The 143,529-nt window shown below is 46.3% G+C and overlaps 2 protein-coding genes and 1 long non-coding RNA gene across 6 annotated transcripts in view; all 3 read right to left on the bottom strand.

The window, feature by feature from the left end:
- Positions 1-23,996: 23,996 nt before the first annotated feature.
- NTSR1 (neurotensin receptor 1) lies at positions 23,997-83,765 on the bottom strand. The gene is made up of 4 exons (XM_062589504.1): positions 83,073-83,765; positions 39,629-39,830; positions 26,841-26,931; positions 23,997-24,246 (listed from the first exon to the last, which is right to left on the bottom strand). Exons 1-4 carry the CDS (start codon positions 83,763-83,765, stop codon positions 23,997-23,999), a joined length of 1,236 nt encoding a protein of 411 aa, XP_062445488.1.
- Positions 83,766-106,831: 23,066 nt separating this feature from the next.
- Positions 106,832-120,003, bottom strand: SLCO4A1 (solute carrier organic anion transporter family member 4A1). Its single transcript, XM_062589244.1, has 11 exons — positions 119,190-120,003; positions 117,981-118,071; positions 116,787-116,908; positions 115,702-115,813; positions 111,711-111,865; positions 110,856-111,051; positions 110,048-110,210; positions 109,446-109,618; positions 109,037-109,101; positions 108,142-108,290; positions 106,832-107,111 (listed from the first exon to the last, which is right to left on the bottom strand). The coding sequence occupies exons 1-11, from the start codon at positions 120,001-120,003 to the stop codon at positions 106,962-106,964; spliced, it is 2,190 nt and encodes a 729-aa protein (XP_062445228.1). The 3' UTR covers positions 106,832-106,961.
- A 19,318-nt stretch (positions 120,004-139,321) lies between these two features.
- LOC134147872 (uncharacterized) overlaps positions 139,322-143,529 on the bottom strand; it is a 7,546-nt gene continuing 3,338 nt past the window's right edge. For 3 of the 4 annotated variants that reach the window (XR_009960093.1, XR_009960092.1, XR_009960095.1), the window contains 2 exons: positions 139,931-141,904; positions 139,322-139,746 (listed from right to left, as the gene is read on the bottom strand). This is a non-coding gene — a long non-coding RNA (uncharacterized LOC134147872). The remainder of the gene's footprint in view (positions 139,747-139,930; positions 141,905-143,529) is intronic. The other variant, XR_009960094.1, reaches the window with a different exon arrangement.

Here is a 143,529-nt window from a genome sequence, read left to right as displayed (position 1 = left end):
TGAGGAACTGCTTGAGCATCTGATGCATAAAAGGGCTGAAATAATCAACTCCTCAAGCTGAGCAGTGCCAGCAAAGCACGATGGAAGAGGAGTGCAAGGAGGTTCTTGTCAAGATCTCAATGTGGAGGAATCACTGATTATCATGTCAGCCAGGCCCACGTATGTTGTAACACAGTAGACAACTTTCTCTTGCATGTCCAAGATGAACATGCCATCTGGGCTAGTCAGGTCATGCAAATCCATGGTCATTTTTCCAAGAACTGAACAGGAACTAGATTTTACCTGAACTGACAGGACATAACTGTGAATAAAACCAGAACTAGCTTCATGCTGGGGTGATCTGCTCCCATATACCTTAGCTTGTTTTGGAACAGGTTTTATCTCCTCCATCGTCAGATAATTATTCCAACATACTATAACTTATGTCATTTTCTGCTTCTTTTTTCCTATTTTTTAGAAGAAAATGTGAACTTCTTTTGTCCTTTTCTTTTAAATATACAGCTTTTCAAATTTATAAATCAATACGCTTAATGGAAAATACACTTACTGAAAGAGCTTGAAGAAGTAGTAGCAAGAGCCATCATGAAACACACGCAGAACATCTATAATGGAACTGTATCACGTGAGTCTATTTGTAAACAATTTGTCATCCCAGACAAAGTGGTGGCCAGTGAAGAATATTACATGAGAGTTTTCTCCTTCCACAACATACTGCTGCTGGCACAACTGGAAACCCACAAACTAAGAAATCTTTTAGTTCATTTAAGTGCCAGATGTGTAATTTAAGGCAAATTGGGGCCGATCCCAAAGCCTATCAAAGGCAATAGGAAGTCATCCTTTGAATTCAGTTGGTTCTGAACCAAAACTGCAAGCTGGTGTCTTCCAGGAATGTTTGCACCACATTCAGTGCCACTGACCAAGGGTTTTTATGTATTACAAACCCCCTCCTTATATTCTGGTTTAGGCTATGCCTGCTAACACTTAGAAGAACTCACAAATAAGGACTCTCTGAGTATTTGGCCTCAGTTCCATATGAGCTCGAGTAGTGCAGTATTATTCTGAGGCTTCCACTCCTGAATTAGTATGATTGAAATGACAGGGGAAAAGGAGCTCATCATGAGATTTTGCGTTACACAGTCACATTGTCACTATCATTTGGTCCCACTCTGTGATGGGAACTTCAGAGAACAGGTTGTGAGGCCGCACAGAGAGAGAAAAAAAAAAAAAAAACAAACAATTGAGGCTAGGCAGCAAGACACAGAAACTAAGGAAATAACACAATGGAGATGACTCTGAAAAACAAAAACCAACCAAACAAAAAAAAGAAAAGAAAAGAAAAGAAAAGAAAAGAAAAGAAAAGAAAAGAAAAGAAAAGAAAAGAAAAGAAAAGGAAAGAAAAAGGAAAACATCTGTAGGCAAAACTGGATAAACAAAATAGAGATCCTTTCCTCAGGCTGACTTCCCAGATGACTTTCCCCATATTTTAAAATCTCCACTATATTACACCCTGATGTATGGACATGCTTTTTTTTTCCCCCTTTTTTTTTCTTTTTTTTTTCTTTCTTTTTTTTTTCTCTTTTCCCTAGCCACATTAAAATAGCACTTAATGCACCTGCAGCTAGGCATTTTTTAACTGAATGGCTGCTTTTTCTCCAGCTACTACTTAAGTAGCCCTTTGGCATTCCAGCAACCCTCGATGCTGCCCTGAAAACTGGCACTTTCTGAGGAATAGCTGGAATAGCAGAGGAAGAATATATGTTCTTATATGCACATCTGGCGTCTGATGAAGAGAATGAACAGAGCTGATAAAGGATGTTCACAATTAAATCTAGGACACACAATAAAACCAGGTGAAGAACAGACCTTTGCCCTGAAGCTTTAATTCTTATTGGCAAAGAAAAGAAACCATTAATACAGTTTCATGTACTAGCAGTTGACTCACTTGACTTGACTCACCTCTCATTTCTTCACCAGCAAGTACACAAGTAGCAGGTGTTTCTGCTCAAACAGGAGCAGAGAAGCAGCACTGGCTTGGTACACTGAAGTCAAGATTTGGGCAAAAGTAATTAAAAATCTCTCTTCCTCTTCTGCTTAAATTTTAACTCTAGAAGCCTGGCTTAACTCCAAGCTCCCAGAGGGTCACCTCAACTGATTGTTATGGCAATATTTACTGCTTACAGAAATTCTTGCAGGACTGAGAGGTGGGAGAAATAGGTCTGGTCTCATGAAAGTTAGCTTTTTAAAGAGAGAGAGCTGTGAGAAGAGGATGGGTCTGTTGCGTTGTGGAAGGATAACAGAGTTGCCTGGGTGCTGATTTCTTACCGTCAGTTCATCTGCCAGTACATGGCTGTTCATCTTCAGTGTCACCATCTCCCAACAGCAGTGCAGGCTGGACTGCTTCCAGGGATATAATTAAGGCCTCTAAATATGCTTGATAGCTAATACTTGCTTGTGATGGTATAAGTTAAAGTATTATTATCCTTGACCGCATAGCATACATCATCTCATCATCTGCCTTGCTGGAGCTTGCTCATCCAAACTCCTCGATTAGCCAACGCTCATTGGACTCTCTGCTCTTCCTGCTGCTCTTCTTTTCTGCATCTGTCTGTGGATTTGGAATGTATGCGTTAATGCTAGTGTTTCTGCTTATGCCAAGATAGCTCTCTGTCTTTCGAGAGACCCCAGAGTACAGCTGAAAAGTGGGTCCTGGCAAGAGTGATCACTCTAGCAGAGGGGTAATCACTCTAGAGCAGGAGTATGAGCTGCTACCAGTCCAAGCAAGGACACAGTGCCCAACAGCTGGATTAGCAAAGTTTCACTGCACAGGGTGTTTGAGTGAAGATTAATCAGACATGTTCTATACCCAAAGGGTTTACTTGATCCCCTGATTCCTTTTACTTGGATACTTGACTCCTTTTACTTTTGTAGAAGCCACTGACATCTGCTCCTCCTGACTTTAAAACGCTGCCGAGGAGAAAAGATCTGCATAGACCTAAGCTAGTCTACAGTCCTGATTCGTATAGTGCAGTCAGTGGTAATCTTAACTGTGGGACCTGCAGGGTGAGGCAGAAAGAGTCTATGTTTGGTGAATGCTGCTAGAAAAGCATACTGAAACACAGAAGATTCTTGTTTCCTGTACGAATTGTCTCAATTCTACTTTCTGAAGTAAACAAGCAGTTACAGAATTAGCTACAGTGCTAAGTGAAAAAAAAGGGAGTTGAAAGAGAGTAATGTAGACTAATTGAACAGGAAGAAATGAAATATTTGTGTGGCAGACTGGGAAAAGAGGCAAAGAGCTAGTTAAATGCCATACATAATTTTACACATCGTCCTTCACATGTGGCATCATAAAATGTTTTGCTGAATGAGTGCACCTAGAATCAGCTGCGCTTTCAGGATTTTTTAACCTTTCTTTTGCTAAGGATTATTTTTGTTAAGCTGAAGCAGAGAGCTGTTGTGAGGAGAAAATATCGGGGCTCATCAGTCCTTTCTGAGATCAAGGTGAAGTTTCCCCATCTAAAGCAAAGAATGCTAAAGTGGGCAGGACAAACAGGCCGAAACACTGGCGTGGGCCTGGGGTCACAAACCCAATCCAACGTGTGCATCTGCAAGAATCCACGTCATTTCTGAAGTGTACATGGACCCCTTACCATGATCCCACAAATGGCCTCGCTCTGTACATACGCAACGCGGAGCCCGTTCCAGCGGGTGCACCTGTGCAAGCGTTCCTTTGCATATATCTAATGGTCTCCTTGGAGCTCGGTGCCATTGGTTGTAGGAATGATTTCCTTACCCTCCTTTTACAAATGTAATCCTTCCATTGTGGCTGCGGGCTAAGCTGTGGAATCTAATCTGAGGACAGGCTTTAGGCCTCTTAACCATTTCTTGTTTTCAAATGACAGCAGCACACTTCCCAGATCAGGTTGCAAGAGTGCTATTTTAAATGTGTAGCAAATTGCAAGATAGTGAAAATAGCATAAATTTCAGTATGGTTAGAGGAACACAAAATACAGCTTGTGCAAACTGAGAGTCACTGGAGAATGACAGGGCTGAAAGAAGGAAAAGAAGTATCTGAGCACACTTTCAGGATACTGAAAGCTCTGTGCCAGTGATTTTGTGCAACACGCAGAGCTCATGAGTGATATTGTTTCCTGCTGTGGCTCTAATCCTCACCAAACTGTCTGATTTTCTTTTATCAAAATTTGCAGCCATTTTCTCCATGCCCGTGGCACGGATCATGGGCAGTTTGGGGAGCTGGTGTAGAACGGAGTACCTAGTCAACGCATGCAATTGAGGTAGCTGGATGTACAACTCAAATGCATATGGAACCAGTTCCTCTGCTCTGAAACCCTCCTTGTTTCCACCTGCTGCATCTCCTGCCCTTTTGATATACTCCAATGGTGAGCGATGCCCATCTCAAAAAGGCAGATATCTTAGGCAGAAGTCTTTGGCTTTGCATAATTTTTCAGCAACTGACTGCTACGAGTATCACAAAGGCAGACCTTTTTCTTGGCCAGGTGGAGAAGATTCCTTCATTGGTATTATCTGTTAGTTAACAGCCCATCATCAGGAATAAATTAGAATAACAGAGTAGAGTGAGCCAATTTCTCCATTTGCCTTCTTAGCAGGATGTCCCTCAGAAGAGAGATGCACTCCAGTGTGTTTCTACTCCTACCCTAATCTCTCCTTTGGTTTTTGTCCGTACAGGGTCTAAATGAATCATAAGATGCTTTGGACGTCAGTGGTAACCCCCTGGGTCATCCTCTTTTTACAGGACGTAGTGAGTATAAGTAGAACCTTAGCTGCTGACATTATAGCCTGTGACTTCGGAAGGCATCCCTTTGCTCATCAGTGAGCTTGAGGTTGCTACATTATATGGTTTTCATGATGGAAAAAAAAGCAATTATTATAAGGCACTGTTATCTCCTGTCACATTCAATAAAATCAGCAGGGCTTTCTGAAGGCCCTATGAGGAAGGCAATGGGATAAAAATTCATGAGCACTGACAAAGAGACATTGGCAAATAAGACCTTCTGTCAGTCATTACTCTACAGATCCTTTTTTAGGGAGAAAATGAGTAAGCTGGGGTTAGGGGACCTTGCTGTGCGATTTGCCAGGCATTTTAAAATGTCAGCCCTACGTGTAATGACCAGTGATGAATGCAAGCTGTATTAATGAGTTCTGTGCTGCAGCAAGGTGAGGGAACAACAGCAACGCAAGTCTGCCCAGGATGATGGATGTTGACTCAAATCACCTGGCCACCATGGCTCAGAAGCTTCCTGTAGAGAAGAATTGGCTCTCATTAAGGGGGAAATTTTTTGAAATGGTTTCATATTGTGAGATCTCTCATAGGCTCACTTGTGAGCAAGGATGACTGAGCATCATCCTCAGATATCTTGGTAAGCATCCCTGAATTAAGTAAAACAGAGCTTCTGACAAGGCCACAGGAGAGACAAAAAATTTAAGTTCAGGCTATTTCTCTGAGGTGAGATCTCTATTTTTGACATGAACTGTTGGCCAAGGAAAGCCAGTGACTTCCTTCTTGTTGTTGCTGAGAAGGACCTCCAGGACTAGTGTTAATGCTTTTCTAAGGAGGAGCAACTCACAGTCTCATTGCTGCTGTCAGACCAATAAGCATGATCCTTCTTTGTATCCTAAAGCCAGAAGAAATCAAAATGTTGATTTGATTTCTCCTGTCATCAAAGGAAGTGTTTAGCCGAGCAGAGATTTGAATCCATCATTTAAAATACTGGGAAGCCAAATCTATTGACACCACTGTGGCCAGCTGAGCATGTTTGCTGATGTTACCCCGCTTGTGAGGAGAAGACGCCCTGGGAAAGGGGTGAATGCTTGTTGTTGCTTCTCAATGTGCAGCCTGCCTAGGGGAACAGCTTAGAAATCAAGTGTAACCACGGTGACATGATTCCCAAAGCTTCAGGATCTGAGAGGAGCTGCTGCTGCTGGTGTCTGCTCTTTACGTGGACCAACAAACTCAGACTGCTTCTATCCAGGTCTGCAGTGTTCAGATTTCATGGTATATTTATAAAGTGCAAGTGACAAAAAGCAAGTTGGTTTTCTGGACAAACTTTTTTGTATTAGGAAAAGCTTTATCCTGCAAAATGTTGGCAGCTCTCCATACCTACTGACCTCAGGGTGTAGTGGGAATCTTGCTTAATATCTTGCAGAGCAAGCTCAACAGGGGAGTTTAAAACATTAAGGTCCCTGTGTTTCACAGATGCCACCACAGTAATTTCATGCACATTTAATTTGCATGAGGATTTTGTGAGAGTAGCTAAATTACAACCTTGTTTGCTGACCTTGACTTCCACTTACTGTTATTAGCTGCTTGGGGTCTTTGAGGTAATTTCCTTGAATGTGTGGATTTAAATTCAAATTGACCCTAGGAGAGAAAGGAGACCATCTTCTACTCTTGTGTCAAGCCTGGGTGATGATGAATTGGCAGGACTTGCCTTTCTGACATAGGTATTTTCACTTAGATTTTTTTTAGCATCTGATATAAAATGAAAATTTGAAGTCAAATGGCCCATCTTAATTGGCCAGTCTTTGTCCCTGTTGTCTTTGGTGTCCTATCCTCTGCTAAATGTCATATTGAAATAGCTTATGTCTTTCTGAGACACTTCATTAGCATCCCATGGGAAAACAGGAGTGAGAGATTGCAGCTAAGCATTTCTGCAAGCTTTGTTCCAGCCTGCGTGGATAGCAGAGTGCTGCGACATGCGGTCCCACCAGCCGTGCTAGCAGAAGGTCACGTTACCGCATTAGCTGATGATGAACTCAGCACTAGCCAGGTTTAAGCAAAAGGGCTGTGATACTGTGGAAAAGGGGTCCTTTAGCTCCCTGGTCTTAGGTCAGCACCCAACCATTAGTACAAAGAAATGGGGAGAACTGAGGAATGTCTCCTCTGAAGAAGCTGGACATCTGTGAGCAGGATTGTTTTTAATTGGTTTCCACCTGTCAGACTTGTCAGTGATGAAACTGGATGTTTGCAAAGAGAAAAAAAATCCTTCCTCCTCACCATGCCCACGCCTCCTCCCTTCCCCTGGCCAATCTCCGAGTGCTGAGCTGACATCTGAGCAAGTTTATTTCAGCATCTGCTGTCAGCAGGAGTGGAGGAGTTTGTGAGAAGAGACATCCCACGGCCCTGATTCCTAGCGGATATTTTGTGTCTGATCTGTGTTTGGGACTCATTTCCTTTGAATGTTGTTGAGAATCTGGTATCATCCATGCCCTAGCCTATGTTCACATGGCTTTAACAACAGCTTTGCAGATCTGCACAAGTAGAGTGGGATGATTTACCCATCTTCAGAAAGTCTTAGGCACCACAGTATTAATTTGTGCATGATAGTTGTCAGAGGGAACACAGGACGCAGCCAAGGATGTCCTTACTAATGAACTGATGATATCCACGGTGTGTATATATTAGTTGTTTTTTTACCCACTGCATCCAAGGATGCAATAATGGCTTTAGCTAGGGGCAGCAAGGGGGTAGGGGGAGCCTAAAGCACTAACTGAAGCTCTTCCTAGCAGTGAAGATCGCGAGGCGCAAGTTGTCACATGCAGAGCTTTCTCCACTCCTCAGTACTCCAGGAGCTTGTGTATGTTCGTGTCCATACTGACAAGCATGATTTCCAAGTAAAGGTTTCAAGAGCGAGGTCTAAAACTAAAGAGGATTCTCTCTTCTCTATTTTCTATCATTTAAGGAAAAGGCATTTAGCTAAAGTGTCCTTGTGGTAAACGGAGATATTCAGCCCAAGGGGAAAAAAAAATGAGATGGATCCGTAGAGATGAATAAGACAAAGGAGTTGTTTTTGGAAGTCACTCAGTATGACAATATGCAGCATTTGTTATCTCCAGCCTTCCCTCAGAGAGAACCGCCTTGAGAGCTCCTGGTGTCTGAGCGTGGCCAGCACAGAGCAGCGCTGTGTTTCTGGAGGTGCCAGTGAGGGAGGTATGAGCTCACAAGCCCCAGTGAGCTTGGCACTGCTGCCTGCAGGAATGGGTTAACAGTCATTGCCTTTCACTGCAGGGCTGTCTCTGGTGGAGGGTTATATCAGAGACAAGTGAGAAACATTTCATAGTAGTGTACAGCCAAATCAAATGACAGGAGGATAGGAAAGGAGGAGTCAAGACGCAGAATGGCCCAGCCACAGCTACGTTGTTTAGCTGGACTCCAAAGTTGGTATGTCAGGGGAAGTAAATCTGGACCTCTTTATGCAAGTACTCTAAAACACACTGAAAGTTAATCACTTCAAGTCTTCTGTGGTGTTCTGAGATGGTAAGAAGGATGTGGACTTTGAGTCTGCTTATGGCCAAAGAAGACACAAGCCTTTGTTGCCTCTTCATCTTCATCCTCTCCTGGAGGCCCATGGCCATGAAACTGTCAGGGAAATGAGTCAGCTTCCTACTTACCACAGTAACACATTCAGATGCAACATCCATACCAGCGAAAGCAAAAAAAGTTTGAAGATTGCACTATTCAGAGATTTAGATCAAGGGGTTGTTAGTCTGAGGTTGTGCAGAACTGGACTGGAGGACTTCACCCCACTATTCCCCTACTAGCGGAGAGGAGGTGGCAGTCATAAATCACACTGTTGAGCACACCAGCCTGGAGAAGAGTTATCTGATTAGGAGCAAGCTTGGGTACGGGTTGTTGCTCGGCAGGAGCCAGGCTTGGCTTAATCTGCATGCCTCAGACCTGCTGTCTTATACACAATGCATGTGTCTACACATACACAAGAAGAAATCAAATTTGAAGTGCCCTATCTCTCTGCAGATGACTTGGCCGCTCATACCTCTTCTCTTACTTGAACTATAATATAGGAAGGACTTAGGTGGTGAAACTCAAGTGAAAGATGACTGTAACTTTAAGCTCTGGAGAAAATGCAATTTTTTTATTTTGTACAAAAAAGGAAAAAAGGAAAGAAATTCCCCTTGTACACAGTTGTCCCCTGAGAGACCTCCGCTTCCACAAAATTGCCTGGAATAGCATGACAGAACGTATCAGTCCAGCTTTGTGCCAACAGACAACTGAGATGACAATATTATTAGTGTTCTCAGGTCAAAAATGTCATGTTGAATTAGAAGTTCATAAGGCACAAGAAGCACTATTCCCTCATGTGAATCAGAACTGAAACATCACCTGCACAAATAATTGTATTAGTTTAGAATCAACAATGTAAATAAAGGACAAACAATTACCTGCTTAAGTTCTTCATCCTTTTTGGTAACGTCATGGTGCAGAGTAACTGAATTATCTCTGTCTCCACATTCGTTGCGGGGTTTGTGTGACACCCTTTCTTCCTTTCCCCTCTCCTTGTGCACTTGTGCTATGAACACTCGCACTGAACAGGCACGTGTTCCTCTATCTCAGGATTTAAAGATGGGATGGTTGCATCAAGTCGTCCCGGTCCCAAGCTAACCCCTTCCTGGGGATGTCCCTCGAACCACAGCTTCTGACTGATTTCAGACTTCTGGTGTGGTGTAAAAAGGGTTGTTTAACGCTTTTATCATTGCTATATTCTCTATTACTGTTACTTTTAAGGAGAAGCTTGTTACACTTTGGAAGCTAAGCAGGGTCTGCTGCAGTCAGCTCTTTGACAGCAAACCAAGAATATAGGCTAGTGGAGACATTTGAGAAGGCAACTTTCCCACCTCCAAAATGAACTCCTCTCTCAGAATGATGCTTTAAGAGAAGCTGATCTCTGCTTACAGGAGTGCTCATCTCTGCATGAGATGGAAACTTGAGATCCACACGTTGCTGCTCATGATCCCCATGACAGAGCTAGACTATCTGGCTGTGAATATCAGTGTCTTCACCTAATCCCAGCAGTGCAATCCCAGTTATGCCTGTCTTTGGCTAGCTTTCTATATGTGCATGCAAATTTCATGTATTAACTCTCAGTGTATAGCATTGATCCTACCACAGTTCATGATTTATTTGAGATGAAATCCATTTTCTTCATCATATTTTTTGGTGGGTACATCCAGTTGTGATGAGTTCTCAGTATTTGACTTTTGAAACATTACGTTTCCTAGCAGCATAGAACAGTTTAAGGGAAAATAAGGACTTTCAGCTGTGAATATTTATGGTTAGAGTTGAATTGTATTTTAGACTGCAATTCATCTATTGCTGGTAGAATAGTAGAAAGGTGAAAGCCAAGACTCAATTTAACTGGAATATTTTCTCTTGCTAGTGAATAAATTTATCTGAAATCTGTACACGGTAAGTCTTAGTATTTAAATCTTGTTAAAGTAACTGTTTTATTAGAGAAAACAAAGCTAGGAATAAATCTGTCTACAGTGCCAATAAGCCAGAAATATTTCTGCTCACAACCAGTAAAAGCATAGAATTGACTCAAACTACTTTATAGAGCAGATACTCCGATATGAGCAAAAACAAATTATCCTCAATTTAAACATTCATGGAGTGTAACCACAGCTGCTCAAGTGAAACTTCTACTTATTCACCCAATAAAAGGAACTGGTTGGAAAGAGACGAATATTTCCAGCGGACACCAAATCAAATCAAACCAAACATGTTGTCATTTTAGAGTTAACCATTTTTTTCCCAAATGGAAAATCTGGAAAATGGGGCTGACTGTGAAAATATATGTGACTGAAAAAAGTGGGTGCAGGGAGGCAGTACTGGCGAAGCTTGACGTGCTCTGAAGAGGTATCTGGCAAAGGATAATCCTGCAAACTTCCCCAAAACTCAGTATTTAGCTTCTTGCTAGCTATCTCGCTTCTCTCTTTCTCCTGCAAAGCAGGTGAGTGTCGCGTTCCCCGGCCTTTTCAGCATGAATGCAGATCTTCCTTCTCTTTCTCTCCTCCCGCTCCTTGCTCACACTGTCCTGGCCGCTCTCCCTGCGGCTTGGTGTGTATGGGTGGGAAACGAAGGAAAGGAGATGCTTTTAGGTGGCTCAAAGAGCTACTATCAAATTGAATGGAAGCAAATTTCATTTGAGCAGAAGGGAAGATGTCCTCAGCCACACTTTGAAATACGGTTGAGAAAAGTTACAAATAGAGAACTCTGGCCGAAAAGAGACAGCCCTTGTGGGAACAGGCCTGTGTTTGCTGGGAGAAGGGAGCAAGCTTAGCGCTTTTCTCTGTTTTACTGCGGTGCTCGGTGAGGGGATGCTTCACTGAGGAGGTTATCAGTCTCCTTCCTTCACCCCCCTCTGCAGTGTTGCTCTGCATGGGGTGTGCTTGGGGTTGGAGCTGCCCCCATAGCAAGACATGGCACTGGTGGGTTTCAGAGCCGCTGGGATGGAGGAGGAGATCGGCAATGCAGAAAGCCTGTCTTCTCCCGCTGTGGCTACCTCCTTCACAGCCATGCCTGCTGCTTTCAGCCCACCAGCTGATCAACCCTCCTTCCTTCCATTTCATTTGGATCTTTGCTCTAGTCCATGCTTCTCTGTCTGTGGACGATTAAACAGCTTCCTGAGAAATTTCACTTTGTTCCTGTATCACCATGAGAAACCAGCCCCTTTTCAACTGGCTATGCCATATCCTCAGCTTTATCGTTTATAGCCCCACAAAACATCTTCCTATCCTCTCTGATTCAGTCTTGCATGTCAGTCCTATAGCTCCTAATTCTCCATTACTCTTGTGCCAACTGCTAAGGAAGTATATTGGAGTCATCAGTCTTGCAGTGAATCACACCCGCTTCTTGCATTAATCAGCTTTTTCATGTTGCTCAAGACAACCAATCTTCAAGCCCTACAGTGTCTCCTGGAGAGATGGATATAAAAAATAGGCAGATCCTGAGCCCTGGGGCCAATCTGCAAGGAAAATGAATAGCATGGGGGGGTTAATTATCATAAACAAGTGGAAGTGAGATTTTGGTTGAAAAGAAAAGCTTTTAAGTGATTTGTGAATATGTGAAAATCAGACAGGAGCAGAATGGTTTTTTTCCTCCTTTTCCCCTTTCCAGTGTTTTTCATTACGTGACGATGTTGCTAACCCAGCTGTCTTCTCTCTGGAAAAAGTCTGCAGATCCTTTTGATGACATGAGGTGTACAGAAACACAAAAAGTAAATAGAATTATCACGGTGAACTTATTTCTCCCACGCTGTCTGATGACATTTGGAATCCTTCGTACCTTTTATCCTACATCTTAAGCTGATATAGCACAATCTTTCCTGAGCATTAAAATATCTGCAGCTCTGGGATTGGCACGCATTTCAACAAGTGGCCAAAGTGAGCTATAGTCCCTGCAGAAGCTTTTCCTGCCTCTGTGTCCCTGTACAGAGGTTCCTTAATTTTGCATTTGCCTTCCAAACCGATGAGTGGAGCAGAGACCCCTTTTCCTCCACGGTTTCTCTGTCACTGTTTGTCTGTGGGTAGCTCTGGCTTTCCTGGTCACCACAGGTGTAAAGCTGCTATTCACGCTCTTACAACGATTCTTTCTCAAGCTCAGTGATGAAGCTTTTTCCCAGCAGAAGCCAGAACTTATTCAGAATGATGCCAGTTACAACAAGGAAGTTGGCTGAGGCTGATGTCCCAAAGTCATGTTAGTGCTGGAAACAGAGGTAGAATCACTGCTGATAAAAGGAGTGGGTGACCAAAAGATTAGAGGAGAAGCCATCAGGAACAGGGTACAGGACTGTCATTCAGTGCAATATGGCTTATTTGCCAGGCTAGATCTGCAAAGTGCATTTCTAACGCACTAAGTGTAAAATTACAGATCCACATGCACAAAATAAGGCCTCAGAGCCTGCTCAGCCCCCCTGCTCGGTGCAGGGCTGCCGGGGTGCCAGCATCAGAGCACAGGCCCAGGGCCAACTGGCATCAGATACCCTTGCATCCCTGTGCCCAGGCAGCCCAGCGACAAAATTCCTCTGACAGTCATCAAAACTGATCCATTGCCATGAAAAATATTGTTCTGAATTGGCAAAATCCAATTTACAAATGTTTCCCCAGAATTTTACTCTTCTCTAGCTGATTTTATGGAGATGATATTGCCTCTAGGACAGGCGGAGAAGCATTTCTACCAGCTAGCTGTGCTACTTTTCTCCTTTCCCAGTCACTGCAAAGTACCCTGTCCCCCACAAACACTAGGGCCCATCCGCAGTGTGTTGCCAGCCCATTAGCCTCTATAAAAGCTCGCAGCCTTCGGGCTTTGCGCAGCGCTAAGCACACCCTGGGTCTGCAGCAGTAAGAAAAGCTGTCGGAAGAAGTGGTGCCTGATCACGTAGGTTTGCTGGCACAGAACTGCCTGTGGCCTGTTCAGACAAGGACATCCCCCTTCCTGCAACGAGGAGCTGGGTTTAACTGCATGTGAACAGAGTGAGAGTGGCAGCAGCGGAACAACATTTACTTTTTTCTGTCTCTTGAAGTCCCTGAAAACTTATTAAGATACAAAGTGAAAGCTGCAAGGGTGTTTTGCAAATGCCAGTGAGTTCCATATGATAAACAGTATATTAAAAAGCACTGAGGCGTGCTGAGATAAACTCTCTCCCTCCTTTCCCTTGTAATATATACAACGAGCAAGAGATATGGTCCTGTACTCAATCAAAATCAGCACCGGAGTCTTTGTTCGTTCCAGACATAAGCTATGAAATGTGATTTCTGCTTTAATCTGATGAGCGCCTCTGGCATTTAAGACAGGCTGCGGAGCCGCTAACATAATGAACTGCTGCATTTTTTTTCTCCACTAAGTGATATTTGAAAAAAAAAAAAAAAAGCCTTGGAAAAGAGAAAAAACTAAAGCTAGTCTGGGTCACTTAAAAACACAAAGTGAGCTTCTCAGCGGATGCAAACTGATTGACACCGGTTGTGCATCTGGGCCTGCGTCTAGGCTCACAAGTGCTCAACAAATTTGTGAGCGTTTTCTTTCCTATGGAAAGTCCGTAGCCTTGTGTTTACATGTCTTGCTAGGTTAGGTCTCTGGAAAGGATACTCGCTTCACTGGACAAGGAAATGAGCCGGTCTGGCTACCTGACTGTACTGTTATCCGTGACCAGCTTTAATACCCATCTGCCTTTTGCATGTCCCCATCCAGGTCAAGCCCAGATGAAAGAGAGGGGCAAGTCTCAAACTGTGAGTTAGCAAATGCTGTTGGCTAAATAAGGCATTTTTCTAGGATGGTCACTAAAAATCTAATGTCATGCCTGTGATGAAGGTAAAGAGAAACGCATCTTATCCCAACAGCCAAGCTGAAGGAAGACAAAAAATAGTTTATTGCAATTATGTGGAGCATTGCAAGAATGCATACTCTGCATGGGGACAGAGCTAAAAACACTTGACAGTCGTAGCTGCTTTTCAAGAGGACGGATGAGCCAAAACATTGAAAATGTCAGGTGACACCGACTCCATTACAGTTCTTGTCACCACTAAGGTCACTCCCACTTAATGGTGTTTGTTCCTGTGTGGGCATTTTCTTTTATTCAGAACACAATCTTCTCCTGCAATCTCTGTGTTTTCTATAGGGAAGCAGGCACCAAGGATAACAGTACGTCTCCAGCAAGAACACTTTGAAAAGCTGCCAAGTGCTAGACCAAGGTTGTTGCTGAAGCAGAGAGCCAGTGAGAGCTTGCTTTTAAATGGTCACATGTTGGCATGTTTTGCTAATATACCCTTTGGAATGGAGTCTTAAAATAACTCCTGGACTACCTGCTTATGTTGAATGAAAGGAAAGAGATGAATCAGAGTTGACTGGGCAGGAAATACTGGAGTTTGAATCTGTGGCTTACAAGAAGATTTCATTAGATAGCTTGAGTGAATTCCTTAAGTTCTTTGAGCCTTAAATCTCTACCTGTAGGAGAGACAAGAGTAGCCTTGCTGTGCCGAAGGGATGGAGTATGAGGTGTTGTTAGCCATGTGCTTACACTGTCAAATCCTGATAGTGACTGTTACTTAATCTTGATAGTGTTCATGACATGTTGAGGACATCAGTCAGTCCAAAAATGACTATGTGCTGCATGTAAGCCCAGGGCAGTAAAAAACCGACCACGTGCCCATTCTCCAGCTGAGCCCCTTTAGGCAGATGGCGGTTTCCCAACACGCGCGGTTTCACAGGGGCGAGTGTCGCATTGTGCAGTGCGTGCTGGAGGTACAGGGAGCTCTTCCGACAAAATGCCAGCTCAGCTGCCAGCAGCTCTCCTTTCCTACAGAGTCCTGGAATAACCCTTAAGAGCTTCCCCTGCTCGACCTGCTCTGGGATTCTGCGCTTGCATGTTTGTCTTCGGCAGGGAGATTAACCACCAACCTGTGTGACCTAGTGTAGATGATCTTCTCAGATCAGATGATTTTGCATTTATGCAGAAAAAAACCTAGGTGAATGCTGGCACTGGATATTATATAACTAAGCAGTAGCGACAAGACATAGAACAATCAAACCTCCTGATTAATTACGATTTATTTAACTATGAAAGCTGCATTGCATAAATGTCTGACATACCCTTCCCTAACTAACAGTTTCTAAAGACAGGAGAAAGGATAAGCAGAAGAAAGGAAGAGAGAAATCCCAGATTCAGCCCTTATTGTAACTGAAGCTGAAGAAACAGCAAAGTACGGTGTAGTCACCCATTCATTTTCATGTGGCTTTTTACCAAGGTTAGGGGAGATGGAACAGAGCATCCAAGATACTGGTGTTACCTGCAAGTGAGGAACTCTTTATTCTTTTTGTGCCTTTGCAGAGCTAGAAGGAGATCTAGGCCATGCACTGATAATGGCTCCTTTTTGTAACTTCAGTTTACAAGGAAGCTGTGAAGTTTGCACTGCCAATGTTAGCAGTGTATGGCAAAGCAGCAGCGGTGTGAAAGCAGGCAAAGTGGGTTGCTCCTGCTTTACAAGATGGTTTTACATTTATGTGTTAAAAGGGTGGAGGCTATCGCTTCCATTTCTTCAGAATTTCATAGAGAAGCAGCCAAGTGTAATGAAAGGTCTTGTCCCTGGAGATACAGACCAGCAGAGTCAGCCAGAGCTTTCAAGCAAGAGGAAAAGTCAAAAGACTGAAAATTTATAGCAAATGTATGCTCAGGTATGTGTGTTGCTGTTGGATTCACACCTGTGATGATACTCTGGCCCTCTCTGACACAGGCATGGAAGTTTTTTGCACTCTTCCCACTTATTTTGCTTTCATTAACGCCATCTTCAGATGAAACAATTGTAGGAAGTTGCTCTCTCTCTTTCTTCTTTGTGGATATACATGTGGAAACAGATACATGTCAAGGACTGACTGGATCATTGGCTTCCTTTTTAAAGAGAAGTGCCCAAACTGGAGAAGACAGCATGCCCATACCATTCACTAGCGCACCGAGCATTTTGTTCGATCCAGCTGACTAGCAGCACTCTGGGCCGTATCTGTGCTTGCAGACTTCTGCAGGGGTTTTGCACTTGAGTACCTAAAGTCACTTCATGCTCTGCTTCATGCTTCACAGCCCACACAAGGATTGTAATAATAGCCAGGATGTGCTGCCTGTCATGGCCTTATTGCTTAAATATCCCCATGAACGTACTCCGACCTGATCTACGGTTCAAACAAATTCAATAAGGCAGAGGAGGATTTAAAGACATTGTAGATAAATTAACTGCTGGATGAATGTTTATTAAGTTTTATGAAGCCATTTGCTGTAATGCAACATTTGTTTCAAAAGGCCTCTGAAATTTCCCTCTTGTGAACTATGGAAATTACTTTTATAATTGAAATGAGAAATATAGGCCAAACTGAAAGCATTCCTCATTGCCTGAGGCACAGTCCTTGCACCTTTCAAAAAAGAAAAGCAATTCATTGATTCCCCACAGCCTTCGGTTTTCCTTTGCATTGATGCGGCTTGATGTGATGCCTGGTTACGTGACATTAGGTGGAAGGTGTTGATGGGGTGAGGCTCTCTCGTTCCCAGGAGTTTTGCTTTTCCAAGGAGTCAGCCCTGAGCTAGAACAGTGACTAGCAGAGGGCAACATTTTTCACCCCTGCTTGAACCTGGTCTCTGTTTCTACATGAGCAATGGAGAGTCCGTTGGGAGCGTCCTGCCCTGCACAAAAACCTTTTGCAACTAGATGAGAACATTGCTGTGTATTGTGGGTTTTTGCTGCCAAAGCACTAACTGCCACTCCTCAGGCAGTGGACTGAAAATGTACCTTTTAACAGAGCAAGTAAAAGGATCCATCAGATAACTGATTTGATTCTTTAATAATTGATGGTTTAAGGACAACAGGGGATCCTGCTCTTCTCAACTGAAAGTAGCACTGCAATTCTTTCAAAAAGATGGGGCATTTCATTTTAGAAGATGAATTTTCCCACTATGAACAATCTCCAGTATTTAAATTATTTTGTTGCTGTTTTCCAAGCAACCTTCCCTTCTGCCAGAAATCAAATCATCAGGGTTGGACGTCTGAAAAATATGAAGATTTTGTGTTTTTTTTCTGCTGCTCAGCTGAGTAGCTTTACTGCAGGACTTGAACTGGGAGCTCCAGAGAGAAGGATTAGGAAAGACTGATATATGCTCGTTAAGTGCAAGGACACTTTCATATAGTGGGTGATTCCAAAGTAGTCTGTTCCCACAAAATTGTATCTAACGTTACATGCTAGAAAAATCAATGCCATGTAAATGAGATGGGCCATGCAAAAGAAGGGGGAAGGCAGGAAGGAGAATCTCAGTTATGGTGTGGTCAACCTGTTTCGACTTTCAGCAGCAAATTCTTCGGGGCAAGAGCTGTCTCTTTTGCCATGTGTGTCCAGCTCCCAGCACAATAAGGCCTGAGCTCGTCAGAGCTTTCTAGGCAGAGCTGCTGCAGAAATAATGGCCAAGATTCACTGTCTTTAAAGTATGCTCTACAGCAGGAGAAGGCAAGAGGACAAGAAAAGCAAAACAGGATTTCAGAAAGCAACAAGACATCTGTTGCACTACGCATATCTCAACACAGCCTCTCTCCTCTGTGCAACACAGGTCTTTCCTCAAGCCCAGAAGATCGCAACTCACATGCTTTAGACTTGGGTGTGTCGAAGCCCAGGGGCTCAACCAAAAGGGGCTTGGATGCTCCCTAGCGCAGCACCTAACAGTGCAGCAGCGGGACTGACAGCCAGCAAGAATCTCGGTCTGCTTTTACCAGCTCTTAGGAGGGATTTCTCAGGTTGGAATTTGCTGATCTGAGACTCACTCAGATCTAGCCAGAGCTGTTCCCCGGTTTGTTTGCTTATTTGCAGATGCAAGCAGCAGCTGGCATTCGGGTGCTGCGTGTGTGCTGAATAGCCAGCTTGCAGGCTTTGGGAGTGGTGTGCTCAGAGGGCTCTTCTGCAGAGGAGAAGCAATGTTCACTTCAGGGGCGATGAGATAGCCTGTTCCGATAAGCAGACTGTGTGGTAAACTCACGGCTGCCATTTCAAGTACAACAAGTCCAAGGCTTAAATTTGGCTATTTATTTCTTAGGATCAATAAATGACAAAATAAAAAAAAAAATAAAATAAAGTAGAATAAAATACTGTACAGTACAAAGACTAATACCAGGAAGTAACTGTTTCATTGCAATTTGATCAGTAAATACAGTATCAATAACAGCATGTTACATTTTAAGAGCATTTCCCAATGCTACACAAAAGGATTTCACAGCCCGCTTCCTTCCCTTTGTCATAGTAGCTATTACAAAGGCGATGCTGACACACTTTTAACATTCATTATTCCCAGTGCGCAACAGGCCACGGAAGATAAAGCACATCAACATTTTTTATTTCAGAAAAAAAAAGGTGCACTTTAAAAAAACGTTCACCGTAAGTACAACGTGCAGGATTCTCAGAGTGCGTGGCTGGGGAAGGGACTCTCGATCACAAAGCTGGGACACAGCATCATGAAATACTGGATTAGCAATTTCTGCTTTCCCACTCAACCAATTCAAACTGAAAACAGAAGTTGTTCAGCTGCATTTTTAAGAATCAGACAGATTTCTTGTAGACACAGCTTGTTTTAAACACTTACCAAACAGCACAATCAGAAGGGTATCAGACTAACACTCAGCATATTGCACATGAAAACTCCAGCTCTCCCATGCTGTACAAGTGTGTGTCCCCTTACAACGGTCGCATACAAATGGTAGCCACACAGATGCTCAGTTCAAATCTGCAACACAAGTCGTCTGCAGCAGAAGCATATATTTTTTTTTTTTTTAATTTCACTAAACATTTGATGTTATAAATGGAAAGGTCCTGCTACTGCCATGTTTACAGCATGCGTCCTGCTAACTCCGACTTTTCCATTTAGTTTTATTCTTTGCGGCACAGTCACTGAAGCGAGATCTCACGCACTTTACAAAAAAAAGACAAGCTCAGCAGAGCATTCAGTGGTGTGAGCTGGGCCTTTGGTAAGAAAGTCCTGTCTGGGGGAAATTTCTGAACACCATATTGACTTTGGAAATCTGATTTTGCACACAGCCAGATGGGTGGCCCTGACACTGCAGACATGAATGAAACCTCAAGATCATACTTGAAGAGGTCACTTGATGGAGTCTCTTCAGATGGGAATCTCTCTGCATCTATCTGTCAGCATTTCATATCTGTGGGCTCAGCAGATTTTTTTTTTTTAGTTGAAACAAATGGTTCAAAGCACGTATAGGAAATTTGCATAGATTAACGGCATGCTGTGCAGACACTCCTCTCCGGCCCATAGAGAATTCAAACAAGACAGGAATAAAGGAACGTGATTGTATACTTTGTCCAGTGGCAAAAGCCACTTACTTATGCTTGATTAGGCTGACAGCTAAACCTTTTTGGGTTAGTGGTTTAACTGTTGTTAAAATAGCATGGAGAGAAAGAGAACCATATTTCTTACATACATCCCTGGCACATACCAGGCAGTCTGTACCTTTTGCTTTGCTTGAGTACCATGCCATTCTTTAGGAAACTGTGGTGTTTTTTGGAGAGTTACCCCCACTTTTCTGAGCTCAGTGAAATGAAAACTAGGTTATATACAGCAGAACTGGGTGTGGAGGCAGAAGATGAACTTATCTGTGACTTCTACTTCTCAAGGCAGGTAATCAGATTTGCCCAGTGGAAGAGGCATCTTTGACCTGCAATCTCAGATTAAGGCTGTGTTAAACTGCAAGAAAGAGTTTTAGAAGCCAGCACACTGTTTGGATAAATCCCCCCCCATATAGTCAACTCTTCAGGACCTGAGCCCAGAAAATATTGTGGAAAGAGTTTACAATAAATTAATTTTCATTCCAGCCTGTTCCTGTTTTCATGTCAAATTGAAAACAAACCTTAGCTTTCTCAAAGCTGTGGTTAAGTATTCTGTAAGCTCCTAGTGTATCTCAGTAATGAAAACCTAAGACAAGCATCTTATGTGTGATCACAATCTTTGTACAGTGTTTTCTAAGATAATTAAGCACATTTTAGCAGGTTGGTGTTTAACAAGCATATTAATAATGTTTAACATTTCAAAGGTGGATATTCAAAAGCAACTGAGACACATAGGATACTAAATCCTAAAGAAAGTCAAAGCAACACACAGTTACAGCTTCCTTGGGAGGTTTCAGAAACTACCTCCCAGCTGTTCATTCTATTTAGAGGTGAAATTACAAAATTTGGGTCCTCTCCAGAACCATTTAAATGGTGTCTTGCCCAGAAGGTCAATATTTAGGGTGTGACATTAAGACTCCTCTTTCTCTGCTCATAGTTCCTGGACTTTGCCAGTGCAGGAGCTGTGAGAGCAGTGGAGATGATCTGTTATGGATGATGTCCACAACAAATTATTTATTCCGTTTCAAGCTCACCTTTGTCAGCTTTATCAGCTGGAAGCTGTCAAGGTACCGTGAGTGCTCAGTGCTCCCTGTGCCCATGTAAACCTGTATCTCCTTGGGACTGCCCCTCTCAGCTACAGTCCTCCTGCACGTTCATAAAAATCTGACTGAACTTCAACAGACAGACATTAAATTAAGGTCTAAACAGTGAGTAAACTATGTATCAACAGGTCAATTTGTAGTTCTTCAACTCTTACACATTTTACAGACAGCCCACAAGGCAATATGGATAGGCTTCTGTAGCCCCTTCTTCCAACCTGCTTGTGCCATTTCTAACACACAGTGATAATATTTACTGGTTCCTTGAAAGTTTTCTTCCAAAGAGACATCACCCTCCTTTCTACTTTTTTTTTTCCCATGACTTGTTTTTCTCACCAAAGAGGAGTCAACTGTGCAAGAGCAACCAAAGTGCTATGTCAAATGTTATCTCTGCCCTCTGTTTGGATACAACCAGGGCAAGAAATTAAGAGAAGGCATGACAGGACAGAGCCTGTAGTTTGGCTGAATCAGAAGAAACTAAAGTCCCACTGATTTCTATTTTGAGCCCTTTCTTTTGGAGTAATTTTGTACTAGGCATTAAAAAAATCTCCCATCGCTTGTAGGTGTGGTTAGATGTCACGGCTGATGGTAGCTTGTTTTACTGTGGTCACTAGGTCTATGCAATGGCCAGGTTATAAATGTCTCAGGAATAGAAAGCTGTCACTCAACTCCACAGGCATTTTCTCTTTGTCTGGAGACCAATGGGGCCTGCCCCATGAGATACCTTATCTGAACCACGAAAAATCGCTGATACTCAGTGGATCAGTAACAGATCTCCACTGTTGCAAGACAGGCTTCACTGGAAGGGGAGTTCTATTGGCCACATGTAGCTGGTCATGGGATTAGATCTACGTATCTAACATAATGACTGCCTAACACTGGGCACAACATGGGTGCTCTTCAGATGATAGAAGCAGTGGAATGGGCAAAGCCTGGAAAGCTGAATTACCTGAAGCCACATGGCACTTCTGGTTTGTCATCCTAAAGAGGAAAGCCTTCCTATCCTAATGAAGCATCTGAGTAGAGGTATGTGCACAGAGCCTCCTCTCGCCAGGGCACAGCGATGAATCCCACCTCCCGTACTGTTCCCGTTACAGAGATTCTCATTATTTCAGAGCAGAGAGTGCTTCAGCAGAATGAATAGCAATGGCTGTTACCACCAGAAAGTAACTGTTCTCACAGTTACTCTAGATTAGATTAAAACTTAGCCTCACTAAAAATGCCCTCCCACCTTGATCTAATGTGCAGCTCACTTCTTTTCTAGAGCCTGCTTGAATTGCTAGCAATAGTTTGTGACAGCCTTGGAAAAGCCCAGACCTTTAATAAAATAAACTTATTTTCTTGAATGGATGTTTTAGAATCATCTTTGCATGAGTATAATTGCTAGGTCACTGGATGGGTTTCTGACTTAGACTGCCCAAGGGCTAAGATATATTAGGAATACATCTAGCAAGGGAACATGGCAACAAGCTGGTGGGCAGGGACAGCACTGATCTAGTTTCTGCCCTGGTATAAAAGAGGACACAAGGTTGCTAATAGCAAAATCACAGCACAGGTTGCACAGGATGACGGATGGGCTCCTGGGTTCACGCAGATCCCCATCTCATGCTGTGACAGCAGGAAAAACCTGTTAGCTTATCCCCAGAGGTCCATGATTTCTGGTGCTGAAGGCTCTGGAGCAATTTGTTGCATCTCATGGTTTGTTGTTAGAGATAGAACCATATGGCAGAAAACCTCAGGCTACCTTTCCTGGCCAGCTGAAAATTTTCAAATTCAAAGCTAGAATTAAGGGGATAAAGAAGAGGAAGAGAAGTTACGTTTTGTGTTCTATATTTTGATCCTGTTTTTCGTTTAGAGCAAGCAAATAGTCAGGGCTCAGCACAACCTCTGACTGTCTGTATCAAGCAGTCTGACTTACTATGGAGCTTTATGCCACAGGATCCCTGCGCCACATCCTCTGTTTTTGAATCACTTATTCAGACTCAACAGTTCTTACTTCCACTTCTCTGGCTTGTTAAAAGAAAGCTGTTTCAGTGCTAAGACTCCCCAACCTTCTTCTGTTTTTCATTTGTGCTATCTGTGGATTTGTGTTTACAAATCAGTATGCAAACAGGTTTGTTAGCAAAAAGAAATAAAAGAAAAGGTAGAACAAGAGGTTTCTCTACCTATAGCTGGTATCCTATGAGATGTCAGCCTTGTGAAAATAATGTGCAAAGAAGTAAAACTGGAATAAGAATGGGAAAAATCCGAAGGCCTTCCATCCCACAGAATTCAAGCAGTTTGCTTTTATCTTTGTAGCCTGTACCCCTCGTGAGCCTGGAATTTCCTCATCTCTTAATGCAAACCAGCTAACTTTTTCCCCTGGTAAAATACAGGATTTGGCTTGTGGCAAAAGTAAGATTGTCCCTCTTTGTTCATTCTCAGCACTCCAGCTGGGCACAGATACTGTATTCTTGATTTTACCAGAGTTATTTATTCATATTGCAATACCAATATCAGCAGGAGTGGAGGCTCACTATGCCAGGCGCTATATGTATACACTAAAGGAGAAGATGATCCTTATTCCAAAACCAGCACTGATTTCTGTTCCTCCAGACCACGCCCACCCTCATCTAGATAAGGCATCATCTGTTCTTATTTAAATTCAAGGAGTTAAAGTGGATCTCTTGAGCACACAGGTAATATTAATCAGAATTTAGAAGTATTTTTAAAACAATCACCTGACTCCCTGAGTGTTTCACCCCTCATTAATTGAACATCTCATAGATGAGTATGTCCATCCTTCAAAAACATCCCTTTCTGTCAGAAACGGCTTTCTCCTCTTCAGACTCTCTGCTCAGTGCCACCAAGAAAAATTATCTCAAACCCTTGAATGTGATCATGGCGTCTCTGCATTGAGAAAAGGATGAAATGCAGTATGAATTTGCCTACGTTTAACATGTTTTGGCTTCCCAGTTAACACTGCATCTGGATTTACACCAGACTGAAGTTACAAAACGTGTAGACATTATTCACAAGAGGCAAGGCCAATGCTTTAACATAACCTCAAAGTTACTGGCAGAACAAAGCCTATTTTTCCAACAAAAATGACTTTGCTAAACACAACTGTGTTATGTGAATTTGGAGACCATGCATGTAAGTCACAGAGGCCTCTCTCAAGTTTTGATTCCAGATTGGTATACATTTCCCTTCCTCCTTTGGCTTCAGTATGTAGTTTCCCTTGTGACCTGGCTGGAAAATGTGTGGTTGCTGGAGATACTATTGGATTTCCTGGTGAAGGCAAGTCGTTTTTTCTTTTTCCTCCATGGCAGGCACAGCAGCATGAGCGTAGAGATGAAGATCTGTCGGAAGTTTGCAGATACCAAGTTGTAGAGGATGGGGTTGATTGCCGAACTGACATAGAACAGGACATTTGTCAGCATGTAGAAGTAGTGGTAGAAGTTAAAAAGGAAACTGCAAGAACAGACAAAAGATAAAAATCTAAGTAGCCTGAGGAGAACTGAGTTAATTTAAAGCCACAAGGATGAGAAAAACACAAGCTAAACTTCAGCTAACCTTTCATGTTAGGGACATGGGCTTGCCAATGGGTGTCAGTGCATGGTCCACCAGGGAAACATCCATGCTTCCACCTGGGGCTGGCCAAACATAGGTCAAATGTCTCTACAGAGGTCTTGTCCTAATCCCTAATAGTTAGAAATTTAATTTTTCCCTAAGGCCAGGTATGATATTTACTTCATGCATCCATTTTTTCTTCAAAAATAGACATGCTTGAAACAGAAGAAAGTGCTTGGAAATTTGTTTCTGTCTTGCATGTGTCACACTTCAGCCTGACTTTTCTTGCTGCAGCTCTGTTCTACAAAGCCTGTGGAATTGCTAAGATCCCACATGTAGCTATCTCTTCCCTTCAGGCAGTGAGAACTGCATCAGCTCATTCAATGGGTTCCTGGATTGGGATTAGTTGGTATTCTGGGATGGTATGTTGATCGCAGCATGCTTTTTCAACCTGTGCTGACCATCAAAAGACATTACTTTCAGCTAGAAGTGATGGAAAATGCTTTTTAAATTTTTGTCTTTTAGACTTCTGTTTTCTTGGAAATATGTTCACATGTCTTCAAAGGATTTTGGGGTGAAGTTTTGTCAGCCCTCCCACTAAATTTGCCTGTTACCTCTTACTGCTAATGGATCTTCGATATCCTCCTTCAGCTTTTAAAACTAGGGTTATTATTTTTAGTGGAAGAGGAGATTCTGTTTCAGTCTCTATTCGCACATCTGCTGACCTAAGGCTACCAAGGTTTAGTGAACAGTTCTGAGTTGGTGAAGGGTTTATAAGCAACCTAGATCTCATTTTCAGGAAGATGCTCCCCAAGATCATTTATCTCAGTGGAAACTGCAGACCTTTCGTTATTCTGAGCAGTGTCTAACAAAGGATAAATCAGCTTGTGGTGGATACCTCACCAGTGCCAGACACAGCCTGCCCAGGACTGGCAAGTACTGGGCAGCCCATCCCAGCTCTTATATACAGAGTCTCTTTATTTAGTTGTGAAGAATTAATATAGCAAAGATTTCTCTTCCTCAGGAGCTGGCATATGCATTTATAGATGATTATGGCAAGCTGCTGCAAGCTCTTATTAACCATCATCCTGATAGTTCACCATTCATAATATGTTTGTAAATTCAATGTTTTCCTAAAATTACTCTTGGCTTTTAAAAGAAGAAAAAAATATCTGAATGCAACCACTATGAATAAATTCACACTAACTGCTGACAAAATTCTCTGCCTCTCTTACTCAGAGTAAATGCAACTGTTACATAATTGATTACTGCTTTAAGTGCTTTTCATATAGGAAAGCAAACAAGAAACAAGTTTGCCCCACTGAGTGCCTAGAGCTCTGTTTTTATGCTTAAATATAGGGTTTGGTTTTTTTACTATGGCTGGATGCACAATGCTATTCATTAGACTGCTGTATTGTAAATTATTATTTCTGCTTGGAGTTTATGAAATTTTAATGTCTCTCAGTTGATCTGCTTTTTGGTAATGTAGATGTTTTCTTTTTTTTTTTCTTTTTTCCTGTTCATAGCAGGAAACAGACTCTGTCCCAGAGAGCACAAGGGATGTAACACAGTAGGAGGATGATCTTTATGGAAGGTCACATTTTTCACCAAACCCCTCTCATGCCATCTCCCCCTCAAGTTACCTGGGTGTGTATTCCCAGACAGCATTAGCACTTAATCGCATATTCAGAACTAATGGGCAGCTCTGCGACTGCTCTGCATAGGAACCTGGTCTGATGCTGCAGAAAGGTGCATGTAGCTGAGACAACATTTGTGGGCACTGTCAGACCTGTGAGCAATGCCTGTGCATTTGACATAGGTGTGCAATTGCACATAGCCTGCTATCCTTAAGCTCTCTGAGAACCTGGACATTTTCTGCTCAGAGACAACTGCTAGTATTTAATTTTGATTCATTCCCTGTAAAGCCAAGTAAATAATCTACCCTAGACTCAGTAAACAGTGCAGTTATTTTCCTGTCTGTGTAATCTCTCCTGTCACTTAGAAAATGTACCATTGTGGAACTAAATCATGTGTTGACTTGAGTTGTTCCATCCTAGGGCCAGTGATGGATGTTTCTGTCATGTAGACAGCAACACACTGTATAAACCCTCCTAAGTCCAAATGTCATTTTACCAAGGACTGTCATGGGCAAATATTTGTCACTGTTGTTAACAGGGGACAATTCTGTGGCCTCAATGAAAGCAGTAAGGGCTGCAGATGCACTTAAGCTCAAGCTAATGCTTCCCTTCACCCATATCTAGGGATTTAGATGTTAAAATGAGGACTGTAAATTTGGGTCGCAATCCCAGCAAGAAATCCAAGAGAAGAAACAAAACAGCAATTAGGGGGCTGAGGCTCAAACCCCTCGTCTGGAGATCATCTTTGCTCTCCCATCTCCTTCTCCATCTCCAGGCCGTGAGGCGAAGTGCTAAGGGCCCAGCATCCTCCCTGTCTCAGCACGGTGGTGCGAATGTGGATTTTGTGTTGCAACTCACTCTGTCCAGTGACTGGAGGGGACATAGCAGAACATGAGCCGCCGTATGTGATAAGGGAGCCAACAGACCACAAAGGCAATCACCACAGCACCTGCAAGGTACAAACAGAGTCCATTACTTTCTATGTGCAATTCTTCATTTTAGGTGAAAAAGGGACCTGTCTGTGTGCGTGTTTATTACCACAAACTGTTCATGGAAAGCCTCTGTTTGTTCTTATGTTGTTGCTGTGCAAAGCATTAATAAGCCTAAGGGACAGCCAGCCTGTAAATGTGTATAAAGGCAAGTACAACAGAAATCAGAGAAAGCAGCTATAAGCATAGAGGCAATGACATTATGAAGAGAAGATACTGGTAGGACTACTGATGCCTGGTTCAGATTCTGGCTAAAGTAACATTGGACTGTTCCTGCCTCTGCCCTTGTGTTTTATGCCCTTGTGGCACTGATATTTTGTCTAAAGTTCCCACAGAGACAGTCAGTATACATTTTTCATCTAGGTAGGCAGGGAATTGGGGGCACTATAATCCCATTAGTTTGTTACATGAAGCTACATCCATGGCACAGAGCCACTGACTGTGGTCCCCACAGTACTTGGGATCATTAACAGCTTCAGAGGCTGCTTTCTTGGGGGCAGGATTGTCCTTAGGTTCTGCGTTTGTGCAACACCTGAGCAAGGGAGTGCAAAATGTTTGGGTGTGGACATTGCCATAATAAAAATGATTAATTAGAAAGGTAAGCAGAGAAAGACATTATGTTTTTCTTTCCAGATTCTAGCTGAGTAATATCGGACAATGGAAAATAAAATGCAACATGAACTAATTCTGAAGGATAAAAGCTCAATTGGTAGAGAGATTTTATCAATCTAGATTAAAAACTAGATAAATCAGGCAATCAAGGGAAAGATGTGTTTCCTTTTGTAATATATATTCCAACCTCTGTATGAAATAACAGGATTCTGGCAGAATCCAAGCAGGAAATAAAGAAATCTCAGTTAAAACATAACACAATAAAAGCCATGAAGAAAATCAAGGCTAAATAAAATAACCATGTTAATTTTTTATCTCAAATTTGCTCTACGGAAAATAAAGGCCACATCACTCTTGTCCTTTATGTGACCTGTAAAGGGATAGCAAGCAGCAAACCTCTCTCACAGGTTGACATACCAACAGTGCAATGTAGATTTGGTATTTGGAAGCAAAGGGTGTTTTTCCTTCTGCCTTGGGATTGAAAAAATTGCTGCGGACATGTTCCAAACCCTGTCCCTCTCCTCCCCTGGGGACTACGCCCTAACTTGGAGGGCAGCAGGGAAGCAGCCTTGCTTCCCTCGGAGAACGCAGTGCACAAGGAGAGCCTCTGGCTCTGGTTGTGTCTTCCCATCACCATTATGCAGCCGAAAGACACAAGGAGGCTTCAGTAACCAGCTCTGACAGTGGAGTGCTGTGGGAAGAAGGGTCTATGCCCTCTTTTTGCAAGTACCACTGCTGGCGGAGTCACTGCTGAGTTCATACAGAGATTCAAGAATTCCTGGCAGCCTTACTTCAGCTCCACGTGCTGTTTCTTTTACGAAACATATAACCACAACTCTGGAGAGGGCTATACTCCTTTAGTATCAGGCTGCATGAAGTATGAAAGCATCTTCCAAGAATGCGGATAGAGCCATTTATTTGATAAAGTTTAAGGCAACTGAAGGAACGTGTTTTGGAAGGAAGGCTAGAGAGTCTGTTTTTATTCTCTTGTCCCAGTAATTCATTATTCTGATCTGAATATTTTTGTCTACTATGCAGTCATTGTGATCGTAGCTATAACTCATCGCTACAGGGCCTGCAGCTCTTCAGTCAGTCTAAAAAGACACAATCAAGCAAATGAATTTGACCTGTGTCTGATCCTGCCCCAAAGAGCTTTGCTTTGGATTTCAGAGGGGACAGACCCTAAATGAAATGTGGCACAGGAGAAGTGGGAAGTGTCATGTCAGAGGTAACAGAGCTGTGATGTCCCCACAGGGATGCAGAAAGCCCTTCTGGGGCAGAGAGACAGTGCAGCTACATGCACAAGGATGTCTGGATAATTTTTGCACCAACCTACATGGACTGGCGCTTCCCAGGTGCTTATCACTGCATGTAGCTCTTTAGAAATAGCATGAGCTGGATTCTTTCTGGAATAAATTTTAACAATCCTACACATCTGGCTGTTAAATTTACGAACATGTTAATTGAAACTGTTTTCCTTCTTGTAAAAGACCTATGCTTCTGTAGCTTGGAGAGTGCTGTGTCAAATAATATGGAGGCAGGGATCTACACCAGCAAAAACATAGACTGAAAAAATAACTGCTTAACCCCAGCAAACAAATAGTCAATTAAGCAATCTGTGGTAATTCTGTAATATTACGTGCAATCACTCTGCAATTAAAAATCTATTAAACACATAGCTAAGTGCATTGGAGACACTTATGGTCTGATTTTAAAATCCCAGATGGTAGCATGCTGTGCTGCATATCAGAAAGGATTCTCTACCACACATTTTTGTACCATGGGCCTCTGTGCTGCTCGGATTGGGACTCCCTGACCTGTGTCTGTCACCCTTAATCCTTATATTTCAATTTTATCATAAGGGATCAAGCAGGTTTAAGGTGGCAGTCCTTCCCTAGTCGGTGCCCTCCCCACAGATGAATTTTAAATGTGGGAATGTGTTAACTTTCATCTAACACTGAGTGAAAGTGCCCTTTTCGCAGACACCTGGTGCCTTTTGCTGCTGTCTTCCACCTCCGTGAGCACATACTTATCATAGGAAAGAGGTAAGTTGCAAAACTAATGCTGAACAAAGTTGCTGTCAAAATTTCTTATTACTATTGTTGGCCCTAGGACCTGTTCTGCACCGTCTTGGGGTTACTTCAGGAAGGTAGGGATGAGACAGGGCAAGCTGGTTTGGTGGAGCTGAGTACTGCCTGGGCAACCCCCTTGGAAGGGCTCAACCCACCCCCATGGAGGGGAGACTCTCCAAAACGGTGTTTGCAAGGTTGGAGATTTTATGCCCCTAATTTGTAATTAAAAGAAAGAAAAATTGGTCACTTGTTTGTCTCTATCTAGTGGCATCAGTACTGGAAGGAACATGACTGTTTCCCCCACTCTGTGGACCTGGTTCTGCATCAGCTGTACCACATCAAAAGGGTGCATGTGTATCCACTGCATCAAGATCAGGCCTTTCTGCCATTTCTCATTAATTAACTGATTATTTGCAAATGTGGTCTTAATAGAAGCAGGGCTGGCTCTGTGAACTGCTGATATTTCCAACACTTAAGCAAGTGAGGTGCCACATGGCAACCCAAGGCCAGGGCCTGTAGGAGTGGAGAGGGAGGCAGTGAAGCCCAGGAGTGCAGCGGCCACCTGGGAATGATTCTTCTACGCGGCTGGATTTTCATTTCCCTTCTAAATCAAACTTCCAATTTAAAAGTACATTAAGTCTTGAATTATTACATCCTGTGGGTCTATATTTTGTCTTATTTTGTCTCTATTTTCTGTTGGAACTAAATCTCAAGTAAGAAGGGAGCAAGAGAGGAAAGAGGGGAGGAGGAGACACTAGCTATTGTTTGTTTATCGCACAGGAAGCCCTGCAGAGAGAAATATAAATTTTGAGTGACATCTTTTTCATTTTGCAAAAGATGATTTAAACTATGCCAGTCTTGATTTTCAGACTAAACTGGATGTGGAAGCAGTCCTGGAAGTTAAATTATATTAGATTATACTGAGAATTTTATTTTACTTTGTGTTTATCCTGTGGTTATGGCTGGGAAACAGCCTAAATGACCTCACAGGCCTTTTCCATGTCTAACCTCTCTGAAAAACTTAGGTTGTGTAAGCACGAATGTGGAGAAATAAATCATGTGTAAAAAGGCCTGGACAGGTATTTGGAGGCCAGCTTGACTGAATACCGGAGCTACAGTGAGAAAAAAGATTTTTGGTCCGTCTGCCCTTCTTCTGAGGCTCAGAACGACTCACAGCACTAGCACTGCCCCAGGGTAGAAGGGGCTGCTGGAGTAGGATGCCTTGGGCAGGTACTTTCCTCCCTGTCCTGCCTCCTTCTTCCCCTCCAGGTCAGAGCAAGTCACAGCACTGGGGCCCTGGGGCAGCCCTCCTTGAGGGCTCTCCTTGGGCCCACCCTTCTCATTCCTTCAGCCCAGTTTGACCAATTTATTTCTTTTTCTCTGCGTTGCAAGGGGAGCTGTGATGCATACAGCCAGAGAGCAGCGTGTTGTAACTTTTGAGCAAAGGCAGATGCTGTCGGGCTGTATTTGCCCCGTCTGAATGAAATCTCTCAGCTTTCTGAGTTTCATCGCATCAGCAGCCACGTGTCTTCAACACCATTCAAGGAATGCACGCTCTTTCTGGTACTGAATAACATGTAAGATTGTGTCACAGTGCTCATATCTAGGATTTGTATTAATGCTGATTTCTGGAGAAACAGGCTTTGTGTATTCAAAGCTTCTGGGTTTTATATGCTTATTTAGTTGATGTCATTACAAGAGAATCTATTGCAAAGGGCAACAAATACCACTGTACCATTTGATATGACAGATGGTAAAAGCTGGGCCAAGCATAGACGTAGTTGGCACTGCCTAGTTAAACCTCAAGGCACTGTTTATATTAACATGATGCCTGACAGGTCGTAGGCAATATTTATACCAGCAGGCCCCAAACAAGGGATTATGGCAGTTACAAGGATGGGTGCAAGCCTAATAAAATTAAAACTGTGTATGTTGGTATTTGGGTCACAAGGCTGCAGAAGGATATCCATAAAAGTGAATAACAACCAGCAGAGATTGGGGACATGCACTAATAAAGTTCAGGGAAAATAAAGCAAGGTAAAGCTGGGAATAGCGATAGGCCTGGGATGATAGCACTGTAAGATACCACTGAAGGTACCTAGCATCTTGCTGGATGCAACCCCTGATCCTATGTATTACTCAGCAGTGTAAACATTACATTTGACTTCTTCAGTTCCATTCCTAGCAGCAAGAGATCTGCTTTTTATCTTTTCATATTATTTTCCTTCTTTTTTTTCCCCTGCTGTTAGAAGATAGTTTCCTTTTTGTGTCTCTTTTTTGGATTAAGGTGTGGAAAATCCTATTTCTTTTGAAAGGAGCTCTACTCCTCTAAATGCATCTTCTTTAACTACAGAGGGACAGCACAGTGAATGGAAAAAAAATCCATCATGAATAAAACTGCTGTATTTCACTCAGGCTATGTTCTCCCAACCTGATTTTTAGTTGCTTCAGCTGACATAGGTTTGAAAACAAGTGTGAATTCCTGCCCCCATTGGCACCATTGAGGCCTGGCTTTTGTCCATAAGGAACAAGGCAGAAAATGAAGATTAAAAGAAATTTTCAGAAGAGGCCTCAGCATAGCAGCACTTCCTTGACGACCCAGTGCAAATGGGGGAGTGTTCCTCATTTCCTGCAATGATTAGTTTTTGTCTATGGGAAAATAAAGAAGTTGCCTGATTCAGTTTAAACTTCATTTGTGATATTTTCCCCAGGGACATCAGGATGCTCTGAGGGAAAGGAAGGAAGAAGAAAGAAAGATTCCCCTTTGAAGGACAGAAAAGGCCTCTTGTCTTCTTCTCTTGAACCAAAAGCCTCTCATTAGATTCAAGTCTCTCTTTATTCTGCAAAAGCAGATATAACCCAAACTGGAATCCTTTGCAGTTCTCTTCTTCCTTCCTCTTGTGTGTTGAGTTTCACATGTCTCCAGACTGTTTCAGTTTGCTGGTGGGAACCCTGTGCTGCCTGCTTCTGAAGTGACTAAGGCCCTGGCCAGATCTGATGTTTGAAAATACATTAGTTAATTTTTTTAAACACTCATATGGACAGAGTTTAATACCTGGAAAACCTACTTGCTGGGCATGACCCACTCTAGGGTTGTGTTGGAAGATGCAGTCACTAGAGTCTAAGTGCCCGGAGAAATATCTCCCCAGCCCAGCTTGCAACGCAACCAAAGCAACAGTTGGCAGAAAGCCTCTAGAGAAATGAGAGAAAAGGGTCTCCCTGTCCAAAGAGGTACAGCCATGCTTGCATTTCTGCTCTACAGTGTGTGTTTACACACTGCTCTGATACTGTTCTCTTCTGTCACTTGGCAGGCTGTAAAGTAAACCTACAAGTACAAACATCTCTGAGAAATATATACAACTGTTAGAGAGCTAATTTATCCTCTTGAATTTCAGTGTGACACTTCAACTGTTAAACTCAGTTTCTACTCATGCTTAATGTCACAAGGGTTTTGCTGAACTCTGCTCGGAGTTGTTCAAACTTTTCATTAGGGATACAAACAGTCATTATGCATTTAGTTCCTTTCTTGTGAAGGAAATGATTCATGGACAAATCTGATTTCCTTAGAATATATTAATTATGAAAAAGGACTGTTAATGCAGCAGATTTTCAGAGTGTAGGTCTTCTGTGAGTTGTGGCTGCAGAATATTTGCTATTTCTGTTTGCTCGATGGTTGCACAAAATCTCGTAGCAGTAGCCTCTTTCTCAGGCAGATAGCTCAAACTCAGAACATCAGTGAAGAGAAATGAATGAACTCTTCAGAACATTTTTTCAGAAGGGAAATTATACATGTATAAGTTAATGAAGCATGTAGGATGTATGGATACTTCATTAATACCTGGCTTTTGACCAATATTCCTTAAAAAAACATAGATACTCTAGGCTCATACTTTCAATTTTTAAATTATTAGAGGTTCAGTAAAAAAGTATGGTTTGGCTCTATCTTCTAAAAAGAATCTTACTAAGGCATCTCCCAGACAGCTGTGGAAGATTGATGGATGGTATTTTAATTGGTTGAACCTCTCTAAGTGATTTACAATTACTTTCATTAAGCAACTTTTGTAACAGAGAAAATTCTACCTGGAACTGATCACATTTTAATAAGCTTAACTGATGTCCATCCAGGGACACACTAAACCTCCCCTCAATGCCCATCAGCTTGTCTCAACATTGTTATCAGAGCTCAGCTTGTGTCATTCAATAACTCTTTCTTTCCTTTCACTTAGTAACCGATCTGACAGGCAATCATGATCTGACAGGCAATCGCAAAAGTGATGAAAGATGCTCAGAGGAGAGTGATTTCTCTTTGCATTTGCTGAATGGACTGCAGGCTTGTGTGCAGATTGGGGCAATTAGTCCATGTCACAAAGCTATCCCTTTGGAGAAGTCACGATGGCCAAACAGTGCTTTCAACCTGAGCCAAGCTCCAGTAAGTCCTGGTTTTTGAGTAGCTGCTTTGAAATGCAAAACTGAGACCAGAAAAGATTTATATTGCCTCTATATCTCTGGATATAGTATGCAATAATCTGGACTGTGCATGTGAGATTTTATATGCTGAAGGCTGCTTTTTATGAGGGGTATGTATGTGTCTGTGCATAAGACCTGGGACTTAGTTCGGATTTATTTAGGATGTTTTCTGCCTCATGAAATGATTGGTGTATGAGGATATGTAGTTAGAGAGGATTCATCCTTCCAGGAAGCATCACCTAGTGCCAAAGAGACTCAGCTTCTCAGTACTCCTGCAATATAACCAGGGAGTAATAAAGATTGGTGGGAGCTTATAATAGGAGAAATGCAAGGAATATTAGATAGATGAAGGAGGATTCTCTTGGTGGAAAAGATTTTTAGCAGCAGCGCTGACAGAAGCTGCCCAGAGTTACCCGCGCAAAAGAGCTGGAAAGCTGCCCATGCCGGGAGCTCCGAATTTGGAGCTTTGCACCTGGTGAACACTGGAGCAGCGAGAGAATTGCAATCAGAAATCAGCACACGTAATGGATTAATGAGCTGGCTCACAGGCAACAGGGCTGACATGTTCCTTGATCCCCATCTCCCTAATTATTTTGTACACAACAAAAGTCAGATAGAGCCAAGAAAATACATAACCGCTAGCAAAGAGGAGGAAGATGGGGACGTGGAAGCTTTGAGTGAAGCTGTTAGCATGACCACTTTCAGCTCCTATTTTGGTGTAAATAAATAAATCTCATTAGATCTGGAGGAAGGAAGGAAGGTATTTACTGCTTGGTTGTCAGCAAACAACTCTGCACACTATGAACTGCAAAATTAAGCACTGGTTTTGTGTAGTCTGACACATAAAAAAACCTTGCTTTTCACCTTTTAAAAAAAATCAAGGTTTATGTACCCCATGCCAAAGTTCATCTCTGCAAACAGAAAATACTCTGCCCCCCATGAAGCTCTGACTTTATGCCAGTAGTTTTACTAGCATGGTCACGCATCATTTTTCCTTTCCCTCTGTCTTCCATAAACTAGGAAGGGTACAGGCTGGGTACAGGGTATTGACTATATGGAGCCCAGTATAAACCATGGATAAACCATGTTTATTTTTGCTACTTTCCAGACAGCTGAGAGATCTGCTTTATTAAAGAAAAAAAAGTTATAAGGAACAGACGACAGAAGTAAATGCGAATCGAGCCCATAATAATCAAGCGCATCTGAAAAATGAAACAAAACCAGACTTCGCTCATGCTTGCTAGCAAAGAAGAGCCTTTCTGCATGATGTAAACACAAAACTGGTGGATTTTTATTTGACGGCTCTTCCTCAGCCTCGGCTCTCTGCCCCCTCCTCAGGGACGTGAGCGTGCTCCTGCAGCCAGGGCGCCGCTGAGGCGTGCGGGTGCCTGCGCCTCACAGACGCACCTTACGGGTGAGCTTCACAGATGCACCTTGTGCCTGTGCATCATGGATGTGCCTCGTGCCTACACCTCATGGACGTGCCTCAGGGACGCGCCTCAGGGACACGCCTCAGGGACACACCTCATGGACACACCTCAGGGATGTGCCTCAGGGACACGCCTCAGGGACACACCTCATGGACACACCTCAGGGATGTGCCTCAGGGACATGCCTCAGGGATGCGCCTCATGGATGCGCCTCGTGGACACACCTCATGGATGCACCTCAGGGACACACCTCATGGTCACGCCTCAGGGACACGCCACATGGATGCACCTCAGGGATGCACCTCAGGGATGCACCTCAGGGATGCACCTCAGGGACACGCCTCAGGGATGTGCCTCAGGGACGTGCCTCATGGATGTGCCTTGGAGATGTGTCTCAGGGACGCGCCTCGGGGATGTGCCTCACATCTGCACCTTGGCTGGGTCTGTGCCTGGCATCTGTGCCTCACACTTGTGCCCCATGTCTGTGCCTCGTGTCTGCGCCTCACACCGTGCCTCATACCCATGCCTCACGCCTGTCTCACACCTGTGCCTCATGCCTGTGCCTCCCACCTGTGCCACATGCCCATGCCTCACACCTGTGCCTCACGCCTGTCTCACACCCGAGCCTCACACCTGTGTCTCATGCCTGTCTCACACCCAAGCCTCACACCTGTGCCTCACGCCTGTCTCACACTTGAGCCTCACACCTGTGCCTCATGCCTGTCTCACATCCGTGCCTCACGCCTGTGCCTCACGCCTGTGCCTTATTTGACATGCTGCCTCACAGACACCGCTGAGGGCTGCGCGCTTCCCCATCTCACCCACTTTGTGCTGATTCCACATCCCCCGGACAGAGCTGGGTGTGAGATGTTGCGGCTGAAGCCAGAAAAGGCAGCTAAATGGAAAACAGGCAGGCGCGCCAAGAAACAGGCGAGGAAGCCGCTAACACCTGCAGGCCTGGCGCCCGAGGCAGGGCCCCGGCACCGCGCAGCTGTTTTGGATACTGTTTTTGAACAGCTTCTGCTCTTTCGAGCGTCATTTTAAGCTTCCAGATACTTTGGTCTTTTCCTCGTCTTATTTAATGAAGACATCCACAGTACAAACTGATTCCTGAGTTCAGGATCTTTTATTTAACCTTTGTCTGAACCAAAGCTCTGCAGAAAAAGAAAGGGAATAAAGCCCTATATGAAAGGCGAAAGTCACTATTGACTGAATCATTAAAATGCTGGGCCAGTTTTGCTTTTGAATTGATTTGGAAGCTCTTCCTCAGAGAGTCTGTATGTGTGAACAAGTCTGTTCCTTAGCTTTATATATCAACGAGCAAAGGCAAAAAGGAAAAGATGATTTATGATTACTCTGATTGAGGTTGTTTGGATGAATAAAAAACCCCCTCTTTCTGTCTTCATCCACACTGATCACAATTTTGTCTAATTTCTCCATACAGTTATGAATAGCCATCTGAGCAGATAATAAATGGCCATTTCTGCTCACAGCTAGAAATGTTGTTTGAGCAACTGCAGTAATTGAATGTACATATGTGAACCTTTTATTGCATGTGAAATATGTATGAAGGTGTTTTCCAGAGCAGGGCTTGGGAATTTGTCTGAAAAATGCTTAGTTAGCCAGTCCTCAAAGGGCTGCAAAATTCATCTAGAAGTGCCACAAAATGAGGCTTTTTCTTGAAATTTCTGATGCATACTGATTTGGTTTGGGACAAAAAAAAAATGTCTTTCTTGTGTATTTTGATTTGGTTAGAGTTTGCAAACCACTGAGTACAAAGTACTGTGGGAGCAGAACTGCAACTCATGAAAGGAATCCCAAAAATCAGTCCTGGCTCCCAGCACAGATCACCGGGACACGCAAAAAATATTGCGTTGCTCAATCCCCTTTGTCATCCATCTCATCCATTTAAAAAATTCATCAGCCCTGTGGGATTTGAGGAGTTCTATTTACAAGCACAAGCCAAAAAAAAAAAAAAAAAAAAAAAAAAGAAAGAAAAAAAAGAAACCAAATGAAAAAGCAGAATAAAAGAGGACCATGTGTGTACTTTGAGAAATCTACAGCATTATGGTTATAGTGAGACATTTTGCTCCCAGAAAAGGATACAAATCTGAGTCACCTTCCCCCACAGCCAGGCACTGGACTTGGGGAGAAGCAGGGACCTCTCCCACCATGGTCAGAATTCATCTGGAGCTACTACGCATTGCTTATCACACATTGGCCCTAATATTTAGCCCTATCTGAGATATTTTTTTGAGCAGTGTGTTTATAGGGCACCGTGTAGGCTGGTTTTGGAAACTTTTGGAGAGAGAAGACATGCAATCTGCTGCTGTACTAATCAGAGCAACACAGGAGGTTCAGATGGATTGACCCCGGTTATGTGTAAATGCAGTAGTAAGTGTCATTGCAGAGAGTACAATGATTGCTTCTGTCACGGTCTCACTTCAAGTTTTCCGGTGTGCAGTGAAGTTATCTCTGGGTTATTATAAAATATCTAGTATATAGGATTATGTAAAAAATATTTTGCTAGCAAAGCAACAGAAAGTTACATTTTAGCATTATTTCACATTTGAAACAATTGGGAGTTAGTTTTGAAGAGGAGAAACATTAGAAAAAGACTGAATTGATCAGAAACCTTTTCTTAAAAATCTGAGTCATTTGGTCACATTTTTTTTCCAACAGAGAGAGGAAATTTGAAATTTGAGTCAAAGCTATGACTGCGAGAAACTCTTTTCTCCTATGTGTATATCTTCAGAGGAAAATTGATTTTCCATACACCTTTAATAAAGCAGAGAACACATCACAGCAATTCTTTTTCTTTGAGTGCAAGAGAAAGAAACCCATTAACACTGAGTTTTGAAAGTCTCTGCTCATAACAGCTGACAGGAGTTTGTGTGTCTAATTCACTGTGGATAATGTTAACCTGGCTGCAAATTCTGTGCTATGAGTCCACTCTACAGGCAATTCGGAATGTTTTAAAAGTTTTGCATGTATCACTAAATACAGATCCAAGTCCCATATGAGTCTGTTAGCAAAACTGGAGATATCATTAAACTGACTTGGTATTTAAATTTTGGTTAATGAGGAGCATAATTACACAGGATGGCACTTACATGCATATTTAGCTCTAAGCCTGTAATGAAGCCCTCTCTGGAAAAGGAATCAATTTAACAATATGCTTAAAGTGCATTTCTACATTGAGACTGTAGCTAGTTTTTGCAAAGCCCTCTGCCTCTCTCCCCCTAGCTCCGGGACGTGCTGTCTTTGGAAAAAACACTACCTTTGTGTCTCCTAGCTACTCTGGACTCAGTGCACAGCCCACACCCCTCACTTTGCTGCACTTGCTCTTCCTCTTTTGCTCCAGCATAATGGCTTATGCACCTAATGAATCCAAATGAGATGAATGTTCAAGTCCATCCATTCAAAACCAATCCTGCAAGATGAGTTTTTTTTGGTTTTTAAACTATGCCAATCCCCTGATCCACTCAGTCTGAAAACAGCAACATATGAAAGGGAGGTATTCAGACTGGAACTTGGCAAAAGTAGAAAACAAAACAGAAAACATTATTCTCAAGTTGTTTCTATTTCACAGAATATGATTTTTTCCTTAAATTCAGAATTTTCATTTTTCAACTTCTGCTCCATTGAACACAATAAATAGTGTCTAAATCTCTCTCTCTCCCTTGCTCCCTTTTTCAATATGAAACTTCCTTTTATCCTTTAAATGAAGATTAGGACTGAGGAAAGTGACTAAGAGAGAAAAAGAAAATAAAAAGGAAAATAGATGATAAAATTCTCTAAAAAACTCTTGGCAACTCAACAATAAATTGAAGAAGAAGGGAAGACAGTAAAAGAGGAAAAAAAAATTTCCCCCAAATTTTGGCTATGAGAAGAAAACCAGACAACTTTGGAAATGTTGAATCATTTGGGGGCACTTCGGGGATTCAAAAAAAGCTATTTTTCATTGAAGGTATGTTTTGAACAAAAGTGTTTACCAATTTCAATCTGTTACTCATCAAAGCACATTTACATAGACACCTCTAGCCTGCTCAGTGCCGAAGTGTGTGAGTACTTACGTAGGACCCTCACGCCATGCTTCAAGGCCTGCACCCGGCTGGGCTCCATGGACATGCTGAGCATCGTCTGCTGCCCTCCGATAGTGCAAACCTGGTTTTCTTGGGCAGCCTGCTTGAACATGACCATGAGCTGGTTGGCAATGATAGTGTTCAGCACAGAAATGACGACCATGGGGAACACGAAAGAGATGAAGGTGTTGACCTGTGAGGAAAAAATGTGGCACAGTCATGGGAGGAGAACAATCGATGAACCAAGAGATTGTATTTTATTTCACACAGCAAGAAACAAACAGCATGCCATGGAAATATAAGTTCTTTGCTGTTTTTGGCTTTTGAAGAAGAAGGCTTATTGCACAGAGGGGAAGCTTAAACACTGACATGCATTCATTCAGGTGGGTCAGCCTCAACAAAGACAAAGTCTCCTGCATCCAATTATGTTATATTCCCCTTTTCAGTGCAGTTCATCACCAGGAATCTCTTGACCGAAATATGCTATTGATCTTTTTATCTTGTGAACAGCAGGACAGTTTTTAGCTTTCATTGTGCACAGAATGATTTCTAAGTAACAGTATATTACTGTATATTTTCTTTATTATGAACTCTCCTTGGAACCTTTTTACTCTCTTTTTTGTGTTATGGCCTTTCCTGGTAGGTTTAATGACAGCTTTTTGTTATCTGCTGATCAAATTATCCAATAAACCTTGTGCCTTAAAGGATTAAAATTGATTGGAATAAACAAGTGGAAGTTATATTGTTTTTAGTACAAATTATTTGATTACTACAGTTTTGATAAAATTAAATGGAGGATCAGATTAAGCAGTGATTGAATCAAGTGGAAGTCACTGTTCGTGTCAAAGAAAAGCAGGAAGTCTCGCTGAATGCCTTCTGTGCTGTCTATAGACCCAACTGGAAACAAATTTAATAAGAGGCAGCCTGGGGAAGAAGAGACACCTATAGTTCTGCCTGTGAGTTTGTGTCAAGGCTGACGTGACAGGATGGTGCCCTCCTCATCAGCACACAGGGACTGAGAAGAAGAATCTTCCTCTCCACAGTATGGCTCAGGAGGAAGTGTATCGCATCACTGTGAGGAGTGGGGACCAAATCAAAATTCACTTAAAGTTTTCCCATTGGTTTAATGTCCCATGGCTCAAGCTGTTGAAAATGATGCTTTCTCTCTCATGTCTTTCAGTGATCTAAGACAGTGGGAACTATACATTTGTAGGAACTGAATTGGTGCAACTGTACCTACATTAAGATCTCTATTTTAACCTTGATCTTTGCACAGAAAACTTGTTAGTTTCATGCCTTTCACTTCCACTTCTTATGATATCTTTTGACTAGAAGTTAAGATTTTCTGCCTGCCTGTTTGCAATGAAAGCAGTGGCATGGACACTGGCTGTACATTCACAGGGGTTGACAGACAACATCACCAGACAGGCAGGGTTTTCCTCCCCACAAACCTCTGTGATAACTCACATCTCTTGGAAGCTTTACAGGTCATAACATGTCATATACTGGGACAGTTCTAAAATTTAAAAATATTAATAGTAGTTAAACTGCATGTTGTAAATCACTAGAATTATGGAAGCAGTTTTATTAAAAATGATAAAACAATAAAAATAATAAAATAGCAAAAACAACAGGGGGTTTTGCGCATGTCTTAGTGTTCCAAACATTCTAACTTTTTCTACCAAATAGCCACATTACTCTTGCACCCGAGTACCCTAAAATACAGAAGTAACCCTGCGTCCTAAGCCAATCACATTTTTGTAGACTGAAGAACTACAAAAGTCTCATCTGCAAATGAGTGCTTCATCTTCTTTGGTGGAGACATCCCCTCTTCACCTACATGCAGCATGCGCACCAAAGTATGCAGGCATTTATCAGCTGTATATCCAAATATAGTATTTTCTTTGCTCTGGAGGGATTCAGAAATGCCAGAGTTGAAGATAAGCATGGAAAAAGAACCCCAAACCACACAGAATGCAACACAGTACCCATAAAACAAAGAATTAAGTAGCACATAAGCATAGGGGTAGCAGGTGCACCAACAATTAGAAGCACTTAAGTTTCTTTTTTTCATAAATTTAAGAAAGATACAATTCCTCTTTTGGCAAAGACAGGCAGCATTGTTGTTGCCAAAGTTTTCTTTAGTTAGGTCAAGTCCCTGAACACTATGTGCTCCAGAGCTTGATGCATTTAACAAAAATACCAGCTGAGTTTTGTCTCTAGCAACCCACAGTCGTGAGAACATCTCGCTTGGTTTATGCTAGTAATAACAACAGTACTCCTCTATGGACAGTTTCCTGAGGAAATTCCTAGAGACACACCACCATTATAAGCTGTTAATGGCTTCTTTTTTAAAAGATATAGTACTTTTCTAAGCTATCTTTACCTTCTAAAAGATAACAGACATCATGCCTGTCATCTGAATATAAGAAATGATTTATCTTTTGGTGTCTTCTCAAGACACTAGGAAACATCATTAAGCAGCAGGGACCAAGTTCTCATCTGGTACAGAGAGATACAATTTCTCCAAGAGAGTAATTTGTACTTATATAAAGAACTGATTTTATTTATTTACCCTATACAATACAGCTGGGCTGAACTGTAGCACACAAGGGTGAAATGACTTGTCCAAGCTTATCAGGTCAGATTCAGAAATGAGCCCTGTGGTCTTACATATCTATTTCTACTGCTTTAGCTGCTAAATGCCCTTCTCTCCTACCTGTTGAACAATGTTTGCAAATCAGTAAAGGGAAATACTTAACTCTGTCACCTGAGATTCAGAGCTGGTTGGCTTTTGTTCAAAAACTTTGCCCTAGCTATAAATTAGTCTTGCCTAATATAATTACACAGAGCTCAAAAAGTCTTTTCCAAGCTTTCTTTAAAATCTTGATTCATTCCTTAATTATACTGTTTGCAAAGAGCTTGAGAAACTGTCTAGAATAGTATTGACTTTCCCTTTTATGAATTGTTATGGTCAAATTGTAAAAATTGCATGCTTTCCATGAAAGGCTATATTTAAAGATTTTTTCCCCTGTCTTCATTTGTACCAAAACTCTCATATAGTTTAAAAAAATTCAATATTTTCCCCAGAGGCAGAAAGTTTTAATTTGGGGAAAGAATTATTTGCAAGCACAAACTCCTAAGCACAATAAAAGCTACAAAAGCTGATCTCCCTCCTCTGAGCCCTTTGTATTCCAGTGTTATGTTTTCTGAGTTTTGTTAAGTTCAGACCCCAGTCAATTCTGTATGGCAATGCAGTAACACTTCATTTTCAGGTGACTTTGCACACTACTGGCGCTGATGCCTCAAATACCTCTCTAGGAAGACAACAGAATGTTCCCCACTGACTTCAAGAAAAGCTGGTCTGAGATCCCAGAACTACACATTCAAAGGTCTTTAGGAGCAGAAAACCTTATATAGGTGTTTAATGGGATTTTCTACAGTGCTGAAATTTTTACTGTCTGTGGGACTAAAAGAGCTATCGCTGTCAATGAACACCTTTGTGAGCCTTTGTGTCTTTATGTACCTTACAGAGCTCTCTCTGGGATCTACTTGAAGCAATCAGTCAAAAATTAAAGATGCAGATCTCCCATGTGGGAAAACGACTCAAGCGCCAAAGCACTCATATCTAATGCTGAAGCAAAATGTTTACTATTTCACAAGACCATAACAGTTTTCCATTTTTTTGCAGCTTTTTTTTTTTTTACTTTCCCTTCACTAACAGCCATTTTTTCTGAGGGCCCTGACATCTCACAAAACACATGCCTCTCACCAGGATAGGAGAAATGAAAGTAGTGTTCACCTTTTCCCTGAAAATCTAGGGCTTTAGGTTGGCTCATCATGAAAAGGACTTTTTGTGTGATACTGTATCAAAACTATTTCAGTATTCAGGGTTGTTTGGATCCACAACCAGAGTGACTTGGCTCATCTCTGCTATCATCAAGAAAGGTTCAGTTTGATTCTACTCTCCATTAAAATTGATACAATTGCATCAATGTAAATCAACAAATCCAACATCTCTACTTGGCATCATGATGGATAGTGATGTCTGAAGTCTGAACATATTGCAGAAGCACAAAGCTGTACAGAAAACCTCAGCATGGACAGCTCTCCAGTGTAAAAAACCCCTGTAACTGTGTGCTAAATCCTCATGGGAAAAAAAAAAAAAAAAAAAAAAAAAAAAAAAAGAAAAGAAAAAAAGAAAGAAAGAAAGAAAAAAAAAAAAGAAACAGAAAATTCAATACTACAATGTTTGCCACTGGCAAGAGAGAATGAAACACTAACCTACTTCCATGCTGCTATTGCAATATTATTCCTTGGGACTGAACTGCACTTTGTCTTGCTTAAAATAATAACCGTTACTTCCAGCGCTACTGGGACAATAACACTCAAGGCTGGTTGGTTTTGTTTCTCCTGGAATCTAATCTCAGCTTGGCCACAACTGTCTGATATCAATATGGAGGAGCAGAGTGAAGACACCTAAAAATATTTATGTGTATGGTCCTCAGTTTACCCTCGGCCTTATTCACTGAGCATGAAATGGAGATGACAATCCCCTCACAGGACACCGAGAGGACAAGAGCTGCTCAGGATGAGGGGGCAGTGAGAGCCATGTGTGCAAACCTTGGATGAGGCTCAGACTGGCTCTTTTGTGCTCTGGGAGGAGCACAAGCCACGGCAGTGATAGCAGTTGGCTCTTTTCACAGAATCACAGAATTGGTAAGGTTGGAACAGACCTCTGGAGATCATCTCGTCCAACCCCCCCCTGCTCAAGCAGGGTCACCTAGAGCATGTTAGACAGGTTGCATCCAGGCAGTCCTTGAAGATCTCCAGAGAAGGAGACTCCACAACCTCTCTGGGCAACCTGGTCCAGCGCTCCGTCACTCTCACAGGGAAGAAATTCCCCCTCACGTTCAGGCAGAACTTCCTGTGCTTCAGTTTCTGCCCATTGCCTCTTGTCCTGTCACATGGGACAACTGAAAAGAGTTTGGCCCTGTCCCCTTGACACCCTCCCTTCAGGTACTTGTACACATTGATAAGATCCCCCCTCAGTTTTCTCTTCCCCAGGCTGAAGAAGCCCAGCTCTCGCAGCCGTTCCTCATAGGGCAGATGCTCCAGCCCTCTGATCATCTTCGTAGCTCTACGCTGGACTCTCCCCAGTAGCTCCATGCCTCTCTTGTCCTGGGGAGCCCAGAACTAGACACAGTACAAGAGATGTGGCCTCACCAGGGCTGAGTAGAGGGGCAGGATCACCTCCCATGCACAAAGGGTCACCCAGACTTTGAGAGAAGTGGCTTGGCCTTGCTGTGGGTCCATTTTGTTAATCACATCTCCTGGCACACTTTTCATCCTAGCTTTCTCTTAGCCCTCTGTTGCCAGAGGAAGCCTAAATTCAGCCCCACATACGAAGCCTTAAACTGAGCCAGGGTTTTGCAGGGCACAGAAGACAGAGCAAGGCTAGCGATGGGGCTTCATAAGCTCATGAGAAGATAAATGGAAATTCATGGAAATTAAGCCATACTTCTGCAGGGGAAAAAGACAGTTATCAGCCTATCTCAATAATCAGCTCAATAAAAATCCTACTTTTTGTTGTTTATCTGAGCAGGAGGAGACTGGAGAATTCAGCGTGATGTGAATTTTCTTATTCTTTCAAAATAGGAGGGTCGGAGAAACACAGGGGAATGGACAAGCAAAATCAAATGAAACCAAACAAGAACCCAGATTTTCGGTTTGTGACTTTTCCTAGTCTTTTGTACTGAAAACAATTCCCCTGACTCTGCTGAGCTTCATGAGATGTGATTTGCTTTTGCCAAGTTGTCCCTCAAATTATTCAGCTGCCATGGTTTCCCTGGGTTACCACTGAAAGCATACATCAGTTCATTCACAGTGGTGATAGGTAAGATAGGCATATAACTTAGCTTAATGACTCCCCACAGGGCTTAAATAGGTCCTGTAAATTTGAGGTTTTGCAAAGGTTTATTCAGTAGTGCTCTAGGGTCACTTTTGGAGGAACACATACCCAAAGACCTCTTTGGAAAGAGATGTTTTTTCAGCTGGGAACTGAAAAATTCCATTTCCCCTCTTCCTGCAAACACAGACTTCAGTGTCTATATATTTGAAAAGGAAAAGGGGGAAAACTACATCTGTTAGAGGAATTTTATGCACTTACAGAGAGTAAAGATGCAGCTTGCTCTATGCCTTACCCCAGGGCAGTGGTCCTCGACTGCATGTCCAGCCCAGCCACCAGAACAAGCTCTTCCAGGGACTGCTGGAAGCCATCCAGGTCAGGTGTTTCCACCCTGTCCCAGCACATGAGGGGTCTTTAACTGCCCAGGTCATGACTCATCTATTTCTGCACAGTACCCTGGAGCAGCATCTCTAAGGGGACAACACAGTGGCAAACTCCCCCCCTAAAAAGTTTTTATCTAGTATCATTGTGCCAAAGGAAAAGCTTACCTCTGTCTCCATGCAAGGAAAATAGAAGAGACCAGTTTGCAGGCCCCACCGCTTGCTAAGGGAAGATGTGCATTGCTGAGGGCTAGGGACGAGCGGAGAGGGGTCAGAAGGTACGAAGGGAATTTGTCTAGTCACTCTGCAATGGCTCAAGCATTTGTACGAGTCTGCTCCGCTTCCTTGTAATTTAATGTTAAGACTTTCATATAAGATCAAAATCTTTCCTTAAGGAATCATATCTGCATATAATTGTGCTGAGCTACTTTTGATTTTCAATTAAACTCACGGGGCATTTCCCCTTTAAAAATCGGCAGCAAAAACCTTCCTAACTGGCAACCCCACACTTAAAGCACTCAAAAGGGAAGCTCACTCAGGTGAGGAAAAGGAGATTTAGTGGAGTCCTGGTATTTGCTTTCTGATTTGCTTTTTTTCTGTGACATTAGGGACTGTTATTTTTAAAGCAGGAGGAAAATATGTAAAAGCAAGGGTAAATTCCATGATTAGAAACTCTTTATTGCACCTGAGAGAACATCAGAGGAAGATGCTGCCCTAGCTGCAGTAGGGCAGTTTTGCTCCAAGCCAGATCTGATTGCCTGAATCATCTGAATGCCAGTAAGTGACTATTTCTATGATTCTTCAGTGCAAACTTTTGAAAGGGTATAGAACTGTTAACAGATATTTTTAGGTATTTTACTAGGTCTGAGACTGCTTAATCAGTTTAAAGTTTAAAATCAGGCTAAAGCCTATATCTAGTCTTCCTGGAGATAGGGTAACTAAACATGACCACTGGAAGTACTTACTATTTTACTTACTAGTAAAATAAATTTTAAAAAAAAGGCAAAAACCAGAATGATCCAAAATATTTTGAATGAAAAATTTGTATCACAAAATGCTTTTATTGAAACTGAAAAACATAAATATTTATTTGAATTTATTTTGTATTTAGCCATGAAAAGATCTCTTTTCCTAAACAAATACATAACATAAAGCACAAAATAAAAATGCCGAAGTAGGAAATGCCAGTAGCTAGGGTAGTACTGTGCTATGTCATATGGCACTGGTGCATCCCACAAACCAGCAGCTCTAGATTTCAGAGAAACCTGCCAGGAACCAGTGACAGCAGGAGCAAGTTACCATGAGCAGATGTGTTGGACAGCTGGAGACAAGCAGCCTGAGATGAAGTGATAACTCTTTTGTCCTGAATTATGACTAAGTTTTCGTGGCAGAGACCAGAGTGGTTCCTCCTGGTAAAACCATTGGAATGAGACACAGGAGGAAGGCGTGGAGGTGCCTCCTGCACCTGATTAATGAGGAAGTGACACCAAACACTAAATACTGGGTTCAGACAGCAACATGTGTCCTGAGACAAAGGCAGATGCTTGCCAAAAAGATTGACCAAAGCTGAGGGAGAGGCAAGGCCAGAGGACCTGACGTGGCAAGGGTTTGTTTCCAGCAGTGAGTACTGCCGCTGGGGCATAAGGATTTGTTCTCCCTCCTGTCTGGGGACAAAAAACACCACTGAAGAGGACGAGAAGCAGGGAACAGCCAGCTGCTGAAAACTCACCTGGACTGACTAAGTTTATCTCAGTCTGCATTTCCTCTCATCATATCTGCCTGTGGGAAGCCTTCAGCTTCCTCAAAACCTGGCTGAGAAACACCTTCAGGCATGGCAAGGAAACCAGCTTTGATTCTTCCAGCTTTCTACTGGAATCTTTCTTCATGTAGAGGCTCTCTATCAGTTCAGCAATCTTGGATCCTTAGGATATGCCTTGGGAAATGGCTGCTAAACCCAGAAAGGGCTGAAAAGCATCTCAGGAGAAGATACACCTTTGCTGGTTTCCTGGAAGCGACGGTAGAGAGAACTCAGCTCCTAAGGGTGAACAGTATCATTCAGCATACACTTTTGAGTAAATCAAACCACATAAATGAGATTTAACAATCTACCACATTCTGGTTCACCTCATTTCCAATGGAAATGAAAAGTAAATTATCCTCCCCCTGACTGTAGAGGCAGTATTGTCAGCATATGTCAATCACAAAAGCACGTTCTGCTACATCAACATTTCACTGCCAAAAAAACTTATTTGACTAAATGTACTTTACAAAATTATTGGTTATCTCACTCAGTGTCCAGAATTAGCATTTTTTTAACAACCCAGTGGATAATTTCAGCCTTTAATAAGCAAACCACCATAATTCTTGATAAGGCAACCTGTGGAAGACAAAGCAGGAAAAGGAAATGCACATTGCATTGCCATGCCAAAAAGAACATTTGGCAGTGATACTCATATTTGATGTTCACAGAATGTATCTGATAAAATGCAAAGATTTTTCTTTTCCAGAAAATAAATTACCATCTAATTAAATCCTGCTTTTGCATAGCTTTCCAAATTTCCATGCCAAGTATTTAGCAGTTATCAGCTAAATGCCATTCCTTAGATATAACAGGGCAGGACAGGTTTGCAGTTGTGAGTGATGAAAGTAAACAGCAACAGCTCTTATAGCCAATACCTGGGAGAGGGAAGAATGTGGAAACAGAAAAACGATATCCTGGAAAGGGAAAAACAGAGAGGCATTTCCATAATTTCAGTGTAGCTTGGTTTAGAGTATAACTTAGCACCAAATTTTAGTATTTAATCTTTCATCTCTCAGGTCATTTATTTAATAAATGTCTGAATTAAATTACAGATCTGGAGAAGCCTAAAAGAATATGAAAGTAAGAGAACAACCTAACAAGCCTGAAATAGTTGACTACGAGGACTTGTACAGCAGAATATGTACACTGGTCCTTTTCCAAGACAAGTGTGTCCCAGTGTGGAAATATAAATAATGGATAAATAGGAATAGGGCCAGGTGACAAAGCCTGTGTTTGATTTGGAGCTCTAACAAGGTATTTGAACAAGGGCTTGATCTTTACACGTTTCTAGTTTTAACTTACACATATCTGCCTGTCACATTTTATTGCTGGTGGCTGCTACTGAAAATACCCCTGAGAGTGTGATGCAATTTGACATAGCTGTTATCCTTGCATCAAAGCTGCCCCGAGATGTGGACAGCAGGGGTAGCTTTAAGTGCTCTGTGTCTGTTCCACAGCTGCATGTATGTATGCTCACACCCTGCCACCCCAGCGAGGTCCTCTTGTACCTCCAGACGGTGGTGCAACCCCTACGCAGAGAGCAGAGGGGTTTTGCGTGCCAAGTGAAATGATTCCCCCTTTTCCCCAGTAACCAGAAATAGTACACAAAAATTTGATAATAGACATTATATCCCATTGTTACCTTAATTGGAGGATCAAAGGCCTCTGATTAAAGATACCGAAATCCAGCTGCTAATATTTAAAACAATATGAGAAGTGGCCACAGAAGACTACGGTTATTATCGCACTCTAAATCCTAGACTATTATACCTAGCTCTAGGTCACTACGGGTTCCATATTTCATATCCAAGGCAACAGAGTATGATAGCTTGAATTGCTCTAATCTAATCTCAGATGGCTCCCTGTCCATCTTCTGGGAGCTGTAAGCATAAACCAAAAAGATTGAGGAGCAGCTTAACTCTAACCCAGTGAGGCTTTTTCTAAAGCACTAAATATCATCCTGAGACATTTAAAATAAAGGTTCTAATGATTCAAAACATTGTTCACAGGCACAGGTATCTAATGCCAAAATGTTACAGTCAGCTACCAATTACAGAGGCAACTTCTGAAGCTAGGACACAGCTAAGCAGCGCCAATGGGGAAATACAGCAGCATCCAGATACCTACCTGGGAGAACGGCTGACAACAGACACAAACTCTTCCAAAAGGTTCCCCAGAATTCGTATGTTTCCAACAATAAAAGGAGTAAGGAAATGTTGCTGGACTGGATGCTGGCTCAGCTCGGTTTCATTACTGAGCACAGAGTGGGACATGGAATATGGCACCTTGTCCCATTGGGCCTTTCTGTCACCCTTGGCAGTGTGGGGATTAAGGGCATAGTCCTAAATTTGTAGTGGGCCAAAAGATCACAGGGTAAGTGCTAGTTGTGATTAGATTATTTCTGTGCTCATTCACAGCTTGAACATTTTACCTACACTGTACAGGAAGCCCTGTCAGGAGACAAGCATTTTTCATAACCAAAAAGAAGGAAACTGAAGTCTGCTAGGGTCAAAGACTGACACAAATTCAACTGGCAGAGTGAGAGTGTGAACTCCTCTTGGCATGGGTTTGGAAATAAAAAGCCATCTAAGATCTCTTTTCCACATTTCTGTCTCACTCCTTAGAGTTTAATTTTGCTCTAGTATTGAGATCAGAAAGTGGATCCACTTAAACTGCATTTTCATTAGCATTTTGTATTTGCTCCAACATAGTGATGTTTTCCTGGTAACAAGCCTTCTCTCCTTACATCCATGAACATTGCAAGAGAGTGAGTGCAGATTAGGATATTAAGAACAATTAACATGTAACATTTTAAAGCCTGTGTGAGGCCCCACAGTGATGAAATATAATGGGAATGCAGAACAGCTAATGATCTCGAGAAGTACAGTTAATCACACACGCTGTAGGAGTTAATCAGATACAGAACAGATGGAAATAAATTGCATAGAGACAAAAAAATCTATCATTGCTATGGCAAAAACATTCTACCAGTTTTCCCATTCATAAATCTCCCTTCATGGAGAAATCATTTGTTCATAAGAAAAAACATCTGATGCAGACCAACTTAAACGCATCTCTTGCCCAAGATGGGATTTGTGAAGATGTCAGAGCACTGAGTAACAGTAGCATTCCTGAGCTTGACTGGATTCCTGATGAGATCATTTAACATTATTTCTATGTACAGTTTTAATCCTGTGGTTAAAGTATTTTCAGATTTACTGGAGGTAATAGCAAAAAGACATGATTCATACATAAGTGTTTGATATGAGGCTTATTATTCCTAATTGTACACAGGAATAATACCTGAGTATCCAACTCTCTGGGGACCTCAGAGCTCCCTGTTACCTTGCTAAACGCCAGAAAATCTTCTTCATTATCACTGTTCACAAGAAAAAACTTCCTCCTTTCCTGATCTTCGGGATGCCAGTCTCAAACCTGAATGGTTCTTCTGGTCCCCAAAGAAAGAGACCAAGCTATGAAATCCAGGAGATCCTGGAGAGGTATACTGGAGAACTGAGCAAATGTGAAGGTGTGAGAGGCACCTGGTTTTAAGATATTTGTTGCAAAATGCTGTGTTTTACGTTATGGACATTCATCTTTATCTCTCAGTAAAACTGAAGGATAAAAGAGTATTAAAAAACAAAACAAAACAAAACACAAGAGTAAAACTGCTACCAAAAAAGAGGAGGGGGAAAAAAAGAAAGAAAACACCTCACTTGATTTATACTTGATGAAGTTGTTTTTGGCAACTTCAGCATCTCACTTCAGTTAATCCAGAGTCTTTTGCTACTGACTTAAGAGGGAGATGTGGAAGATAAAATGCCCAGGATGGCTGCTCTCTCCCCATACCTGGTGAAGGGGGAAAAAAAGAAGTGACAAAGCAAAAGAAATAATTCTCTTTCATGCTATAATCAGTCTAAAAGATTGAAATCTTGTTTACTTCCTCCATCAAGAAACTTCTTTCTTAGTTTTTTATGGTTGGGTACATTGAGCTACAAGTTTAATTAATTAAATTTACCCAGTTTTGCTGTCAGTATGTTTGCTGGGCCCAACTTTACACCTCAGGTCTAGTTGTCCTGAAGCAAGTCAAAAATAATTACATTTTGGTGAAACCAGGGTGACGGTTAATTACACCTTAACTTTTCTTGTTCTGTCTTTTGGTAATATTGAGTTATTTCAGTCCTGATAATTGATAGGGATGGCTTTTGCCTACAGCGTGGGAATTTCTGAGTCAATATTCAGAAGTAAAATAAAACAAAAGACACAAAACCACCAGCATGGAAATATATAAAGCACAGACCTCTAAATACCAAGACCAGTAAGCAGTTAAATGAAGTGGTGTTTGATTTCTTTCTTCCCACACTTTCTTGACAACGCACAGTATCGTGACAGAAAACTAAGGGTTTATTGTGCCCACGTGGTGACTATAAGACTTCGATTTTACACTCAACCCGTGCTGATATTGCAGGTGAGCACTGTCATGCAGAAATGGAGTGATGGGCTCCTCTCTGCTACCAACATCGAAGGTGGATCCAGGCAGTGGGAGGCAAAGCCCCTGCCACACCAGAACATAAGGAATATGAAGCTGCAGGGTCGCATCTCTCTCCTGCCCTTTACAGGGGGAGAAATGGGGATTTCACTGGCAGGTGAAATGAGCTGAGTCGCAGGCAGCCACATACTTATTAGAGGGAGTGGGTGTGTAGGGGAATTGCAGAATGAGCTCCAACACCCAGGATGGTTTTGAAGATTTTATGTAGAGACTTTACTATAAGCCAAGCTAGCAACTCAAACCTTCAGCCTGATGCATGAAGCATGTGCTTCAAGAGAGAATTAACTAAGAGAAAATGAAAAGAACACATCCTTCTCCTATCGAAACACACTGGGCTTGATTCTGGTTTTGCATGTTCTTTGGGAGGAGATGGAGGCAGTCCTGTAGAAAAGGCTAAGAGATGGTATAGGCATCTGAGAGACAAGCGAGAACATTGCAAAGAATGCTTTGTCTGTTGAATTATGTCTCAGGATCAAATATTCTGAAGCTATTTTTAGTATTTCACATATGCTGAGAAGTTGCATTAATATAGCTGGCAAAATAACAGCTTGACTGCTTAAAATAATTAGTAGTTGACAAATGGTTGAATTTTAAATCCATGAGAAGCCTTGGTTAGCACTAATAAACTTTGATTAAGGTAGCAATTAAAATCTAACAATCTCTCTGGGGAGTCTGAACTTTAAAACTGAAGTTTGGAATACTCCTCAATTTACTAAGAAAATACCATAGTTGCTCCTCAACTTGCATTATTAGGCCATGGTACCGCAGATCTTTTGTCTCTCTCTTTTATATATATATATATATATATATATATACTTACACAAACTAATTTCAACATGAAGTACTGAATCTTAGCCCCATAGCCAGAGGCAGAAACCAGCACCTGTCCTAGGATAACACCTGATCCACATAAAAAACAATTCCTGGTACAGGGGTGATATTTAGCAATGTGGGTTTAGCACTTCTGTAACAGGAGGATTTCTAATATAGATATTACTACAATGACAAAAAAGGCCTTTGGTTGGTTGTATTTATATGGGTATGTAATTACGCTAAGAAAGATACTTTTCCCCAGGGGAGCTGACAGCTCTCCCCATGAAATCTTTCTAGGAGAAAGTGGCTTTGCACCTAAGAAATGAAATTTTTTTCTGGAGGTGTGATGGAAAAGCATAGTGATTGGGGAAGGAAAGCTGGCTGGGACGGGGGACACTGGGGTTAAAGAAGGTGAAGGACAAGATAAGAACTGAGTTAAGCACCACCATGGCTTTGTGGAGAGGCAGCTGTAAAAGGATGCAGAGCTGCAGGTGGCTTTTAACCATGCTTAAGGAACAGCAATGAGTGTGGACAGCCTCTTCTGCCCTTGACAGCATAGGCCAGAACTAGTCTTCATGCTTCTTCTCAACCAAGTCAGAAGCGTTGTCCACAGACAGACACATAGAAAATCCATGCAATTATTGCTAGATTCCAACGCAAATCAATAAGCAAGTGCAATAAAATCAGTTACACAGGCTGTGGTTAAAATCATTGCACCATGTAACTTGCAACTTTGGGCTTTCTCTAGAGGAAATTAATGCTGTAAGACCCTCCTGAAGTCCCTATTTCCAAGGCAGTTCTCCCTAGGAGGCTGTATCTCTCCCTTTTCTCAACAGGCTCTGAAGTGGGCTGGAGAGACCTCCAGCTCTCCTTGAAGGTGTTCTGCTACTTCGGAAATGTAGCTGACCTCTCAAAAGCAAACAGGATCAAATAGCACTGAGTATAGGTGTGGGTGGGTGTGTGCATCTCCTGAATCTCTCTCCTACAGCTCTGAGAGATCTGACTACGCATTTCTTAATCAGGATGATTGGATTTGCTACCAAGAAAAAATGTCTTCCAGGTAGTATCTGTTTTTGTTTATAGACCTGCTTCACTGATTTATGATCATGGGACTACTCATGAAGGTCTCTGGGATTTTAAAATCTTGCTGAGCATGAGAAAGTTTCAGTGACTTTTCTGCAAATCTCTATTTTTGAAGGAAGAAAGTGCATTTGTATTTCACTGAGCACCTGTTTTATGGTAGCCAAATCCTTCTACTTTGTCACTGTCTTGCTGTGGGCAAGGCATAAATATAACACAAAACAAGATTTGTCTTTCTTCCTTTATCACACACTAACTAGGCTTCCTCCATTAATTACATTTCCTCCATCAACACATAAGCTGAATGGCAAGGGGACAAAAATAGGAATATGGTGTGAATTGGGAGAAACTTGGTCCTCTAGCATTCCCAGTGTGAATGGAAGTGGATCGGTAAGGCTGCTGGTGTCAGCCAGCTTTAACCACCAGATGTGTTATAATACTGTTATGTTACAGTCATTTTTTTCAGGTCTGTTCCTGATGACTTTGGGAGCAGCTGAAATAAGGCTTTTAAGTATTTCCTGTAGCTGTTGATGAAGAAATATAACAGCAGGAAATTTGTTAGTGCACATCTTAGTCCCTGTGCTCAAATCTAGGGGCTGTTTACACAGGAAAACAAGAGGGGTCAATGGAAGCCATGTCCCCTTCTCCTGCCAGACCTCAGTCTACAGGACGTACCTCTGAGCTGCTGCTCATTCATCCTTTAAACTCCAGCAGCCTGATGTGTATTTTTCTGGGCCAACGTTATTATTTTTAAGCTACAATGCAAAGCTCAGACCTACTGAGACCTGAAGAAAGTTAGAGATGATGCTGTCATTGGCCTGCAGCACATCTCGCATTGATCCTAAAGAATCACCTCCTCTTTTCAATCCTGCTTTGAAAACCACTTTTGCTTCCACAGAGATGAGCGAAACTACTGGTTTCTCCACAGAACTGCTTGTTCATCACTACATTTACGGAGTCCACCCATTGCAGCCAGGGAGTTAAGAATATTTACTGCAAGAGAGAGATGGAGAGCTGAAGATGTAAAGCACTGGAGGAGGAATGGGAAAAAGAAGCCTATTCAGAGGATAGAAAAAAAAATCACTCTCAGTTCAATGAGTGTATCACCTTCTTTTCTTGGTGTTGTAAGAGTGAAAAACAAATGGCTCAGATAAATGCAGAAAGGGATAAAAAAATGACAGCATGGTAGCTGGATACAGTTAGAGCTATCTTTTCCAAAGGAGGCTTCAGAAGCAGACACAATTGTGTGTTTACATTTCAGTGAGTAATTACCATGCCCAAAGTGTCGAGATAGGTTGCTCTGCACGCAAAGCGGATGCATGGGTTGACCTGGTCTGGAAGCAGAGCCCCAGTGTGGCATGTGAGGATCCTGGGGCCAGCATTGGTAAGATTTGCTTGACACTGCAGTAGTGTGGGCAGCTCCAAGAGGCTTCTAGGTGGACATGGAAAGCCTGGACCTCTTCAGCCACAGCCAACACTGCCTTCCACAAGTAGGTGTATTAAAGCTAGTTGAGATGGATCTACCATTGCTTTAATGGATACCTTGGGCTGACCTGGAGACTTCACCTTACATCTCAAAACATTATAATGCATGGGAAACTATGGGCTCTATAAGAGAAATTGGGGTGATCACTCATGCACAAACCTCCAGACTACTTTTTAAGGGTCTATTTGATATTTTCATAGTAATACTGTGCACTCTACTGCTCTTACTGTAGAATTACAGGTGTCAACCTGGGGGTACATTTTTAGAGGAAAACCATTTTTCCGGGGAGATAAGACCAACAGTTGTTGTATCGTGGCCTAGTGTCTCCAGGGAGCTCAGAGAATCTATTGGTTTCAGGGCGCTGAGCCTGCTACCTCACAAAATCCTGGAGGTAAATCATCAGGTAAATACACACAGAGATTATATAGGCAGATTATAGAGCACAGTGTGGAAGTACTCTTTGGCTAAGGACAGGGGCAAGGAAAGGCAGTAGCAGAAAGAGTAATCCCAAACTAGTGGAGAGGAGGGTGGCTAAGAAAGCCATGTCCCTTCAGTGAGAAAATGTCTCTGTTGGCTGATTAAAATCCCCTGTGTTGAACAGCTCAGATCCCAAGGACCTCAGGCAGGTTTCAAAGCTGCAGTTCTGCGGTGTAAGTGGGAGATGAAAGGAGTGAGGGGAGGCCAACGTGACCCTGAATCCGCAGAAGTGCAGGGCACACGGTCCTTCAGGAAACAATCCCAAGGGAAAACATATCAAGAAGGTCATAGCTCTACTGCAAACAACAAAGACAAGCCCTTAGCCTGATTGCCTCCCTGCTTTGCAAAATTAATTTTTTTTTAATAAGGTGCAAAATGAACACGTGAAACTAAATGCCACAAGATAAGACTGCAAATGAGACTAATAGGACAAATGTCAGATTTGTTCCTGATACAGCTACTGAGAATTCATTACTGAATGCAGTCTTTATGAAACCTCCTTTGCTTTAAGGCATAATCCAGGCACTAAACGACTGGCATGAGGAAAATGTTTTGTCTGTGGGTGGGTTTCTTTTCTGTTATAAATTTCTGTGGACCTTACCCCATAGCATCTGGCTGTAGCCAGCATTTGAAACTGGCTAATAGATGAGGCACTTGTGAGGTGCTGGGTTCAGTGAACTTATTGAATTCTGTATGGGAACTCTGGCTGCCTCTAAAGATGTAAATTGCTATTCCTTGAATTAATATTCTGATTGCAGGTTTAAGGATCTGAGGGTGGCTGCAGAGGTCAACAGTATCATCATCATCTGCTGATGATGCTGGTGCTTGCTGACACCAGCCTTTGCACAAGCACCAGTTAAAAAAATCACAGCATTTATTCCTAGGGAAAAGAAAGGCTTCCTTGACATGAGAAGAGAGTCAGTCTCAGGTAGAAATCATTCCTTTCCAAACAGTTCTGGAGGCAGAGGCCTTGCAAGAGAAGAGGTGATTTAGCAAGATGAAACAATCACTATACCATGAATGAAACCAAGATTTCCCTGTTAATTACATAACTTAGCTAGTTAAGTAAAGGGCCATTTTTTTATTAAAATTAATTCTCATCTTTATAAAATATATAGCTTAAAAGGGGGATAGTACAGAAGTGTTTATCACTGATGCACTAAGATGCTAATTTCCCAATGTTATGACTTGTAATCAAGATTAATTTTCTCTGACTTATCCTCTGAAGGAAAGACTTTACACCGGTTTTGACATTTAAATTACCTTAGATTTGCAAGTCCAATATTGTCATAAATATTCATAGCCAAGAATTGAGTATTTAATGTTTTTTAAATTTTAATTCATTACTAAAGACCGGTTTCAGAACAAGCACAGAAAAATGAAATGTTTTTATTTACTGGCTTTGCTACTCCAGCAACGGGCCAACACCTCAAAATTCTACTTGATGCTGCTACTCAACAGCTCTTATGCTAAAAATTTGTTTGCAAAATCATCCTTTGACCCTTTTCTTTAAGTCTATTTGCAAAAAAAAGCTACTAGAGCAGATCATGCAGCCAGCACCGAGGCCCACGGGGAGCCACTGCCACAGGCTGCAGCCTGGATCGCCGACTTCTCCTCTTGCCGCTGCGGCAAGCGGAGCACTTGGGCTTTCTCTGCGCCGTAGACAGAAGGTGCTTGACTTGCCCCGAATGCCGCCTACGTGGGCGTAAAACCCAGCTTGGCGTGCAAGAGATGCCTGCTGAAAAGAGATGCCGCGGCATTTATGAGAAAATGCCTTTCAGGCGCTCCGTGGGGGTTTTCTGGGTGAGAACACAGGGCACTGCTGAACAGGAAAGGGAGCGGGTTTAGCCCATGCGCAGGGGGAGAGGGACAGCTCTGTCCAGCCTCCTAGGGAAAAGCTGGCAGATCCTGCCAGGCAAATATCTCTGCATATCTGTCTCAATAAAGGGCAAATTGGCTTTCTAAGGAAACATTCTCCTCATTTCAATGACTGACGACTTCTTCAAATTTCTTGTATCTGATACCTTTCAAATTCAGTTAATTTCTCCAGTCTTTTTTTTCTCCCTCCAACAATAAGGCAGGGATGAAAAACCAGCAATATTACTATTCATTTTCCAAAAAATATTTCTATTTGCAAAAGGCTAATAAAATACCAAGATTCACAGTGACCCCTTCTACCCTTAAACTGAGGGCTGTATTTCAGCATAAGCAGCTACTTCTGAGACAAGCAACTGCCGAAGCTCTAACTAACACAACACAGAACATGACAAATACTGCTTTTATGGCATGCTAAAATTCCCCCCCAGCTTACCCCCACCCAAATCTGTACCTTTGCTGCTGCCAGGAACCCATGGGTGTGAGTATCCTTATCTTTCTGTGTTAGTATATTTGCACAACAGGGACTAAACTGGCTCTCAGATTTACTAATTTCTTGACAGGCAAGTTACGCTCAGACCAGTCTTCCAATATTTAACTCAAGTATCTTTTCCTGCCTTAAATCAAAGAAGGGCCTGTTTGCCCAGGAATGTGCCAAGTATTTGTTTGTTTGCTGGCTTATTTTCCAGTTCACTTACTTACTCTAGTAAAATATATTTTCTCTGCCTACAAAATCATGCCTCATGGTGGTTTACAGAAGTACTTCTACTATTATTTACCTCTTCCAGTTGAAAATTAATTGTTTATAATACAGCCCCAAACTGCTAGGGGTGACTCAGTTTGGGTCCGAGCCTGGCCTTAAAAAAAGTAAAAATGAAAAGTTTTGAAGGAGTGAGGAGCTGTAGAAAAAGTCTAGTATTCCAAATTCAAATTTGCCCAAAATACCGAAAAATTATTCAGTAGGGTGATATACCCTGTGATTCACACCTGAGACCCCTCTGTCATCTCTGGCTTGGGTTCTAGGTCACCCAGATCTGCAGATTTGCTCTGACCTTCACACTCTGGATACTTGTATTCAGCTGAACTTCAAGACCAATATAATTCACAAGGTAGGAAAATATAATGCACCCAAAACACCAAAAAAGTGTGTTGCTGGACCTCTGCTGACTTGCTCCAGCTGAAGATCTACGCAAATAGACAGAGCCAACAATGGAGAAAACAATGTAAGAGAAACAGGAAAAGTCCAAGACTGGCATCAAACCTACCCAGAGGAAAAAAGATTTTACAATGAGATTGTGTAGATGTAGGTCAGTTATTCCAAGAGAAATCTGCCTTTGACGCTAGACCTGTTGATGCTCTGAATTGAATATCAGGACAGTTAATTTAAGCCCTTACAGTTTCACCATCTATGAAGAATCAGTTGCAAGAAGGATCAGTTATGAGCACTGGAGCTGAAGATGAAACTCTTTAGCTCTAAATCGTTCTGAGAAAATCCATTTGGACCACAATGGGTAGAGAAGACACATCAGAAATCTCAGACTCTGATTCCACCTGTTCTCTCCTACATGTCAGTGTAGGAAGAGATGCTCCCATGTCAGTCTAGCAGGAGAAAATATGACAACAGCCTTTAAACTTCTAGAGTTCTGATTCAGTAAAAACTGAAAGTCTTTTAAGTGACAAGTTCTCATAAATAATTTCATCTAATGGAAGATACTTCGGTAATTGCAGTGTTTTAATTTCAGTCCTTCAAGTGCAGAGAATTCTCATTAGCTTTCAGTATTTAAGCACTGCAATGAATTTTCATAGAGAGAGAATAGCATATAAAGTGTTGAAATGATGAAAGTAAGTTGAATTTATTCAGCGTTTTCTAGACAAAGACATCATGTGATTCTTTAAGCAAAATGGCCCATTTCCTCCCAAGTACAAGAAACTAGTTGTTATTCCCGTTTTACAGGTAAATAAACTGAGGCAGAAAATAACCAGACTGGATCTAAAGCCCTTCTTTGCAAACATTTTTCACACTGATTTTTATCTGCTTTTTGCAAAGTTTATTTCTGAATGAAGCCTCAAGAGGCACTAGGAAGTCTGACTTTCCATACCTCAGTCTAACTCCTGTATAGTATTGCTTTGACTACAGGCAATAAAACCATTCACAGGGGATTTGAAACACCAGGCCGGCAGACTGAGTACACAGGTATTACAAATGAATAAGACAAAATTTAGATTTCAGGAAAAAAAGCATGCTATTTCACTGATGCGGCTAGAATTGGCCCGCTATTAATCATGATTGTTTAAAGGAATTAGCAGTAGCTTGGAAAAGTGACTCTTCTAATTGCCATATGTTGCTAACTCGGAAACAAAATCATGGAAATTAAAACATTAATGTCTTCATTTATTCTACTGGCAGGGAAAGTGCTGAAGGAAGAGGAGAGATATTAAAGTGGGGTGCAAGAAGGAAGATTAGTGCCTGTCATACATCGAACTGATGTCTCTGGTGAAGCAGTTGGTCATAATATCTTGGCCAAGCAGGACTTGGCAAGGGTGGCATCACAAGCAAAGCCAGAAGAGTGGTAGTACATTTATCTTCTGAATCTCTCATCTTTTACAGGGCTTTAAAAATCAGTGTAAGCAAGGATATAATTGCTGGTGCCTTCATGTCCAATGAACTTAAACAGAGCTGACTTGGGACTCTGTAGGTAATGTTGGTGGGAACGGAAAGCACTGATATGCGTCATTACTTCCATTTAGCTTGCATTGAATTACAGACTCGGGAGACATTGCTTGATTTTGTTTAAGGCAGAAATTAAACGTTCTCAAGACTCATCTCCCTGCTGGGCCGTTGTTTGCAATCAACACGTGAGTGATAGTTTCAGAGAAGAGGACAACCAGCAAACAGAGCCAGATCTCATCCAGCCCAGAGGATTTGCTGTGCATCACTTTATCACAGCAGAGAATGTTTTTCTTTGGGGATTTTTAGCCATGCTGCCTCCTTGCTTACACAGACAAGGCGTCGCAGCTCGGTCACCCTGATCCTGACATCTCCACAGAAAGCTGCATTTCAGTTTCATCTTCCCTCTCTGTCTGCCTTGATCATCTGAATCTTACAGTGTTTGCTGCTGGTTATCATGATTTCTCTCTAGTCAGATGCAGATCTTTTTGATATTCTCATTTCTGTTTGTTCATATAAGAATCCACAGCCTCAAACACTCTGTAATCCTCCTTTGATGGCATCCAGCCTACTTCTGAAAACACCTCTTTTCTCCATTACCTACAGCCCTTAATCATTTTACCTTGTATTTCCTGTGCTGCTTAACTCTGAAAGCATAGCTGCCACTACAGGGTTATGCAAGTGCTGACCACTTTGACATCTGGTCCACAGTTTGTATGAGGGAGCTCTGACATTTTCTTCTGCCAAGAAGTGCAGGTCAGTTCCTCATTCTCCCCAAACCCTTGCGGAGTGCATCCAGATCCCTTTGCAGCTGCAGCTGTACAAGTGGCAAAGGCTGCCAGCTCTGCAATAGCTCCTTCAGTGTGATTTTTGAAACCACCTTCTCAGATCTTTCTCCTTTTGCATGGAAAAGTGTTTTTTTGGTTAATTGCATGCAAGTAATAAAAGGAACAACTTCAATTCAGAAGGCAGAGTTCAAATCTAAATTGAACACATCAAAATGTTTCACAGGCAGAGACCTATCTGAAGTTTGTCAAAAAGGTATTCAGAAGTTCTGCTTTACTGCACAGCTATCAGTAGAGCAGGGCTTGTATAGAAGAAAAGGGGATTTTTCTGATGTTTAATGATTCAGCCAAAGTTCCTACACAACTTGGGAACAAAAATGAAGAGTCCGAACCAAATGCAAAGAGGGGAAAGGCACAAGGGATTTTAGTGCTATTTGAATTATATTTAGAGCCTGTTATAAAGCCTATTAAAGACTCTTCTTCCAGAATCTGTCTGGCACAGACAAGGGAAAACTTTTGATCTTTAGCAATGGAGGAGCATGAGGAGGCTTAAAAAAAGATACACTAGAAGACAGATACTTTAAACAAAATGAATCAAGAGAGAAAGCTGAGAAGATTGCATCTAACTTTTAGAGGATAATTTATACCTATGTTTACTTAATTATTTTTCATTAACTAACATGCTTTAAAAATGTAAGACCTGGCTCACTATCTGATACAGCTGAAACCTTGGCTTTGACTCAGTACAGTGAGACAGTGAAAGCTGTATGAGAGACATAACCAGAGATCTGTTTGAGAATTTAAAAGCTTTGTGCATTTAGGGATATATGACACGCTGTCCTAAAGTAATGAACAGTACAGAGATTGAGACTCAGGAAGACAAGATGTAAAAACAGCTGAAAAATGTTTTTAACCTATGAGGAGATATTAAAAATTGAAGCAGTCATAATCACCGTGCTTAATCGAAAGAACGAATCTTGTGCCCCTTGGACCCTGCTCGACCTTTATTACCACCTGTGAGTAGCTCCTTGCTATGGAAAATGTATGTTTGAGGCCTCTTAGAGAACAGAGCCTGCAATGCAAGCTGCAGCACATCATTGTGCTCTAAATTCTGGAGGTTCCCACTCCAAACCTGAGCAAAGCTCACAAGGTGAAGGCTGATGTAAAAGGATTCTGAGTTGTAAGCCTGAGTGCACAGTATTCTGCTCTTGCTTACGTATACCAAAATTACAGATAGCTTTTCTTCTTCAGAGAATGGCGAATTTGATGAAAGCTGAATTTTTGGAAGGAAACCAAAAGCTACTTGTGGATTCATGTTAAAATTCAATAAACAGTATTGACAAAAAAAAAGGGGGGGGGGGGGGAATGTTGAACTATTACAGTGTTTTCAAACAAACATTTTTCTTCTGTCTGGAAATGCTAACACATTTCAGTTCAACATATTTAAATGAAAAATCATGTCGAACTTCTGTTTTATTTCAGAATTGTCCTAAGCTAAAAAAGAAAAAGAAAAAGATGGGTTACAAGCCAAAAAGGAAGCAATGTTTCACCTCAGATCAAAGTAAATGTTTTATCTGCAAACAAGTGCAAAGACAGTGCTGTATGTCAACCCCAAATTAATTGCTTTGTTTTATTTCATCTCTGATAAATTACTTAATTCTTTTTTCTCAGAGTCATCCAAACAGATTTTCTTTCCTTTTAAAGTGAATTATTTCACTATGAAACCTTAAAACTCATTGTTCTCCCAAGTGAAGGAGAAACATCTCCAGCAGAAACAGAGGATGACGGAGAAATAATGGCTCCAGCCCATAAGCGTCAACACCAGGAATCCAGCTCTTGCTACAGGACTTCCAGTTGCAGTGCTTCACTTGTACATCCTCTTGTCTATACTCATTCTCACAATGGCAGAAGGACTATGCTGGCTTCCAGTTGTGGTGCTCAGGCAGCAGAGACTCTTAAGAGCCATTTCATTCAACTGCAGCAAGTACTGAACACGAATTAGGCCAACTGGAATGATCAACCTCTCCTAACAGCAGCACAGACACAGAACAAGCATCTAGCGAAAACCAGGCCTGAGATGAACCCCTCTGTGCCCCACGGCTATCTCTCTATTCTGTAGCAATGCTCTACTGTGCCATTTCATGAGAATTAGCCAGAAACATCTCCAAAAACACATCTGCACGAGTGACAGTTGACTCCCTGGTAATGACAGCTTTTGAGACAATTTTGACAGATGATTGTTTAACAAGAAGAGGCATTTTTCATGAAACGAATTATGTTGATGAAACAGGAGGACTTTTTAGCTATAGTACTTGGCTTTTCAGCTAAGCCCCTCTTGATGATTGGCAGTCCTACCAATATTACCCTGATTAACTAACTCTGGACTGTTCATATTCATGGCTAGAACTTTTTGGTTGGTGTACCATCAAAATCTAATCTACAAAATCAGATTGGCATCCACACAAACAAAAATATAGTCCTGTCTTTGGGTGGAAAGCCCACAACCAGATTTCAGAACTTCACTTGATATTGCAGGTGGATGTTGCAGGCCTTAATAGCCCCACACATTCAACCCCCTCTTGGTCTTGAAGCCTTCTTTCTAGGCAGCGTGTCATTGAGAGAGAACTACTCACTCTCTTCTTTTCCTAGAGCTTGCCCATCCAATGTCTTTCCAAGCTCCTAATATCAGACAGAAAGAAAGTCAAGATTTCTCCCAAGTGAAACTGGAGGTAATTTTGCCTTGTACCAGGCAGAGATTTGTTAGTCCCGGAGGTCGCAGTCTGCAGTAACAGATTGCGCCTGCCCTTGGACAGGCAGTCACAAGGTGAGCAGCCCAAATTCCTTTCCTACTTAGGTTCTTATCCAGCCTCCCCTCTCTGCTGCTTCTGATTTTTCATCTTTGGTCACACAAGTTCTGTTTTGGGCCTGGAATCAGATATTAAGAGCTGTTACAGTCATGGCACCAGTGAAGCCCCGCAGGGGCGGAGGATGCAGGTAGGAGCCTGTTCTGTGTCCGGAGGGAGCCTGGGCAGAGGCAGGTCTCCCCGTGTCTTCTCCAAGACCTCTCACAATAGCATTAACACACACAGCAATGATATAAATAAGCCAGATAATACAGTAATGGCTTATGCACCCCCTCTCTTCAAGCTTGTTGAGCAACTGTTGCCATTTTTGATGGATATTTCTCTTCAGGGAGCATCAAACTGTCATTTTCCTGGTATCCTCTGTGCTGGGATTAGTCATTCTTGACATGGGCATTTCTCAGCTAACAGATTAAGCTTCTCCTACCAGGCTCAAAATATTTGGATGTTGTCTTGCGATATTTACTGAATTGCTTGATAGTTGCTGTGCATTCACAGTCTCCTTGACTCTCAGAAAGAAGGGCCACCTCTGCAGCTCAGAGGCGATGACAGGGAGGTCAAGTGGGAATTGGCAAGCGTGGGTGAGCTACTGCCTTTCTCCCAGCTCATTTCTAGAGATGGAAGATGGAGTTACATCCAAAACAGGAGAAAAATCAGCAAATGTGAGCATAGCATTGACACCCAAAGGCTCACACAACCACTTTGAATTGCTGGGGCCAATGGTTTTTCTAGCAGACTTCATACTTTGCATAACAATTTCCTCTCTCCTTTTGGCTAGTAGAGGGATAGCTGATCATTCATTTAGACAGTGAAAGCACAAGAAATTTTGGAAAGAATGAAAAAAATGGTAACATTTTCCCTTTCCCTCAAATCTTGCCTAATTTGTTTTAAGGTTTTCTTAAAGACACAGAATTTTTGACAATACAGTCATTTTTCTGTGCAGGGAGTGGTAAAGCAGATTGTGTGAGACACAGAGGGAAGGGAGCTGACTTCCCTCATAAATAAGTCAATATGTTACTCCTGCTAGACTGGAAGTGGAATGACAGTTCTTCCAGCTGCTGATGTTCTACTTTCTGCGACCTTCGGTAAACTTAAGTTTGCTAAAAATACCCTACAAAAGCACACGTGATTCAGTGCTACAGGAACACCTGAACAAAGGGGAGATTCTAAATGATCAAATCTGGCTCCCCTCCTCAAAACCCAGTCGTGCTGAGCATTGCACCTCGCTTGGCAGGCGCCTCCTGTCTCTGTGCCAAGTTTTCTCTCGACCACCTCCGGCGGATGCTCGTGGCGTTCAGAGAGAGGGAAAGAGCAGCAGAGCCCAAGGCTGCTTGGGCTCCCCAGGGCGGGTCTGGATGAGCGCCGGCTTCACGCCGGCTGCTTTTGGAGCAAATCACGGCAGGCTGCCGAGCTGCGCGCGCTGCCAGCTGCGGTGCAGGGGAGGCTGGCGGGATGCCGGCGGCCGGCCCGTCCCTCCACGAGAACCGGCATTTCTGCGTGTGTCGTATCGCCCGCTCGTGGGGCAGCTGGCCACCAGCCAGGATTGCCAGCCGGGCTGCATTATTTATGGATGAGATTATTTCAGATTACGATTTTAGCAGGGATGCTTGCACATGGGCGTACTCTTGCTCTTCTCCCTCCCTTTGCCATGACACACAGAAGAGGCAGCCGCTTGGCAGTGATAAAACACGATGAAAGTAAAAGGCAATGGGAAGGGGTGCAAATTCCCTCTTAAATTATACCGGATTATATTCTCAAGTAGAGCTTTGTTTTGAAATATAAGTTCCCTCATGTCCCAAAATACAGCTCACATGCAACCAGCAATTGCCCCAAAAGCAAGCCGGGACACATCACCCTCCCTCCATGGGAACCCAGCGGAGCAAGCAAAACCGGTGCCATCAAGGCACAGGCTTTTTCTCCCTTCTTTTAGCAATTTGATGTCTGAGATACATAAGGGAAGAGAAAGCACTAATGCTGTGACAGTGATTAATTCTTATCTTCACCTAAGCAGAGCCTAAGTTACCAGTCAGCTGCTCTCTCTCTCTCTCTCTGTCCCCATCTCCTCCTTCCTTTTCTAAAATGCATACTAATATGAATGAAACAATAATGTTTTAATTAAATGGAAATGGAAAAGCTACAGGAGAATGATATTGTTCCAGCCATCTGAGGTTCCCAAGCCACGTGTAATTACTTTGACAGATAACACGCCAAAGGCAGAGCTAAACAGCACAGTTTCCACAACACTTTTTGGACCACTCCATGTCATTTCTCACTTACGGTGATATAAAACAGGAGCAACTAGTTTGGGAAATGACTTTCCTTCCACTGCAGCAAGGACAGCCTTCGTGGCAGCAGACCCAGCTCACACTCCTAGCCCCATTGCTCAGTTACCTGCCTTGAATTAAAAAAGAAAGTGCCAAAGTGCCAACCTAGAGGACGTTCACAAAATACTGCACAAAGGGAGCAATTCCCCTGCAGGCAATCAGGCAGCAAATAAATAAATAAATAAAATACAAGGAAGACTGGAGGCAAAGTGATGCATGAAATTTCTTGTAAATCTGAGGCGTTACTTTAGCTAAAAAAAGGTAATGAAAGACTGCTCTGGTCAGCTCTAGTCCTGACTAGTGCTTGCACCTAGAAGAGCTTGCAAGGCAAACAGGGAGCTGTGTGTCTGGCAGGGCGCAGGGCTCAGTCCCTTTGCAGCCAGGGCCATTACACCCGCAACGCCGCGTTTTGGAGAAGCGATGCCCAGGCCCGCGGCACGCCGAGGCTGCGGAGAGCCGGCGCGAGGAGAGTCCCAGCGAGCCACCCGCGCGCCCGGCTTAACAGCACAAAACTGGTGCCCGAATCACGGTGAAAAGCACGAACGTTCTCCTCTCCGAAAGGAAATTCACTGACTCTTTCTTGAGCCAAAAACAGAGGGAAAGGTTATGTAAGTCATTCCGCTTGAAAAATAAGCATTTCAAAGTTATCTAAACAGCACTAATAACGGGGAAATCGCTGTTTATTTGATCAGTCCGTTTCGGCTGTAGAATTGATAGCGGCGCTCCAGGCAAGCGTGTCTCATTTACCTTAAGACAACTCAAAGGCCAAACTTTAGCTACCCAACAGCTGGGAGAGGCTGCAGCGCTGGCGGGGCAGCGTCCCTGCTTTTCACCTCTTCGCTGCCGCCTTCTCGGGGTGGCAGAGAGGTCCTAGAAACTGGCCCATATCCGCCAACCGATGAGTTGTAAGCAGGAGGAAAAGCTGGAGTCATTTTGTGGGAAAGTCATGGCACAGGCTGGGTTTTTAGGGGCGACCCACGCACGTTTCATCACCGGCTCCCCCTGCTTTTACAACCCAATCTGTTTGGCGCAGCCAGATTTTTGACAAGTTGAAGTTCTAATTATTAATGAAAAGAGCCATGCTTATTTCCAGCTGCATTTCTTGCCTCCCTGGATAATAACTCTGCTTTCCTCAGCAGCCTTTGCGATTCATTCTTTGTGCCTGGACACAAAAAGCCTGTTTTTTCGGAGCTCGCTTATCTCCAACAAAACTTTAACAGAATATCAAACGAAGGGATGAAAACTCCATTGAACAATGGCTGTCGCAGGCTGGGAATTAATTCTTCAAGGCTTCTTCGGAGCTGGGTGCTGATAATAATTTTCAGGAAGCTCGCTCCGACACACGGCAAGCAATTTCCTTTCCACCAGCAGCCCAGGACCATGAACACAGCGTTTCACCTTTGACTGGTCGCCGCGTCTCTCTGCTACAGCCGTGTATCACATCTGGCCGTGCAGCACGGTCTCCCTTGCAGCTCGCGGCAGGCCCCTGGTTTGTGCCCACCGACTCAGCTGTGACGCCAGCACGGGCTAAAGGCGCCTTTGAAAGCCCCTAGGAGCTGCCGGCCGGCGGTGGGAGCGACGGGGCCAGCATCGACCTGCCACCGCAGCAAAGGGCATTCCTGCACCCGCTGCCGGGCCTTCAACAGCACCCATGCGGCCGGCGAACACCCAGGGCAATGAAAAATTTGTAGGACTGAAATAAAGGCAGGGAAACCTTACGCTAACTATGAAGCTATTCCTTTAGTGCAATGCCCGGGGCAGTCGAAAGGCCTCCCAGAGAGGAAAGAAACCCACGGCTGGAAAGGAATTAATGCTTAGAAAATTTTCAGCTGGGCTTCAGTTTTGTAGCAACAGTATCCACAGGGCACAAATCAAAATAATCTCTCCAGCAATCAATACACGTATCCTTAAAAGCAAGCTGCTCTCTGGGGTTGCTTAGCGAATGCTTTAGCCCGCGGCGCAAACCCATAGGGAAACCGAGGGGACTCAGCGCTGCCAGCGCAGCCCTCTGCCCCCCGCCTGCACCTTCGCAGCCCCCGGCGCCCGAGCAAACCCGCCAGCCGCAGCCAGCCACGTAAAACTGGGAAACAGGAAAAGCCCGGGAAATGACCCAAACGAATCCCTTATCCTGGGGTTAGGGAAAACTCATCCAAAACGTCCTTTGCTGAATTTCGAGGCATAGCTTGGACTTACAGCATCCAGTGAGAACGATTCCTGTCTCTTCCGGGGAAAAAATGCTCTTATACAGGGTCGGCATCACCGAAACAGTCGGCATAAAACTTGGAGGCAAAGACACAGGCGGAGCAGCACGCGCAGATGCGAGGAAGTCGGTCCGTCTGCAGGCATACGGCTTTTATGCAAAGCTGCAGCTGCAGCTGTAGAGTTTGAGTTAAATCGTTGCTTTAATAGAAGCCCAGTTCTGCCTTACGGGCACAAAGACCTCTTCTATCACCACCCAGCAGGAGGTTCATGAAGCTGTCATTCCTTGCCCCATCTCTGCCCCAGTCTCTTGGCTTCTCCTTTTCACAGGCTGCCTGTGGGTTTTTTATCGCTTTTATTTTCTCTTCTTTTTTTTTTTTTTTTTTATTTGAAACTGAGTAAATTACTTTTTTCCCCTAAATAGTTGGCGAACATAACAAAGTTTTCCATCACCACATGGTGAAGAAACCAACAGTCTTTGAATCAGGAAATACAGAAACATTATTTGAACCTGCTTTCCGTGCAGGAGCAGGGAGACCTTATCTCAAAAAGAGCAGAGCGGGCCCCCGAAGGCACTTAAAAGCAAATTTTTTTCAGGGCAATAACTAAGGGATGGAATTTAGCGCAGGAGTGTGTGTTATGAGCTCACCTCAGAGCGTGCCCTGCAATTTGCCCTTTCCCCATCATATTTGTTTCAAAATAATCTAGATACGAGCCTGCTTTGTTTTCTACCATAATACCGCTCTACGTACAGCAGCCTGTCCTGAGACGCCTCCACGGATGAGAGGAGGAGAAAGGAAGCAAGGAGAAAGGTGCTGTTCATTAACCTGAAACATCTCCGGCGTCGCCTCCCGGGGACACGCGCGCTCCCCGGGGAGTCACGTCCCTACCCCTCCCGGCGAAACTCAGACCAGGGTGAGCGACAGAGGGGGCAGGGAAGGGACGGAGCTGGAAATCGGTAAGCTGCTCAGCGTGTCATTCTCGGAATAAATAGCTCCTGGCATGCCTTGTCCTCCTGCTCTCTCCCTGGAGGAGCCCAGCGAGGGCGAATCCTGCTCCTGCTCCCAGAGGAGCGGAGCAGCACCCTCTGCTCCAGCCCAGCCCCCCCTTCGAAAGCCTCAGCAGCGCTTGTAGCCCCAAACGCTCGGCTCGCTTGCAGCGCCTCCCTCAGCTGCCAGCCTCCCCCTAATCCGTGCCCCTTCCGAGGGCGGTTTTAAAGAGCAGGTTTCTAAAGGATTGGGCCAAGGCGAGCGCTGCAAAATGCAGCCCCATTGGCAAAACCGTGGGATGCACCGGGGGGACCCACCGGGTCTGGGGGGAGCACCCTGTCGGGGAGGGCACAGGCACCGGTTCGTAGCTGGAAGCTGAGCTTAGGCAGCAGGGTGCTGGGAGCTGAGGCTGGTTTTGTGTTTTATTGTTATTGCTTCTCTGCCTTAGCCCCTTTCAAAAATCCCATTTATTTTAATAACGGTGTTTTCGCTTTCACTGAAACCACTACCTGGAGACACACTGTCAACGAGACCCTCGTACTCTGGCTTGGCGATGAACTGAGGGGAAAATGCATCCGTAATAGAGCTCTTGTTGGAAAATCCTCCAAGCTTTTTGCTGCTCCCGGACGGAGCTTGTATAGCGGTGAGCTAGCCGATCTAAGAGGTTGCTTTCATTTTCTTCGACTCTCAGAAGAATGGCTACTGCTGCTGCCTGGTGCTCTTGGATATTACCTTCAAATGAAACTCCTTTCTCACTGTGCAGTGTGCTAAAGAATAAATGATACTTGCTGGGCTCCAGGATGCTATCAGCAGGCCACGCAGTTTTTCTGCCCATGCTGCTGCTGTACTGCCCTTTCCCTGTTCAAGCTGGGCTGGTTATTCACTGCCCGTTCCCGGTGCCACCCTTGGGCCTTGGGAGGTCTCCGCGTTGCATGGCAATCGCTTGGCAGTGGAGTCCCCTCTTGGAGGAAAGGGGGGGGCTGAGGTCTCCCTTCCCCTCTGCAAGCAACGAGCATAGTCCTGCGTTTGCGACCGATGCTCGTCGGATGAGCCAGGCTCCTCCATGCTCCGAGATCTGTGGGAGAAGAGTGCTTCTAAGAGGGTGACACGCTGCCCGCGGCAGGGCTGGTGTCTGGGCAGCGCCACGGGGGGCCAGTGGCATCACTCGAGTGTTTCGTTAGACTGTGAGGTCCTCGGCACCATCCTTTAACGTTGCCCATGCAAGACCAAGCATGCAGGGCCCGTTCAGGCAGCGCCGAGCCCTCACGCCGAGCAGCAGCAGCCCACAGCCCTGCCACTGTTAATTCTGCATATCTTCCCTAAAACAGCCCCCTGCAAGGCCAATTTTTGGTCACTCCAACCAAGCAGGCTCTGCGTGGAAGGGTGGCTTTGGGTTGCTCCTTGCTGGGATGTACAGCGAGCAGGGCAGGCTTGTATCCGCAGGCACTTCCCGGGGTTTTGCCACACAAATGGTGGTGCCCACGCAGGGCGGCACATTGCCCTCCCAGCGCCCGGCACGGCCGTACTCAGCACCCCGGGGTGCGGTTGCACGCCCCACGCTCCCCGCTCTGCGGGAAGCAGCCACGGCTTAGGCAGGATGTTCGACTTTCCAGAAGGATGAGAAAGACAGAGAAGAACCCAGACAGAAGATCAGACATGAAGCTATTAATAAAGTTCCTAACGAGGTGCGGAGCATTGCACCTGACAAATTCATCCATGACTATATAAGGGGATAAAGCAGCTCCAGATAATTGCGGGGCATGAGAATATGTTCAGTGTCATCTGAAACTTGGCGAGATTAATTCTCCTGACAGCTTGTTTAAAATGGAAGTGGGCTATATAATTAAAAGAAATAAAACCCACACAGATGGCATATTCCGTGATCAGCGGAGTTTACCTTTCACGTTCCTTATTAAACGCGGTGCTGGGAGGGGGCTGGGCTTGAACGGACTGGTCTGTTCCCCTGGGTTGTTCCTGCACGGCCTCGTGCAAATTCCAGCATTTTTGTTAGCCAGTGCAAACATCTCACCAGGCTGCGTTCATTTGTGCAGATGCTCGTCTGCTGCCGTGGCGCAGGGTCTGCACCCTCCTGGGTCCCAGCCCTCTTTTCTCTCTTGCTTATTTGGATGCCAACAGTTCCTGAAGGTTCTCCGTGCCTTGGGCCCTTTCCTTCCACTGAGGAGCCAGGAGCAGCATTTCCAGCCCTGCTTTTTGCAAAATGGCAGTCTGAGATTGAGATTCCTTGAAATTATTAGCACTTTTCTGCGAAGCACTAAGCACAAATCAATGCCGGATAAACAGAAGTAAAAGAAAAGCCAGGCTGTTAATCTTCGTAATGTGCCTCTCAGTGGTGATTTCTCTTGAATGTTATTTGCATTAAATATGATACCAAGTGCCAGCTACACAGTTATAAATAAATTAAAGGCCATATTTAAGTCAGACACTGTCCCACTGTTGACTGCAGACTCGGCTGTGAGAGCCGTTAGTGGCGGACTGCTCAGGCTCAGACAGCTCCCTAACCTGCTGCAGAAAAAGGTAGTGGCAAGTTCCACTGCTTGCACCCTGGCAAACTGCTTTCGGTGCAGTTAAACCTCTTACCAGGGTTTATGGCGTAGACCAAACTCCAGCAGTGCCGGCTGCGTTGAGAACACTGCGCGGCTTGGCGAGAGGGGAAGGTAGGTTTGCTGGGGGTAGCATTCAGCAAATACCTCGGGTGGATTTTGTTTTTCATTTGAAATATAAGTATCTTCTTTTAAACAACATGGTCAGTCTTGTTCTTCCAGCAAAAATTTTAAAAAGCTTGTGCTAAATTACACTGCAATGAATCCTTTGGGTATTTTAAGTAGGTAACTGAAGAACGCTGCTGCTGGTCTCAGCATGTATGAAGTGATAGATGGGTTTGAGTGACTAGAAGCCAAATCAGAGGGGAAAGCTTCGAATACTGCAATTAAAATCCCTAGTGCAAATGCAGGTTCTTCCAGTACCGTTACTGTCATGATGAAAGTCTTTTCTGGGGGAAGAACTGTGGGGCTGAGGTGTCCTCTGTCCTTCTGCTAGGACTTGGGTGAGGCTGACAGCAGAGGAGGACGAGGATGAGGACGAGGGCAGGTCATGCAACACAAAGTGCCGCATTTCCGCCAGCCTGGTTTCAGCAGGAGCATTTGGCAGCAGGGATCCTGGCTTCGCGCCGGGGAAGTAGGAGCGCAGCGGCCCACCGAACGGCTCCCTCCCCGCAAACCTTGCCCCCCTCGCGCACTCCTGGCCGCAGCAGCACTGCTGCCAGCACTGTGATTTTGGGGTCAGAGAGCTTGCAAACTACTAAGAAACGGGAATTTTACTAGCCCCCGTGGTTCAGTGTCCGGCAGGGCCAGCGGGAGAGGCCACCGCTTCATTTTGGGCTGGGAATAGTGCCAGGTGGCAAGGATCGTCTGTAGGAGTAAGAGAGAAAGATTTGGGGGTTGTGGGGTTTTGCTTCCGAGAGGAGAAGAGCTGCCGAGGACCGACTCCACCGCCAGGAACGGCCAGGGTGTCCCGGCAGGGAGCTGCTCGGCAGGATGGCAGTGAAACCTCCCTCCGCCCTGGGGCATCAGACCACAAAGATCTGGATGAAGGCACACGATCAATGCAATGTCACATCGCATCGCTGTGCCCTACTGACTGCCTAGCCGTGCCCGGCGCGCTAATCCAGCTCGAAAGCCCTGAGCAGCTTTCAGAGCCTGCTAGCTTATTTTTAACCAACGTGCTACAAAAGCGTAAAAGCCAGGCCTTTCGCTTCCCTCTCTCCCTCCCCTCGCTCTGTGGATTTTCTTCATGAAAATCGTGCAGGTAGGAGGAAATGCTTGTGCCTCCTCCTGCCTTGCTGAGGGTAGGAGCGAAGAAAATTCAACCAGACTTTCAAAAAAAAAAAAAAAAAAAAAAAAATCATATTCCAAAGGGGTGAGTGAAGTTATCAGTTCCTTTCTTTATTGCTACTTCTTCCCAGTATCTTCCTCTGCCTCAGCTCTTCTGCCACTCTCAGAGCCTTAAATATTAATGAATTTGTTTCCCAACACGACGTGGTCTCAGGGCTGGGCCAAGGCCATGGACCAGCACATGCCCTGCCCCTCTGTGCTCTTGCACTGCAATAGGCTTTCTGACCACATTCCAGGCTTTCCCTCTCCTCTTCCAGGGAATTCTCCTTTCTCCTGCTCTCCTGAGCCTTGCGGGAAGGCAGGGAAAGCTCCTGCGAGCTGCCAGACCGGTGCAAAGGAGGCAAGCCCAAGCCTGAGCTTCTCCCTTGGGTTGGTAACCGCAGATTATCGAGGGTTCAGGGCGTTATGCACCACTCAGTTGTTGTATCTTGAGGTCAAGTATCTAGTATCCGAACCGGTATTTCCCTTTCCTCCCACGGTACTTTACATGGCAAATGGGTATGATAACGGCTATGAGACCATGGCTGACTGTGATGGAAAAGGGAACTTTGGGCTTGGGGAAGGGAAGATCATTCCTGTGAGTTTCTCTTGTGAAGGAAGTGAGTGAATTAAAACGTATGAATCGTCCCTGTGAGAGTAAAATCTAAGGTATTTGCAGGAGGAATCAATAGCAGGATGCAAACAATGAGCTAAACTTTGCCAGTGGCTGTGGGAGTTGCATTTTTATAAGATGGTTTTGAAAAATTAATAGAGCAGTGGACAAAAGCAAGTGAATTTTAAATAGGTATCAAGCATACTCAAATACTTAAGGACTTATTAAACAAGTTCTCTGAGTGAACAAGAAGATAGAGTCCTGCGAAGTGCTGAGATTACACTAATTTTGTTGAGCATCGCAGACCTGCATTGCTCTCGATTATGTTACGGTTAATAGGATAAGGCGTTGTAACGATTGCATTAACTCGCTCCTTGGAGTCCTGATAAAGCACAGGGGTCTGCTGGGCTGGACACCGTCCTGCAGCGAAGTGTTAGAGCTGACGGGCAGCAGGTCTCTCCTCCACCGACAGGTTGGTAGACACACTCCTTCAAGGTGAAATGAGGGGGCTGTGAGTTTTTGGCCCCCAAAGAAATAGTGCCTGGAAAACTGACAGTATTTTAACACGGGAAAGTTCCTAACGCAGCCAGTGTCTGCGGGAAGGGGGATGTTCGCGGGCCCTGTGCTGACCTGTCCCCTCCAGGAATGCATGTCCGAGTGCTGCGCCGGACTGTAATCTCTCTTGGGGTCATTCAGCGAGGAGGAAGGCAGGCAAGGATGAAACCAGGTATACCCCGAGCTAGTGAAGGCCCTCAAATAGCTTTCAAGATCCCAGGGGTCTCGTGCTGAGTGTAGCATGTGCTAAAAGACTGTTTCATAATCATCTCATTCATTTTAAAGCAGACGCTGGAATAGAAGAGCTCTCTGAAGGAGGAACTAATCTCTTGAAGGTAAATCATTTGCTTCAACAGTGCAGCCTGGTTCTAGCAGCAATGGCCCTATATTTATTCTTTATTATCTAGAGGCAGTAGTAGTTGGCAGGAATGTACCCGAGGGTATTTGCAAAGACAAGGGAAAACATTGCTGAAATCAGATATATGCCCAGTCCTGTCTAGGCTGCCTGCTCCTCTCCTATATTTTTAAGAAATCCACTTGGCAAAGAGCCAACGGGAAGGTTTTCTAAGGGAGATTTACTGCACAGGGCTCAGCGCCTGGGGAGACGTAAATCCGCAGGCTGGGTGTAAGTGCTGGGAGGGGAGCGCGGGGATGCTCACAGCCGGGGCAGCTCCCCGGCCGCTCGGCAGCGGCCACCTTTTCCCGCAGATCCCGCAACGTAGCCAGCGTAACACTGCTGAGCTCCTTCTATCACTCTAATGCCTCGCTGACTTGCAGATACCGAAAATGCTACTCAGTGTACGCATAGCTTTCTTCCAGAGAGGTACTTCTGGCTTTTTCATGAGCACTTTGTATAAAACAGACATTTTTTCCCCTTCGAGGTGCTAAAGATATTGTGAAAGTTTATATTTTTCTCTTCTATTTTTCATTTCCACTAGGAAAAACTCATCTCTGAGGTTTAGGTCTTCAGCTGGTGATCGTCTCTAGTATCGGAGAATTTAAAAGCTTCAATGAAACTTCATCAAACTTTAAAAAAATAGTTCAACTGAAAAAGAACATGTGCATCCTTTTTTTTTTTTTTTTCCTATTGGAGAAATAAGCTCCTAGGAAGCTGTGGTGCACTTTCAGCACTGAGAATTACTGAAGTGAAAAAGCCACAGGAGATGAGGAGCAAATCGCACATCCCTGAAGCACCTGCCAGTGCCTGGCTCTTCCATCCCACCAGACACACTCCTCTCCCGAGGAAATGATAGTTGCTCCGAGGCTATGCCAAACCCTCAAAATGTCCCTCAAACATCCCTCAAAATCCTCCAGCCTGGGAGAAGCGTTGGATCTGAGAATGTGGTGCGAGAGCAGCCGGTGCCGCTGCGCCCGGCGCCGCTGCCGTATCGTGGGCAGCGAGGCGGAGGCGATGCTGGGCGCACGCGAGGGGCTTTGCCCGCGGGAGGCAGGGCTTTCCCTTGGCCAGCCCTGCCGGACGTGGGTCCCTCCTGCGCCCCGGAAAGCTCAGGCTTTCCAATCCACCTTTCCCGACTCCTCCAGACCAAGGATGTTGATGTCCCCTTGTGGGTGAGACTCAGAGTGTGAAGATATTGAAAGCATCTCAAGCTTCATAAGATGTGTTTTATACAGTAGTGTCATACAGGAAAGAAACAAAGTAGATTGTGAATATAATACCAAGATAACACTAGGGATAAAGTTTCACCTGTTTAATACGAGGGGAGGGAAGGAAGTCAATCTTTGGGCTGGTCGTTTTGGCATCTGAAGGTATCTGCTTTGGGATTACACAGCACAACACTGATTTTTATGCCCTGTTAGCTCTGGATGCAGACACACTCCTGGTCTCACCAATTTCTGCCACCATTTCATACTCCCGGTCTGCACCATCCCAGCACACGGCAGCGCTCCTGCCCGCCTGTGCCCTGTACCCCCATCCCACCACCCGCCACGGGCTCACCTCCTGGCACTGACCCCCCACCACGGGCCGTGAACGGAGGCCACGACGCCACGACACGGAACGGGCCGAGGAGGACACAAAGGAGGGTCTGGGGGGTGGAGAGACTTTCTGCATCTCCTACTTGAGAAGAAAAAAAAAACAATAATCAATTTAACTCATTTTGCACCCATTCCCATTGGTATAAACCCGGAGGTGACACCACGAGGTGCCCCAGCATGGTCTCCCCTCGGGGACGCGCTGTAGCATGTCCCAGCCACCCTACGTGTCCTGCCTCCGTGACGCTGCCCCTCGGCCACGCGTCGGGCCTGGGGCAGGGGAAACAGCAGCGTTTCTGAACGTCAGGAAGCAGAAGTGCCATCTGTGCATCTCGAGCAGATGCTACGCGGCGACTGTAGCAAAAGCCTTCGAGGGGAAGGAAGGGGGGCGGGAGGGAGAGGACAATTAAATAGCTGTTTTAAATGATCTGGAAGAAGATTAAAGCCAACTGCAGGTTTATTTCCTCTGCGAGGAGGAACCATGAGATTACCTTCATCTCTTCTGCCTTTACAAACTGCTGTCAAGAGAAAAACTAAGAGAAAATAAGAACTAAATTGATCGGCCCCACTTCCTTGTTCTTTTACTCCTGCCAGCTGACATCTTGAGAAAGGGGAGGGAGAGGAAAAAGAAATCAAGGGAATTAAAATCAATTGGAAGGGAAAAAAATTATATAAGAACTGGCAAAACACAGCATGGCCAAGTGGTTACGTAAAGCAATGAAAACAAGAGCTTATTTAATTTAGCTCTACTATACAGCTGACCATAGTGTAAATGGGCTGGATTAGTGGGGATGGGCAAACACCACGTGTGTGTTGGCGAGGAGGTGCTGCATGGTCGCAGCGATGGGGAAAGGCGATATTTGCACGTTTGTCCCTCCAGCCGGGATGTTTTGCTTGCTGGAGCAGGTGGCTCCCAGCTGGGTGTGCTACCGGTGGGGTGGCCACTGTCCCAGGGCCCCTTCCCCAGCACGATGCCCAGCCCGTGGTCCCCGCCGCTCTACAGAGCACGACGCATCTTCCATGGGTGGTGCTTTAGCATGTACTCTCCAGCCAAACTCATGAACCCAGGCCTGGCTGCATTTCACCTAAATGAAGGTAAATTGAGGTGCCTGAACTGAGAGCACAGCGGCCTACGGCTGCCTGCGTAGGCAGCTCTCTGGAGATGCTCGTGCCACCTCTGAGGGGCAGCAGCTCCATTTCTCTGCCAACCTGCGGAGCTGGCACTGCTGCCAGGAGCACTGTGAAGCAGCAAGATGCCTTTAATCAGACACAGTTCTACCACAAAGTACTAATTTTTCATGCTGTTACATCGCTTTCTTCATGTAAAGGGGTTAACTGTGACCAAGCTTAGACTTCTCTGTTGAGTAGAGACCCTATGTGTGTAGCAAAAATAATATTATCAGCCAGGCTCAAGGGGTAAGATTATTACTGCTTTACTGGGATGAGGCTTAAGAAAGAGTTTGCAATATCACGCAAGGAATTAATAACTTTATGGGCCTCTCAGACAGATGGAAATTGCATAGATGTCTTTGAAAGAGGGATGAAGAGGGTCAGTGTAGCATTTGGGTCAGGCAACAGCTGCCATGAAAAAAAGATTTCACTAACAAGAAGGGATCGATCCACCAGGCAGATGGACTTGCAGGCCACAGTGTTTTAATGAATGTGCTGAGAGTCTGGGACTTCACTTTGGGTCTCATAGCTTGAGCTTCTGGTCCTTTTCTGAAGTTCCTCTTTTGACATGAGACTGTTCCTCACACTCCTTTGAAGGCCCCACGAGAAGGAATGCAAGGAGGAATAGAATAGAGAACCTTCTCTGGCACCCTGTTGTTTCATGTGCTCAGTTATTTACTTTATAACATCTGAACGAAGAACAGATGTTGTAAAACATAAGAAACGAGGGACCTGGACAGGTTCACAGACTGCAGCCACACAAGGACGGGCTGATACAGAGCGCAACTGCATTGAAACAGCCGCCCAGCAAAACCTCTGAGGAGGTCCGGAGAACTTCCCAATCTGCTTCCCAAGAAGCTGGCATATCAGAGAAGCGGGAAGAGCTTATAAGTCAACCTCCACCTCTCTGCAATCTCTCCTGCCACTTTTCCAGCTTGTGTTCTTCCCATGCAGCTCAGCACTGCCCGGACACTTGTAGTTGGTGGAGTTGTGACAGTCTACAGAGGCTCAGGGCCTGTTGCTGTGTGTGTTTTAATGAACGGAATCATACCAGCTGCCCTTGCAGATAAACAAAACATTAGCATGTGCCAGATACTGTCTCTCCAGATGCTGGTCGCTCTCCTGTGCATTATGGGGGAGCAGAGAGCTGCCCGGCCCAGTCTTCCCTCCCTTGCACATATGCCCACTAATCCAGGCTTAATTAAAATCCTGAGGATCTAGTACAGGTCTAGGAGTTGTATGACACTCTGCTATGTGCTGCGACTGATAGTCCACCAGTGTCACAGCTATTTCTTTAAACTTCCCCCTTTTCCTCAGTTCCACTAGGGACCTCACCAGAAAAGGGGTAGAAAGGTAATAAGGAAAGAAGTAATAAGGGAAATGGTATTTGCGCAGCCATCTGGCCTTTAAAATTAAGACTCCCTCAAAAATCAGGACTGAGAGCGTGTATGGTGCTCACGGCAAGCACGGCAGCTCCCGGCGGGACCTGGCACCGGGCGCGCTCCTGTGCCGGGGTCGGTCCCGTCGCCAGCTGCAACACCGGGAAGCAGCCAAAACCACAGGCGCTGACCTGCGAACAAGCAGAGCAAACATCTTCTCCTTGGAGCTCTTCTATCTGTTCTTGCCACAATGAGTAGCTTTTAAAAACTACTCCAACTGAAGTGGCATGAAAACATTAATTTACTTTTGTGGAAATGGCTTTGAGAGGCGCTTAATTTATATGAAAAGAAAAACCCTGAAATTGGCTGCAGTAGGAAGACTGCCAGTTAAAGTGTTAACCAGACCTAAATAACACAGCTATAATGGCCTTGGTCTGTTATCAGATCCCAGATCAATGCCAAAATTCAAACCAGGCATCCTTGACTGACAGAAGTAACGGGGAAGCTTGGCAATGAAGAACAGAATCACACAGCGGTTGAGGTTGGAATGGACCTCTGGAGATCATCTTGTCCAACCCCCTGCTCAAGCAGGGTCCCCTACAGCAAGTTGCACAGATCGTGTCCAGGCAGGTTCTGAACGTCTCCAGAGAAGGAGACTCCACAACCTCTCCGGGCAACCCGTTCCCGTGCTCTGTCACCCTCGCACAATAGAGAATAAGTTAGATCCACGAACTGATTGTAAACAGCCGTGAGGATGGTGAAAAAGCTACGGAATAGTCTAGTTTTAAAAAGTTAAAGATCACAGGCCCCAGAGATCTCACACCTTCACGGCACGGGGCGGCGTGCTCAAAGCCCTGCCTCACCGACCGCTCAAAGAGCCGCGCAGCGACACCCCGCTCCCGATTCTCCCCATTGCTCCCCATGCTCTTCCTGATTATCAGTACACAATGCACGGAGTAATATATAATTACTAGAAAAATATCAGTAATTATTTTCTACAGTTGCTGTTTGAGTAGCACAAGTTAAGAAATACGAGCAGAAGCGAAACACGCCGCATGCGGTTTGGATAGCTACTCCTTTTTCTTTTCATAAAGCAACCTGTTTGCTCACACATCTGGTTTCTCTCAGGAAGACCCGTTAAAACCTAAATATTTAAAGGAATTTTTCCAGGAAAGAGGTCTTAAACTAGTATAGTCAAATATTCATCCTGAGGAACTCATTCCAGTGCAGAGAGGAGCATTATCCCACGATTATCCGAGCAGAGCCACTCAGTGTAACTCAGAGTGGCTCCGAGCCTATAAACGGTTGCAATTGCTCTCGCTTCGAGACTTGCTTTCTATCAGTCAACAAACAAAACCTCCTGGAAAACTAACAGATTCCAAAAAACTCCCAGTGCGCTATAGACAATTTACCAAACAGGAAATATGTTGAGTGATTTATTACCAGTGATTTGCCAGCTTTAGCAAATGTGTCGTTGCTCTGTTTCATTTAAAGATGGCAAATGAACACAGAGGGATGTAAAGACATGCTCTAAAACAGTTTGAATCCACTGCAAAAGCCCAGGGCTCAGGATTTCCTAGCTCCAAGACCTTTATGCATCAGGCTCTCCTGCATTACCACGGTCCTTTCTTTCTCTTCCAGGTCTTCCATTATTTCTCTCTATTTTTTTTTAAGCTGAACAACTCAGTGCTTAGGATGGGCAAATGCCTGATCACACACCGTGCAACACTTTCCATTAATGCACTTCAAACCTGACTTGCAGCTGCTTTGCTTATTCACTCTGGAGCCTTCCCTGGACCAGGGACCTGCTTCACTTTGCAAAAAAGAAATGAACTGGAGCCACTAAACCAGCTGCCTCTGTTAGCAAGCGCACATTTGGGGTAGGTCCCCCCGAGAAGGACAGGAACAGTGCTTTTTTCCAACAGCTGCCAAGGCCCCCTTCTCAGCTATGAAGTTCCTCCTCCTTTTTACTTATAAATTAGTTCTCAAGCGGAATGAAAAAAAAGAAAGAACAAAAAAACCCAGCGGCACTTGAGGTAAAGCACACAAGAGAACTTCACACCCGCTGCATTAATGTCTGTCTGCTTACTCGGATAACAGGATAAGGTATATACCGAATAACAGTGATGCGGTGAAATATGCTCAGAATTGTTTAAATGTAATCTCAGAAGCTGCAGCTGGGAAATAATCTTTTCTCTTTAGCCCTAACTTATTAACACCAAGCACCAGTTTAATCCTAAAAGGAAGATGATTGGAAATAATGCATTTCAGCCACATTGTTCTCAAATTAGATGGCTCATGTCTCCACAGAGAGCAGGGAATTTGGGTTAAGTACACTGGGCTGGCACTGACAAAAGCTACAAAGCACCTACAGGAAAAATATAGCCTCCATGCTCTCAAGAGGAAAGTTAGGCATCAAGACAAAAATCAGAGCGGTTTCGGTTTGCTGGAGTGATATACCTGAAACTTGGAGAGACGCATCTAAACATCTAAAGGCTCTGACATTAAATCTAACTGCATCTCTCCTCACCCACTTCCCGTGGAAGATACAATTCTGATTTGCTTCCATTTAGGTTCCTCCCTCTAACTGTGGGCACATTTCAAAGGATTTAGCACGCATGCAGCTTTGCAGCTTTAAATTCTAACCGGCTGGTGATTAAACCCACCTAAAATTCATGTTTGAAATAAAAGATTGAAAAGCTCTCGCGTGTGAGCCTGGCAGCAGAGGAGCTGTGCACGTTGGTGCCTTGCTCCTTCCAGTTCTTTTGCATTTTTCAAGCCTGATGCTCCAGTAAACAAATGCCCCAGATCCCCTGAGCCCTGCGCGGCGGCGATGGTGCCAATGCCGAAATCTGCAATCCCTTCCACGTGCAGGAGCGTGAGACAAGCAGGTGCTTGGAGACCCCCAAAGCTTTTCCGGAGTTGGAGGGGGAGCTGATAGTTAAACCAGCTGCAGATCCCCCCCCAGCAGCAAAAATACTGGCTCCTAGCTTTGGAAAAACAGTTCTTTTGGGATGCCTGTGTTGCAGTCCATGCCTTAAACTTTCTGGAATTAGGATCTGTTACTACACAGAGGAAATGGGCTACGAATCAACCAAAGAAACTGTGTGTGGGGGGGTTGTTTTCCCTGATCATGCTGGCCCCTCTCCAGCAAGAGGAAAGGAGGCAGAGAAGATGCAGAGAAAGGGTGGAGATTTGGGGGTTTCTGGTGATGAACTGCCACTTTGGGGGAGAGCCCCAACACCCTCGGGGCAGCCAGGGGAGCCCCAGCCCCAGGGCAGAGCCGGGGTCCTGGCACCCGGGGTCTGCATTAGGGGGGCTCCAGGTTTGGGACAGCTTTAGACCCCCCAGCCCAGACGGGGGGGGGGGGAGGCAGAGGTGCTGCGGACGGTCTGCAGCCGGGTTTAGCCCCATGCAGGCTCCCAGCCTGGTGCCAGGCAGCAGCGGGGGGTTTCGAGCCCGGAGCCAAGCCCCCCGTGGACCCCACTGTCACCAGCGCCACCAGACGCCCCATCGGGGCTGTTGGGACCTCCCCCCACCCTTTCCAGTGCCATTCCTCTGCCTCCCTGCAGCTCCCTGCCTGCCCCGAGCCGGTACCGCAAAGTTTGTGGCTCCCCGCACCCGATCGCCCGGGACCTCACCTGGATGACCGTCTTCAGTGTGGAGGCATCCACGATGGTGGTGCAGATGAGGGAGTCGGGCTTCTGGTCCTTGCCATAGATTTCCCCCATGGTGAAGATCATGGGGATGGCGAGGAGGAAGGAGGCGATCCAGATGCAGCTGATGAACTTCTTGGTGCGGCTGCGGGACATGATGCTCTTGGCTTTGAAAGGGTGGCAGATGGCCATGTAGCGCTCCACGCTGAGGCTGGCAATGTTGAGCGCCGTGGCGTAGGTGCAGGCATCCCGAAGGAAGTAGTAGCCCTTGCAGACGGCATTCCCGAAAGCCCAGGGGTGGTGGACCCAGATGAAGTTGTAGAGCTCGATGGGCATGCAGAGGAGGAAGATGAGGAGATCGGAGAAGGCGAGGCTGGCCAGGTGGTAGTGCACGGTGCTCTGCAGGTTCTGCAGCGACTTCTTGCGCACCAGCGTGTACGCCGTGATGGAGTTGCCCACGGTGCCCACCAAGAAGAGAGCCAAGTAGATGACCGTCACCATGACTTTGGAATAGATGTCGGTGTTGACGTCCAGGTCCTCCTCGTCGGGCCCTTTGGGGAGCAGCTCGGAGCGGTTGGAGGCGTTGCCGGCCGGCAAGGCATAGCCCGTGGGGTGCAGGCGGAGGGGGCCGCCCGGCGCTGCCCCCGGCCCGGCCGGGGCCGTGGCGTTCAGGTGCATCCCCCTGCCCGAGCCGCAGCCCCGAGCCGCCGCCGCAGCCCGCCGGCGCTGCCCGGGGCCCGGCGCCGGGCTGGCTCCGCGGCTGCGCCCCGAGGTGCCGCTAACCCCCGACGTGGAAACTTGGCTCGCTTTAATGCGTCGGGGAGGAGGCGCCTGCAGCTCTCGGGCTGCCTCTGTGTGCGTGTGCGCGCGTGTGTGTGTGTGTGTGAGAGAGAGAGACAGACAGACAGAGACAGAGAGAGCCGCGCACGCACCCGCACCCGCACCCGCACCGGAGCAGCCTCGCAGCGCTCAGCTGCGGTGAGCCGGCAGCTCGGGCGCTCTCCTCCCTGCAGCTGCCCGGCGCCCGCATGTGCTCTGGCAGGGCAGGATCCTCCGTGCACGCACACACACTCACACTCACACACACACACACACACACTCCCCCCACCCCCCCGCACGGCAGCGCAGGGAGGCGCCGCACCGCTCCCCCCCCCCCGCCCCGGGGCTTTCCCGGCGCTGGGAGCAGAAGGCTTCCCGGGAGGTCCCCCCCTGCCCCCCGGGGACCCCCCACCCCGAGCAGATGCAGGCCGAGCAGGGGACTCCCCCGCCGGGAGCTGGGGATGTGGGGGGGGGGGGGGGCAGCGCACCCAGCAGTGCTGCCCCCACTCTGGGCAGAGGGGAGGCACCAGGGATGCTCCATCACCCCAGGGGCACCCCCGCAGCCCCCAAGCACCCGCCCTGCTGCTGCTGCTTCTGCAGCCAGAAATGCAAAGGAGGCAAAGACACACCTAAAAAGAGCTGCCTCTGCCCCTGGTCTGCCTGGTGCCCCCGCAGCCCCATGGCACTGTGGTGACAGCAATGAGCTGCCTTGCTTTGCTTCCAGCAGTGGCTTTTCCCCCACCCCAAACTCTCAAATCTGGGGATTTAAGGTCCTCTCCAAGCAGCTCTGTGGCAGGCACTGGTGTGCAGAGGGGGGCTGAGCAGAGTGCCATGGCAATGCTGAGGGGGACAGGGAATCCCCCCAGGGATGGGCACCCAAAGTCTGCGGTAGGGATCCCCCCTCTCAGACCAGGGACACTGCACAAGCCACCCTGCAAAACCCGTTAGCTGACTGTTCATTCACTCATCTTCATGACAAAGGTCTTTACAAATGCATGGAAGAAATCTGGTAAAATCACTTCCAAGGAACCACTGATTTGGCCAAAGACCCATAACTGGTCATTTTTTTCATTAGTAAACACTGGTATCTGGTCCCCGCAGCCTGTGGGCCCGCCGAGTGTACTGAGGTCCTACAGACCACGTAACTATTTGATGCAAGTACGTATCTAGTCCTGGAGTCAATCACATCATCTCTGCTTGCAGACTGTGAACTTTCCACAGCTGCCTGCCAAGAGTCAATATACCCCTCAACTTTCCTCCTATTACCTTCAGCAGATAGGATCCCCATGGAAGGCTAAACAAAATCAGATTTATTTAGTCTTATTTAGTCATAGAAATATGGAGAGAAATATTTTCTAGCACTCATCCCACACTAGTTTAAGAGTGACTAATAATCTCTCAGCACCAATGTTCCTTTCGTTTAAAAGCTTATGTTATGAAATTTCCATTACCGGAGATTGGTTCGTCAGGGCTCGTGTTCCCAGCTGGTCTCAGCAGTTGTTTCTGTTTCTTGGATGGGTTCTCTAGATGAATCAAGAATATTTATCCCAAGGAAGGAAAGTGGGACATGAAGCAAGTGGCTGGTCCCACTGACTGACCAAGGTCTGAAGGAGTGACCATGGCTGAGACGGGAGCTCTTCTCCATTGGTATTCCCAGAAACAAGATGCCCATCTGCTGGTTTTATTTTAAAAGTATGAGTGTGTATACATTTATACCAATAGCTATCTCTAGAAATGCACTGCTCTGGACTTGCGTTGTCTCATGTTTCTGTGCACAGCCAGTGCAAACACAATTGATTACAAGGGAAATATTAAATCTCCGGCTCTGTCCTAGCAGCTGCTCCCAAGTGCTCAATGTACCCTCCGCTTTCCCTTCACATCAAGTATTGGTAGGCAGTATCAACAGATATAGTCAAAAAAATAACACTAATTACACACTGAAATATCAGCTACCTGGAGCTAATGTGACTGTTAATTTAAAATCAACACTTTAATAGGCTGGTACAGCTGGTATTTATTGCAACATAGCTCCTTTTGTAAAACTACTTTGGAAGTGGACCTATCCATAAGGAAAAGGCTGGGTGCTCTGATCAATAAATGCCTCAGCAGGAGGCTTCTAAGAGTTAATTAATTTAATATATTCCATTAATTACTTGGCAAGCCTCTTTCAGCCACAACTGAAACATTCTCACTAGCAGGGGCAATTCTTTTCCTCATCGACCAGGGTTTATCCTGTGGCCGGGGATAAAATCGGCTCATGCAGAAAAGATCCCCAGAGTGGTCTCACAGCTGCTGGCTGTGTCTCACGGTTAAGTAAGTGTCCCTGTCTTCCAGTATAAGTTGATGTGTGGAAAGAAGGACATGGGGCTTATACAACTCTTTTTTGGGTGTCCCTGGCAGATGAGGCTACTGATCAAGGATGCCAAGACGCTGCTCCTCTCCGGCCCGCATACGCTCAGCCTGCACCTCTCTGCCAAAGGCCATTCCCAAGCCTGGGTGCACCACTAGACCATGATACAGCTCTCAAAAGTACACCAGTGCTGGTGAATTTGCCCCAGTTTACCCCAGTCAGGGTTGCGTTTGCTGGCTTTCCAGAGCCTGTGTCCTGAGACACAGCGGTGCCTCTGCTTCTGCTCAGCGACGCACCCTCCGCTCGTGCCCAGCCCCATGGAGCGTTTGCTCTGGGGTTACATCTGGAGCTTCCTCTGGCTCTTTGTATATCCAGGACAGTGTATCAACAGAATTATTGTAACAGAGCCAGGATTCATGCCCCACAAAGGCATAAAAAGTAGCCAACTCCTAAGCACTAGAAGGGGACCACCTTGCAGTTAGCTAAAGCAGGAGAGGAATAACCTGGGATGAAAACATCTGCCTGGGCAAACCCACAGAAGTAGCGTGTGTTCTCGTCCTCTTTAACAATTCTTTATAAGAAAAGTCCCTGAAATCTTCCAAGGGATGCTCCTCGGTCCCAGGGGATGTTATCACCAGCATTTCTTGGCTAGGACAAGGGAGCGGGGAGAGCAATACCAGAGCTAAAGCTGTCTTGGACATTTTAAAACACAAGCCTTGCTGCTTTAAAAGGCGAACAAAGCCATATCAAAAAATATAATAGGAATCTTGTTGCCCTGCTGATGACTTTAGAACTTATTTCAATTATACCCAGAGCAAAAGTGTGGATCGCTTCATGTAAAGCGGAAAATAAAAGAAAGTTTCGTCCTTCTTCAGACAGAAAGGGCTTAACCTCTCCTCTCTCTTTTTAGAAAGCTTTTTCTCCAGACAGGTTCTACCTTTTGTTCTCACTTCCCTCTTACACTGCCGGATACCGACGGCTGGTCCAGACCTGACACCCTGCAAAGCCTGTGCCAAAAGCAAGCAGAGGCTTAGCCCGCTCCTCCAGCCAGGGGGGACTCCAACCCCGGCCCTGCCACACCACGTAGCGCGTGTCCAACACAGCTATAGCCTCCCCATCCTGCTGACTGGCGACCCGAGGGATGCGCAAAGGCCCTTTCCTAGTATACAGGATTGTGAAACAAGTGACAAAAGCATCTCTTCCTTCTTGCACCTCTGATCCCCGCGAAGCTTTCAACCGTATTCCCCTTCAAACAGAGGCAGCGGCGGAGATGCCCCATTTGCTTAGTGTGCACCGAAGCTTCCAGCCTAAATCCCCGCTGTTTGTTTCTGAACTAGCCGACCTTTCCGCTAAGCTGGGCTTGTTTTAATATGTTTTGTGTGTGTGTATCTGTGGCTTAAAAAGAAAAAGAATCATGGAAACCAAGAGATGCTGGATCTCAAATGTTACAGCAAGGCATTTACTTAAAATCTTCCAGGAAAATATCACCCAAAGACCTTGTCTATTAAAACTACCTGGACTTTGAGCAGAAGGTCCCACAGTGCCCAAGACATGAGACCCACAGGTTGCCTCACTCCCTTTTATATTGACCCAAGTGTTTTTCATCTTTGCTTTTTCCTGTTGCAATTGGGAACCTCTGGGAATTTTTCATATTAACCCTGCTGCAGTCTGATTTCACTAGGTGGGATTTTTCTGAAGGACACAGACAGCAGCAGACAGAAAGCTTTGCAAGAGATGGGTGCTAGGAGAACAGTGTTGGCTTTGTTCCCTGCTGAGGTCCCCGCACCCAACCCTAAACACCCACTAGAGCAGGTTCCTTAGTCAGGCAATGCTGGGCTGGCTCAAGCCTTTAAAGATGATTCACAGTGGGCTCGCTGTAGAGAGGTCCTCCCTTCTTCAAAGAGCCCTAAAAGTCAGGAGCTTATGAGGTGGCTTTGGCATTTAAAATCCTATGGGATCTGAGGCTATTTTGGGGCTGCTGTACTTGCAAAAAAAGAGGCAAAAGAGAAAGAGGGCCAGGAATAGGCACATATATCAACTTTGTTGATGGCAATATTGACTATCACTACTTATGGGCATGGAAGCGCATTCCCTCCCTCTCCCTCCCCCCCTCCCCCCCCCACTCCTTGTATTGAAAAATAAAGTATTACTAGTTTGGATGAGCAATAGTGCTGTTCAGTGAAGTGCAAATAAGATATATGATAACAGGCCTGTAAATATTACAGTCTTTGGGCCAAGCTTCTGCGAGAGGTAACATCCGTGAGAATTCAGCAGGAATGAATTTGGGCCCTTCTGCCAACCTTGTCAGCTGCTTGCACGACTAATTCCAGGTGTTCTGTCAAATGACAGGAAATACGAATGTGATTTTAGATAGGTGCCTGGGCAGATTTTCATAAACCAGGCAACCGGAAAAGCAGAACACCTCAGGACGCACGCGATGGTTTTGGGGACAGGATTACCTGGAAGTCGGATTGCTCTCTGCGTAGGGTCGGCATGGAAGTGAAGGGTCCAGGCACCCTTGCAGGTTTGGTCTGCTATCTGCTGCATGTTCAAATCCAGTCCTTTACTTTGTCAAAACTCTTTTAAAGTTAACAGATTTACCGGTTAAAAGGCTGCCTAATATTTAGCTCCAGCAGACAGACCCTGATATGTTACCTGGCCGCAAACAGGAGCTATTGGCTACTTTGGATTATCTACAACAGGTTCAGCCACGAATGTGGTTTTTGGGTCCCCGAGCTGCTAACGGGGGTCTGCGATGGCCGCACGGGGCCCAAGGGCCGAGCAGCCCCATCGGCCCTGCAGCCCCCCGCTCCCCGAACCGAGGGGCCGCGTGTGCTCCCCCCTCCTCGCTCTCCCCGCGGCGGCGGCGGCTCTGCCGGTGCCAACAGCACCACTTAGCGGCCTCCCCTCCCAGCACAGCCCCGTCCCCCCGCTAAAGCCGCTCGGATCGGGAAGGCTCCGGCGCCCCGTTCGTCGCCCTCCCTTCCACCCGCGCGTCGCAGAGGGCGCGCTCGGGAAACCTGGGTGGGAAACCGCTTCGCTTGGACACCCGGGGCGAAGGGGCAGGCTCTGTCGTGTTCCTGAGAAATCGTGGATCCGCCGTGCCTGGCAGCTCTGCAATGTAAATGAAAACACAGCACAGTGAAAATCCCTGGCGGCCAAATGCTCTTTGCTGTCTTCTTGCAATGACCTTCCCGTACCTTTGGAATACACCAAAAACCCTTGCAAACTCTTCGGATTTCAGGAAACCCAAGAAGCACCAGGCATGCTCCGTGCTCTTTCCTAGGGTGACTCTTGCAACCAAGGGCTGGCAGTACCATGGCCCACGGCACTTGCCACCTCTCCAGGCCCAGCACACTGGAGAGCACCCTCGCCCCAGCTCGGGGGAAGCACCACGCCCGGAGGTCTCCAGCTTTGTGTGCCCCAAAGCGTGCCGTGCCCTGCCCTGAGTAGGTCTCGTTTACACCACGCAATCTGTTTTGTTCCTGTTTTTCTTCCCTTTAAGGGCCTACATCCTCCCATTTCTATACAGCACTGGCCCCCTGGGTTTGTCTGAGATCTGGCTCCCTGCAGCGCAAAAAAAGTCGTATCTTTTTCCTCTGTTATTTTTTCTATAACGTTGCAGCAGGACCTGCTGCTCTGATGGCAAACGTGACCCTATGAGGTAGCAGCTGCTCTAGTTTTGCGTACAAAACCAAAGCAACCTCTTAGAGAAAAACACTGAAAATTGCTTGCAGAAACAAATGGGTTGGTGGTGACCAGGCTCTGCAGAAGCAGCCTCAAAGCCTGTCATTACAGCCGTGGGGGAGAAAGAAACAGCATTTTAAGGAAAATCAGACTTGTTGCTGTAGCTGAGAAGGACAAAAAGAAGTGATGGCTGTCACTGTCTCAGGTACGCAGACAAAAGCCAACTTTCTGCTGCAGCACAAAGTGCCAGGGAGAAAAGGGAGGGGACTCTGGGAAGGGAGGTGGAAGGGCTGGATGTGCCAGGGGTTGGAAGCTGTGATGGTTGGAAGCCAAAACCAGCAGTTGGAGAGCAGATACAACTAGAGAAAGAAAAGTAGAAAATAACCACTGGCAAGACACACATGTGAATGATTTCACTGGTGCAGAGGGGAGGGCAGCCTGGTGGGGAGCTCAGAGGGGGCATGCTCCTGCTCAGGAGAGCTCTGGTCCCCACAGTTCTGGGATTGCTAGGACCGTTTCCGACACAGGGTGAAGCACGTTTGGCTGGAACCACCCATGGGCGCTCACCTTGACTGTGACAGTTGCCAGCGGTCGCTCCTCAGCTCCAGGGAGCTGGACATCCTGAAAATGCCCCAACCCTTCCTGCCTGGCAGAGATCAGTAAACTACTGACCCAAACTATGGCTTTGGGCTGAAAGAAAATAGTTTAAACCCTGGTAGAGTGGGCAGAGAGTCCCAGGAGAGGGATTTCCCCCGCTTTTCTGATGTGACTCCGTGGTTGTCGGACTCTCCGCAAGGGAAAGGGCTCCCGTGCTTCCTCCCAGCTGTGACGAAGAGCAGCTCTGGGGCTGCTCTGACTTGAGCTGAAGGAGAGCAGCCAGGGCAGACGGGGAGCCGAAGAAAGGGAAGTCTGCTGAGATGGCTACAGGAGTCCAATCCACTGCAAGCCGCACTGGACGGAGCTCGTTAGATGGAGCTCATTCAACATCTTTCCAGTCTGACCCTGAGTCTTGGCGGTAGCTGCATTCGATGCCCGAGATCTTTTGAAAATCTCACGCAAAGTGGTTTGGGGAACTGCAGGTGCTGCAAAAGTCTGGGAAAAAAAAACCTCGGCTAGTGTGAAATAAATCTTTGGTTAATTTAGTGCAAAGGTGTTTGCTAAGCGTGGGGAATCTCCGGACACTAGTTATCCTTTATAAACTTTCTCATAAATTGCAGACAAACTGTTCTAACTCTGAGGGCAAATATTTCCATCTGTTTGATTGTCAGAAACCCCGCATCTTTGAGAAAACAGTGTCTGCTCTTCCGGCGTGTTCTCCTGTTTGTTTCTAGAGAATTCCCGCTCTGATTTCTACCCTATCTAAACTGCAAATTTTTGCAAATTTTAGTACAAAAGCAAATGCTCAGCTATCTCTGCTAGAAGTGATTGTCTGCTGCTCGGGGCACTCTGATGCAGCTGTGAGAAGGATGAAGGCTGGTCTCACAGGACAGTCACGAGAGAGCTCCAGAAATGACCAAGCAGACAAGCAACTGAGAGTGGAAATCCAGTCCTTACTTTTTTATGACTCGTATTTTTCTCTCCCGTATACAAAATTTCAAAGAAGATAATCCACTTCTCTTGTTGAAATAAGGACTACTTTAGTGGTGAGAATCACTTAAAATAACAGCTTGTTTCTAGGTCAGACTTTGCAACATCTAAGCAGTCTTCATGAACAGCCTCATCCAAGCCACAGTTTCACACAGTCTAATGGCCCAGCAGAGCCGCAGGGACAGATTTGGTTTAGTGCAGTGGAGAGACCTACTTCAAGAGCAGAGGAAGGGAAACCTTTGGACCTGCTTTAACCCCAAATGCACTCGGTTAACAGGAATTAATTATTGTGTTTGCATTTCTCCAGGTATGTGGAAATACGTAGACCTCATAAATGCCGGGAGAGTTTTTAGAGGGGAGCACAGCACAGCAGCCTGGTTATAACCAAGCAAGTGTTCAGAGCTTGTTATGGTGAGATCCTGAGATGCCCCAAACCTGCGGTCATGTCCCCAGCACACGGATCTGTGCAAGACCGTCAGCTGCAGCTTTCAGTTTTACTTACAAACGCGCGGACTAGCAGGGACCCCGGCGAGCGGCTGTGGCTTCCTCCTCAGGAAATCGCCGGTTCCGCTGTTGGTTATTAAAAGATATTGCATAAAACTCATTACGCAGCCAATTAGGTTTGATCGTGGTCGTTTTGCAGACGGGGATGTTGGGACAGGGACGCGGGGGGAGGCGTCCCGGAGCAGGGGCCGGGCTGCGCAGCGCGAGCCCCCCGCCGTCCCCCGCGCCCGCCGCGAAGGCAGGATTTCCAGCTTTTGCCACCTCCCAGCCGACCGCAGGAGACAACGGACAAGGCAGATCCACAGGTCACCACCGCCGTGTTTCAGCTTTCCCATGCCAGAGGATCCCGGCGAGCGGAGGCACAAAATCCGCACGCCTGCCCTGAGGCCGTGTGCGCGCATCTCGCGGTACGAGCTAGGCGTTAAGGCTTGCGTTTGCGGGGCTTTTGCCAGCCCGAACGGCGCTGGAGATTCGTGGAAGGCTTTCCCGCGGCTCTGACGGCGCCGCCGCCTTTGGGCTGCGACCGCTACGCGGGCGACGCCGAGCGGAGTCGATTTTACCCGATCGAACGCAGAGAAACGCTCTCGCCTTGGAATAAAGCGGGAGGCGCCCAGCAGCTCGGCTTGCGGCAGAGCCGCCGGCAGGGTCCCGCTCGCGCTCGCCGCCGGCGCTCCCGGAGCCGGGCTGCAGCCGCCTCGAGACCCAGCGCCCGGCTCCCAGGGCAAATATGCAGCCGAGCCCTCTGGTGCGCCACGTTCGACTTGGTTCAGCGTGAAACCCCGATACGCGGAACACGTGTAAATACTGTGGGCAGGACGCGGGGGCCGTGGGGCTGGAGCCCTCCGCAGTTTTCTTCTTGAGCTTGTTGAAGTTTGGGGAGGGAAAAAAAAAATCCCCTCCATCCCAGCCCAGCACAGATTGCCAAGATTTTGGGCTCGGGTGCACAGGACCCTTTGCAAGGGAGGGGATGGAGCCTCCCTGGGCTGAATCTCCTGGGCAGCTTTGGCGCTCGAGCTCATGGGTTTCGTCTAGGGGCCGCAGCTCAGGCCCGATGGGCTGATCTCGGTGTGTTCCCAGAAGCCCCGAGGCAGATTTATGATAGAGGAATTAGAATTTTCCAAAGTGCTTTGCTCTAATTACATGCTTCTTTTAAATTAAATGCTTGAATAATTCTATAAATTGGCTTGAATGAGAAAATACTTCACCTGTAACTGCAATTTGCTAGGAAACAGGAGAAAAAACAAGAAAAAGCTCAGGCAAGAGCTACTGCTTTGAGAGCAAAGAAGGCTGGGAGAGAGGAATTAAGTGTGAATATTTATCACCAATAACTTAAATATAAGTTACCCTTAGGGAGGAGAGAAGTCTGAAAATAAAATCCATGAACAAACTGTGATAAATATTAATCTTACGCTTACATTGGGCTTCACATCATCAATGCAAATACTTAAGCACATTAAAAAAAGATTTAGCAATGCCCCTAAAGCACCCACGTGCATTGAAAAGGCGATAGCTATGTTCCTACGCCTTCAGAACACGAGTCCCATTTAACATCTGTAGCAGATCTGATGCCTGCGATAGAATCGGGAATTAAAATACAAAGGGAAAAGAAGGGACAGGGCTGGGTTTTGTAGGTATGACATTTTAGCTTTAGGTCTTGATCTGGTGATTGCATGTAATGGTGTAGCTGTGCCTGTCTTGGACTGCACCTTCTTCCTCTGCAGGAGCTATCAGCTGAGGACTGAGGTAGCCACCGCTGTTGTAGGTACTTAGATGTTTGGCAAGCACTCTCAAACTTGGTTGAAGTTAGTGAAGAGCTTTGAATATTGTGCATGTATCTGCACCTCAGTTACCCTCGGGTCCTCCAGAAACTGGCCAAAAAAAGCAAGGCATTTGCAAACAGCCGAGTGAAAAAGGGGTCCGTATGATCTTGTCACCTTCGCTCTGGGTTTCAACTTCCTCGAGGAAATGTGAACAAAAAGACGTGATCTCAGACAAGGAAAATGTGAGCAGAGCAAATTGCTCCCCCTTTTGTGTCTCCCTTTCCAGACTATGAAAAATTCCGGAAGGATTTGACCTGTCTGATATGTCCAGCAAAGGAGCCAATAACTGGAGCAGCCACATGTCCATGTGGAGGATTCATTCTTGGGGTGCAAGATTCGCTTTTGGAATAATGCAAAAGCCTGCAAATATTCAGGTAGGAGCAAGCAAGCCTCGCAGCGAGGAGATACAGCCTCAGCCCCAGGCGCATAGAGCTGGAGCAAGCTGAAACAGAGGCAGAAACCCAAAGAGTTTGTCTTCAGCCAGAGAACACAACATAGGAGAGCCCCGCTTCGACGTGTGCCTGCGCCTGTCGGCTTATTCTCGTTGCCCCTCGGTGACTCGTGAACCTGTTGACTCGCTCAGATAGACTCTCCCATAGCGTGCTTCAGATATGTAACCACAAAACTGGGACGAAAAAGGCCGAGCGGTGGGATCACTCACCAGCCCGCGGCCGCGGAGCACCGAGGCTGGCTGCTAAGCTCGGGAAGAGGCGCACAGCGCGGCCGGGGCTCCTCTTCACCGGCGTCGGGTGCTTTGAGGGCCGTTTCACAAAACGATGACGCGACCTGGCTCTGGTATCATCCGTGCTGCAAGCGCAGAGGCTATTGCTAGGGAGGGAGAAAATATTCCAGTGCGACCTGGCGCTGGAGGTGCACGGCAGCTGCTGAAAGGCTTGTGGTGTTGGGAGTGCCGCGCCGGAGGGTGCTGAGAGCTGCTCCCAGCGCTGGCCTGACGCCTCCGGGGGCCGGGGGACTCAGCCCTAGCTCGTCTGATAAGGATGCTGAGATGCTTATTGCTGCTGAATTCAGGGGTTTGCAAAAGTTGCTACAAATCTGAAACTTTGTTTGACTCATGACTGTAAGCAACATATGATTATTATAACATTTGGACCAAAGCATCGGTAATGAGAAAAGCAGCATATGAGGCAACATATGGTAAATATGTATTTAGAGGCACAGAAAGCAGACAAAACTCAACTGGGTCAAGAATTAATCAGATAATGTTTGGTTTAGAATCTGCATTAATGCTACTGAGGAAGCACATTACATTGGAACCAGTATTTAAAACTCTGTTAAAGGCAAATGAATATAAAAGCCAAAAGAAAAATGAAAGGATGAAAGAACTGTGTATGCCATGACAAAAGAAGATCAAATTCATGTTTTTATACACACCATATTTCCCCACATGCCTTGTAGAAAGGGCTACTCAGGGTATGGGTACGTATGCAGTACAGTTAATAACTAACTTCCTTCTGGTTTATTTTTCCTGGTTTAATACTTTTCAGATTCCAGCTAGACCCATAAGTGTCATCTTAGCCTCTGAGGAGCTCCTGAAAGGGAGCATAGCCAGGCCATGACCACACCAGGACCACACCTGGTGACCACACCACTCCTTGAGGCGAGGTGAGACCTGCAAATTTTTAAGCACAAAATTTTCCCCGAAGGCGAATGAATCACAAAGCACGTTCGGTATTGTCATGGCTTGGGGTAGTGCTGCAAGCGCCCCTGGAGACGTGATATCATCTAACGTTTCTCCAGGGCCTGTATAATTTCCCAGTTCCATCACTGCTTCCTATGTGTCATTTGACAGTCTCCGTAAGCACATGCATATTCCAGCGTGCAAAATACGCTGGGCAGATTCTGGTCTCGCTTACTCCGGTGAAGACGAAGGAGTGACACCACTGTCCGTACAGTGCGAACCACATCCGAATCCGTCCATAAGCTTCTCCTCAGCCAAACAGCTCTAGCTTCGAGCCGTGAATAATACAAAATGTGTGGGATCCAAACAGGAGCACGCGTGAGACTCATGGTGCCTGTGAGCTGCCTCCGCGTCCCCATGGCCGGGTGATTCATGCCTGTTCCCCGTTGCACCTTCCACCCCAAGGGCAGGTGTGCTGTCTTTCTGCGACGAAAGTCCATCCACGAGCAGAACCTCTCGCTCCCGCTTTCCATCGCCTCCTGCTGCCTGGAACAGCACACTTTGGAAATGTTCCTGGTTCCCCCACTTGACCTGAGCCAGGATGTGATGAAATAGTCATAAAATCTCTCCTCACTTGGCACATGATGCCCTCCCCAGCTTTCATGACCAGGTATGATTAATTTAGGGATGATGAGGATATTGCAAAGCTCATGGGAGAACGCATGGACAGGGCAGGTGCACAGTAAGTGGTTTCTGAGTAGGCATGTCTTTCTTTGAGGGTCGGAATTAGCTTAGGATCAGGTACGCGGTGGCTCCCCCTCTCTTCCGAGGCGAGTGAGCCCGTGTGGCCTGCGTTCAGCACAGGGTCTCCGAACGTCCCACCTATTCGTGACTCTACACCTGAAAAAAATGCTGTTAGTTTTTATCTCTAGGAATGAAATGAGAACAGTTTGGGGTTTATTCCTTTTCAATAAAGGCACCAAATGGCTGGCAAAGAAGCCGTGTTCCTTAATTAGCAGAAAGCAGAGCAGAAGGCTCTCTGCGGAGGATCGCCAGTGCAAGGCTGAGGGAAGCCAAGCGGATGCACTTGCCACATGGAGCCCCTCCGAGTCCCGGGCTGCAAAGGCAGAGGGGCCAGGCTGGTGGGAAAATCCTAGCACCTCTTCCAGACACTCACAGAGACCTGAAACCTTCCTTTCTTACAGTTGAAGCCTCTCTCCTAATTCCCGCAGATTACGGTGTTAGGGAGGGCAGGAGAGGCAGTAAGCTGATGCATCAGCCTTTTGGACTCGGGGGGATTTACTGCCCTGCTTGTCCTTATATCATGGAAATGCAGCGGTGTTTGACACAGACACTCAGCCCTGAGCCCGCGCCCGAGCGCAAGGAGCTTCTCCTGAATTCAGCGAGTAATAATGCATTTGTCCTTTTAAAAAAAACCCACCATTTCCCCTCGTTTGGCTCGGAGGAGGGCTGCGGGGAGCGGCGCCCGGCTGCAGAGCCCTCGGTGCCCCCTGCTCGCCGCCCGGCCGCCCTGTTTTCACAAAACAAATTAGCCGTGAGCTTAAGGCTGGGGAACGCAGCAGCTCCCAGCAGCGACGGTGCTCGGGCGCCGTCTCACCCCCAGGACTCGTTTGGCTCGTGCACAGCAGCAGGAAGGAAAAGGCAGAGCTGAGGATCTGCGAAAGACCGAGTCTTAAACACAATTTTATTGTCAAGGCAAAGAAGCTTTGACAGCAGGTTAATAGACTTGAAACGCAAACAGTAAAGAAAAAAAAAAAAAGAGGGTGGAAGAAAAAGACAGACCCGCGCAGAAGTCAAATCCTGCCGCCAGTTTTAACTAGCAGGGTGAAACCGGGCTCGCGGCAGCCTCGCGCCTCTCGGGTGAACACCCACGTCCGAGCGAGCTGCTCCCCGCCTCGCGGCCACAGGGGGGTGAAGAGCATCGCTCGCAGCGTCCGCTTCGCCCGGCCGCGGCTCTCGGAGGCCGCTGCAAATTCGTGGCTGCTTCTTAGCGTTTCCCCCCACCGCTGCATCGCGATGCTGGCTTGTTGAACGGTGCCGCCTGGCACTGAGGCTGAACCATAATTAATAAATACCTAATGAGAGGGTCTTATAATTAAGAGCACTCTGGTCCTGCAGTTCGCTTGGTTTAAATTTCAAGCTGAACGCATTTAAGGGGGGCCGCCTCGGGGGGACGGCACCGGCCGGCAGCACCGCGGCGCTGCGTGCAGCGGGGGGCACGTGAGCGGCGGCCCCGCGGCCCCCTGAAAGCGGCCGGCCCGCCCTGCCCCGCGAGCTCGCGTCTCTTTTCCTCGGCGTTCGCGAACCGCGACGTGCCCCGGAGCGGGCGGCCGCGGCCGGGCGAGGCGGTCCGAGGTGAGTTCCAGCTCTCCCTCGGTGGGAGAAGGCACCGGCTCTGCCCCGAGACGGCACCGGAGCGTGCACCGGCTCTGCCCGGCGGAGCCGCCGCCGCCGCCGCCCGGCCTGAAACACGCTTAAGCAGCTTCTGTGTAACTTCAGGTCGGATGAGCCGCGATGAGCCGCGTAACGCGCAGCGTCCGCGAGGCAGCTCTTTTCTCAGCCGGAGTGCAGAGCGTGCACGCGATAGGCACGAAGAGCTGTTTCAGTATCAGTTGCCAGAGCCTGCCAAACAAGGAATGGATCTGCCTTGTGCATTCAAGTGAATTTTTATTTTTGTCAATCTTGCCTCTCTTATAACATGTCCTCCCGTGAAATGTGTTGAACAGAGATAACCAGGCATAATACATCCTCAGGGATTTGCAATGGCAGGGAAACAATCTTGATATTCACAATGAAAAATGTCAAGTAATTTTTTTGCCACTTACAGCATCAAATGATGATTTTTTTATATATATATTCTCTCGGTGGAGAATTTGCTTTTGGGAGAAGCTGGATGTTGAGAATTTATGTACAAGCATGTTTATTTACTGCAGTCACTGATCAGATAAAGCAAGCTAGGGGAAATCACGAGCAAGCTGAATGATTTCCCCGGACGCTGCGGGAGAGCTTTTCTTCCTGCGCTTGTTCCTTCTAATTACAGTGTTGATATTATCAAAATTAGCAGCTCCAAATGCAACATATAATACTGTACATAAACCCATGGGGAAATCTCAGTACTGGCAGCTGGGCAAGGGCCATGCAAAGCTGCTACAGCACCGCTGCTGCCAGAGGACAAAATGTGCGGGATTTTTGGAAGCTCCTTTGCTCTCTGTAGCTAAGGGATCCCCTAAATATTTTATTCTTTGCTTGTTTATTCTTTGAACAGCAAAACTGGAATACAGAGCACTTCTGAAGACCTGGTGAAAACCCAGTAGCAGCAGGTTTTACTCACCAAAGAGTAAAACCTTCTCCTTCTCCTTCACTTCTCCTTTCTTAGGAGCAGCTGATGAACGGTGCATCAATAGGAACGTAATTCGTACTGTATGAACGTGGAGGAATGGAATAATCACATTTCCCTCCCCGATTTCTCCCACCGCTCCCTGGCCCTGCAGTCATAGGGTCTGCAGGCGTTTCCCTTCTCCAGGGGCTCCTGGTTGCACCATGTGCGTGCTGGTACCTGGCAGCTCCTGCAGTAGGGTAGTGCTTAAAGGAACCAAGCGAGTAAAATAAACTTGGTTTCCATGTGTGTGGTTTTGGCCCAGAGGAGTTCTTTGTGCTCATCGTGCCTCTCTCACTTTCCCTTGCTAAAAGGGAAGTAAAACTTTTCAGTTGGCAGGAGATTTTTGCAGGCACAGAATTTCGGGGCTGATCGGGGATGGATTCGAGTGCTAGACCGAGCCGCAGCAAAGCCCGTAAGCACCTGCTCCGTTTAACTCGGCAGGAGTTAAACTCACATGGAGCCTTCCGCAGGTCTCATTTCAAACCTAATGCTCTTAACATTAAGTGAACGCATGAAGACGTGTGCGTGAGCTGGTCTGTACTCGGACCTGAACCTGCCAGGGTCTGGCAGCACTTGGATCTGATACAGCATGTCGAGTTAATGTACCTGGTCTTCACGTTATAGGAAGTCAAAATTTAGCTTTGATCTAGCTTTGATCTTCTCCAACGTTGAGGTGACCTCCAGTCTGGGCCCATTTACTGTCATCGCCCAGGTTTTTAAGGCCTAATTAGGCAGTGGGAGAGCGAAGCGGGGCGGTTTTAGGCTCTTCCTCTGGTGCAGGGCTGTGCTAAGGGAAGCTGCAGCAAGTGCATTTACCCACAGGGATGACAGCAAGGGCTCTGTCCGAATTGCCTATCTTTTACGTCCACGAGAAACTGTGAGCTGGAGAACTCGGGGTGGCAGGAAGGAAAGGAAAGCCCGTTACGTTGCCGGTGGCAGCCGGGGCACAGAGGAAAGGTTACTTGAATGATCTCGCTCCGGTGTCTTATTAATTGCCTGCTTCAATTATAACGTTCGGTCGGCTGCAGGTAGGAAATGGTATGTTTTCACTTCTTCAAGCGGCTTAGGAGTTTTAATTACATATGCACATTAAAAAGAATTAAGAAAAACCACTTGCCGTGGGGGCAGGGGGAGTAATTTTTGCTCCCTTAAAAGTACATATTGTATTTAGATTCATCTATATAAACAGGATATTAAGGAAGCAAATATGGGAATACCTAATGAGTGCTCCCTGTTTAATTTGTTTTAGCATTTGCGTGCTCTCCGCTGGTTTCTCCAGTAATCACATTTCCACTGTCTTTAATTCATAACCTGAGCTTTCGGTCTCGGCTGTTTCTCCCTCCCGCTCTTTGCGCGCATTCCCGCTCCCGCTTCTTGCCGTATGCGATACCGACCGCTGAGGCCGCAGGGACGGCAAGGTGGAGGGCTGTGCCGTGAAACCCGCTGCGGCCCCTCCGGAGCCCGCGCTGTCCCCGGAGGGGCCGGAGCGCCGTGGGAGGCCTCGGGGCGCTTGCACCCGCCGTCAGCGGGGCCCGGGGAGGGGGTTCGGGACCCGGGATGGGGGTTCGGCGAGGTTTAGGGCAGACGAGCAGGAATGGGTGATAACCCACGCTGCATTTCTTTAAAACCCTTTAAGCCCTTGGTTTCTCTCCCGCACCGAACTGAAAAGCGCGGGCGGCGCCAGGGAGGCAGGCGTTAGGGAGGAAACGTGCCGAACGAACGCGAAATGTCAGACAAATGCCAAACGAAAATAGCGGCGCCCGGGAAACGCGTGCATCGGGCAGCTTGTCGGTCAGTCCGACCGCGATGGAGCCAGTCGCAGGGCCTTTCCCACCGCTTCGCTTTGGAGTAAACGAGTGCAAAAATAACTCTGTAAATATAGCTGCTTGCAAATGCTTCTTGGGAGTGATTTTCTGTCCCTCAAAAATAAAAAGAAAAAAAAAGCAGAAACAGAATGGAGCAAAGGTTACGTAGAGCCGAGCACAAAACTCAACCAGTTGTGTCTGGCGCTACTTACCCTGCTCCGCGATTTTTCCTTAACGCAAATGCTTGAAGAACGAAATGTTTTTTTCACCATTTGGAAGGGTCCTGGCTCCCGGAGAGAGCCGAAGCGCGGGCGCAGCCAGCGGGACCCGGGTCCCCGCGGGGTCCGCCGTGAGCGCAGGGCTTTCCCGAGCCTTGTCCTCACCCCGGGCTTTCACTCGCCTGGCTGGAGTTAGGTAGGGCAGCCGCTTCGAGCGTCGGCCGTCTGAGTCATTAAACCAAGTTTTTGGTGGGAAAGGCTCAGTTTTGATAACAATTTTGCCATTTGGAAAGTTTCCTGGAGGGAAAAAAAACAGAGGATTTGAAATTTTTAGAGGATCTTTTTATTATATGCAAATTCTTGGCTTAATTTTCATTTAGCTATTTGTAATAAAACTGAAAAAAAGGAAAAGAAACATAGTGGAAATATAAAATTGTGATTAATTTTGGTAGGAATGAATGTGTCCAGGTTTTCAACACATTAAAGCCCCAAAGACTAACATTTTGTTCTCATTCAGATGTGGAAAAAATACCAAGACCTTTACAATCATTATGAGATAGGAAGAAATTATTGCTCCCTTTCAGTACTAACGATGCACAAAAAAGTAGCAAAGTCACTTTCCAAGACTCTCGCATTATTTTGTATTCAGGATTTTTCTCCTGTCTCCCCACTTTCCTTTCATCACTAATATTCAAATAAAAATGCAAAGCATTTTGTAAAGACACAAATGAGATGCACCTTGCAGATAAAGCAACATGTTTGCAACTGCCAGCAATGTTATGAGAGCAACCTCGCGTTTCGGGGGGACGCTGCTCAATTAGACACACCGTGCCCTAATGGTGGGCTTTTTGCCTAATTAGATTAGTAAAATACCTGCACTGCAGCTTTTTTCCCCTACCCTGCAGCCAGCCAGCTCGTGCCCCCGAGGAGCACCCCGGTTTGGCTCCCGGTTACCAGATTTTTGTGAAATCCTGGAGCTGATCCAAGTGAGGTCACCTTCAACGGATCACACAAACCCGAATCATCTTCCAGGCTTGCTGGTTAGGAATTGTGAATTATCACATGGAAAAGAGAAGAATGAGGTTTTTAGGATGTTCTCAAGCAAAGACGAACCACGCGTGCACACCAGCACGTCCCGAACTGCCCTCCCTCCCGCCCTGAGATGCAGACACGCACAGGTTGCAGGTAGCTCGCCTCGATATTGCTTGGGCGGCTCGATTTAACTGCTGGGGAGGTTTGATCCGTGATGCTGCGAAGGCCGGGACGGCTCGGGATTCACGGGTGACTGTCTGCGCGCCGCTCGGAGCGGACGCGGCGTTTCTAGCCCAGCTTGCTAGAGGAGGGAGCGAGCGCATTTCTCGTGTTAGCCAGAACCGGGGCGCGTCAGTGCGGCCGACGCTGGTGCCCAGAGCTACAGGTCCTATAGCTACTGCCGCGCTGGGGTTGCACCGAGCTGCTGCAAGATTAATTTTATCGGAGCTCTGCTTCCCCGCGCGGGAGAGGCTCCGTCTGGGACGGCGCCGGGGGGCTCATCCCGGTGCCCCTGCCTCCGGGCGACTCCTGGCCGCGCCGGATCAGCTCGGCGCTGATTAGGCAAGGACGTCCTGCGGAGCAGTAAAAGATTTTGTCCTCCTGGAGCTTAATCCTTCTCTCGCTGCTGCTTTTCGCTCTGTGCAGCTGCGCTGCCTGCAGCCCGCGCGAGGCAAGGGGAGCCGAGCCCTGCGGGGTGCGCTCCCGCGGCCGCCGAAGGCAGCCTGCCCGCGGGGCACCCGCGGCACAGCCCCCTCGAAGAGCTCGGCCCGTGTCGCACACCCCCACGCGCCTCTCCCCAGTGCCCGGGAGCATCAGCAGCGTTGCCAGGTTTACGTGCTTGTGCAAGCGCACGCCACAGGACCCTGCACTGAAAGCATGCAGAAAACAGCTTTCTCTTCCACAGAGTAATCCCACTCGATTCTGTATTTAGATTATGCTTTAAGGAGCACCCAGGGTGATAGACGGATCTGCACGTATTTTTTCCTCCTTCGCTTAGACCCGTTTTTGTGATTTCTTCCAGCACCTGCTCTCCTGTGCAGACACGGGGCATCTCTGCATCTGAGCTGCACCGGCAGCTGAGACATCTCGGTCTCCAGGAGCGCAGGAGGCGCTTCCAGTTCACCCGGAGAGGAGCGGACCCGGCCAGGGTTTCGGTGCAGTCTCAGCTCCCGGCTTCTGGGAGGAAACACACCGGCTGCCGGGAGCCTCCCCGCCGGCACCTGCCGTTACCGCTCATGGAGACTGGCTGGTAACTGCCGGAGCCGCTTTGCAATGGGGAAAAAATAGGTGAGCAGATAAAAACTCCAATGTACGATGATATGGACTGCTTCAGACACGCAAATCAAGACCTTATTAAGACCTTATTTGTGTCTTTTAAAATACATTTGCAAGTTCCCCGGTGTAAATCCGCAACACGACACATCGATCTGCTACGCGGGCTTCACCTAGAAGAACCAGCGCTCGCTCCGAGCCAGCGCGCAGAGTCGACGCTGCTCGGGAAAAGTCGCGGAGCTGCTTTCCGCCGCGCGGCTCTGCCAAGCTGCCGCCTGCATTGCCATCTAGCGGCACGGCCCCGGCCCCGGAGCCGCGCGGAGTCCGGCGCCGGACAGGCAGCACCCGGGGAACGCTGCCCTCAGCACCTGGCAGTTAGACGCGATCGGAGCATGCAGCTCCGACCCGCAGAAAAAAGGAAGTTTTTTTTTTTTTTTTTTTTTCCCTCCAGGCTCTTTGCTGAACTAGATGAATCCAAGTATGAAAAGTGAATTACGTACGCTTACTCCTGTTTCAATCAAAGGAAAAAATGAAGCCCTGGGGCGTAACGTAGGGATGAAGCGTGGGAATCCCCGGGGAAGCGCAAGCGCGGCTGGACCCGCAGGGCAGGGAGCCCCGCACCGGCGCCGAGAGGACTCGTGGCAGGGGAGAAAGGACAGCGAACGCCGCCGAATCAGCTGTTCAGAGGTTTTCTTCACCATCATTTTAAAATCTGCAGGAAGCTTCTACACAAACTCTCTGCTCTGGGAGAACAGCCCGTTGATTGCCTTGTTTTTTTCCTACAATAAAGAGCAGTCCGTTCTTCCTGCTTGGACTCGCTTGCGTGTGCTCATTTGTTTTTGTTCCCCGTTGGTTGTCTTCGATACCAAGCACTGTTTATCTGTACCCTTTAACAGAAGGAACCAGCCCTAAGGCAAATTATGTGGCACAGGACTTTGACCTCCTTTGCGTAGGGCAGGTCTGGGAGAAGCTCGGTGGCTTCAGCGGCCTTGCTCTGTGTGTAAACGAGTGGCACCAAGTTACTTCTCTTTCCCCCTTGGTTCTTCTTCCTTAACAACCCGAAACCTCACTTTGCCTTTCAGAGGCAGTGCCCTCCTTCTTATCCGGAGGAGAGGACAGGCCAGCAGAAGACACAAACCCACGGCGTATCAAGCAGACCTACAGTTCGGCAAGCGCCACGGCGCTACTTGGAGCTCCCTATCCCAGAGATGCCAAGTTTAACACTTCGATTTAAACACAGACCTAAATCCAAACTTGCCTCGTGGGGTGGGGTCTCAGGTTCCTCATTAGCCCAGCTCAGGCACCGGTATGAGGTGGTAAAAAGGGAAAAGCCTCAAGGACCCTGTACGCTGGGTCCAGCTTGATCTGCAGTGACCACGGCTTGGAAGGTCTCCAGCTGCTGGGGACCTCAGAGCAAGGGAAAGCTGATGAAAGACATGCACAAAAGTACCCGTGAAATATTGGTTATATTTCTATTCCTTTTATAGCAATATAATACTTTATACAAGACCAGGAAACATACTTTCAAATAGATTTTTTTTTAAATTACTTGTATCCCTACATAACATGTTTATGGAATAAGAACACATTTTTGTTACTTAATCAAGCCCATGACTTTTCAGTCTCTCATTGACATAATAAACCACCAGCATCCTGTAAGGTTTCTTTTGCTCTTGAAACACACATTCAGATAAAGCCCATTTTATAAACACCAGAATTGCATTGCAATGTCCATTTATATATATATATATATATATATATTTATATATATGTATATATTAAAAAACCAATACAGCTTCTACCTTTCATAAATACATCACACATCAAATATGCTCCCAAAATACATTCATGCATTTCCCCCTTCTAAAGATCCCTGCTTGTAGCCGAAGTGTCCGCAAGCTGCGAAGGGTGGTCGCTGGGACAGGGCTGCAGGGACAGGCTCTTGTGTGCACATGGCTACGAAACCCGCCGAAGGTTATGAACACGTTTTGGCACTTGTGTCCCACCCCCCACCCCACTATCAGCACTCCCAGGTTTTTTAGCAGTGACTATGTTACTGGAGACGCTTCCAGCGCTGGACAACGGGTGGCAAATCTGGACTTTGGAAAGGGCAAGCTAGCTCCCGGGCTTTGGTTGAAGAGGATCTGCGAGTGGAAGAGGTTTGCTTTCGTTAAAGACGCTCAGGGCATGGAGATTGACCTCAGCCTCGTCTACACCCCCAGCACTGTGCTCCCCATTTGCAAGGGGGGAGGCTCAACCTCGAGTAGGCTTTGCCTTCGCTTGGAACAGATTTGGTCCTTTGATAACAAACTCAAACCAGCTTCCCATTCGGTGTCCGCTTACCAAAACATAAATATACAAAATATACAAAGTATCTACAAAGAAATTCTAAATAGCACCTGGCACAAAATCAGCGCCAGCTACGCAGCTCAGCGCTGCACGTCCTGCCCCGGTGAGCGGGTTTCATACAGGATTCCCGGGGGCGGCCCCAGTCTTCCCACCGGCCTTCGCCCAGCCCCAGAGTTGTACCTGCGATTTTTGTCTGTGCAAATATAGGCAGAACAAGCAACAAACTGGCCTGACTGGAGAGATGCTTTGGGAAGTCTGGAACTCAGACGTATGCTGTTGGACACCAAAATCCTGTTACTCCTTAGAAATAACATACGTTCAATATTGCGAGTGCACATTTGAAGGCCATTTTGAGAACACCGGTCTCTCTAATTGCAAACAACGGGCCGGTTACAATCCAGCACCTACTTCACACAGTCCAGCACCTCTCCCTTAAGCTAGCAGTCTAGAGAAAAAATTAAATTCATTCTATTTTTTCACATGTACCCCAAAACAACGTCTTTACAGAGCAAATAAAGAGCAGCTTTGCATAGATCCGTATTTCATGTGTTCCAGCACCCCACAGCACAGCATCCAGTGAACAATAGCAAGAATTAGGTTCAAGTTCTGTACAGTACATTACACAAGACATCATCTTTAACCAACACAACAAAAATGAGGTGTCACCGTGCCGTAAATCCTGCAAGGGAAACCAGGCAGGGAAAGTACAGCATTTGACAGTACTCAGGGGTTGCTGCCTGTAGTGTACTGATGAATTTTCTAGACAAATCCCAGCTTAAACCCATCTCCTGTTGCACAGTAATACGAGCTCTCATAATTAGATGCTGAACGGAAGAGTTCAGCAAAGCCAGAGCACACCGGCACGGGTGGCAAGCAACGCTGGATGTGTCACGGGGAGAAAGAAGACACCCTCTGGGCTGCCTGCTTTGCATACAGTAGTTTAAGGGTCAGTTGTCCTCTCTGCAACGCAGATTGCAGGACAGCAGCTCTCTTTTCCGGCCTAAGAAGCATCAACGCAAGCTTTGGCTTTAACATCAAGACATTAGGGACCAGGTCCTCTTGTGGTTTAAACCACGCGTGCTCCACTGGAGTTACCGGGGCCTACTTCCACTAGTGGGGGATGTGGTCCTTGCATGTTACAGACATGGAATCAAGCTAGAGTAGCCCTTTCTTTAAATAAAATTAAATAACTGCACATGGCATCAGCACACAACTTTGGATGTGCCTCTGCTGTTAAGAAAATAGCAAGCACATCAGTGGTTAATTAAATTACCCTTTTTGAGCTAAAAAAGCATTAATATTACTATTAATTAAAAAATTCTAGGATCTGAATAATGTCTTGTCATAGTATTTTTGAGACCAAAAGATACAGTCACTTGCACGTTTATAGTGCTATATATCCTCTTCAGTCTGGAGCGAAGGTTTGCTTTTCTGGAGGTCACAGTTGCCATTTTCAGACGTGCCTGAGCTTCCCGGAGCGGATTCTGCCGGTGGCGGTTTGTAAAGTAAACAGGCGACTATAAAGAAGGCGGTTCCCAGCACCTGCAGCCACAAAGACATCTGTTAGAGCACTCCCCAAACTGGGCCCAGTCCTCAGCTGGTGCAACCCAGCAAAGCAACTGTCGGCCCAGCTCGATGTCCGACCACACGGTGCCCTCGAGCTCCCTGAGCTGCTGGCACGAGGGAAACCCCATTGCTGTCCTACTTGGCCCCGGGACTCAACACAAGCCAAGCAGTTGCCTGGGATGGAAACCAGAGGTCTCCAAATTCATGAGGGCAGGTCTGGCATTTTCGGCACCAGTGGGCAATTCCAAGTCGAGAGTGGGAATTTGTCCAGAGGTGACTACTCACTTGTGGGATGAGATTTGCTGACAAGGTTTTCAGGAGGAGATAAGGGTGAAGGCTAAGCCAGGGAGCAGGGCCAGATATGGCAAACATCTGAAGTTATTGGGGTCCACAGCTACGAGACACTGAGACTCTGTCAGGCTGCTCAGGCACAAACACCCGGAGCACAGCGCAGTGCGGATCGACACTATCAGAGTTCTTTTCTCAAAGGATTTTATGACAGCTCTTTATGACAGCAATTGCTAAATCCTACTCTGTAAGCCAAGTGCTTGTTTGGGAGCAGTTAAAATGATGCTTTTGAGATAATAAATATGAAACACCAGCTAAGCTCTCATATTTTCTAGCAGTGATCGGGGAATGGTTATTTACAGCTTGCCCATAATGACCTCTCTCACTCTCACTGATACTGCAGTCATGTATTTAACTCCATTTCTAGTAAAGGTCACTTTAGTAATTGTTAGGAGAAGAACAGATTTTTCATATGCTGCAACAAAAACTGTAAGCCTAGAAAATAATGAACATATAAGAGAATGATGGTGCCTGAAGCACCATTACATAGCAAGAAGCAAATGGAGCTTTGCCTTTCGTAAGAACATTTCCTGAATTACAGTATAATTTGTGTTATGGGCAGATCCACACAACACAATTCTGCAAAATCCTCTCTGTGCAAAATCCTGCCTCCTACAGTACTGTTCATTTTACCAGAAAACGAAACAACTGGCATCACCTTGTAGACGAGTCCAGCAATCAGGGTGTACTGGCTCATGGCTGAGTTCTGGTAAACGTAGCAAGAACCTTGTTCACCGCACTGGTCCTGCCAAAGGAGGCACGATTTATCAATCATCGACCCAAAGGCGATGGGGCCGGGAATGCCTCCTGCGGGGAGAGAAGGGACCTTCAGGTTACAGAGCACCTCTCTACCAGCCTTGCAGCGCGCACCAGGCTCTGCTGCTGCTGGGATTCAGCAAACAACCTGCAGTCTGTAGGGCTGTGATTTTCCAAAGAACCCGGAACAAAACGGTACCCAAAACACACCGAGTTTTAAGAACACACAGTCCAGTGAAACCTCTGACCATTCTGACCTATAGATCGCACAAGGGTTGAAAAACATACTTCAACACCTCTGCTTCTTCTGTTCCTAAAATATGGGCACATTACAAAGATCCTCTTTTGCCTTTACCCTTTCTGAGAAGTGTTATTAAATTCTTCATTTTCATCCGACCACCCAACTGGAGGATTCAAGAGATAGCTCCTTGCAAAGACGACAGAAGGAGCAGACCAACTCAAAGGAACCTTTAGTATCTAAAAGCACCTACACATCTGAATCCCCCGCCTGCGTGACCGTTTCTGTTATGTTGCCCCAGGGCTGTGTGAGCTGTTCATAAGGACTGATCTGTTTGCTGTGTTCAGCTCTCTACTTCAGTTTGCAAACTGTTTGCAAAGAGAATTACTTTTTTATGAGCGTGTACAGGCAAGAGAAAAGACCCTCGTCTGAAAGGAGGGCATCATATGTCTTACCCCCCTCCTTTCCAACCCGACATCTTTCTTAGATAACAGTGTCAGACGACCTCCACCAAACCAACAGACCGTATCTATGTGCACAAATTCACTTTGTACTCTACCTAGAGTTCGTACTACAATCCACTGGATCCCGAGCGCAAACGACCTTTGCCTGTCGGAGACACACCTAAGGAACAAAAAAAAAAAAAAAAAAAAAAAGAAAGGGATCGTTGGAAAACGCTGCCCAGCACCTCCATCCGCGCACCAGCACCACGCTCGGTGGTGGCTCGGCCCCAGGTTCTGCCCAGGGCGACGTCCGACTCCACCGCCGCGATCCGGGGGAGCGCCCGGGTGCCTCACGGCTAACGGCTTCGCTGCGAGCGGAGGACAGAGCCCCAGGCGCTCCTATTTGCCTTCCCAGCTAGACTGCAGCAGGTTGTTTTCATCGCACCCTCCACAGCCAGCTGGGTAAAGCGGAGCTGGGGATTTTCTGGGTTTCCTGCGTGCACGAAGCAGCGGTCCCGTGCTTACCGCAGAGTTGCTGTCAGAGCGGGAATACTGCTTAGGAAGGTGAAGAGGATCACGACAAACATGAAGAGGAGGAGCAGGGGCCTCTTTGCACAAGAGGAGGTGCATTTCCCCAGCTCAGCCTCGCCGGGGCTGGAGCGGTGGCTCTCGGCAACGCAGCTGCACTCACCATAGACCTGGGGAACGAATGCTCACGGTCAGTTTGTCAGGGAGAGCCCTGTGATGGTCACAACCGGGCTGGAAACACAAAATTTCAGGGAGGGTGGAAACCCCACTGATTTTGCTACTGAAGCAGAGAGAACCAGAAATCAGGCTGCATCCCTCATACGCCTCTGTTGCCAACAGAGCTTATTACATAAGAGAAATGGACTTCACTGGCCAGCCCTTGGATGTCACCACTGCCCTCCCAGACCTCCGGGGACCTTCTACTATCCTCCTAGGTGGCACCTGCCTCTCAGGTGTGCCCCCACCTTCCCTGAGCCATCTCTGCCTTTTCCACTGGCTTGATGCGATGCTCAAATCTGTACAGGTGTTTGCAGACCAGCCAAAACACTCTACAGAGCCCGTGCCGACGCCTTGCTAATGCACAGCGCTTGCAGACGTACCTTCTTGCCGCTCTTGAGCTTTCTGGAGGCTTTGCATCCTGCGTGGCAGGGAGAGTAATACATAACGCCATCGCTCCCGCAGACGGGGCTGTAGGTCTCCCGCGGGCAGCCGCACTCCGCGTTGCACGCCGCCGACAGGTTGAGGCGGCCTCCCGGCAAAGCGCTGGAGAAACACAGGAGCAGTCCGGCCTCAAGCAGCTTTTTTACCCAGGAGGAAACAGGGTAGAACCAGACGAGAAGGGGGGACGATAGGAGATGCAAACGCAGGGCCACCCCAGAGGGCACAGCCCAAGCACAACACTTGGCTGGGGAAGGGTTTCATCTTCCCTGATCTTAAACGTGAAACAAGAATCATGTCCTGGAAGTGCCAGTTTCCTGCAGCTACAAAGGGGATTTAAAAGACCAGCTCAAAGGGAGAAACCTGTTTGGACAGGAGATTCCCATCTGCAGTCCAAACCAGTGACCTCTGCTATTTTCATAGCTGCTGAAGACAGCTGGGGACATCGTGAGGTCACCTGAACAGCGGTGTAAATCGTGCTCTGGCAGTGCTGGTATTTCCCAGCCTACAGAAGGAGCCTGTTCCATAAACACAGGTTAATTGCAGAAATTTTGACATCTGTATTCTGGGGACACGGCTCTCACCCTCAATGTCTGCTTGTGACACTGCAGTGTCACCATGCAGTCACACTGGACGTTATCTTCTATCACCCACATGATAACACAGGAATAACACTAGCACCTGTATTTGGAGTTATCCTTATTTTCTGACAAGGGCTACACAGTACAAGACATATAGGATTATTATTACCTTCCCCCATACATCTGGGTTACTCCTGCCATAGGCATGTTAGGACAGTGAATAAAAAAGATGAAAATAGCCAGCAGACTCGACACTGTGCAAAGTAAACACAATTTGATGATTCCTGAGCAGCGAAGTTTAAATTTATTCACAAGAAATCCTCCCAGGAATGTGCCTCCCCCTCCAGCCGGCACGACAAGATAACCTGAAAAAAGAAAAGCCACAGACAAAAAAAATTTAGAAATGCCAGCAAGGAATTTCTGTGTGTCTGCATATATTAACTGCAGCGTTTCTGCACGACAACAACCCTTGGGCTGCTCCTTGGTGAGAGTTGGGTGGATTTTGCTACAAAGAAAGCAACGGTAGCTGATCCTCTGTAGCAGCTCAGATAACAGGCCATGAACTTGGCAAGGCAACGCTTCCTACCCAGAGCTCTAAAAACTGGCTGTTCAAGGAGCATATCATGAGTAACAGCATTTATTAGACCCAACCAATCCAGATTCAACTTGCATGCGACAGTTAGATACGTTCCACAATTCAGACTGGCCTCATTAGAGGCTATCAACAACGATTCCTGGTAATGCATAAGCAGGAATAGGCTACAGGTTATTTTGCCTTCCGTCGGAGGGTCGCAGATGGCTACAGAGGCAATGTGTTTCTTGCTAATGACAGTAGACACAGCTCTGAAAATGCACTTGGTACAGGTGTGCTGGTGGGAAATGATCCTGAACAGGTAGGAGCGGAAAATAACAACCCAACCGTGAACGAGCTGCAAGGTGTGTTTGCTTCCACTCGAAATGGGTGACCGCTCTCGTGTTTGCACACACACTAAAGAAGAATATTGCAGAAAAACGTTTTCCATACCGAAAAAGGTAGCAGCTTCAGAGGCACTTAAGCTAAACTGAGACTCCAGGAACTTGGGTCCAAATGTGGACATGCCAGCAATGAGGGTGGCTTCGGTGGCTCCCGCTAAGCAGAGGAAGATGAAGGTGGGATTCTTTAGAAGCAGCAGCACTGACCTGGCAAGGATAAATATATGGGAATTGAACCTCTGTGGCACATTTTGATTCCAAGCCTGTCTCCAAGACCAGAGAATGAAGTTGTGCTTCATATTTATGTATGCACGTTACTCATATGTGCCCAGGTACTCCTGAGAGTAACAACCTCTTTTAACCACGGGTGTTTTGCAACTTATGGGAAATACCAAGCCAACCTTTCCATATGGAGGAAGCACCTTCAAGACACCTTATACCCCACTGAAAACAAAAAGTAATCCTTCTCCCACAACCTAGGCAGTTTTACTTTAGGATTAATGTGTAAGTTGAGCAAATACATTTTCTTTTTGACCCACAGGAATTTAATAGAGACATAGCTATTCCTGAAAAATTGCTGTGTGTCATTTATATGCAGAAAGATGATGCAGAAAGATGATCCAGAAATGATTCCCTCCTGGAGACACAGAAACCCCCTTAGGCGGGCGGGATGGTCTCAATTATCTTCCACTCTCTCGGATATTGGACTAAGAGGGTTTTCACTGCTTTGCGGGGATTGTTTTGTAACTAGCTTGAAATGCTGCCACGTAACTTTCCCCAAGTTTTCCACAAGCGCGCTGAGCATTGCAACAAAATGTCCTGCTTCGGAAAATGGAGCAACGCGGCTCGCTCTGCAGCAGTGTTACTAATGTGAAGTGGACAAGTTCATTTCAGCAAAAGGATAAAGAAGGTGAACGACAGAAATACCACACATTCTTACACCTCGATTTCAGGGGGCTTTATAATAACCACTGTCTAGCTGTTAGAAATAGTTTAATTTACAGAACAGCTCTCCAGGACCAACCTTTTCAACTGTGCTTTACTTGCAAGCATAAAGCCTGATCTCTTAGCTAGAAAACACGTTTTTTGGCACTCTTGGCTGATGTATACATTGTACGAACACTTCCACCCTTTCACAGTTCAAGGGAAAAGGGGGAATTTACTTCAGGGCACTAGGTGTGACTTTGAGCCCGTTGGCCAAAGTCTACGGCCTAGACTTGCAGGCAGGAAACGCAGAGGAACTCTTTTCAGCACTAGGATTAAGGACTACTTCATCTTGTCTATTGTTTGCAGACCGTAGGCGTAGCTGTGAGTTACTGCTGCATATAAAAGCTTAACAAAGTCAACACAGATCTTTTCATTGTTATCAGCAGGATTTTAATCATGCCTAGAAACTGCCTAACTCTTCTGAAGTCTTGAATGCCCTCCATCCTTGCACCCCATGGAATTTCAGGAAGCTCAGCACTGCCAAGAGAGGGATCCTGCTACGTAGAAGAGGTCTGATCCTGTAAGTCTTTACTCACATAGGTACACCGAGGTGCTCTTTACTCATGAAGTGGTTCTCAGAAATCTAGTTAGGACACAGCCTTCCCATCCTGCCTTGGCACAGCGATACGTGCACTCTATTCGAATCCCCCGCGCCAACATCTGGGGATATTTCACGTGAACAACCAGAGTGAAGCACGCAATAAATAAAAAGTGTGCAGATAGAATCAGATAAATGAAAATGCTATTTTACCAGACCCTTTTAACCCAAGAATTAAGACTGAAATCTCGTCAGGAAAGCTGTATGGGCTGTGCTCCTGTAAGCTCCTGCTAGTTGCTTAACAAATTGCTGTATTCACAGCGCTCCCAATGCCTGCTCTCTTAGAGGGGACCTGACAGCATGGAGCAGTATTTTATTCCAACAGTATTTCTTCTTATCTTCTGTGGGACTCTTAATGTCTGTAATGTGAGAAAACATGTAGCATCTGATCTCTTATTGACAGAAAAGCAATGATGTCTTTTGTCCTTGTTCTCTGCTTGGGTCCACATGAACACCAGTGCTGTGCTCACAGATGTCACCTCTTCTTTAATGCATGTTTCTGGAACAGCATCCCTTTAAGGCACTTCCCTTTTCTAATCAAAACCAGGAAACACAGAAGTCTGTTAAGTTTGTGCTTTCAAAAGAGGAGACTTTTATGAGGTTTTAAAACAACAAAAAACACGTTAAGATCTGGACTGATCAGATTTGTTTGTTTGATAATAAGTGGAGTTGCCCACCTTTAGGTGCTCGTTGCTCGGGAGCGATGCTTTGGGATGCTCCCGAAGGATGAGCTAACTCCGCACCTTTCGCTCAGACGCAGTCCCAAGAATCAGTGAGAGCTTTGTTCAAGTGAGGCCAGGAAAGCCGAAAGCACTGCATTTCAGCCATTTTAGCTACCCTGCTTGTGTTGGTTTTAGTCATAAACTTATCATTATTTAAATGCAGGTTTTGAATTTAATTTCCGTGTAGAGAATAAGTCGTGACCTCAGAAAATGGCATCCAGTCAAGAATGCCATTTAATAACAATACTGAAATCTGTTTAATGTAATATTCTTCGTAAAACTGCCTTAAACCCTGGTAAACTGCCTACAAAGTCTTCTGCAACTTCAAGCTATTCCTTACTATGACAGAAGTTGCTTTGGCACAATAAGGATTGACTAACGCTGAAAAATACTCTTTTGAGCACTTGTTTCAGTCCTCCTTTGCCAAAACAAAAGCAAATACTACATCTAACGTTCAAATATAATTGCTGGCAGCTGCACAAGATTTGGTAATGTTTAATGTTTGCGTTGTGCAGCTGTCACACAGAGAGGCAAGTTCTTCCCTTTAAGAATAGTCCTGGGAGAGGTACAGAAAGAAAAAATCCTCTAACTGATGGCCAATTTGCCTTCCAAAAGGAAATGATACCCAGGTGACACAAAGTCTGTCTCCACGTCCACGTCTTACACATTCAGTTAACACCAGGCTGTACACAGAGAAGCATCTCCCCACCCTCCGCTTAAATACTACTCACCAAAAAACTGACCAGCCAAACAAAAAACCATAAAAGACTTCAAAGATCCATGGCAAGTGTTCCTAGGTTAAAAGACTGCATTTTAGTTTGGCCGCTTGCTTGTTTCTACCCAATGCTCTAGGATTCCTTTAAGACACTTGGTACTAAACTGAATTTGGCGCAAGCGTGCTTGCACACACCGCACAGCCAGGCGGCAGCCCTGCGATCCAGCGTGCTGCTGCATCACCGCTCTGAAGGAGATACGAGAGGAAAAAACACATCAAAGGTGCCTGGAAGATGGAAAAACAAAAAAAGGAAGCCAAGAATAAAACAGAAAGGGAACCAAAAGCTACAGTCAAGAATATCTCGCTTCATGAATTTGAAATGAAGATAAGACTCATTTTCATCTTTGTTCCCCTTTCTTTTCTCATTAAAAGGACAAAGTAGGGATCTAAGAGGAGACAAAAATAAGAGAAAAGAAAGAAAAGCTCAGAGGAGACAGAGAAGAGGAGACGTTGGACAACACCCAACTGTGCCAGGTGAGGCCAGACACGAGCAGACAGGAAGAAATAACACTGCTGAGGAGAGAATTAAACGGCAATGTCTGTGAACATAATATCACTTAAAGATTGGCTCTAAGCCACACTATAAAAACTTAGTGTGTTGCGTATGACTGCAGGTGATTCTTCTTCACATGGGGAAATGAGCTTCTGAGAACGCTAGACAAGCCTGCCTTTTGTTCCCTAGTCTCCCTCGCAATCTCCAGCCAGAATTTCTATTTAAGCCACTTTGCCCAGTTTTGAGCTGCAAGGAGGTGAATGCCATTTATTTGAAACGAGCTGAAAGCCTCTGGCAAATGATCGGATCAGGCTCTTTGCAAACTCCTTTACAGGAAAGTGTCATCACTGTGTTTGCAGATGGGCAAAATATTTTAACTAGCATTGTAGAAAGCAAGCTAAATTTGGGGCCATTCCTCTCGATTATGGGGGAGTTCCCTGAACCTCATGCATGGGACGGTCTTCTCACCGGGGCAGATCTTTGACTGTTTTGCCAAAGTCAGGATCTGATGCTTTTTTGTGGCTCCCGTCCTTCAGCTGATGGGCCTCCGACACCCTCATAACGATATAGCGCTGGGATCCTGAAAACCAGAGGCAGAAAGGCACAAAGAGCATGTGAGAAACGGGATGCGGATGCTGCGCAAGCGGTGAATTCACAGGGGGAAGACGCAACACAACATCCTCTGCCGGCCAACCTGACTCCGCTGCTCGGTTACTGCTCAGCAGCGTTTCCTTGCCAGAGGGGGCTGTTTCTTCCAACTAGTGCTTTCCTCCAGGCATTTCTATGCCTGCACTCTCTCTCCTTCCCAGCAATCAGCAAGGAGTGCCCGATCCTCCGCCCGTGACACCTAATGCCCGCTGCAGATCTCTGCGCTCCACAACAGACCGGTCTCAAGGAATTCTCCCCCCTCTCTGCAATCTCTCTTATTAATGGGACAAAACACCAGAAGAGCGGGGAATAAAGTGACCGGAAAGCTGAAGGTGGGAAATCAGTGTATGAATTACACTTTAAAACACCACAACCTCTTCCTCCGCCTATTGCTTCCGCCCCCTTTGCCCCGTGTCCAACACACAAGCTGGGCGTACCACCAAATGGAAGAAGGGAGGGAGACGGGAGCGAAGCAAAGTAAACTGAGGGGGCAAAGCAAGGGGAGGCATCGCACTGGCAGACGTGAGACCAGAGATGCTCATGAAGGGCAAAGCCTACAGGGAAAATGAATCCTGCTCCCTCTCCCTGTTTGCACAAGCACATATGGCACGCGAGTCCGAATGTGAGGATGAGAACACGGGGGCACGGGCAGAAGGCAAATCTCAAACAAACAAGGACGCATTGCACCGCCTTGGGGAAATTAAGTTCTAGTGACAGATCCCTCTTCCCACGCCAGTGTAAAGGAACTAATTTGCAAGGTCTCATTTACAGCCTCATCAGATCTGACTGTCCAGAGGGACCCAGCAGCTGACAGCTGCTCAACCACAGCAGCCTGAACTGGCTGAAAGGGATCACAAAAACCCAACTCTCTCCCCTTGCGACCCCGCATTTCGTGGCAGACGTACCTGGGAGGCGGTGAGGGTAACCCAGTATGGGGATGGAGATGAGCAGGGAGGCTGCTCCTGCCCCAAGGAAGCCGATCCACCATGCCCCCACCCAGAGCGTGTTTTCTGGGGTGATGTCGATCCTGTAAGAATCACAACAAGAAAAGGACAGAAGGGAGAAAGGTGGTGGTTGGAAACAGCTCGGCTCTCCTCTTGCTAAACCTGGCAGAGGTCGAGAGGAGCGTGGGGGAGCCAGCGAAGGAGATCTGCACTCTGCGCAAGGCAGCCCCAGCCCCATGCCCTTCACCCCTTCCACGTGCCCACCCCAGCAGACCTCCAGTGTCGGTGGCTTTGCCACAGCACGCCCGGGGCATGAGGAACCGAGGCCAAGACCCAGCTCCACAGAGATAATTCTGGATTTCAGCTGGATGCTGAGAATCCGTCTATGTTGGTGTTTTGCCCGAGTAACATTAAAGGGAGGTGGCAGAAAAAAGTTCCCTAGTAGAAACCTAAAGCTCCCAAAATCTAGACTGGCATGGCCAACCACCACTGCCTCTGCACCCCAGCAGGGTCTATCTTACTGGAGACCACAAGATTTAGCAAGTGACTGCTCTGAAATGACATTAGTTAACTCTTCTTTAATCTCTAGTTTGCACATTCACCTCTTCAAATTTCATTTGTACTTTGGGGCTTGCTCTGATCGTCATTCAATCCCAGACCCATCCTTTGGGAGAAAGCCTGGCAGATCACCCATTCCTTCCCCCAGAAGAAGCACCTGGAGACCCACTCCCCCTTGTCAACCCTTTCATTTGCCAAAGGGATGGCAAGATAACAGGAGAAAACAATAAATTAAAAATCCTACAAGGAGGGAATAGGTGGTGTGGCTGAATCATGGGCAGGAAGAGTGGCACAGTTGGCAGTGTTGTCAAATTAGGGAATTCATTCAAAAAATTCACCTGCTGCTCACAGCCCAATTAGACCAAGCAGTACAGCGTAAGGATGGATTTAGGCTGACAGGTTAGTGAGCAATTTTCTTCCAGCGACACCATTTGAGCTTCAACCCACCCCCCACCACGGTCCGCTCACACTCTGCCGGGAGAAACACCGCTGAGCACGATGGGCACACTTCCACCTAGCCATCCTCCAGATTTTCTGACCCCAAAGGAAACATATAGCACAAAGGAAAAGGAACAAGATTATTTTTTAGCGACTTACTCTCTGCCAATTTCAGTATAAATATTTAGAAACATTCCTCCTACCAGATAACCCGCTGCAGGCCCAAGGATTGCAGCAGTGTAGAAAACAGCTGAAAAGGGGGGGAAAAAGAAAAGCAATTTTAGAGAAACAGCAGCATTTCAGGGGAGGCGCCGCCAGCACGGAGCGGTGATACCTCTGACTTCAGCTAAAGGCGTGCAAATATGACTGCGGGGAAGAGCGTCTTCTAGGATGGCTTGCGGTTATAAACAGCACCAAACCGGACAACGCTGTGCACGTGCGCCCGCGGCCACGCGGACGGGCGCAGGGGTGGCGGAGGCCGAACGCCCGCTTTGCCAGGAGGGGTGGCGGAGGAAGGGGAGCCAACTACGGTTCGCCAAAGCTCCGACAAGGTTTTTTTGTTTTGTCCCGTTGAAAAACTCATTGAGTAGAAAAACATGGTTATGTAGTTACTATTTAGCTATTTACCAGGGACGCACGTGACCCTGCAAACAAACACTGACTGTCGGCGTGATGAGCTTGTGTCGTCTCACCACCAACAGCGATAAGCAACATCTATACTAAACGCTGCAGCCCCGGGACTTATTTTGCTTCCCTGCTGTGGAAAGATCATTGACTATTTTACCTAAGCGTGCTACAAATGCTTGGCAATCGTTAAACGATCAGCCATACAGAATAGTGGAATGAACTGAGCTTATTTTTTGGTAAAGCTTCACTATCCTTTACGCTACAGCAGTACTGAGATGTTCCAGTGAACGTCCTTCTCATGCTGTGGTACTAGCAGGGCAACATCCCTAGGAGGGCAGGCTGGCATGAACCTCGTGGTTGTTTGCCAGACACAGAAGCAAATATCATGCTATTATTTGCTTGCGTTCGAGGGTTCTCCCATGCCGACACCTGCGCTGGAGTGGAAGGTACCTCCAGGTCTGCAGGGTGGCTCTAACAGGAACATTTCAGCACTTGTCAAAATCATTCCTGCCTGTAAATAACTGGAAGGGGTGAAAAATAATCAAAACCTTCCAAGCAGCTGCTGCTTCTCTCTGATTTTCATCTCGTCTGTTATTTAGAACAAAAGACTTGGGAGTATCTCTTGTGAAATTTCTCAACGCTGTCTATTCGGAGCCAACACAGATGGTCCAGGTTTCCCTCCCACCAGCAAAGCCAACAGATTCGGGCACAAGTTCTTCCACCAGAAGCGGCTCGACTTACCAATGTACACGGGGGAGTAGTTAGTCTTGACATTTTCATCCAGATAGGTCACGCCAAGAGTGTAGAGCGGAGTGGCTCCGATGCCGTGGAGGAACTGCCCGAGCATGAAGACAAACCTGTAGTTCGTGAGGCTGGAGACTGCCTCCATGCAGGCCAGGCTCTGGTTAGAGGAGCACAGGCCAACGTCCTCCGAGAAATGCACCTTGTAGCGGCCCGTGGTGAAGTGGGGCAAGGCGAAGAGCAGGGAGCCGAGGCCCATGACCAGCACGCCCCAGCCTAGCCACCGCGGCTTGTGGCCATTGCCCCCAAAGTAGCTGACGAAGGTGAGGCAGATGCAGGCCGCGATGTCGTAGGAGCTGGCGATCAGCCCGCTCTGGTAGCTGCGGAGATCAAAGCGCCGCTCGATGGAGGTGATGACGGTGTTGATGAAGCCGTTCACCGTCATTCCTTGCAAGAAGGACGCCACGCAGAGGAAAAACAGGATGCCCTTGGGTGTGTTGAAGAACTGCAGACACCCGGGCGTGAAGGCCCCCCACCCGCACGCAAGTTCCTCCTCCTCTGTGGACACATATTTGATCCCTTCGTCGTACTGCGCTTTCTCTCCCGGGGCTGCGCTGCACAGGGGCTTCGCGCACGAGTCCGAAGGGCTGCTGGCGCTGGAATACGAAGTGCCGTTGCTTAGCGGTGTGTCACAGGCGTCCTTGGGGCTCGGCGCGTCAAAACTCAAGCCGTTCTCAACTGGAGCAGGTGGACTGGCAAACACGAGTGTCTGAGCGAAAGGGAAGCCATTCTCTCCGGTTAAGTTATGGGGCATTTCCGTGAATGGGAAACCAAAGCTGAGCGGCAGGTTGGGTTCTGCCGGGGGGCGAGGGGAGGGATTGCCCGGGGTTTCTCGCCGGGATGTCTTTGCAGGGTGGCGAGGACGTAGCTCCAGGGATCTGCAACCTTCGGCACTTAGGTCAGCAAGAAGGTGGTGAACATCTGAGTCAGGAACATTTCATTCTGCAAAGAGAACAGGAGACGCCGTTAGCCAGCTCGGCGCGGGAAGCAGCCCACGACCGTCCTTCAGTCCTGAAACAAATCCTCACTCCTGCTCTGGCTCCTTCCAAAGCCGCGAACGGCGTCGGGTAACCGCGCGAGGGCTACGCTGCCCACCTCGAGCCACCATGACGGGCACCAACAGCCAACGCGCCTGCGCCGGGACGGGCGTTTGGCACATTCACGGGGTCCAGCTGCAGAGAGCCCTAAGCCTGAAAAGGGAGACAGGTACGTCCGGAGGGAGCCGAGCCCCCTCGCCGCGCGCTCCTCCGTCTTCGCCGGCTACAGAGGGAGGGCGGACGTCTAAATTAGGCTGCACGCTTCTAGGTGGCTAAAATTAGATCACGTTTATCTCAGCCTTTCTGTTGAAATGGATTTTTAAATAGAAACATCTGCTTGGTAAAGCTTTGATTTCTTATAAAACTGCACCAACACCTCCCAAGTCTTTTGCCTTTTCTACAATATTTTTCCTGAAATACAGCAGCATTTCACCCATGCATTTCCACTTCCTGCTGAGCATTTTGGTACAGCAGTTACCGGGGTACCATTAATCACAGAAAGATAAATGCCTTTAGAAACAAACAAAAAAAAATAGAAGAGAAGAGAAGAGAAGAGAAGAGAAGAGAAGAGAAGAGAAGAGAAGAGAAGAGAAGAGAAGAGAAGAGAAGAGAAAAAAGAAAAAGAAATATGTCCGTTAAAGGCAGTCTCACTACCAGTTGAAGCCCCTTATCCTTTTTTTGTTTGTTTTAGGTCAAAGTGATGCTGGTTTGATGTCAGAGCCTTACTCTGCCAGGCACAGCCTTTTTACCTTTCCTTTCTGCTGTGCAAATTATGTGGGAAGCTACAAGTTTCCCACCGTTAAAAGTCCTTTGGTCTCTCTTTCATATTACGCTAATAACAGTTCATAATTATCCTGAAAAATTTCCATGGTCAGATTGATTTTATTTCAGGCCCCTGGATCTGTTTACAACTCCTCACTGAAATTCTTTCTATAACTAATTAGACTGTACATGCCATTTGAGAGCAAGCCGGAGGGCACAGACAGCTGACTCTAAACTGATTACTGATCCAGCACTGCCTTCCTGCAACTGGTTCTTGTGCTGTGTTGTCTTAGTAGCTCAGCACCCAATCACTACCAGCAAAAAAGAATACTTTTTGTTAAAGGCAAATGCGAACTATAATTTATGAAAATAGTAAAGTTCTCCCTTGAATAACAATCTTAAATATGCAACAAACGCTAGAAAAAAATATTTATTGCAGAATTATCTTCAAAGCAATCTGCATTTCCTAATTAGGAACTGGTGAGGAGCTGCCAATATTTGTTCAAGAGGTCCCTATAAAAAATGTTCCTCTTTAGATTGCAATCAGCCTCCCAAATAGGGAACAGGAAGAACGGTCGTTTGTTCTCCCAGTAAAACAGGCCCTGTTCTGATCACTGTAATCTGGGAAAATTGCACCCTTTGGCAAAGAAGTTAATATGCATCTGTGTGCTGCTGTAAAAGTTTATTGATTGTGGACCATGGAGCGCACTAGCTCCATGTTTCCTGATGCTGGCGGTTCTTGCTGGCACTGGGACAGGCAGACTTAGCAGCATTTGATGCTTGGAGGACCACCAGGGTCTTACTTCCACCCGGGAAGGGCAGAGGACATACCAAATATGCAAGCATACAACTTGAAAAGGGTACTTTTTACTTTGCAGGTTATTTTGCAGGTCCGCAGCTAGACTCCTTTGGGTAACATTTTTTGGATAATCTTGCTGGCTCTCTATGGTGTAGGATATTCAGAAGCACATTTATAGTTCCTAAGCCACTTGTACTGCGTTAAAAGCCATGTTCTTGAGTACTGTCAGTACAAAAATCTCCAGGCTACTGTTAACATGTGTAAATGCAGAAACTAAGTGCAGGCTTTGAGATTTAGCTGTGGAGCCAGACTTTTGTAACGTGTTGTCACAAAAAAAGACAACGCCTTAGATGCAGGCCCCTGCGCGTGCGGGGACGGTCACGTAGCTGGCGGCTGATCTTGCTGTCGCTGACTTCCGCGGAAGAGAGAACAGCCCACCTCGGCCGGTCGCTTCGCTTCCATCCCTGCTTCGCTGGCTGCCAGAGGGACGAGCTGCTAGTACTAGCGATGGCCACTTAAAAACTGCTGAGCCTCTAAAATCAGATGGCTCATGCAGAGGATCTGATTCATCCGAGGTACGACTGTCTTCTACAGGCCCCCATGCCTCTTCCCCGACCCAGAGAATCCCCGATGCTTCAGCCTCGGTGCAGATGCCAAACACCAGGGATGGGTGAAGCCACCCAGCAACCAGGGGCAAAGAGCATTTACCAAGCAGTTTCCAAGGTGTTCATTAAAGCTTTCTTTACCTTGAAGCAGCAGGAGTGTGTGCACCAGATCACAGCGCCTGCATCACCCTCCCCTTCCAAACCCTTCACGGAAATGCAGAGCGCCCGCATTTTCAAGAGAGCAACAGATCTTCCTTCCGAGCAGCAGGCGTTCCCCCCTCCACGCACACAAGCCTCTTTTTCTGCCCCAAAGTTCACTCCTTGTCCTTCTCCAGCTGTATCCGGACTAATAATTTGTATCCACGTGCTCCACAAAGGAAGCCAGTTTGCTACACGCTGCTGTCCACCAAGCTGCTTTTTATCTCTCGGAGTGTTTCTAAACTGTAACCTACACATTCACCAGGAACAGCTTTCACGTGAGCCATATGCCACTTCAGAGGACAAAACATAATCTTCAGGGAAAAAAAACCCAACAACTTCATGCAAATCATTCTTACTCATCTCAGCCATACATTTATTGCTTCTCATTTATATCTATTTTTCCTGACTCAGCAGGTGATTTCTTGCTTACCATTCCCAGTGCTACCATTCCCAATGCTATTATCCTGAAGCTACAGATTTATTCATTTTCCTGTAAGATTTTATCCGAATTTTTAAAGACGTACAGCCGGTTCCAGACTGCCAACGCTACCAAGTCAACACAAGAAAAGTAGCCAGGCCGTGAAAGCATTTGATTTGTATTTCATTATGAAATGTGTAAAGATTCACCCCCCCCCAATATTAAACATTAAATCAATAGCAAAACTTACGAGCTTTTCATCAAACGATCATTTTAAAAGTCGCAGGACCAATTAAAAACATTTTGCATCTCTGCTGGGGGCTGCGATTCGATCGGTGCTGTGCATCAGCTCATAACCGACGTGTACAACAACCCCGTTTGCTGAAGCAAGCCCAATAACAGCTCATCTCCCCTTTTACCCCCTGGTTTTTGACTTTTTTCGAGTACTACTGTGGTAAGCAACGCCCGCTCGTAACTTCTGCTTTCCGCAGCCGAGCAGGGCTCGCGGTACGTGACGGGCACGAGGGATTTCTCGCTTCGCGGGCAGCGAGGAGGCACTGCCCGCGGGAGCACGGCTCCCCCGCGCCCCGCCGCTTCGGCCCCGGCCCCCTCCACGCCACGCTCCCGGCTCCACGCTGTAAATCGTTTCCCCGGCAGGGAAAACAGCCACGACCCTCAGGCAGCTCGGCCCGGGCCCGCGGAGGCGCGAAGGCTGCGCCTGCGCCTTGAAAACCATCCCTCCGGCTCAGCGGTTCGGGGCAGGCGTCGCGCCTTTCCGAGCAGCGAGCCGTGCTGGGGGGTAAACAAATACAAAATAGCTACCTTAAAGGCAGACGTTGCAACCGCCGTTTCAAGGCACGAGGCTCAAGAACGGCCTCAGAGTCCAAGAGCGAAGCAGAGCCGTGGGTTATCCAGAAGGACCGGGACACGGCTTGGGGCAGCGGCCGTCCCGCGCGGACGGGATGCCTTCAGCCACGGAAAGCACATCGGAAGAGCATCCCGTCGACAACACCGCCAAAGCCGCCCTCCGCCTTCGGCGACAGTGCTGCCGGCCAACTCCGGGGGAAAAGGCTTCCAGAAATGGAAGGAAATAGCAATATCCTGGCCTTCTCCTCACGTTAGGACATGGTTTTTTGTGATTAGTCCCACCAGAGCCCGTACCATGCAATGGAGCAGTAGAAGATGGCTTTACATTATCACATGGGCAAGGCCACATTTATAATTAAATAAATTCCAATTAGGAAAGCTTAGCGCTCGCAAAATCCTTTGTATGTTTTCCAAGCACTTTGCACTCGCTGGCAAATTAATGCAATGACATGCAAGAAATCAGGAAGGTGGCTTGGCTAATTTTCAATTAGCTACTGGAAAATGCTTTGAAGATAAATGCCTCCAGATTTTCTGAGCTTACTTTTTTGTTCCAGCTTATCTGTGCAAATACAATCGGCTGCAGCTGCCTTAGACCATCTTTAAAAACTTGCAGTGTCAATGCACAGGACAGATTTAACAGGGTTGACTATATTCTGCCATAGTAAAGATTGCACAGCCAGAAGGTTCTTTTACAGTATAATACCCTATAATACCTTCGCCTTAATGCCCCTCTTGCTTTAATGTACTTTTTCCTTCCCATAAATTTGATCAATGATGGAAATGTTTTCATGCCAGCACTGCAGTGTACTCTCCAACTGTACTTAGGGCTGTAGAGCAGGATGTGTGCACGGCTCTCACAGTGCAGATACAACCCCCAGGTTTCCTAACATCTCACTCTGCATACAGCAGGACATTATTTTCCAGCGTTTGGGTTCTTACAACCCATTTAAGGAAGTTCTATATTCCGGCTAACGTTTGAGTGTGATCCACTAGTCAACTATTACCAATTAGTTCCTGCAGATATCCCTTCTTCTAAGGATGGGGAAGGGAATGTTTTAATCATGATTTGAAAATACGGTGGATATCAGTGTACAGCAGCCATCATAAAAGGCTGTTTCAGATGCCAGCCCTTCCCCTTTGCATCTTCGCAGTGTTGACCATGTAAACTGATCTCTCAGCGTAGGAATTTGGTATCCTTTTACTGATGTAGGAAAGTCAGAGCCACTGAATAATAGGAAAAAAATGCGTGCATATACCACCGTGTGCACCTGTGCATCTCTGTGAGGTGGAACATGGCTTTACTGCAGGTCCCAAAGGAGTGGGAAAAAGAAAAACTTTCTTTTCCCCTCTTGCATGCCTGGGCTTTCCCTGCCCATGGGACGGACTTTTTGTGGGTTATTTATTACAAGTAGGAGCACAATTACACAGCTATACTAGCAACAGCACACTATGAATGTCAATCTTCTTCCAAAGCTCTTTAAAAAAGACCTTTTTAACCAAGTCCTGCTTTTAAAATCGGCCCCTGAGAGGTCGATCTTGCAACAGTACCAACCCGCAAATGCTGCGGTTCAACAGAGCTGGCTGCTGGGCTGCCTGTGATACCGCTGAATCCTTCTGCTAGGCTAGGAGGCCTCTTCACCATACGAGAAATCCAGGGAAGAGCAGCTCTTGGAATGCGAGCCACTTTATTTTTTGTGAGCCGCATACAGCTTCAACAGATAATTAGCAAGAAACATTTTAGGTGGCAAAGTCACAGATATTCACATTTCAAGACAACTGGAAATTAAGCGGCTGATCATGGCTTAACCTGGACATCAGATGGATGTTTCTAGCAGCAAGGATATAATTAATTTTTGAAAAAGGCTGCCAGGGATTATGGTAGCTCTGCTGGCATCAAGAAATGGAGACCAGGCAAGAGGCTGGCCTATGTGCAAAGGTAACCGGGCAAAATCCTATTGCGCATCGCGTACAGTAGCTCATGCCAGCCAGTCATCTTCCCCCCCCCTCAAGCCACTGAAGCTAAATATCAGTGTGTTAAATATATGTAGTAAGCTATTCAAAGCACCTTGGGAAGGACTCCTAAATATCCTATTCCAAAGACACAAATCACTTTGTTTCCACGCAAAAGATGCAGATTTGGGCACACTCTGTATGACACCGAAATTATCAAAACGAGCCTAATACAAAAGATGACCATGAAGCACAGTGCATTGCTGCTTGTAAGGTTGGAAGCAATAAAAATGCAATAAAGAGCATCATCCTGTGTTACACCACAATGCAAAGATGCTGAGTATGTTATAAATAAAATAACATAATGCTGACATTTATCACGGTTTACAGGAACTTAATTCTCTTTCATCACCCTAATTTTCACTTATGAAAGTAAAATTGAGAAGGGCAAACCCAAGGAAATGGTACCATGCAACTTTGTGAAAGCCATCTCACAAACAGGTGGATTTGGCACTAGTAACGTCAGGCCTTTCTATTGTACATGGTGTATTAACATTATATAGAATTATTGCATCCCCTCTTGATAAACAGAAGGCAACAGTCATTTCTGGAGTAGTCAAGTCTCCAAAATGCTTATCGTAGGCTTTTTTATTACATTGCTGCTGAATAACAGGCTTTTCATTGAGATACCTCCTTCATCTGGCTTTTTTTCCCTCCAGTGAATGATCAATTTGTGTATCACGCTAGGCTGCAATCCTCTCGCTGAGTATTGGGAATCTATTTTTGGCTTGATTGTGAGATATCAAAATCAGAAACATGATCACGTTTGGAGCTGTAACTATTTATACAGTAGCTCAGACCACCACCCCTTTTTCCATTGTCACCCATCCAAAAAAAAAGACAACAAACTAATAAAATGTGAACATTTCTGTGTTCTGGGTTTTTTTTTTGATATCTCCTATGCATTTCCTAGTGGGGAACTGTCACAAATGGGTTTCACATGTATCCTGACTGGTGAAGAACCATTCTTTCACAGCACCTTATCTCCCTTTTCTTTTCAAAGCACAAGTAGGGCAAATGTAGGAGAAAAAAACTTAAATCCTCAATTCCTGCTGCAGCATGGAAAGAAATCTATACAAAGTCCTAGACAGTATCAATTTCTGTGGAGGTAAAGAAGATTTGGTATCGGATGCAACGTCTAGACTGTCTGTTTTACATGATGTGGGCAAAGTACGTTGGATGTCAGCATCCAGATTACTGCTTCTCTTCTTGATAGGAATAGACTGCCTTCCTATCCTCTTTATTTTAGTAAATAACCTTTTTGGAGAATATCATTACCATGGGGCCACAATGCTCTACCAACAGAGGATAGATTGAGAGGACATCTTTGAGAGCCCTGAGTTAAAGGCAAGTTCTCCAGTTCAACCCAAAGTTGACGGGCTGGATGCCCATCTATTCCTGTCTTACGCTGGATGACAGAGATGAAGAGAGCACATTAGAAGAGCAATGGGTGTCACAGAAAAAGAAATTTGCTGATTATCGGATATCCCTAGGAACACTCACCATCCTCAAGTAACTGTACGAGTACATGGAGTACAGAGACACACAGGCAGAGGGTGGAAAATCTGTGTGGAGAGGGGAGTGCAAGAGAGGCAATAAGTTAAGGGAGGATCCAGAGGGGGGAAGCCTACTTCTTACCCTTTTTTCCAGATCAGCAAGTAACAGCTTCCCCAAGCATCCCCTAGAGCACAAGTTCACTGGCGCACACCACTTAGTTTGCATCTTGTTTAACATTCAGTGATGCTCACTAATCCTCTTAGGTATTAGTCTCAAGATCCCTGCCAAACACAGGAACAGCACAGCCTCCCAGACAGCACTTAGATGAGTTCACTGCTTCAAATGGGCCATTTTGCAAAAGATAGTGAACTCCAGCTATCCTCAGATTAGCCTCTCAGAAGTCACTACAGCATATCAAATATAAAGTTAAGTAGCCTGATTTCTATGCCTGAGATGAATCCCTAGGATGTCATTTTGCATTAACAGTAGGATTTTTATCTTTTAATTACCTGTTTAAAAGTTAAGTGTCTAATCTGGGTTAGTTATCTCTATTGTCTCTGTGTTGCCCATTGCAAAGAGATCATCATCTCCAGGTTATTTACGGCGCCTAAGCTGTGAAGCTGCAATTACTACTTTTTGTGTTACTAAATCACCCACCACTGCAGACATGATCTGGAGCAGGAATGGGCACATAATCATATTTCTGTTGGATTAGCCAAGCACATTATACTGAGTTTATTCTGGCCTTATGTTGGCTACCACAACACAAACAATATTTGATCTAGCGCAAAGCCAGATGGTGCAAAGTTAACCCTTCTGCACAAATCTGACGGTGCACAAGTGAGTGTGCTCTATGTCAGTGCATCAGGTCATATAGCTGTAGAACTTCTGACTTGGTGTTTGTAGTCCCTAAGTTTTGGGACATCACGTATCTGCCCTCCAAAGATGAGCTAAACAAAATAAGCATATTTCTTCCTCCTAAAATAAGCACCATGTCAGCTTCGGGTTAATTTGCATTTGATCTTGCAATGCCCTACGTCTTGATACATTATGGTCTCTTTCAGGATTTCCGTAGAGGGGGCATTTCCCCTCCGGATTGTGTAATAGAGAAGAAATGATGACCCCTTTCAAAGGAATGACTTCTCTTCCTTCTCTGACTCACAATCCCAAATGAGTATCACAGCCACAAATCACAGCTACAGCAGTTACGAGATCAGGGCCACATATCCAGGCTCAAAGAGAAAGGGGTAAAGGCACGAGTGCAGCAACACTGTCAGCAGCCAGGGTTGTTGAGCACTGGCAGCAAGAAGAGATAGAAGCTATAGGGAGAACATTATGTCCCATGGACTGTAGGAGGTTGTGAGAAGTCAATCTGTAATGATTGCTTCCTTAGAAACCAGGGACGCATTTCAACAGCCAGACCTCACGAACGTCCCTGTTGCAAGCTCCTATAATGGCTACTGCTACTGCCAATGTCCTAATGTAGAAGGCAATGAAACCCTCAAGGATGGCTACAAAGCAGTGGGTCGCAAACGGGCAGGTATACCTTGGTTGTGTTATCCTCAACCGCCCATGTCTTCTGTCTAGCTGTCTGACTGGATCTAAAATGGGTAGGACTCCACCGATGTCCTTGAGAAACACTGGTGGAAAAATGTTCAAAGCAATGTAATCCAGCATTAAGAGGCCTCTTTAAGAAAAACAACTCCATATAAAACAACAGTTCCATGCAAATACAGATCCATATACGCACCAGCATAGGCACAGGGAGAGGAAAGCACGTATGCAAATACACATGCACTTCCCCCAAGTGCAAGAAGCACTCGGTCTGCAAACTGCATCTCATGCAGGATGCCATTTTTTTCATCCTAAAAGGCTCAATCAGATCAGTAACTTGTTCTTGCTGCCAGGGAGTAAATTGCTGCCAAATGGTATTTCTTCCTGAGATAAAGGAATAAACACGCATATAACGTTTCCACTGTCTGCCCAAAACATCTGCTGGATTTCGGAGGGGCTTGCTGTCCATGCGCACTGTGGAAAAGCTTCTACTTTCTACCCTCTGTTTTCTCATGCATGAGAAATTGCAGCATTAGACAGCAGCTGCTGGAGGATAAATTTACTCGGAAATCTGAAAATTGCCTTCAAGGGATTCCTGCTTCTATGCAGCAATATAGTGCGTTTTTCATTTCTAATTCAGGAACTTTTTAATAATCTTTCCTAAGGAGCTGCCTGCACCTTACCGCCCCTGCAAAGGTGCTATGAGAAATGAGCACAGGGAAACAAAGCTTGTTCTCCACTAACAGCTTGAATGGGGTAACAGAGGGCAAATCTTGATCACTTTTCCCCGAAAAAAGATGGGCATGATCCTGTCATTGCTACTTACCCTTAAGCAATATTTGTTCACATAAGGCTTTCAAGCAAGATTCCTGAGACTTCTCATAGACAGTAAAAGACAGTTCAAGGGAATAAAAATTGGGTATTCTGTGATGGTAGGCAAAAAAGTCTTTTTACTGCCTTCTGAAAAAAGGGTTGCTTTAAAACAATATCATTTGAGACAGATATTCAGTGTACCATAGGTTGGGTATATACTTTTCACTCATTTTAATTTAATTTCTTGAGTATCTCAGAATATGCCTTTCAGGGTTTTCCACCAAAAAAGAGAAAAAAATATCCAACTAAATGGATCACAGGCTCACTGAGGTTATAGGGACTAACTCCTCAGCAAGACCGAATCCACTCCAGCAATACAAAGACCTTAAAGCTGCTTTGAAAACCCTGGCAGGGAGGCCCTTGTTGCTGGGAATTCTTATGCCGGCACAAAGCTCCGTGTCATCTGCTCAGTCCTCAAGTATGCTTAGGTGCAGGATCAGACCCATGGTGGGCAGAAGGCACCGATCCTAGCCATGCAGTCCTCTTCCAGCTAATGCAAAGGCAGAGCACCCTTACGGCTGCTCTGACTTGGAGCTCAGACCAGGACTGAGCTCACATTTCCTATGGGACTTTCTTAAGAGAAATCTTAAATTCATCTTTAATGCCTTTCAGCAATACATAAAAACAGGAATCAGATTTCTGTTGTGACTATGCACAAGTCAGTGAAATGTCACAAGAGAAGAAACTGGCCTAATGTCTTCCTGCGCGAGGGATTTTGAAGGCTGCCGGTAACGCCGCTTTGCTGAGCAGTGAACACGAAGAGCAAGAATAAACAGACTTCCATGCTGTTAACATACTCCCCTAGCTCATAAACTCATTTACAGTCTAGAAGTGGGAGGACATTATTTTTGACACTTGCAATATAGTAAATCCGGGTAAAAGATTTAGGGGTACTTCTGCCTGAACAGTGATTTAAGGTTGGAATAAAGTGATGCCATTAATATTAAACAGTTTACTTCCTCATCTCTCGCTCTACGCTGAGCAACGAGAGATCTGATACAAGATCTATTAAAATTAGTGGCCCTCTCTAGGTACTGGTCTACAAATTCCTTATCCCAGCTACTAAGAACTTTCTGTGAGGGATTCATAAGCCAGATTAAGTCCTTGATCTTGCCCAGGACTTTTTTTTTTTTTTTGCAAAAAATGTTTGCAAAACCTCTTTGTTCTGAAATTGCCAAGTTCAGCATCACTCTGAAGTATGAGTTTGCCTGGAGGATACAAAACCAATGATGTCATCGGGAGGTCTTTGCAAAAAAATAGTTCGGAAAATAAGGAAAATGGTTACAAGACAGTAGCAGCTCTTGTGTGCAGAGAGCCCACAGCTAGCGAGGACTGCGATAGCTCGGGAGCCTGCTGATAAGCAAGCCCTTACCAGCTGAACATGGTGCTGCACAAAGGCAACTGTATCACTTCGGGAAGCCCAGCAGGAAAAATCCCCTGTGTCCCACAGACACCATGTTGCAGTTTTAGGCGGTGCTGTTCCCAAATTTTGTTCTTCTGTACACAAAGACTAACCCTCCACACAGCCACAAGAACATGTTTCTTAAATGTACCGGGAAAGCCAACACATTTCAGAGCACCAAACTCGGAATGAGAACTCCAGTTAATTGCAAGGCAGCCGACATCAAAAAAACCCTACGTGCAGTCAACGATTACTTAATGTTACTTTAACACAGCTGCTTCATTTTATTAAACCTAAAATTAGAAGGGAGAACCTTTCTCCTAAAATCAAACTCAGCATTTCACTGATCCAACAGACCAGCAATAAGCTGTCAGTTCTGCTAAATAGTCGAATTTGCAAATCATTTCCACTATTCATGATCGCATTAACAAGATTCTGCAAAAGTGAAAGTCCCAAGCTCTGAAAAAATAACTTATGGGCTGAGGTTTAAGGAACAACATGAAAATCACCGGAAACCCAAAGAGTAAAGCAGAATTTTTGGCACCTGGCCACACAAGAGCCTCCATCTAAAGGATAACCACCATGCTTTTGGAAGAGGCAGGTGTTGCTGCACTTTGTGCCCTCAAATAAAATGCAAGCAAGCAAACCAAGTGCTCAAGGCTGCTCTTTGGGATGGGATGAGCAAAACGATAGGTAGAAAGCATCGCAGTTATTCACTTACTGTGTTACTGCAGGTGTAAAGGCCCAAATCAGAGACCAGGACCCCAGTGTGCTCAACGCGATAGAGACAGATAAAAACAAAATTAAGGCTGCCTCAAGGAGTTTGCAGTTGGAAATCACGAGGCACTGAGCAGCTGGATGCCGATCTCTCTAAGCCAGCGGATAGCTCTTTTGTTACTGGCTGATCCCCACTTCCCTCTCGCCTGTGAATCTCTAATCTCTGTAAAGACTGCATTAAGTACTTGCTCAGGTATTTTCTGGTTTTAGTTGCCAAAAACTAAAATCCGAAGCCAGCTGCTGCTATCCGTGCTACCCATGCAGAGTGACACTTTGGCTCTCGGCCACTGTCAGTTTGTGGGCTGGATCCACGCGCGGGACAAATCAGAGCAACGTGAGCAGATGGGCTAAGGGGCTTTACCCGGCCGAGGGGCTTTTGGCAAGGCTTCCCCACCCGAGCGTGCTCCTCGCGAGCCCCGTTTCGGCCGAGCGCGGCAGCGCGGCAGGTGGCTGTGGTCTCACCCTCACCACCCAACTGGAGCGCAGAGGTCTGCCTAGCTTCAGTTTTCAGTCATTTCTCGTAGCCTGCAGGCTGGACCTCTTCGCATATAAATAGCTTCACATGTCTTTCTTTTCATTGTTTGACTAATCCTCTCTCCCTGCCCTGTTTCATCCTTTTTTTTTTCATATTTGCAACAACTGAAAGCCAGTATCTCTAAAGATCTTCTTTGTGCTCATTCCTCCTCAAATGCTATTTCAACATCTGCTTTTATAGCCAAGTGACACTACAGAAACCAGGAGCCAAGAAATGAAAATGGAGGTGCCAGATTGGGATAACTTCACATTTGTAGTGTGTTGCCTGGTAAAACCAAACAGGTTATAAAACGGTTATAATATTAAACCAACAAGCTTATGTTCAAGCTTATGTCTGAGGTCTTAAACCTGAAATCTTTTTTTCTTTTCTTTCCTTTTTTTTTTTTTTTTTTGAGATTAACATCATCAGAAGAAATAGGTTAGCAAGAAATAATACGGGTCAGGTGATGGCCATGCTCCGATTTCAGCTCAGCGCACTGTTTGCGACTTCCTTCTCTAACTTCTGTTACTGTTTGCTTGAAATAAGGATCAGATTATTCACGCCCTTTTTATTCATTATAAGGATGACTCTACTGTACCTTCTTATTAGCTTTTCTCACCTTCCACCCTGCCTCATGCCTTTTAGAATTGCACAGAGAAAGGCATGGTTTCGATAACTGAAAAATGTAAAAGTAAAAAAAATAAATAAAATAAAAAACCCAACCCCAGAAACCAGTTTTGATAAAATCGGAATCCAAGGTGGTAGAAATACAGTTTCAAACCATCACCCGAGATCTCTCAGGAATGGAAAATCTCAATAAGTTCGCCTATTCTTTTTTTTTTTTTGGGGGGGGGGGGGGTTGGACGGAGAAGGGGCGCTCCGGGGCAGAGCCACTGCCCCCCGCAGCCCGCGGGGGCACCGCACGGTCAGCCCCGACGGCTCCCCCAGCCCCACGCGGCCGGACGGGACGGGACGGGGGGGACGGGAAGGGGGGGGGCGGTCCTGGTTTCTGTTCCCGCACGAGGCGGCCGGCGGGGCCCACCCGCGCCCATCCCCGCCGCCTCGGGGCGCGCCGCTGCCGCAGACACGTGTGGGGCGGACGGAGTGGGCAGAGTCCGGCCCGGCCCGGCCCGGCGTGACCTGGCGCTGCCTGCCGGGGCGGACTCGCCGTGGGGTGCGTGGGGCCGGGGGGTCTCCCCGTGGGGCAGGGGCGGGGCGGGGGGGGTCTCTCTCCCCGGGCGCCCGGCGCCGCATGCACCCGACGCGCCGCAGGCAGCGGCCGGTGCCCGCGCGGGGGGCGGGGGCCGCCCCGCCATCGCTCCCTCCATCCATCCCTCCATCCATCCCTCCGTCCGTCCGCCCGTCCCCGGCCGCGGTACCTGCCGCCGCCGCCGCCCGCTCGCCGCCGCCGCCGCCCCCGCGCTCCCCGGCAGGCGCCCGCCGCGGGGGCGGGCCCGGCGCCCCGACGGACGCGCGCCTCGCCCAATCGGCGGCGGCCCCGCCGTGGCCTTACGGCGGGCGCACCAATGGCGGGGAAACTGAGGCCGAAGCGAAAGCGGAGGGTAACAAAGGCGGCGCGGGGAGAGGGTCGGGGAGAGGGTCGGGGGGCCCGGGGGGGCGGGCGCGGCCGGAGGGCGCGGCGGAGGGATGGGGAAGCGAGGGGGCAGGTGGCGGAGCAGGTGCCGCGGGGGGCGAATGCCCCCTTTCCTGCGCTGGCCCCCAGGCGCCCCGCGGCTCCGCGCCCCCGGGAAGACGCCCGTGGGGCCCGTGGGGCCGGGGGCAGGACGCCTGCGAGGGGACGCGCCTGCGGCTCCCCACCTCCTGCCGCTGCAGCGGCCGAGCTCCTAAAGCAGGGCGGGGAGAGCGAGGAGCAGATGCGCGGCTGCTCCTGCCGCTGGGGCACCGACGCGGCTCCGCTCTTCGCTGGTGCAGGGCGGCACCGGCGCTGCGCGGGCGGGAACCGCGGGGTTAATGATCGCCCGTGAAACACCGGCAGCCGGCGAGGCGGGCCCGGAGCCGCAGGAGCTGGGCGAAAGCGCTGCCGGAGCGTGCTGAGCCCCCGGCGCCGCTGATTTGCACAAATGCATCTGTTTGTGCATTTTTCTCTGCTGTCCGCTGTCCTGCCTGGGCTTTGTAGGCCCGGAGGGGCAGGGAATGGTTACGCAGGTGCCTCTCCGGAGCCAGCAGCCACCCCTGGGCGCTGCGCACCCTCCAGGGTATTAGTCACCTGGCAGGAGCAACCGCCGCGGAGGTGATACACGTGTGCGTGGGAGGCTTTAGCCAAGCAGGTCGTGTGTGCCTGCCAGCGCAGCTTGGGCAGCCTCCTTTGCATCTCTTATAAGGGCTAATTCACATCGCTTGGGAATTTGGCCTGTTTCTGCATGTTGAGAGATAATTCAGGCACTGCGTGTTTAGCTCCTTAAAGCACGAGTCAGTTCCCCATTACCCGGGCTGCGAATGCGCAGGACAACCTGGCTAACGGAAGAAGCCCAGCTGGCGCCGCAGACCGTGGTGGGGAAGGCGAGGCGAGGGCGTCCCCGGAGGTGCGACGTACCGCCAGCCGCCGCAGGCCCGCCGCTGCCCTTCTCGGCCCGGCGCCGAGCCGGCCGGCCGCCCGCGTGCCGCCGCGTTCCCGCGCCGCTGCCGTGCTCGCGCCGTGCCGGGCTGCCTCCGGTACTCACGTCCCCAGCGCGCTCGGTCAGACGCCGAAGCCGACCTCGGAGCTCGCGGAGGCTTTCCCTGCCGCCGCCGCCGGCCTCTTCAGCGATGGCTCGTGGGTGAAGGTGGAAGGCGCTGCCTTTTTATCTTTTCCTTCTTGCTGTGCTGGGCAGAGTTAAGGGTGGGTGACCTTTCAGGTTTTGTTTTCACTTAATGGGCTAAATTAGGAGCTGCTGAATGAGCTTCTTGGGCAAAAATTAAATTGAGAAATGCTGCTGTTTATGGTGTGCTGTGGTCAGGAAAAACAGGAATTGTTTGGCTCCATGGATAAATGTGCGTGTTGGTTTATTATATATGAATAATTTCCTGAGCTACGCAGTGACCTCAGGGGGTTGTTTTGGCTGCGTGCCGTACAATCGCTGATGAGTAAGTCCCTGTTTCAAAAAGTTTATATTTCAGATAAACAGGTTGGAAAGGGCAGCAGATATACAAAGGTAAAGTGATACGTCAAAGGCATCAGAGCTAGGAAAAAACATGTTTCCTGTTCAACCAAGTTCATGGAAACTGCACTCGGGACCCTCTGGCTCCAGCTTCATGGTGATGCTTGCCTGCTCCTCAGCCCCCTCCCAGGCAGGGCTATGTGGAGTAGCTCACTTCTCCACATGAATTTCAGTCTGACCTGCCTTTGGGGAGGCTGTCCTCAGAGGTTCAGACAGCTTCTTTTATTTCATTTTTGGTGATTTTTCTTATAGCATCCCAAAATATGTTATCTCTTGGCGATGGAAATGAAAAGATACGGAGCTTGTCCCATAGGTCTACCATGAGATAATGGTAACCATCATAATGTGTCCAAGGGAGAAGGCAAGTCAAGGAAGGACAGAGGTCACTGAAGAAATCTGTCTTCTGCAAAAGTGTTTAAAAGATCCCAGGCAGTGACATGGCCAGTCAGTCTTACCATCTGTGGATTCACTTCTAAATCTCAAGGTGTCTACCCCAGGAGCCAAGTTTCACTTATGCTCTATTTAAGAGAACCAAGATATCGCTCAACCTATGGAAATAAGCACCTTGACATTGGCAGTGACTGAGCCCTCATCCAGAGCCAAGACAAATCTGTATCCACCCAGAAGGACTGGACTCATCCCCCAAGATGTTAGTAGCAGTGTTGCAGAGGGATAAGAGAAGGCTACAGTTCATTTGCTAAAGCTGTAGAGATGCCTGAGTTGCATGAGAGGTGACGAAAGCTTGTTGGGTCATTAGCTGGAGAGCAGACGCTGGAGCTTTTTCTTCTCAAGAAAGAATTGGCAGGATTTGGGCACAGCCTACAATGAGCACAGAAATAAACCTGCCTCAAGGATGTCCCTTGCTCAGTGAGGATGGGCAGGGTGGTAGTGATGGCCAATAACCAAGACCAAGGGTGGTGGGAGTGTGAGGCTTTGCATGACCCCAGGTCTTGCCTCTTGGGATCAGCAAATCAGTCTTCTAACACCTCAGTTTACGTCTTGCTCACTTTCTGTCCTCAGCAATACAAACCTGTGAAGGGGAAGAGTGGAACGTAAGTGAATGGAAAGGCACATTGAAGAAAAAAATCGAGAAGTATTCGCCAAGTCGTGGTCATTGTCTTGGTGGGAGCCATGTACGCCACCTCCAGAGGGAAAGCCGGCTTTGCAGCCGTGGAGGTGCTGAGAAATAAGGAGACACAACCGTCTCTCCCTGCAGGGTCTGGGCCATCTGTATGCAGTGGTGAGTGCCACTGGTTTTCTTTGACAGGATCTGCCCTAAATCTTCTCTACCTCTGCTAATCTCCTGACTTGTGACTATCTCCTTTCGCGCCATCCCTTGTCAAGTTTAGCCAAATTGGATGATTTAGCCCAGCAGCTGTTCTTTAGAAGTGGGGACAAGATTTTTGCTTGTCTGAGGCTTGCTTTTTGGCACAAAAGTTGTTTTGGAAAGGATGGGGCCATCCATGCCCCAGTCCATCATTAGAGCTGAGAATTACCATGGCAATGACAGTAATAACAACAGTGAGACTGGTAGTCATATTAGTATTATTATTACTAATACTATAATCATTATATCGTTACTACTACCTACTCTCCTAAGGTTTGAGAGACTCAGATCATTTTAACTTGACTGAAATTCTGGTTTTACAGGTCATGTTAACACTTGCAAATAGACCTGCAATGATGTCTGCTCTTTAGTATTTCAAACCAAGAGGGATTTATGATGTGTTGTACCTCTGTCAGAAGTTTTGTGAATGTTCAGACACATACTTCTGTGCTGCTGTTTTTATAAATCTACATAAATCATTAAAATGCTTGCTTTAATGAATGCAAATTCTGTGCCACAAAAGGGAAGGCAGTTGGCTGGAGGCTTTCTGAAAGCTGGAGTTGCTCCATCAACAGAAATTGTTGAAAGATGTTTCTTCAAGTTCAGTCCTGTAAGTCAAGTGGGACTTCAGATGATCATGACAATCCTTGGTGCAGACATAAACCTTATTAACTCCAATCAAGTAAAACTATACTCATTTTTCATAGATCCACAAAGCTGACTAAGAAAGAAGTGGAATTGTTGTACATTCATCATGTAAAGTCCAATTCTGGAAACATAAAAATTTTAAATATCATTATGTGTGCGTGTATTGACAAGATTTGTTTACTGTAGTCAAAAACAATTTATTTAAAGACCCAGACAATCTAACACAGATAGATTTCTGGTGCCAGAATTATCATTTCCTAATATTGCTGTTACAAATACTTGCATGATTCAAATCTCCTATCGCAGAAGAAGCAACAAATCTCCTAGAAGGAAATACAGAACAGATTTTTTTTTCCTCCCTAAAGTAAGGTGGTTTTTTTAGAGCTTTCTTCTACCTCTAATTTGAGCCAGAAACTCACTGACAGGAAAAATATAATAAATAGCCAATAAGGATCATTTCAAAAGCACTGGCTAGTGTTGACTTGCAGTGGGAACTGCACTTAAAAAAGTCCCACCCATTGATTTTGAGACCTAGAGCATTATAATCCAGCTTTGTGAACCATATTTAGCATTATGAGAACAAGGGACCGCTTAAATGAAAGGATCAGGTAGAAGGTTTGGAGGAAACTCTTCCACATCTCATGATTAAACAGCTGCAAATGTTGCCAGAGGGCATCGCGGAGCCTGAAAGCATAACTACGTTCAAAGAGGGATTGGTCAGATTCACAGATGACACAAGGTCCAGCAGAACCCGTTAAACCTCAGTGCAAACCTCTAGCTCAGGAAGTCCCTGAGCCGTGATTTGCCAAAAGCCAGGAGCGTGCAGGGAGAAGCGGAGGATCGCTTACTGCCTGCCCTGTTCTCTTCCTCTTTATGAAACTGCCCCTCTTGCTGGCCACGAGAGGCTGAGCAAATAGTCTGAGCCCTGCGCTCCTGCCATATATGCCATACAGCTTTAACCCCGCTGGGTCAGTATTTTCAGGAGATATTGCTGCTGATTCAGACAGGAGTCAGGATTGTCCAAAGCATCTGGTGACTCTTGGTCTCTTGATTTGCAGATGCCCAGTGTGAGATGGCCGGACGCTGCCTGCCTCAGCCTGAAGGTCTGAGCGAGGTGCGTGAACGTGGAGATGACCAAATGTAAGGTCTCCCAGGTTTTGTAACAAGTTGTTATAGATTTCCCTGTGCCAGTCCATAGGACCACCGAATTTCCTATCATATTTAGCATATTTGTGTTGGCTAGATACTACTTTAGTTCAAAACAGATACTCTTGGAAACTGTGGCATAGAAGACAGCCTGGTCTGAGAGATGCATCGTGCCCTCCCCACCCAGCTGTGCCTCTCCAGAGCTCTGCTACTCAGCATGCAAAGCACAGTGTGAGATACATACATATATATATATATGTATGTATGTATATATATACACATACATATATATGTATGTTTATATAATCATCTGCTAAAAGAGCTGAAGAAGAGCTGCAGCTTCCCTTTTAGCTTTGTTCTGAAAGCTTTCTGAAGGATTTGAGCTCTTTTTTGTCAGGTGTTTTCCATTAGGTGATGTGCAGGCAGACAGTCTTTTCTTCTTTTTTTCCCCCCTAAGATGGAGAGAAGTTCAAGTGATTTCTGGCACTCCAGTTGTGTTTTATTTGAATGAAATATGACATTACACTGGGAGGAATCATAGAAAAGTCCAAGAATACATCATCCAAAGACAAAAAACAAAGTTGAATCTCAGTGCACAAACTATAGATACATTCCTACCGAGTCTGAAAAGCACAGGACTGGTAACTTTGAGTTCATATCAAGGACATTTCAGGCTTAGGAATTAAGTGAGAAATTTTAACTGTGATGATAATAAGCACAATATTTTTGTATCTGTTGCTTTTCAGCAGAAAGCAGCCCAAATTGGCAAACACAGCCCATGGGAGTGTATGTTCTGGATACAGGAGGGGCAGCGCTGTTAGCAGAAGTACCCGGTTGCACTCCAGTCCTGCTCATCCTGGTTCACTCAGGCCAATAGCTCCTTGAGGCTGGAAATGTGGGTCCTACAGAAATGCAAATAGTAATTAATAGTAACAGTAATTATAATCATTATGTGGGTCATGCCCAGCTCCAAAATTGAAATTCTTTTAGCTTAATTAACCTGCTAATTTTTTATTTAGAAGGGAATATAAATCATGGTCTGTCTCCGGAGATGAAAGCTAAAATGCAGCACACCCTGCATCTTACCTTTACAGCTATTTCCTATGCCCGAAGCTGTGCTCAAGGACAAGGAGCAAAAGCCTTGGAGAGTTGCTGATGCGAATGCAGCGCAGTAATTCTCCAACTCAGGGAGGGAGCAAAGGGAGAGATTTACCCTACTCCCACTTTTCCTCTGCTTGGTTCATTGGGGGAAAAGCTACGAATAACAAATCAGAGAAAAACGTGTAAAACAAGTGAATGTTTCATGATGACGTGACAGCTCAGAATTCATCAGTCCGTTGTACCAGGTGAAAGGGCAAACGGGACCATAGGGAAAACAGGTTTTACTGTTGTCTTTGCTTCTTACTCTCTTGCTGTGCTTCTGGCAAGGTGTCTGCCTGGAATATTTACCGTTCCTTTAGCAGTAGCACAAATGCCATGGTGCCAGGGAACAGTGCGTTGAGTGCACTGAGCCCTCACAGGGCACAAAGGAGGCTGGAGCATCTCAGGTGAAATCCCAGCAACATTTCTGATTCTGGGGAAGTGGTGCAGAACATAGACACAAAGGTTTCGGTTTTGGTTTGAGCTGAGTTGCAGTGGTGAATGCAACATGTTTGTATGGCAAAGGATGATAATATTCAACATAGCAACACCCTTTCTCTTTTCCTCTTTCCCTATATTTTTAAAGGAGATTACTATAATATAGACGTTAGTCATTTAACGCTGTTCATCTCTTGCTAGGGAACTAGAGAAAGAGGCTATTTGCAGTCAACACAGTTTTTTTTTTCCTCATACTTGGTTCAAAAAAAAAAAAAAAAAAAACATTGTAGCTGAGGCATGAACTTTTAATGACTTTATTTCATAATCTTTTTGAAGAAAAATTCCTGCTGAGCTAACCAAGTCTTTCAACTTTTTTTTGTTGTTGGCTTAAAATGTTGGCACTGAGTGCTGCTCTAGATCTCATTTACTGCTCTTTGTTGTGCCCGATCCCCCCATCCTGCAGATTTTGGTAAATCCTACCATTGCTATATAATGAAGGACAGAGGCTTATTAATTATTTTGCTGTCTCAGATAAGGCCTAGATCCTGCCAGTTCTGTGGGATTTCAAAAATCCATCCCCACGGTTCCTCTTACGGGCTCGAGGTCGAAAGGAGAGCTCGGACTCGGTGCGCTCAGGAGCCAGCGCGGCCACCGGCAGCCCCGCGGGTCCCGCCGTCCAGGGGCTGCTCCGGGTCGTGGCTTTGACGGACTCTGTGCGGCGGGCTTGTGGCCGCGCGGGTGCGCTCGCCCTGCCCCAGCACGCGTCCCGGGATCCTGAGCCCGTTCCCCGGACGCCGCGCGGTCGGGCCGGCTCGGCACGCCGTCCCCGGCAGGCAGCGGGCGCCGTGAGCGGGCCGCGAGAGCCTCGGGCCGCGAGAGCCTCGGGCTGCGACACGCGGCCACGTGGCGACATTTCAAAGCGAGACCGTGTTTGCCCCGGCCGCTGCTTTGCTCCGGTCTCCTTGTAACTTCGGGCGGTTTGTGTCGCTGCTGGAGGTGGCAGTCGCCGCGGCGAGCGCCGCGCGGGGCCGTGCGCTGCGCCGGAGCCCGCCCTGTCTGCCCGTACCGCCGACCGCGGCGGCGGGGCTTTTGCATCTCACAGGTACCCGGGCGCTGGAGAAACAGCTCGGGCCGCGCTCGGACGCCTTTCCTCTCCCCCGGCAGCGTCCCCACCCCTGCACCAACAGGAGTGCGAGGCTGTAGCACCCGCGTACCAGGCACGTTACAGGCTGTGGACAGGGGCAGCTTTAACTTGGCAGCTGCCTTCTATTTCTTGTCTGCAGTGGTTCTTAGACGTCTCCCGTTTCCTTGTTATAATTAAAAAGAAACTTAATCTGTTCGATGTCTGTCTGCTGGAGTAGGCCTGAACTTTTGCATTTGCCGTACTGAAATCCGTTAGCAGGCGGCAAGCAGCGTTGCCGGTGATCGGCAGAGGCCAGACCTCTGTCTTTGCAGCATCCTCTTCTGTCAGGTCCTGTGTCCCTGCACAGAGCACCAGACGATCGATCCCTTCGTAGCACCTCTCCCACTGAGTGCGGCTTTTATTCCCCCCTCCCTCCCTCTCTTCCAGGATGGTCAGAGTGAGATAACAAGAGAGGAAAGGGATGAAGAGACTGGGAGCATGGAAAACCAGATCAGAGTTACAGCAACAATCTTGTGCATCTCAGCTGTTTTTTCCCCACCTTTTCACCCAACTTTTTATGTATGAGGCAAATTTGCTGAGGGCAGTAACTTCTCCAACCGGTATATATGGCCAAAAGTAGACGTGTGAATAAGCCATTAATTAGAGAAATCCTAAGGCTGCTCAACCTTCTCCCACAGACCCTGCGTGTCCCCGAGGCTGCGGAAGGACAGAGATCTGCGCATCGACGTAGCTGTCTCCAGCTGCAGCAAGGCGATGCTGCCACATCTGCAGAGGCTGTGGTGTGCACTGCTGTTACCCCGAGGCTGTCCCCAGCAGTTATAAGTTGCGTTTGTACATGTGAACAAGGACCTGCTAGGTCAGGAATTTTTTACTGTTGCTTCCCAGCAACATTTTTTCATCTGTAATTACCAGCTGAAGAAAGATGATTCCTCCCTTCTTCAGGAGGGGATTTGAGATCCTCCCCTGTGGAGTGCACGAATGGGGCTCTGCGTAACGTTGAGTGACTCAAACGAGGTGACCTCAGTGTCACACTGTGGGTGGCTGTTAGCTATGGAAATTATGAGTAACTAGCCAGAAAAAAAAAGAAACTTCCTCTTCCAAAGAGGCCACTATTTCTCTCTGAAAGGATAATGGCAGATATTTTCCATGGAAGCATGGACAGGAAGCCCAACAGGAACAGTGAGGGCACTGCAGTTGGGAGGTAATTGTTATTATTTTTATTTCAAGGCCCAACTGTGCCAGACGCAAAACAAATTGATTGAGCTGCTTCTCTGAAAAGCTTGCAAATTAAGGAGGTAATGCAGACAGCAACCCCCCTCCCTGAAAATATAATTTCCATGTTACAGGGATTACATATTTTGCCATAATCATACAGGCAGTTAGCTGATTTGACTATTACAAGATTTCTTCCAGAAAAGGGGAAGGAAACAGACATTCTCAAAAACCCCAAACCTTAAAACACCAGAAGTAGACAAACTGGGCTATCTTTGGGTTGGTTGAAGTAGTGCTTCCGCAACCATATCATTTCCAAACACCCTCAGCCCTGGCAAAAGCTCAAGACATAGATCTTAGGAGACAGGAAGTGCTGCAGTGAAAGTAAATTTAGCCAGACGTTGATTATCCTTGTCATCTCCCTCCCCTCCCGCCCTGGGTAGCGGCCGAGGCAGGAGGCAGCAGATGGCAGTGGTAAGTAGCCGTGCAAACTCTCCCCCAGCACATGCAATCTTTGCAGAAGGACAGTACAGCTGAGAGTATCGTTATGTAGTAATCCTTCAGGGGTAAGGTGTAGAGGGAAGAGAGGCTGCTGCTTTATTCTTTGTCTCCCAAAGGCACTGTTGGGGCCACCTGGCTTCCTGGGAACAAGAACTTGGGGTGTGAATGAAAGGAGTCACCTCGATGTGCTTTTCCTGCTTCTCTCTGCTCTAACTATGCAGAAAGGAGTATTTCACTCTAAGAATACATC

Source organism: Rhea pennata, chromosome 16 (assembly GCF_028389875.1).
Source record: "Rhea pennata isolate bPtePen1 chromosome 16, bPtePen1.pri, whole genome shotgun sequence".
In the NCBI taxonomy this organism is placed as follows: domain Eukaryota; kingdom Metazoa; phylum Chordata; class Aves; order Rheiformes; family Rheidae; genus Rhea; species Rhea pennata.
The sequence above is the reverse complement of the archived record's forward strand: the minus strand, read 5'-3'. Positions and strand labels throughout refer to the sequence as shown.

Bases quoted from the DNA above. Each gene is read 5' to 3' on its own strand.
- SLCO4A1 (XM_062589244.1), bottom strand. From the start codon at position 120,003: ATGCCCCATAACTTAACCGGAGAGAATGGCTTCCCTTTCGCTCAGACA. The intron at 108,291-109,036 runs GTAGAGTACAAA...CTCTCCCCGCAG, and splicing joins GATTGTAGTACGAACTCTAG to GAGGCATTCCCGGCCCCATC. The intron at 107,112-108,141 runs GTGATGCCAGTT...TTGTGGCTGCAG, and splicing joins TTGCTGGACTCGTCTACAAG to GTGCTGGGAACCGCCTTCTT.
- NTSR1 (XM_062589504.1), bottom strand. From the start codon at position 83,765: ATGCACCTGAACGCCACGGCCCCGGCCGGGCCGGGGGCAGCGCCGGGC. The intron at 39,831-83,072 runs GTGAGGTCCCGG...TTTTCCTCACAG, and splicing joins CACTGAAGACGGTCATCCAG to GTCAACACCTTCATCTCTTT. The intron at 26,932-39,628 runs GTAAGTACTCAC...TGTACCTTGCAG, and splicing joins GCATGGCGTGAGGGTCCTAC to GTGCTGTGGTGATTGCCTTT.